The 142318-nt window shown below is 46.1% G+C and overlaps 5 protein-coding genes across 13 annotated transcripts; 1 reads left to right on the forward strand and 4 right to left on the reverse strand.

Annotated features, from left to right (window-relative positions):
* The first annotated feature begins 2057 nt into the window (after positions 1–2057).
* Positions 2058–13159, forward strand: CAMK1 (calcium/calmodulin dependent protein kinase I). Of its 4 annotated transcripts, none has more exons than XM_028518164.2 (12): positions 2064–2303; positions 4488–4602; positions 6498–6629; positions 7840–7914; positions 8027–8165; positions 8987–9113; positions 9205–9280; positions 9956–10068; positions 10638–10716; positions 10812–10899; positions 12666–12783; positions 12892–13159. In XM_028518164.2, exons 2-12 carry the CDS (start codon positions 4520–4522, stop codon positions 12972–12974), a joined length of 1113 nt encoding a protein of 370 aa, XP_028373965.1. In that variant the 5' UTR covers positions 2064–2303; positions 4488–4519; the 3' UTR covers positions 12975–13159. The 4 variants fall into 4 exon arrangements, with proteins under 4 accessions (XP_035886746.1, XP_028373965.1, XP_035886745.1 ...); XM_036030854.1 differs by lacking the exon at positions 2064–2303 and adding an exon at positions 2543–2597; XM_036030853.1 differs by having other exon boundaries at positions 2058–2303; positions 12666–13159.
* A 121-nt stretch (positions 13160–13280) lies between these two features.
* On the reverse strand, positions 13281–18675 carry OGG1 (8-oxoguanine DNA glycosylase). The gene is given in 9 exon segments (XM_028518165.2): positions 13281–13421; positions 13662–13711; positions 13892–13963; positions 13966–14041; positions 14905–15086; positions 17053–17142; positions 17145–17230; positions 17813–18064; positions 18443–18675. Coding segments are annotated over 9 exon segments (999 nt in total). The 5' UTR covers positions 18550–18675; the 3' UTR covers positions 13281–13337.
* Positions 18676–20530: 1855 nt separating this feature from the next.
* BRPF1 (bromodomain and PHD finger containing 1) lies at positions 20531–35401 on the reverse strand. The gene is given in 30 exon segments (XM_036030855.1): positions 20531–21374; positions 22000–22031; positions 22033–22155; positions 22476–22594; positions 22697–22833; positions 23426–23573; positions 24077–24361; positions 24688–24822; positions 24825–25010; positions 25313–25342; positions 25345–25447; positions 25449–25622; positions 26405–26472; positions 26475–26531; positions 26940–27069; positions 27455–27504; positions 27507–27562; positions 27564–27641; positions 28303–28414; positions 28417–28516; positions 28518–28557; positions 28590–28635; positions 28638–28755; positions 28757–28880; positions 28882–29286; positions 32580–32683; positions 32685–32798; positions 32800–33190; positions 33795–33900; positions 35012–35401. Coding segments are annotated over 29 exon segments (3744 nt in total). The 5' UTR covers positions 33890–33900; positions 35012–35401; the 3' UTR covers positions 20531–21190.
* Positions 35402–39160: 3759 nt separating this feature from the next.
* On the reverse strand, positions 39161–60783 carry CPNE9 (copine family member 9). The gene is given in 22 exon segments (XM_028518992.2): positions 39161–39636; positions 39639–39750; positions 43286–43359; positions 43738–43795; positions 44398–44500; positions 48871–48998; positions 49271–49452; positions 50301–50347; positions 51074–51135; positions 51539–51592; positions 51692–51767; positions 52087–52128; positions 53495–53599; positions 53838–53941; positions 54054–54117; positions 57593–57669; positions 57947–57949; positions 58164–58200; positions 58660–58763; positions 58870–58916; positions 59042–59082; positions 59577–60783. Coding segments are annotated over 22 exon segments (1719 nt in total). The 5' UTR covers positions 59645–60783; the 3' UTR covers positions 39161–39505.
* Positions 60784–60909: 126 nt separating this feature from the next.
* On the reverse strand, positions 60910–116287 carry MTMR14 (myotubularin related protein 14). 6 transcript variants are annotated; one of them, XM_028518079.2, is made up of 19 exons: positions 115962–116287; positions 114068–114216; positions 102702–102810; positions 95858–95933; positions 95522–95582; positions 93896–94018; positions 92765–92838; positions 87548–87618; positions 86861–86935; positions 82139–82205; positions 80856–80941; positions 80513–80589; positions 80307–80343; positions 77340–77410; positions 76496–76554; positions 76182–76320; positions 75270–75449; positions 64795–64950; positions 60910–61506 (listed from the first exon to the last, which is right to left on the reverse strand). In XM_028518079.2, the coding sequence occupies exons 1-19, from the start codon at positions 116115–116117 to the stop codon at positions 61323–61325; spliced, it is 1950 nt and encodes a 649-aa protein (XP_028373880.1). In that variant the 5' UTR covers positions 116118–116287; the 3' UTR covers positions 60910–61322. The 6 variants fall into 6 exon arrangements, with proteins under 6 accessions (XP_028373880.1, XP_035886741.1, XP_035886742.1 ...); XM_036030848.1 differs by having other exon boundaries at positions 93896–94015; positions 115962–116268; XM_036030851.1 differs by having other exon boundaries at positions 61366–61506; positions 64795–64909; positions 115962–116268.
* Between the last annotated feature and the right edge of the window lie 26031 nt (positions 116288–142318).

Consider the following 142318-nt stretch of genomic DNA (forward strand, 5'->3'; position numbering starts at 1 on the left):
ACTCTGGTGTGGCTGCCCATGACAGTACATTTGCCCAGTATAGTCCCTCATTACCCTGGCAAGTCTTGGGGGTCAAAGTGTAGGCATCCCTCAGAGCCCAGCAGAGTCCTCCCCTGAGCGTACAGCTCTCCTTCTGCTGGGCTCTGTTGGAAAACTGAGGCTGCCTCACACCCTGTTTCCTGCCAGGCAGAGATCACTCTGCAGAAGGAAGGAAGCCAGTGTGCAGAGACATCAAGACAAGGAGAGATGAGAGAAAGCAAATCCTGTGAGTACTGGTGCCTCCACTCCCAGTCTCCAAGATCTTGCAAGATCTTGATCCTGCTGTTTTTCTTCCAATCTTGTGCCAGCTATTGTGAGCCATAGGTTCCTCTGGCTTTGGCTGGGTTTCTGTTCCTTGGCAAATGAAGGAATCTGGTCAGCTGCAAGAATGGTTTTGTGTGTGTTTTTAGTAGTTTATGTAATTTTCTTGCAATGACCATGTATTACTTGTTTAGTAGAAATACTTTTTAAAAGAAAAAAAGAATGAGTTTGCTAGAAAAAAGAAAGCATAAGTACCCCAAGACTTGCTTAAAAGTAGGCAAAGTGTAAATAAAAACAGAGCATAAAAATTATACAAGTCCTCAGAAGGACAGAGGCCATGTTTCACCTTGAGAATGTTAATGAGATAAACAGGAATTTGGGTGAGGCGACCTTAGCTCAGTGGGTGTGTTGGGTGGGTGTAGGGAGCAGAGATTAGGGGCTCAGCCTGGGCACAAAGTATGTTTTTTCATGGACTAGACAGCCTGAGATACTGAGATTTGGGAGAGGGAAATTGCCCCTTAGCCCCATCCCTGGACAAATCACGTCCCTTCTCTGAGCTACACTAAGTCTAGCTCTGATACTTGGAATCCCTAGAGGCACTTCACATCCATTATCTCAGAATTCTCAGGAGAATTGAGTCAGTTATCAATATTCCCATATTCCAGATGAAGAAACTGAGGCTCAGAGAGGTAAAGAGTGACCTAGGTAAGTCAATCTCTAAAGCCTTTTTAGGAACCTCAGCCACGTTCCTCTGTCATCTGTACACTGGACATAATAAATGGACTGTCCTCTGACACAATCCAGAGAATTAAGAGGAAAAGCCCAGATGAAGCTGAGTTGCAGTAAGCATTGTCTTCTTCCCATCTCCAGCTGGACCATGTGGGGTTCAGGAAGCGGGAGAGGGCACTGGGAGGTGATTGAGGTGGAGTGGGGTTGGGGTCTGAGGCAATGTGCCCCCCTGGCTGGTCACAGTCCAGCCCTACCCCCACTTCCTGCGAGCTGCTCCTCCTTCTTTCACTCCACACCAAATTTCTTCCCAAGGAAGGCCTTGCGCAAGAGGACTCGGTCAGGTCCCTTGGCCGCCCGCCTGCCCGCCTGCCGCCCCGGCGTGGTGGGGGCCCCCTCCCCTCCAGCCATCAGCCCCTGGCGCCTGCCCAGTCACGTGGCACTTCGTCCTCTCTTCAGCTTCCTCCAGGATCCTGATTTAACTCACCCAACTCCCCCTTTCCTCCCTAGCGCCAGTCCTTTCTGGCACCACCCCGAGGGGTAGGGAATTGGGGCATCAGCTCTGCCTTGCTGAGGGACCTCGGGCCTTATTTTTTCCACTTGTCAAGTGGGATCGCCACCCGTTAGGACTGCCTCGATTCTCGTCATTGCCTATTCTTTCCCTATTGCCCGATCGCCCTGCCCTCAACAGTCTCCTGAGCCCCTTGTGAGAGACCTAGCTTCCTTCTGGGCACTGGGGTGGGGTGGTAGAGAGGGAGGGGAGGCGGAGCCGCAGGGCCCCAAGGGAGCTGCCAGACGGCTCTGAGAGAAACTGCGAGGCGACGGAGTGAAACTGGCCAGCCGCCGGCACCACACAGACCTGGGTTCGGATTCGGCTTTGCCTCTGACCAACTGCTGATTTTGAACCCTTCATCTCTTTGGGCCTCAGGTTGCCTCCTCTGCGAAATGGGGGCCCTACGGGAGACAAAAAGCGGGAGGATCCAGCAGGGGACCTGACCTGTACTCGGGGTACCCCCCGCCCCCGCGCTCCTCTTCCCCAGCCGGGGAGCTGAGTTTCACCTCCCCGTCCCCGTCCCCCGTCCCTCCGCCTCAGGCTCCTCCTCTCCTGACATCAGAGCCGCGGGCGGGCGGAGGGAGCCAGCTGAGCCCGAGCCGAGCCCCAGCGAGAGAGCAGTCGGGCGGGCCAGGCGCTCAGCGGCGGGCGGCGGACCGTGGCGGGATCTCAGTGTCAGCCACCTCCGGCCTCCCAACCGGCCCCCGCGGCGGGGCAGCCGCAGGTACAGCCGCGGGACCGTCCCGCCTTCGCCCTTGGACGTCTGGGAGGGCGGCCGGACCCCGCAGCCGCTGGATGCCCTCCCCCAAGGATGAGAGGGAGTGCTAGGGCGGGCTGGACTCTGGATGGGCAGGGCTGGGTGGGCCTTTTCCCCTGGCCTCTGCCCCAGACTCAGCAGGTGCCAGGAGGGCTGGTGGGGAAGTGACTGGATGAATAGAGGAAGGTGGGGAGGGCTGTGTGTGTGTGCGTGCCCGTGCAAGCAGCTGGGCCCGAATGTGGAAGGACTGGGCATCTGAAGGTAGAGATGTGTCGTGACCGGGTTGGGGTGTGCTAATGTTAGCACAGGCGTGCGGATCATATGCAGAGTTCTGGTGTGCTGGTGTGTAAGTGTATCCTTATGGGTGGGGATGTCTGGGAATCAGTGTTTTTGTTGCAGATATGTGTCCAGGTGCTGTGCATGCTGGTATCTGGCTCAAAAGGTAGTACAGGGGGTGGTATATGATTGTGTACTGAGGATGTTTGAAGTAAGGTGTGTAATTTGTTGGGGTTTCGTTTGGACTGTAGGAGCTTCTAGGGTGTATAGGAACTGGAGGGTGAAGAGTATGAGTGAATCCGGGATGTCTGGTATACAGGTGAGGGGTATGTGTGTGTTTCTGGGTGTCATCTGGTCTAGGTATATACACAGATGTGTGCTTCAGGGTGTAAGAGGGATCTGTGGGAGGGATATTTAGTTGTGAGGCTGTCTGGGGAATCATGTGTTTGGACATATGTGCTGATGTCTGGGTGTACCTATATTATCGAATGTCAAGGGTTCTGGGTATGGAGGGTGCTGGATCTGGGGGCAAGTGTTGGCGCTCAGAGGTGTGGGTGGGGCTTGAGGTGGTGTGTCTGGGTGGTATGGAACTATGAAGGTTGTATACGCCAGGCCTCTGGCATAACATTTGAAAATTCTGCCTCTAGAGTTTACCATCAAGTCTAATTTCCTGAAGAGGTGGCTGGTGCTGAGGTCCCACCATGGCCTGCCACTGCTGCAAACCTGGCCAGGCCCCGATGGAAAGGAGGTCCCATCAGAGGAGAGGGATCTCACATCAGGAACTCTAGTCAGGGCACCTTCCCCACATTCTCCTGCAAGGGAAAGACAGAAGGAAAGTGCCTTCCCTCAAGTCACACAGCATGCTGGGCTCTGTTTTAACCTCATCCTTTGTGGGCCTGGGATGGGGTTGTGAGGCTGTGTTCTCTGAATGGGCCCCACTAGGGCTGCACATTAGGACCAGCGGAGGGCAGTCTTTCCAATACAGGAAGTAGCCCTCTAAGGCTTTTGCTCTTAGCAAACTTTGTTGGGGCCCCAGCGAGGGGTCATTCGGGAAACTCTAGACACAGCTCCTGCTCATCGCCAGCCTCTGTCTCCCCATTCACCCACCATCTGATAAATGGAGAAAGCACTCCCACCCTCTCCTACAGAGGTCTCAGCAGAGTAAGGTGAACTCTGACTCTGATCAAGAGGGGATGGGCTAGGTGGGACCAGTTCTCAGACTGCTGAGACCCAGATAGGGAGACAGGTGGGAGGGGGGAAATAGGAATCCTGGTGAGCTCCAGCTGCGGCTGCTGTTGCCGTGGCAACGGTGCAGAACAAGCTATTTAAAAACGTGGCTGAGATATTGCTGGAAGCCCAGGCTGTCGGAAGCCTGATTTTCCAGAGGCTGGGCGGTGCGAAGAAGGAGGAGGGAGAGGAGACACCCCTGCAATTCCCAGGGGCGGGGCTGGAACACTGCTGGTTCTGGAGACGGGGGAGGCCGGGGGGGGGGGGGGGGGGGGGGGGGGGGGGGGGGGATCCTCCTGGGCTTTGTGCTTCTACAAGCTGCTCTGGGGTCTTTTCTGTTGTTCTTTGGGAGGCCAGAGTCTCCTGGGGTATTTGGATTTGGGAGGTAAGCTGAATAAAATGAATGAATGAGTGAATGACTTTGTTGAAGAATTTTGCTGCCACCATGAAGGATTTTCCTCTAGGCATAAGAATTTGCTAAATGAATAAATGACTGGTGAATGAATGAATGTTTGTTGAATGATTTGGTCATGTAAATGAATCAAAGAATGAAAAAATGCAGGCTGAATGACTGAATAGGGCTACCAGTAAGTTCCCACATAGAAGTCTTAGCCCTACTGAGTTTTTTCCCTCCATTTCCCTTTCCAGGAGCCCTGGCTACGGCCAGGGGGCAGTGGGCCATGCCTGGGGCAGTGGAAGGCCCCAGCTGGAAGCAGGCAGAGGACATTAGGGACATTTACGACTTCCGTGATGTTCTGGGAACGTGAGTCTCAGGGCAGGAGAGAATGGGGCTGTTCCTGAGCTGAGGGGTGAGGTTGGGAAGGTCCTTACTCTTGGGCTTGGCTAGCTGGGGAGGCTGAGTCCAGGGTGGTGCTTCCTCTGGCCAGTTAATCACTGCTTCCTATTTCCTATAGCCCAGGCCCTTTGGCAGCCTTGCCATGGCCAATACTGGCTTTTCATTTCTGGTGCTAGTGGATGGAACTGGGGCTGCTCTTGCCACAGCTTTGGGTTCCTATGAAAAGAAGGAAGTAGGGAAGAGTGAAGGAGCCAGTTTATTCAACTTGTTGCCAAGAGCTGGGAGTTCTGGCCTACCTCTAGGGACGGGCTGGCCAAGGCTCTGTTCTTAGTTCTGGGAGTCCAGAAAAAACTGAAACCTAGTCTTTGCCTTCATGTTGATCCCAGACATGTGAGGAAGACAGACACACAGAAAATGACAGCAGGGTACATGCTGAACTCCAATTAAAGAAGGGAATGAGGATTCTGTAGAGCCCAGAGAAGGCAGTGGCTTCTGCCTGGGGGAACACTTTCTGGAGAAGGAGGCATTAGAGCTGGGTATTGAAAGATGTGTAGGAGTGCACTTGTCAGAGAAAGAGGAGGACATTCCAGGCAGAAAAGTAGCATAAGTAAAAGCTTAGAGGTGTAATTTGTGTGGAAAGGGGTAGAGTCAGGTGGAGCTTATAGTCAGAAGCTGGGGAAGAAAGGGGAACAGGTCATGCAAGGCCTTGAAAGCCAAGCCGTGGAAGCTGGACTTTATCCCAAGGCCATAGAAATATGTTGAAGACTTTTTCACAAGCTTGCAATTCAAGACAGTCTGGCCATGGCATGGAAGGTAAACTGAAGAGGGACAGGACCAGAAACCAGCAATGAGGCTATACAGTCACTAGCTATCCTGATGATTGAGATTTCACCATGGAAGATGCTTTTGACTTATGACCTCTTATCCAAAAAGTAACAGAAAGAATACTCTAGCCCTGGCTGGTGTGGCTTAATGGATTGAGCACCGGCTTGCAAACCAAAAGGTCGCCAGTTTGATTCTCAGTCAGGGCACATGCCTGAGTTGTGGGCCAGGTCCCTAGTTGGGGGCATGCAAGAGGCAACCGATGACTCTTATGCACTCTCTTTAAAAGTAAATAAATTAAAAAAAAATAAAAGAATACTGTAGTAAACCCTCCTTAATCAGTGAATTTCAGTGCAACTGAGTTTAATTTGCTCCTTTCTAAGAGCCTGTTATAAAGCACTGCTTCTCAAACCTCACTGAGCATACAAATCATTCAAGGACTTTGGTAAAATGCAGATTTTGGTTTAGTAGTTCTGGGGTGGGGCCTGAGATTCTGCATTTCTAAACAGTTTCCAGTGATACTGATGGTATTTAAAGGTTCTAAAGTGTGTTAAATTAGCCATGAATCAAATTGGCTTTAGCAGAAAAAGAAATAAATCAAGCACGTAATTAAAAAAAAAACAAACCCAGGGGGTAAACTTCAGGCATGGCTGGATCCAGGGGCTCACATGATGTTATCAGGAAATTGTCTTGGACCATTTCTCTGATTTCCTGTATGCTGGCCTCATTCTCAAGCAGGCTCTCCCCGAGTGGTGGCAAAGATGATTACCATTAGCCCCAGGTATACATTCTACCAGCTTAGCAGAAAAGAGCACCTCCTTTTCAAAGTGCAAATAAGCTGGCTTGCATCACATGACCCTATTATTGTGGCCAGGGCACAGACTATTCCAACTGGCACTAGAGGATGAATAAGTAATGGAGGGAGGCTCATCCCACATCTTTGGTCCTGAGGTGGTCACATAACCCACGGGGAAAAGAGGAAAGGCTGGAGGGAAGTTGGGGTCCCAGTTCGCTGCCTCATGAATCCCCTCTCCCTGCAGGGGGGCCTTCTCAGAGGTAATCCTAGCAGAGGATAAAAGGACTCAGAAGTTGGTGGCCATCAAGTGCATCGCCAAGAAGGCTCTGGAGGGCAAGGAGGGCAGCATGGAAAATGAGATTGCTGTGCTGCACAAGTGCGTGAGCCATAGCCTGTGCTTGCCCAGGTTGACCCTGCCCTGACCCTTCCCATCCTCATCCAACCCCTGCTTTGGGCGAATTATCTAACCTCTCTGAGCTTCAAATTACTCATTTATAAAATGGGGTAATAATCTCCACTTGTCACGGTTGTGGCGAGCACTAGCAACACTTTATTTTAAGTGCCTGGCACAATAGCTAACATGACAGATGCCATTGATATGTTATTGCTTATTTACAGAGGTTTAATCTGTTCAATCAGGTCTAAAGGTCAATCCTTGGAACAGGGCTTGAAACCATCCATCTCAACTGGTGTTATTGCTAGACATGCCTTGTTCCCCCACGTAATAAACCACACAGCAAATTCGAAAATGCCTATGTGCTGACCCACTAAGTCAACACCACCTGGTCTATGAATTGTTCATGCCGATATGAACAAAAAACTTGCTGCCTCACTAGATTCTCACTAGAGAATCTTCACTTTCAGTCTCTTTCCTGAGCTTTCCAACCATCCTGCAGGGACAAAATGATCCTTTCCACTATTGGTGGTAGGGGTGGGGGAACTGAGGCTCAGAGAAGGCAAAGGACTTGTCCAGGGTCACATGGCAAGTCTATGGCAGAGCCATCTTCCATGAAAGGCAGTCACTGTCATGGTTTATTTAATATTTATGGTATGCCAGGCACTATATAAAGCATCTTACTTACTTACCTGTTTATTATGTCATGTGATCCTCACCCCAACTCTTCAAGGAAATACTATCATTGGCTTCATATTATAGATGAAGAAACAGGCTCAGAGAGGTCACACTCAGTTCAATGATTCGTGACCACCTACTCTGCCCCAAGTGCTGGAGTAACAGTGGTGAGCAGGATAAAGCGCCTGGTCTTGTGCAGGCTGACAGATTTATCAACACAGAAGAAAATTTAAATCATATACTGATCAGCACTGTGAGGTGAAACACTTGCTCCCAAATAGCATGTAGCAGAGGCAGGTTTGGACCCAAGTCTAGTGATTTAGAGTCTAGTGTTTACCTCTGTGCTCTCCACCTTCGAACACATTGTAATCAATTGTGGTAAATCAGCTTTTGCCTTTGGGATCCAGATCCTTGGTGTGTCCTACCCAGGTTCTCAGATGGTGGTCCTTCAAGGTGAGGGTGGCAAGGGAGCTGAACTGTTCTCAGCTCTGAGCCACCTCCTTTCTCTATTCAGGATCAAGCACCCCAACATTGTTGCCCTGGACGACATCTATGAGAGTGGGGGCCACCTCTACCTCATCATGCAGCTGTGAGCAGCCTGCCTGCCTCTGACCCTTCCTCACGCCTCTCCCTGTCGCCCCCTCCCTAGCTTCCCTGCTTCTCTTGCTCATTTGGCTAGACTGCTCTGTCCCTTGCTGCAGGGTGTCAGGAGGGGAGCTGTTTGACCGCATCGTGGAAAAAGGCTTCTACACGGAGCGGGATGCCAGCCGCCTTATATTCCAGGTGCTGGATGCTGTCAAGTATCTGCACGACCTGGGCATCGTACACCGGGACCTCAAGGTGGGGTGTGAGGGTATGGTGAGCTGGGGCACCCAGGGATGGGGGCGCTGCACATTCCTCACTGTGTGGCCTTGGGTAACTCTCACCCCCTCTCTGAACCTTGACTTCTCATCTGGAAAGTGGACCTTGTAAGCCTTAAATTGCCTCCTCCCACTCCAGTTCGGGCACACAAATGGAAACAAAGGTGAACTCTACTGTCATGTCATCCAAGTAATGTCTTGTGTCTTTTTCTGATAATAAAAGTCCCATTTGCACTTTGTAGAAAACTTGGATGGAAGAGCAAAACATAATGAAGTCAGAAACCCCTGAAATCCTACTTCTCAGATTATGATGGGGTTCACATGTTGTAGTACATCTCATTCCAGTCTAGGAGAAGACCAGATCTGGGGTGAGACAGAACTGAGTTTGAATCCTGACCCTGTTACTCCCTAAGTGGAGGTTTTCAGGCAAATCACTATATATAGACTTTCCTCTCAAGACATCCGTTTCCTCATCTTAAGGTAGGGATGTGGTAAGGCTGAAATGAAATCAAGCGCTAGTCAAGTTGTGGCACACAGTAGGTGTTCCAAAATTATTTCTTTAGGGTTTCACAATAAACACCTGAGGTTTACAGAAAATTCCCTCCCACATCTTCACAGCCCTGTCCTTTCTGGAACTTTTAACCTCCTTGAGAACGTCCTTCAGTTTCTTGTGCTTCCAACTGAGATAGCATCTGTGAAGCCACAGTGGCTTTTGGGGTCCCATTGTTTCCCAGGGTTGCTTGGGGAAACAAGGTTTGGCCAGCCTCTGACTGCGCCTTCCCCTCCCTCCTGCCCTTTAAGCCAGAGAATCTGCTGTACTACAGCCTGGACGAAGACTCCAAGATCATGATCTCCGACTTTGGCCTCTCTAAAATGGAGGACCCTGGCAGTGTACTCTCCACGGCCTGTGGGACCCCGGGATACGTGGGTGCGGAAGGACCTGGGCTTAGGCCATGGGAGGGGGAGGAACCAGGAGCTGCAGGGCAGATTTGTCACCACCATGTCCTCTTCCTCCACAGCCCCTGAGGTGCTGGCACAGAAGCCCTACAGCAAGGCAGTGGACTGCTGGTCCATCGGAGTCATTGCCTACATCCTGTGAGTGGGGGCCTGGCCGCTGGGGTGTACAGTTCCAGACTTCTCCTCTCCCCTACTTTGTGTTCTCTTCCTCCCCTCTGCTATTTCTTCCTTCTTGCCATCCACATTTTTATCTACCAATTAATGACTAATATTACTTCATCCAATAGATACTATGTTTCAGGCACTGTACCAAGCACTGAACCAAGCACTGAGGATTTAGCAGAGAACAAAATAAAGTTTCTGCCCTCAGGAGGCAGACACTCAAGTAGGTGACAGAGAAAAGTAAATAAATGAGTAAATAAATCCATAAAATATTGTCAAGTGGCTAAAAAGTACTGTAAAAAAATGAAGTACGGTAGAGAGAGGGGAATGGATGCCATTTTAGATGAAAAGGTTAGGGAAGTCCTCTCTGAGGAGGTGACATTTGACTGGCATCCTGAATGAAGTGAGGGAGTCAGACCTAAACAGCAAGGGCAAGGCCCCGAGGAAGACAAGATGACATGTTAAGGAACAGAAAGTGGAGCTGGACAGGAGTGAATCAGGCAGAGAGGGGTAGATTTCCCCAGCCCCCTTTGTAAAAGGGGAAACTCTTTCCTGTGGGTCTTGCCTGACCCCTGGGACTGCCCCAAAGCTCCATCCGGAGCCAGTGTGTACACTGAAAATGGAAATGAGGATGAGTTTCTCCCTGCCCAGGCTCTGCGGTTACCCCCCCTTCTATGACGAGAATGATGCCAAACTCTTTGAACAGATTTTGAAGGCCGAGTACGAGTTTGACTCTCCTTACTGGGACGACATCTCTGACTCTGGTATTTGGGGCTTTGTGGTCTTCCCCTGGGCCCTGCCTCTAGTGCTTTCCTCATGCTTTGGGGGCCTCCTCACTGCCTTCCTTCAATCAGTTCCCCAGCCCCAGACTAAGCTGTCTGAGACACCCACACCAGGTTCTTCCCTCTGCCTGGCCCTGATCTCAGAAACCTGTAGGCATTCATTCATTCTGCCTTCAAACATAGTATTTTTGAAAATACTTCCCCCATTGACTTTTCTAATGCCTAAAACACCACATAAAAGTTTTCATCTGTCCTTTTGTGCCTCCTAGTAGGAGGCAAACCTATGAAACCATTATTAATCACTTACACATCAGTGTGAATACACTGAGTAGAACCTTTTCTAAGAACAAGTTTTTCTTAAGGGAAAAAGGAGACAGCTGGAAGGCTGGGGTGGATGGGGGGCTTAGAGAAGAGAAAAGGTGGGGTGGGGCGGTGCATGGACAGATCTGGCCTCGTCTTGCTTGGATACCAGGCCAGGCCTGAGGAGGGTAGGTTCTGTTTTGGGGGTGTCCACAGGCATTTCTGTCTTTGCTTTTGTCTTGGGGGCTCAGCCAAAGACTTCATCCGGCACTTGATGGAGAAGGATCCAGAAAAGAGGTTCACCTGTGAGCAGGCCTTGCAGCACCCATGGTGAGAACTCCAATGACCTGCAAACTGGGGTGGGGCCCAAGGCCCCCAAGCCTGCTCTGCCTTCACAGATAACCTTCCACACACCCCTACCCTAGGATTGCAGGAGATACGGCTCTGGATAAGAATATTCACCAGTCAGTGAGTGAGCAGATCAAGAAGAACTTTGCCAAGAGCAAGTGGAAGGTGAGCCCATGTCCTTAGTCCTGGGTCCCAGCCTACCCAGAACTCCTCCCCACTCCCAACCAGGCCTTAGTTTGCACAACACCTAGCACCAAGTTGGGCACACAGTAACCAGTCAAGAATGCTTACTAAAGAAACTTTTTCTTTTTAAACATTTTATTTATTTTTAGAGAGAAGGGAAGGGAGAGAGAAAGAGAGAGAAAAACATTGATTAATTGCCTCTTGCATGCCCCCAACTGGGTAGCTGGCCTCCAACCCAGGCATGTGCCTTGACTGGGAATCGAACCAGCAATCTTTCACTTTGCTGGACAATGCCCATCAAGCAACTCAGGCCAGGGCCGAAGAACCTCTTTCATTCATTTGTTCAATGCTCCCTGTCACCTACTCTATTCCAGTGAGAGTCCCTGACCTCGAAATCTAGAGGGAAGTGTGTAATTCTTGAGACATCAAATCCAACCCACAGGGTCCTGCAAGGGGCCTAAAGACCTGGCAGCTGGGTAGGAATTAGCCAGGCACAGAATAATATCTAAGGTAGAGGGGACCAATGTACAAAGGGCCAAAGGCAAGAGAGTATAGCCATCCAAGGATGTGCTAGTGCTAAGCCTGGCTGGACTGAAAGGGCTTTGGGGGCAATAGGGACTGAGTGGCTGAGGCAGGAGCCCAGGCTGGATATGCAAATAGGGGCCAGGCTGCTCAGGGTCTCAACTGCCGCATTGGGGCCCTGACTTATGATTGAGCCCCAGGATTTTCAGCAGGAACTTGCCCTTTAGAAAGGGCTCTCAACAAAAGAGGCACAGAGAGAAGGCTGAGTCCCCTTAGGAGGCTGTGGCAGAGGTACAGGCACTGTCTCCTGACAGTGAAGGCTGGATCAGAGCTGGGGCAACAGGAACAGAGAACAGTGACTGGTCTAGGAGTCGATTAGGAGGTAGAATTGACAAGAAGTGATGATAGGATGGATGTTGGGCTAAGGATATCAAGGGCTGGCCCAGAATTTTTGTTGGGGATAGGGAGGACAGTGGTACCATCACTGAGATGGAGATCCCAGGAGCAGAAACTTATCTTTGGGGGATGACTTTGGTTTTGGATATGGTGAACGTGAGGAGTGGATAGGGACATGTACTTGGGTATGTTGAATAATATACAAACCTGAGCAAGTTACTTAACCTCTCTGTGCCTGTTTCCTCCTTTGACAGTGGTGATACTAATAGGACTCACCTCAAAGACTTCTGTGAAAATTAAATGAATTAGTATGTAAAGTGTTTAGAATGATGCCTGACACAATGCTATATTAAGTGTTTGCTATAATGTGAATATGGACTAATTATATATAAAATGCTACATAGCCCTGGCTGGTGTGGCCCAGTGGATTGAGTGCTGGCCTGTGAACTGAAGGGCTGCCAATTCAATTCCCAGTCAGGGCACACACCTGGGTTGTGGGCCAGGTGCCTGGCTGGAGGTGTGCAAGAGGCAACCAATCTATGTTTCTCTGCAACATTGATGTTTCTCTCCCTTTCCTGCTCTAAAAAATAAACTTTTTAAATTGAAAAAAGTTATATATCTGTTAATATATACTCTTTATATATGTGCATATATATGCAAATACATAATATGGCTGCATTTAATAAAGCCTTGTAGATATTTCAGGTGGTTTTAGGGGATTAATCATTAATACCTAAAAAAGAAGGAACCACTGCAAGAATCCCCCTGCCAGACGCTGCCCCACGGTCTCCCACTCTTTCAAAAGTCCCTTCTTCCCCCTCTCCCCACAGCAAGCCTTCAATGCCACAGCTGTGGTGAGGCACATGAGGAAGCTACATCTGGGCACCAGCCAGGAGGGCCAGGGACAGACTTCGAGCCATGGGGAGTTGCTGACACCAGCAGTTGGGGGTGAGGACCAGGGCTCTGTGGAAGGGCATGGGTGGTCCACAAAGAGGCGACCAGGTTGGAATGGAGGGTCTGCTTTCACAGCTAAGTTTGTTTTCTCTTCTCATGTAGGGTCAGCAGCTGGCTGCTGCTGTCGAGACTGCTGTGTGGAGCCAGGCCCAGAAATGTCCCCCAGACTACCCCCTCACCTCTAGGACTCTGGATCCAGGGTCAGAATCCCCTGTGTGGGAGAGATGGGGGCAGCCTACTCCCCTTCCCTCTTGAACTGGGGTTACCCTTCCCGCCCCACCCGTTCCCTACCACACCTCCACTGCATTTTCCATACAAATGTTTCTATTTATTGTTCCTTCTTGTAATAAGGGAAGAGGATTAAACCATAGGTAGCTTGTCTGCCCAGACAACCCCCACTCCACACTATTGTACAAACTGCTCAATTTGAGGGTGCCTGCCCCCTGAGGTAGTTGCATGGAGCCCTCTTCCAATACGAGGCTGGATGGAGAATAATGGGGAATGGAGGGAAAGGTATTGGGAGAATCCCTTTGTCCTGTGCCTCCCACCTAGTCTTCAGGCCCTGTGGATCTCTTTCTGCGCTTTGCTGGTGGCTCTTGGTAGAGCCGGCGCAGGTCAGCACTGAAGAGCACCTGGGGACAGGGGGAAGTCTGTGTCAGGAGAAGGTACACTGGGGTTAGGGAGAGTTGGGCTGGTGGTAGTGTGAGGGGACACAGAGTTCCTAGGGAGCAGACCCAGGACAATGCAAGTCCACTAGAGTCAGGGCTGGGAACAAAGGGCAGAAAATCCTTTAGGGTCATCTGGGTCAGGGCTGGCGGAGAGAGTTCTATGGGGTCTGGACTGAGGAAGAGAGAAAGCATAGGTATACTCACTGCTTGGGCCCAGCCAGCATAAGGGCCCCACAGGCTCCGGAAAAAGTTTCCTAAATCAGGAGTAATGAGGCAAAATAAGTAATGAGTAATTACTCATTACTCAGTAATAAGTAATGAGGCAAAATAAGTTGGCCCCTCCCACTGCCATCCACAGGGGTGGGGTTTTAGGAAGAGGTGTGAGAAATTTCCATTGCCTCAGTCTTTGTTAGCCCTGGCATCTCCCCACTTACCCAGTTCCTTGTTGGCCTGGGGGCTTGGACCTTTGGCCTGGGTTGTGGTAGGATGCCAGCTGTAGTCACGTGGGCAATCTGCCACATGTGGACATCCACGGGCACGGCCTGGGGCTTGTTTAGGGACATCAAGCAGATGCAGTCGGCCACCTTGGATGGACACAGAGGGAGCCACAGAGAAGGAATGGCAGGATCCAGGCAGCATCCTGCTTCTAGTCCCAAAGCCAGCTACTTCCTCCTCCACTTTGAGGTTACTATTATTCTATATTCTCAATATATGCCATCTATTAATAATTTTAAAAATAGCTGTCATGAGATTGCTACTACATGAACATCTATGTAGGCCAGGTTCTCATCATAACCTGGCAAGAAGCTGGTACTGCATTTCATTTTGCAGACAAGAAAACTGAGGTTCTGAACGGTACAGTAACTTGGTCCAAGTTACATGGCTAGGAACAGGCAGAACAAAGATTTAATGTTAGGGTGAAGTTCAGAGCCCATTAAAAAGGTTCCTTAAGTAAAAATTCATTTTTTAAACTACAGAGAAGTAGACAGAAGAAAACAATAAATGTCAGATTCCCAATCATTTTGATGCTAGCTAACCCTGTTGAGATTGAACAAAAAGTTTTATAAGTACATGTGATTTCAAGAAAAAAATAAAATGAAAACTAGAAATATCTTCCTATTTGTCTTCCCAAAGGTAACCACTACTAAGTTTCCTGTGGTTCCTTCTAGAAATTTCTGCATACATATAGTAGTGTATAGATGTACCTGACCTTTCTACAAATGCATTCAAAGGGCAATGTCCTATACACCCATTTTGCATTGTCTCTAATAAAATATCTGCTTGTATACTTTCTCCTTCTTACCCCACCTCCAGAAGCCAAGCCTGCATCTAGCTCTTGGGTCTGCCTTGTTACCCTCTACATGGATGGTAGCCTGTACCCAGCTCTCAGGCCTACTGTTACTCTACATGGGTGGTAAGGATAGCTCCTACCCGACTGGGGCCTCACCTTGGTGCCCACCCCAGGCAGGGTGCAGAGGGCCCTGTGGGCCTCTTCGTAGGGGGCCCTGCGCAGCTGCTGAAGCCAGGGAAGCCCACCGTATTCTTCAAGGATGGCTCGGGCACTGGCACTCACGAAACGGGCACGGTACCCAAGGCCCAGCTTCCTGAGCTGAGCCTCCACCTCTGGCCCTGCGGGGGAGTGGGGATAGGGAAGGAAGCAAGCATCAGGCATCTTCAAATCCTTTATGTCCTTAGGCTAGTGTGAGCCTTCCATGCCAAATGAATGCTTTCCCTTAGCACCCTTCTCCCACCTCACAACTTTTTGAAGACCTCAGACACTTGCATGTGCAAAGGACAGGGCTAAGGCCTAGGTTCCACTCTTTACAAATGTTTTCTGAGCACCTGCTATGTGTTGGGCACTGGAACAGGGACTCAGAAGGATTGCTGCTCTGAAGAAACTCCCCAATTGAGTTTCTTAACCTTTCCAAGGGCTATTTACACTCATGATCTAAAATAATAGTCATAATAATAGCAATAGCTTCTATGATCAAATGCTAGGGAGCAAACACAAGCAAAGTGCTTTAGGTACATTATCACACTTTTCTCAAGGACCCTGAAGAAAGTACTGCTGTTTTTCCCATTGCACAGATGGAGAAAATGAGGGCTTAGAAGAGGTTAAGTAACTTGGCCACAAAAGGACACAGTGATGGGATCTGCACCCAGGTCTGGGACACCAATGCCTGTGCTCTAAACCTGCTTCACGATAGCTTTATTCACCCCTCAAACACTTCCAGATAAGAACCCTTATTCCCATCCTACAAATGAGTTAAGAGAAGCCTGGAGAGGAAATGAATTTCTAAGCTGCAAGCTGAGGCCTGAGATGGGGTTTCTAAGCACCAAAAACTCTCTTTTCTCCAGGCAGGCTGTCTCCTTGCTATGCAGCCCCCAAGCACTTCCCCTTGCTTAGGCCTTACATCTGCCAAGTGAGATACTTGTCTCTGTAAAAACTTGCCTCACCTTGGCTAGGGAGCTCAGTTGGTTAAAGCATTGTCCCTAGACACCAAGGTTATAGGTTTGATCTGGGTCAGGGAACATACAAGATACAACCAATAAATGCATAAGTAAGAGGAACAAAAATCAATGTCTCCCTCTCTCTTAAAAAGCAAAACAAAACAAAACAAACTTGCTTCACAGGGTTGCTGTGAAGAATGTATGTTCTTGGACACAACTGTTGGGTTCACTATGGAGACAGCAATTTGAATTTTCTGCATATTTCCCATATGCCGAGCACTGTGCGAGGTGAAGTATGGGCATTCCTTTACCTAACCCTGTGGCAACTTTGATAGGTTATTCTCCCATCAACAGATGGAGAAACAGAGGCACAGAGAAAATAATTAAGTACCAGAGCTTGGATTCAGACTCAGGCAGTCTGTTTCTAGAACAAGTGTGCAGCGGCTCTCTCTATGGAGCATGCCTGCACTTTTCCCTCCCACCTGCCCCCAAGGCACGTTTTCCTTGCCTCTCTCTTTCTCCTAAGCTCCAAGCACCTTTATTTTGCCTCTGTAACTTGTTCCCTGAGCCCATTTCTTCTATAGCTCACTTGTTCTACCCCTGTGACTTTTTCTTTTAAAGATTTTATTTATTTTTAGAGAGAGGGGAAGGGAAGGAGGAAGAGTGGGAGAGAAACATCAATGTGTGGTTGCCTCTCTTGCACCCCCTGCTGGGGACCTGGCCTGCAACCCAGGCATGTGCCCTGACTGGAAATCGAACGGGCAGCCCTTTGGTTCACAGGCCTGCACTCAATACACTGAGCAACACTAGCAGGTACCTCTGTGACTTTCTAAATAATTTCTCTTAAAAAATCCCACACAAACAAACCATGTGCATTTAACCCCAAAGTACTGTACATTGAATATGGATGTTTTTCTGAAGTGGCATTAAACCCATGGGCAAAAAGCAGAGTAGTGAGGACATTTCAGGGACAATAGGGAGGGTGAGGTATGACTGGGACTGATCAGACTAAGCAGGGTGATTCTGGATGAGGGCAGGCTTTGGGAAGGCAGGAAACTTTGAGATGAAAGATGGGGACCACAGGAGAACTGAATAGACCTTGAAAACTGTTAGTGGGCCTTGGGGCAGAGACCCATTTACTTACCAGCCAGGGCCTGCAGGCTGGGGAAGCCATGGTAGGTGACATTATCTAGCTGGACAAGTCGAGGTCCGAAGGCCTGGCAGAGCCGCTCCACATGCCAGTGATGCGGGCAATGTTGTTGTTGGAGGAACAGATGAAGGAGAAAAGGCACTCGATGGGGTCCTGTTGTAGGAGTCGACACCTGGAGGTAGGAAAGGAAGGAGTAGAAGAAAGACCTGCAGTCAATAGTGAACCTCCTCTCACCCTCAGATCTTAGGCACCAGAGGGAATCCCCTGATTTTGAAAGCTGAATCAGAATCACCCAGGGGAATGAGAGACAGCACTGTTAGAGAAAACAACACTGGAACTCTCATTCCTCACAGCATGTTGAGAGGTCTAGGTCATCATCCAGTTCCACAGATAAAGCCACAGTGTAAGCACTATAAAAGTGGGGATTTGTGTCCATTTTGTTCACTGCTGTATTTCCAGTCCCATAGCAAATGCTCTGTAATATTTACATAATGAATGTCACTTGTCCTCAATCACACAGACAGGATTTGGCTTAATATCCTCATCACTCCACGAAGGTGATCAGCAGGACAATAAAATAATGGTAAAAATAACTACTATGTATCAGGCACTATTCTAAACACTGTACATGTATTAGCTCCTTTAATCCTCCATAAAAATCCTATGAGGTAGGTAAAACCCCCATTTTACAGATGGTGGAACTGAATAACCTACCAAACTATAAGAACCCCAACTCTTGCCCCAGGTTCTGTACTCACCTTGGAATTTCTGAGCCACCTCTTGGAAGTGGGAATCCACAGAACTCCAATGACTATACAATTGAGCCAGGCTGACATCCAGCTGGAGGTATTGGTGTAGGGCCTTCAGCTCTTCTCCTGTGGGCTTCCCAGTATGGCCTTTTTCCCCTCGGTACACAGTGCAGTAGAGCTTCTCCTCAGTCTGGGTCAGTGTCCATACCTGGTCAGCCAGCACACCACTCCAGTGCGCAGGGTTTTGCTCCCTCCACCTGAGACCCCAGGTACAGGGCAGCTATAATACCCAGTTTCCCTTCCTGCACCCTTTGGGGCCCTCCCATCTTACCTCTCCTCATACAAAACTGATTAATGAACTGTAAAGTAAAAGTGCTTTCTTGTACATCAATTACATCATTTATCCTCACAATAATACTGCACAGGCTTACTACGTCTAAAGAGGTAACAGGTGACAACCATCTTTCCATCCCTCCAACAATTACTGGGCTATTAAAAATAAAAAAGGAGCTAACAGGCTCTACACCCGTGCCTCCGTTTCCTCTTTTGTACCCTAAGGTTTCTTCTATCATACCCAACATTCCCTTGCACCCCACACCTGCAGTGCTGAGGAGTCAGGAGCCACAGTCACTCACCGGAAGGATTGTCCTGAAGCCAGAACCAAGTCCAGGCGTAGCTCAGAGAGTGGACAGGGGATGGAGGCCCATAGGGACGGGACAGAGTATAGTGTACGATGTCTCATGCTACCGAGCAAAACTGAGTAGGCTAATATTTCCTTATCATTCTCCACCCCATAATGGCCACACCCACTCAGAACCCCGCTCAACAAGCCGCCAGCAGACCAGGTCCGAGATCTCGAACCGTCAGGCTTCACCCAAATTCTTAATCTGTTTGAAATCTGCCCAATTTCATTTAATTCCTCCACTTCTCACAGGCCCCGCCCCTCACTCGTCACTCAAGTCGAGTTCCTTCCACTCTGTCCCACCTCCTGCTCTAAACCTTCCTTCCTCCAGCAACCCCAGGGTGCTCGCCACTGTACCACGAACTTGTCCTGTGAAGCACACCGCAAACACACTCTTCCGGGTTCTCCAGAGCCCGACCTCACTCTTAAAGGAAGCAGGCTCAAGCCCGGTTTATTGGATCCAGAGGTAGCCAATCCGCGTGGAAATTAGAGGCGCCAATGAAAAACCCGGGCGCAGCAGCAGCGGGCGGGTCTTCGCTAGGCGCCTCAGCGGTTAGCGCGCGCTGGCTCGCTGCGTGCTCGCTCTGGGCCTTTCCTTTGCGCTAGGTAGGCCAGCTAGTCCCCACAGACCCGCTCAGAGTGCGCCTTCGGGCCCCTGTCATCACTGCCTGATGCCCTCTGAGCCATGGATTTCTCAGGCTTGCCTACCTCCCAACCAAATCCAATCCCTTGCCATTTTCAGGGAGCCCTTCTCCCCACCGGGCCTCCCCAGTCTGCTATTCGTTCACCTCAGTCCTCCTCCCATAAACCCCAGTTCAGAGAGAATCCATTGGGCCCCCGAGCACAGCTCCGGCCCACCAAGCTCCTGCGAGGACTCTCCACAGCGGTCTGCCGCCTGAGGATTCGATCTTCGCGCTCGCCTTCGTGGGCCTCCTCAGACTTCACTCTTGAGGCGTGACTTAGATCGTCCAGTCTCGCCTGTCGCCTGCACCTGTGTTCTGGTCTCAGCTTTCCTCCAGTACAACGCCATCTAACACTGACAAGCTGAATACGGCCTGTAGAGGGGCTTTCTCTGGGAGCGGGAAAGGCAATTCAGAATGCTAGGGAAGTGTGTGGCCCTGAGCCTGTCTGCTTAGCCCCGTTGCCTGGGCTGGCTGCTGGGCTCTGGAGAAACTCACAAAAAGCTAGGGGACCTGCACTTTTATCTGGGTGATTTTTTAAACTTTCTACCATAGTGATTTTTGGTTGCCAAATTAGATTGCAAATAACTTAAGGGCAAGATTTGCAGCTGATTTATATTTGTGACGCCCACACACTACCTAGTGGGGAGTACCAGAAATTGGGTATCATCAATCAAATGCTGTGGTTATGTTATCCCCCCCCTCAGTAGCTCTGAGACCCTTGATAACTGCTTCCTGTGACTGTCTCATCCACCGGCATGTCAGCCCACAAGTACCTAGCACTTGGAAGGCTTTCCTTCAATGAATGTTTGAATTGGAAAAGAAGGTGCCAGGATTGGGAATGAATGAAGAGAAATCCTCTACATCCCTGCTTAGTCCCCAGTTAAGAAGGGGAAGGTCATTCACAACTATAGTGACTCTGAAGCACTTTGACCATCATCTTACTGGCAAAGGACTGGAAGTATCTGAAGTTCATGAAAGAATCAACAGTAGACTCTTCCTCCAGCAGTTCAGCATACTTACTGCAGCTCTGCAGACAGACAGACCTCAGTTAAAATCCTAGCTCTGCAACTTCCTAATTGTGAGAACTTAAGCAAGTTAATTTTTCAAACCTGTGTCTGTGCAGATAACCTTATTATTAACTTCCCCTATAGTTAATGCAAAGAATACATGAAACTATATCTAAAAGTGCTCAGCACAGGTACAAACACTCAGTAAGTGCATGGGAAATGGGAGCTGTCCTATTATCTTTGCTGTTGTCTTACAAATGCAGTATGATCAGAGCCTGCAACCACTTGGGCCCAATTATGTGCCATCCCTGGGGGCAAAACCTCCCTTTGCCCTGGAAGAAGGCAAGAACCAAGAATTCCAAACAATTTATTTTGTAAGAATCAATATATTTTCTTCTTTTGAAATAAATACAAACCAGTTTGAAAGGTGGGGGAATCAATGGGAAGAGGGGACAGGCCCCAGTCTTTTTAGTACCAAATGACTCTGGCGCGACCCGGAAACGCAGTTACAAATGAGAATAATTTAAATTCTCCGTTAATTACAGTATTTACAACAGCAGGGGAGGGGGGTCACCTAGTGCCCCTCTTCTGGGCTGGACAGACATCAATCCCACTGTTAGGCTGGGCAATGCCTGTTCACCTCACCACCTGCATGGCCTCAGGCCACTAGGCAGTTATATTCTCCTGGTATGAGCAGACATAGGTGGTGGGATGGCCTGTTTTATGCAGTGTCCTAACCTTGGCCCACCACCCTGCACTACAATGCTGAGGTCTCTGGAGCTTTCTGGCCTGTGGGACCTCCTCTTTCCTGCACAAAGCCACATGGGCCCTTGGAGTGTTCTGTACAGTCCAGCTGCACTCAGGGCAGGAGGGACCTCCCCCACCCAACTTCCCCTGAGACTGGCCCCAAGACCAGGAATGAGTCAGTGCAGAGGCCGGCGCCACTCCAGGACAGTGAGCAAAAAGGAGAGAGGTGGCAGGGCACTGTAGGTTGGGCTGTGCTAGGCAGTATCAGTCACTATCACTGGTCTCGCTGCTCTGCTCGCCCTGGACCTTGCTGCGGTGCTGCAGAGCTCTATGGTAAGCGATCTGCACTGACTTGCGGATGTTAGACTTGCGGCCTTCCAGCATCTTCTCCTTGTCGAGGTCCTGGTTCACACCCAGAGGAACCAGCTTAGTTCTAGGCAGCCACTGCCTATAAGATGAGGTGAGGAACAAGTCAGTCATTTCTGGGAGAGCTACAAGCACCAGCCTTCCTCACTCCATTCATTCAAAAATACCTCTTGAAAGTCAGGCTGTGGTGGGTACTGGGGGTTACAGAGACCAAGAGACACAGTCCCTGCCCTCAAAGAACTGCTCATAGGAGGAGCCCTGACCTAACCTGAAAAAGGTACCCTGTCCCACAGGCTCCAGGAAGTCTATACTGATATTAAATATCCTCTGCAGACAAACAAAAAGATTATGTATGTAAATGAGATCACAGGGATTCAGAATCTGAATGTTTATGCCTGCTTTATCCCCATCCTGTCACTATGGAGGCAGAAGTGGGAAAACTCAGAGTCTGGGTGGAGAACCACTTCCATATTTGTCAGTCACTGACGGTCCTTTGTTTTCCAGCTATGGTTGTTTGTGAGCTGCTGCCTACTCAGTCACTCAGACTCACAGCCAACACAACTCTTTTGCTCAAAGATCTAAGTCCCTCCTCCACTGATTTGTGATAGCTTCGTCTGACTGTTGCTAGAATTTCCTGGCAGCCTATCCCCATACCCAGGGTTGCATTTGTGGCTGTAAGTCACCAAATGCCCCCTTTCCTCCCTTACCAGGTTCTCTTGTTGTCAAAGAAGAGGACGAGGGTAGAGATGCTCTCGGGCTTCCTGGGTCATCTGCTCCCCAAGTTTCAGCACCTCCAGTGGGGGCACAGGAATGGGAACCCCATGGTGGAACATACCTTCCCGGGGCATCTTTGGATCAATGATCTGAAGGAGTAATAAGACCATAGTTTTGTTCAGTCCCTTTCTTCCCCAAGAACTTGGAGACTCCTTTGCAGTGGAGACATAAAAAAGGTTATTATGCCTCCAGGGCTGCAATGTTGACCTTCTTCCTATGCTGAACTATTTCAGAGCCCAAGGGGCAAAGAAAAGGAAAAGGGAGAGATGAATAAACTAATCGGGGACCTCTGTCTACCTGCCAAAGACCCTTATACTCTGCAGCTCAGCAGAACAGAAATCTAGTAATTGTGAGTCTGCATTCTGGGGTTGACAGGCAAGGGATATGACAAGAAAAAGCAGAAGCCTACCAGAGCTGGGTATGATGGATACCCTCGGCATTTGGCCCACACCAGGTCCAGAGCATCCAGAGGGGAGTCCTCATCCTCTGACAGCCAGCCAGGTCCCCGACCCAGACTCTTCCTTACCACTTCATAGGAATGGGAGAGAGGGGGCAGATCAGCAGACAGGGGGCTGGCAAGGCCCGGATACTGGGCCCCCAGCATCCCTGGCCTTGGGCAACAGTACTTACTGCTGTGGCCCACACTGCGGCCAGTGCCCACGGAGTAGGCCTCATTCTCAGTGCCTGAGGTATCTTCACTGCTATCCTCTGGGAATGTGCCCCGAGAGAAGGAGGGCTTGCCCCTGCCTTGTTTTGAGGGTGTTGTGCTGTAGACAAGACAAGGGGAGCTTAGCTCAAAGGAGAAGAGTGGAGAATGGTGTGGTGGGTGTCCTTTCTTTTTTAAACCCCTAGCACCTAAATTTTTGGAAAGCAAAAGTTACTTAAAGAATTTCAAATACAAATGCCCTCTTTTGGACTAGGCAATGATTTGACTAATGTGGGTTCGATTTAGCAGTGGTGGTGCTGAATGCATGCCCTGTCTAAAAGCAGTACTGGCCAGATTTGCCAGATCTAATTTTTAAAATATCGAGAGTTTTATGTGGTACTTCTGGATTCCTTAAAAACAAACAAACAACAAACAAACAAACAAACCCCACCATACTTGGCCAAACAAAATACGTCTGCAGGCCAAATCCAGGCCACAGAAGGCATCAGTTATGCCCTCTGCTCTAAAACATCAGGTCAACCCAGTACGGTCCCTCCATTCCATTATGGAGAAATTCACATCTATTCCATTATTTTGCAGAGAACCTTGGGTTTGAGCCATCTTAATCTAGGCTGAGATGGCTGCCACCTCACTTCCCATAGGGAAACCCAGAAGAGCAACCAGAGGCAGGCTTTGATCTGGAGGGCTGGTACCTGGTTCGGTCTGAAGCAGCACTGCTGCTGCTACTGCTGCTGGACTCAGAGTCTGAGCTGCTCCGGGGAAGGCTGCAGTCATTACGATATACCAAGAAGCTCTTCTTCACTGGCTGGTTTCCACTGCTGAAGCCATTGGCTGGTAAGTCTTGGATGGGGGGGAGGGGGAGGGGGAGGAGGGAAGGAATCAGTCAGGAAGATGTAGATCAGAGATGGCATGGGGGTCAGAGGTACTTAGAGCCTTGCTTCTCCTGTGCTGGAAAATTCCTCCAACCTTGGCCAGCAGAGCTAGCTCTGGGCAGTGTTCACCACAGTTGGCCCCAGCTCTGCCCCACCCCTTACACTTCCCTTGGCAGTTATAGACCTTAGGACACACAAGGCTTAAAGGGCAGGAGATCCCCAAAGGGGGGGTGAGAAGAGAAGAAGTGAAGTGATACAATGGAGGGGGCCCTGGATGGGAATCTAGCTGGATCAGTGTCTTTGGGTTTCAGTTTCCCAGTCTGTAAAATGAGGGGATTGAATTGAAGGATTCTTAAGGGCCCTTCTAGCTTTGACATATTATGGGCAAATGAAGGGATAGGTGGAAGTTATGTTGGGAAGGATGGCAGCTTTGCTCACTCTCTTGGGGGACTGGGTGATGGTGAGGCTCACCCATTGGGGGATCTTCTGTGGATTTATCACTGTCGCTGTCTGAGCTTGAACTGGGCCGGGGGCTCCTACCCCGCTTGCGCTGACGGAGGGAGCCCATGATGGGGAGCTGGGGGGGCCCCACAGGACTGCCTCCGTGGCTGGGGGTCATCTGGCTCTCCCGGTTTTTGGGGGGCCGGCCCGGCCTCTTGGGCGGTCCAGCTGTCTTCGGGTTCTTTTTGGAGAACAGAACTGAGGTTCTCCTGCCCACCTCATGTGCGGGGGTTGAGGACATGTTGGGACCCAGGCCTGGAGCAGAGAAAGAGAGAAGGAGAGTTGGTGAGGGGCCCTGATGTGGGAAGGGTAAATGTCCAGGATATGTCCTGGGTGTATAAGACCATTATTCCAGCTACTGTTGGGGAGATGAGTTGGGGATCATGGAACTGGGAACAGTGTTTCTTACACAAATGTCCACAGAGGCAGCTAAGAGGCCCCTGACTGGGGAATGAGGGAGAAAGTACAGCTAGCTATGTAGGAAAGACCTCCACCTAGGGGATGGCAGGGGCTAAGTAAGTGTAGGCTTCAGAATCAAGGTCTGATTTGCTTTGGGGTCCACCTTGCTATGGGGTTCAGACCTTTGCTTGTCTCCTGGCTGCTGCTCTCCTCAGCGGCACTGTCTGTCTGCCCATCTTTGTCACAGGCTGCCGGGTGGGGTGTCAGACTGCCCCGGATAGAGGGGCCATGACGGTCAGGCCCATCCCTTCCAGTTCCCGCTGATGGGCAAGCTTCCGCCGCAGTGCTGTCATCTCTTTCTTGATCATCTTTGCACGCCGTGAGCGGCCCACACTCTGCTTACTGGCATTCACTTCATCTAGCCGCTCCAGCAACAACTTCAGCTGCTCTTCCACTGGCAGGTGCTTCTGGTTCTCCAGCAGGACCAGCCGTTCTTCCTCTGCTGCTAGGGGTGGGGATGAGGGGAAAAGATCAGACTCAGGGCAGTTCTCTGGGCCCCTTAAATCTTGAACAGGCAGCAAGAACCCACTTCTCCCTCAGTTTCCCACCAGAAACAGCCATAATATAGCAGCACCAAGAGTGGACTGGCAGACATTGCTATCCGTTCACCAAATCTGGCTTCCTGGGGAAAGCTTGCCACTGTTCAGCTAACTGCTTCCTGCCTATACTGCCTGCTCCCAGGATGGGACTTTAGGAAAGCTGTTCATCCTTAGCATTGGCCTCTATATATCTGTGACTCATCACCACCATCTTCAGTGTGGTGTGGGGCCTCGTCTCAGTCAGGTTGTGGGGGATATGCATGCCCGTCTCAAAGTCGATGCCCATTTTTTCTGCCTGGCGACTAGCCTGGCGGAGCACAGCACCACCCTGCTCACGGAGCCGCCACTGCTGCCCGGTAGAAGATGGTGTCCTTGGCGTTATACTTGAGGCAGTTGCTGACGATGAGGTTGAAGTCCTCCTCAAAATCATCAAAGTTCAGGTAGCGGTAAGCCTCCAAGTTCTGCTTCATGGTGAAAAAGTCCATGGGCTTTTTGATGTGGTCTAGATAGTCAGGTACCTAGGAGGCAGGGTAGGTGTGGCTAAGTGGAGATATGCTTCTCATTCCCCTGAACCTCTGCTCCTAACGCCACCCCTTGAAAAGCATCCAGTAACCTCCTCCCACCATAGAGGTAGGCATATAGCACAGAGGAAAGGAGGGGTGGATTCAGTCTTGACTTTACCAGTCACAAGCTGTGTGACCTTAGCAAGTCTCTTAACTCTCTGGGCCTCTTTTCCTGGCCTGGAAAAAGTGATAAAATACTGCTAAATCCTCCTCCTAGAGCCATATGAGGCTTCAGTAAGAAAACAGCTAAGGGTGTCCTCCAGAAATAACACCACCTTGCATTCCTATAGCTCATTTCTGCTTCTGGTTAAGACTTATAAGGAGGCTGCATCAGGCCTCTCGTTTTATACCTTTTAGAGAGAAGAGTCTGCCAGTCAGGACCTAGGGCTTCAGAGCTCGTTCTTTAGGTGCTGAGCCTTCTAAAGTCTCCGTTCTAGGGTTCAGCACCCCGAAGTGTCTTCCTGCCTTGGGATTATTCATTTGGCAGACTCAGTCCCTGCCTCTGGGAGGGAATGGAGACTGCCTCCCATTCTGGGCCTTGGGGTATGACAGGGACAAGACACAGTCCAGGTGATACATGTAACTCCAGTCATCCTGGAGCTCCAGGGCCACCAGCCCCTCTTTTCAAGGTTCCCTCCTAGTCCCTGGCCCAGACCTGCAGCAGGGGTCCAATGGGAGAAGAACAGAAAGAAGGTGGAGTGAGGGGAAGGGATTCTTACTTCGTCCAATTCGGTTACCTCAGACAGAGGGACCGGCTCGCTGAAGATGTTGCCTGTGTCCTTCTCTTGGAGCTGCTCCAAGGTTTGCGAAGGAGGATGAGGAAAGGGGTTAGCTGCATCTCCATGGCAATCTGCTGGACTTGATCTGACACAGAGAAAGGCCCAATCAGCCAGGCCCAGGCCAGTCCCTTGGCAGGGAGGTCTGAGGAGATGGTCACAGCTGGTATGGGCATTTTCCTTCTTTCCCACTCCCAATAGCTGGGTGTACTAACTCAGGTCTACCTTCTACAAGGCCCCACCCAGTGAAACAACTACTACTCTGGCCTTTCACTTCTTGACTGAGCTTACAGCACTAGTTACCTATAAAATAATTCAGAATTCCATTCATACTCTCTTGTGACAGTCTGCTTCTGGTGGGCCCGAGAACACACTGCACATCAGAAGACCTGACTCCAACATCAGTCTTGTTGCTTCCTGGCTAGGTGACACATGCTTTTCCTTCTCCCAGATATGTCTTTCCTCTTTAAAATACAGCTGGCCCAGGAGTACTCACTGTCCCTTTTGAGTTTCTCTCGCTTGCGGATCAGCTCCACCAGCAGCCGAGCTCGCTCTAGGTCATGCCGGAGCCGCTGCCAGGACTTGAGTTGTTCTTTGAGGGCCCAGTTCTTATCCTCAGAATCTCTCTGTAGAAGCAAAAAAGGGGTCAGGAGATGATAAGAGAGCCAAAGGAAGGTCAGAGGGGAGCACAGACCAGGAAGCTTGAGTTCAGGTAAAGCCAAAGGAGGGCACACATGAATTTACTGGCAGGTTTGCCAGCTCCAGTGGGAGCCCCTCAACCTAAGTGTCCCTGTGCCATGCTTGGTATACACTTGTGGAATGAATGGATGAATACATAGGAACAGTACCCTTCTACAAGGATAATCTGTAAAGATTTCTTCCTGGGTCTGGTTAGAGGTCTAGCTTAATAAAGGAAAAAGCTTATGCCCTCAGACATTGAATGCTATAGCCATAAATCTTTAATTCTTATCCCCTGGCCCTAGTTCCCAGAGCCCACAGAGAACATGACACAGTCCCCGACTTGGTCACAGTCCTCTGAGACTGCAAGTGTGTCTGCAGAGACGTAACAGTGGGACCCCATTCCGTGACTGCCGCTTCAGTGTCCAGTAGCTATGCGCCTCTGCATGAACTGCTCTTCCTTTGAATGGTTAGGCGGGTGGTGATTTTACTGAGGCCTGGGAAGCAGAAGAAAAATTTTCTTAAGTAAAACAAGGGCCTCTGGCTAGTTGAGAGTGTCTGAATGGGGCTGAATAGGGAACAAGTCTACTGTCAATGGCACTTCGGCAGACTGGAAGCCAAACTCCCAGCACTAATCAAGATCCCTAAACCTTTCACCAGGGGATTAGGGAGTTCAGCTCCTAAGACAGCTCTTGTCACTACAGCCTAGAGTACCATTTTACCCTGGGACACCCAGCTCAGACAAGTCTTATCAGGTTTTAAGATAAAGTATAGCAGTAAACTATAGGAAATCAACTAGGGACATAAGAGAGTTGCAGTAACTACTTTGTGACTTCTTAAGCATTTCTTCCCCCTTTCATTCCATTTCTCCCTTAAAAGTCAGACTATTTCTTCTATGTAGCTGGTAGCTATTACATCCTTTCTCCATTACTTGAACCACATCATCAAATGAAGGTCAGTTTAAAATATGTTAGGTCTTCTAGATAAAATCAAAGTTTCTGGCTCCTAATGTAAGGTCACGTGACCTGTTAGAGCTAATCTCTTTTGGATATTTTAAAATTTCTATATAGCTCCTGCTAGGAAGAAGATAACCTAACTCTGTCACTCCACTCAGGGTTTTGTCAATCTTTAGGAGGGCTCGTTCTTCCCTTACCAACCTGTCCACCTTGCTCCCCACATACCTGTGTGGTGGGATGCAGGGCACGGACACCACAGGTGCAGCTGCCCTCTTCTCTGCCAGGATCTTCCTCGCCTTCTTCATCTTGATCCGGGATTTGGCCTTGGCCTTCTTGACTTCTCTGAACTCCAACTTTTACCCTCATCCTCCTCCTCCTCCCTCCTCCTCCTAACCCTCACTGTGGACATGGCAGGCAAGCGGCGTGCTGAACCAGGCGGGTGTGTGGATAACATAGGCTGTCTTGCGGACGATGAAGGACTTCATACTCCTGAAACCAGCCGCACGATCGAGGTACCATTGGCACCTGTCTCCAGCACAGGCTCCATCTTCATGTAAGGCCAGCCTGCTGGGCGCACGTCACATGGAAGGCTGTATAGCAGTTAGCCTTGTGGCACTGGATGCAGGCCCCTGAACCCCGCTGTTTGCAGATGTAGCATGTCAGCTTCCAGCGAGTGGGATGGGATGTGCTCAATGCTGTCAATTGGCTCCAGGAAGACTGTGTTGGCGAAGCAGACCTCAGGAATCCACAGGGCACACACCACATGGGCCCAGCGCCCGTCATCTGTCTGCTTAAGGCCACACCTTGTTGGGGCACAGGGCACAGTCCACAGCGGAGGGTGATTGTAGGCAACGGCGGCACAGCCACTGGCCCTCAGGGATATAGGGGACACCATAGCACTCCTGGTGTACAGCCAGGTTGCACATGTCACAGAAGAGGATGACATTGCTGTTCTGGCATTCGCCATCATTGCAGATACAGCACACAGCATCCTCGTCCACTAGTGCATTGGGGTCGCCTTTATTGTGGCTCTCAAAGTAGGACTCCTTCTCCAGCCGGTCCATTAAGTACTCAAAGATCTCCTGTGGGATGGGACTCACACCCTCTGTCTTCCGTCGCTCATTCATAATATCCAACCAGATATAGTCCTCTTCATCCATGTCATACTCTACCTCCTCGTCCAGCTCCTCTGCTGACTTCTCGATGTACCTGCAGTGCACACAGGCAGCCCAGCATCATATGGTTGAGATTTCCCTCCCTTAAAGACAATGGGTTACATTTGCCAAGCACTTACTCTAAGCCCTCTGTACATATGTTGTCTCATTCCACCCTTACTTATAGGTCTTATAATCACTCCTGTTTGTAGAAAAGGAAACATAGGTTTGGACAGGTTACTTCACCTGCCCCAGCTCCCTTGTGAGAAGGTGGTAGAGCTGGGATGTGAAATTAGGCCTGCTAACTCCATACCTCATATCCTAGATGCTACACCCCTCCCTTGGGGTGCAGCAGCTCCTAAAGTGAGAAGGATGGGGCAGCTAGGACCCACTGGGATGGTCTAGATGATGGTGCAAAGAGTCAGGGGAAGGAATGTTCTCAGAAGTCACCTGAAAATTATTTCCAAGTTATTTTAGCACCAGCTAGCAGTGTCCTGAATGGAGCTGCTGTGGGTCTTGTCAGCTGTACCAACACAAGCTCAGGGCTCCCTCAAACTATAGGTACTGTGTGGTTGACTGGTTAGCCTTGGGAGAGAACAGTCAGAACTAAGATTTACTGAGCATTTACTGTGAGCCAGGCACTGTGCTAAGTTATCACATTTACTGTCAATATAGCCATAGGGTCAATGTTTTTATTGCCCTCATTTTGCAAACGAGGAAATGCAAGCTTTGAGAAGTTAATTGCCCAATACAGAAAGGTCACAACACCGGGAAGTGGCAGAGCCAGGATTCACACTCTACAGCACTCACTGGACCAGCAGGTTCCTGGGAGTCAGAGCAGGCTCCCATGCCCTACCATGCTCTAGGTCACCTGGACTCTAGTACTGTAAAGCTACAGAGAGCTGCAATGGAAAGAATGGGGCTTTGGCTTCTAACAAACCTGAATTTAAATCCTGGCTCTCCAACTTTGTGACCTTCAGAACATCACTGCTCATTTCTGAACCCGGTTTTATTGACGATAGAATTAAGATAATACTACTTATTCCCAAAGATGCTGTCAGGATTAAGTGGAATTACAAAATGAATGGACCAAATCAAATGGCCCATAGCTGGCTGCCCATCCTCTCTCCACAAGGGAAATGGGGTCCTGGTGCTAGACCAGGCCAGGCAAACATAGGCTCTGGAATCATGCTTTGTATGATAGTAGGCAAGTGAGCTACCTCCCTGAGCCTAGGTTTCCTCATCTTAAAGTGATGATGCTAACATGAACCTATTTCATATAGCTATTGTGAGCATTAAATGAGTTAATACAGGTAAAGTACTCAGGAACAGTACCTGCCATGCAGCAAGTATTCAATAAATGTTAGCTTTATTATTAGCTTTTGCATAGCCCTGACCCACCACCTTGCTTTGTATTATAGCTGTTTATGTGTTGAGCTCCTCCACTATAGGATAGAGACAAGAACCACACAGAAATAGGTTCTCAGTGTTGTTCATTTGAAAGGTATTTTGAGGGTGGAAGAGAAGAAAAGACACTAAAATGCTATGTCCATCTGAAGCAGCTTATTCCCTAGCACTTCACCTCTTCCCCAAGGTGGCTGCAATGTCCTCATCCTTGAAAAGCATGTGGCTCAGGGCTAGTGTGAACCATAAGGCCCCTTCCAGACATTGGCAACAGCTCTAAAACTTTTCTTTGCCATGACACACATAACACACTTCCACAGTGCACCCAGATTACAGGTTCACTACAGCACAGATAAGGTAGGCTACATGTCATACACAATTCCTGGCACACCACCCTCCCTATCCTCCTCAGGGGTATCAGATGCAAACAAGAGAAAGTGGTGTTATTAGAGAGGTGACCTCAACTCTTCTTTCCAAAACTTGGGCAGTTTTGCTAACAGTAGTAATAAATTGCACCCAATACAACTCCAAACTGATGGCAGTGTGCCAAGCTGAGAACTGCTGCCCTGGAGAAATAGCCTGGCTCCCAAGGAGGAAAGAATGAATCTGAGTGGAGGGAGGGAGAAAGGGAACAGAATGAGTTGGGCTGAGCTGCCCATCAAAGCAAAGAGTGCCTTTAGGAGGGAGCAGTTAGGAGAGTGCACAGGCTCTGAGAGGGGTCTGTGTTGGGGGTGGAAATGACAGTCAGTGCCACCAGATGGAAAGCCAGAGGAGGTGGAGCTGGGCTAGTCAGATGAAAAGAATGAAGAGAGGAAGGAGACTAGCTAACGTGTGAACCAGGGGAGAGAGAGAAAAGTGACATACTAAGCCAAATTACTTGGGTTCCCACAGATTTGCTTTTATGAGATTTAGTTATACATCATATGCATTACACTTTTTGTAAAAACCTTTATAAGTCTTTCTCAGAGATGAGACCTTCTGATAAGCTGGCACCAAAGACTGCACCTTAACTAACTCATCAGAATGCTCCTTTTTGCCTTGGATGCCAAGATTTTCAGAGGTAAGTTGTATACTTGGTTTTTGTCCATCCTTTGGCTAAACTTTCGGTATGCAATTTACCACCACTCTGCCCCCAATCCTTCATTTTTTTTTAACCTCATGTTAAAGAAATTAGCCTATGCCTGTGACTTTATTAGGAGCCACTGTGACTAATTTTTGGGAGGAAGTGGGTTATCAAGAAACATTAAATGAAATTTTAAAAAGGGCCATTGGAGGAGTACACAAATATAGTTGACGGACATAATGATTAGGCATGCTAAAGGCTGGGTGACCAGAAAGGAATGAACGATGGGAAAATTACCTCTGCGATTTACAGGCTGCTTTTAGGACCTTATAAATCAGTGTTCCTTGTCCTCTACCTTTAGGCAGGCAGAGGAATATTAACCTACTCTACAGATGGGGTCACTAGAACACGAGAAGCCAGATGCCTTTCCCAAGGTCACACAGTGATGGAGTGGAGAGGGTCAGGAACCAGAGAAGGAGTCCTTTGATAGAGTGGAAACAGTATAGCTCTGGAGTCAGAGGAACCTAGGTTTGGATACTGGTTCAGCTACCTACTGGCATGTGACTTTTGGCATGTCTGGCCCCTTTCTGAACTGTGGTTTCCTCATCGTTGAATGAGAACAATATCTACCTGAGTGAGTTGTGAGAATAATATGTGGGGAAAAAAGAAAATTAAAAAGAGGAATAACATGAAAGAGTAGGTTATAGTAAGTGCCACCACCATTAGCTGGAGTACTGTTCCTCTCACTGCCCTGATAGGACTAGTGTGTTCCTGTTATCCTTTATCCCTGCCACTCTCCTATCTGCTGCCTGTCTCCTCTCTCTGGCTCCTGAGCCCTGTTTGACCAGTGTTCCAGAGTTGGGAGACAGAGGCGCCCTTACCGATAATAGGAAGTTGGCCGGGGAGGGGCATCAGGGGTATCCTGCTCCAACTCCCGGTATACAACCTCTGGCAACTTGGGAGTGGTGCTGGCAGAAGCATTATGGGTGGTGGTGATGGTTGGAATCCTTGCGCTTCTCCTTGTTCTTATGATCTGCCTGACTTTGGAGTGCAGTTGGTGTCTCTGTGTTCTCTTTGTTGCTGCCATTTTCGGGGGCCTCCCTCGGGGGCCTCCTCATCCTCTGACACCACATCCAGGTTGTCAAAGATGCTGATGCGATGGACGCGGCCGTGCAGGTCCACCTCCACCATGCGCTGGGCCTGTGCGTAGCTCATCACCTCACGGCCCGGTGACTGTGATACCTCTGAGGGGGTGGGGGACTGCTTGTTGGCTGGGCGTGACTGGCGCCCCTTCTTCTTGTGCTTGCGGAGTGGAGTCTGCTGAGGGGGCGGTGGGTTGTCGTGGTCATAATGGTACAGGTGGTACTCAATACAACTGTAACTCTTGTAGACCTTGCGGCAAGTCTCCACAGGGCACTCATATGGTGGCTTAGTCGCCCGCAAATTGTGGCAGAAAGTCTTCACGTCAAAGTCCACCCCCATGCTGTCACATCTAGAATGTACAGATGAGTTTAACAGAGGCCTAGGAAGAGCTCCTGGCTACCCACTCCACCCCCTCCAACCCTTTCTCTTTTCAAGGATCCTGGCCAGCCCACCTCTACAGCATCTCTAAGTGTCATCTCCCCCACACCATGGTCACTGTGTGGGCCTCCTCACCTCTTGCCTGGTCACTCTACCCTCTGCCTCAACCTTCTAGCCTAATCTTGTATAATGTGGCCAGAGTGATCTTGTTACCAAGTAGCAACAGTCATTTCAATCTTGGATTAAAATCTTTCTGAGGTTCCCTACTTCAGTATAATATCCAAATTCCCTATGTTGACATTCAGGGGCTCCTTTCACTGTCTGGTCCTAGTCCTCCTTTTCAGACTCTTCTTTTCACCAGTTACAGCTGTGCTTCTGTCTATCCAGGGCAGCTTGCCATTTCCTGAAAGTTATAACCTCTCATTCTTGCAAGATGATCTCTATTTGGAATGCCTTCCATCCTCTCTTATTGGTGAGCTCCTACTCATTCTTCAAACCCAGATCAAGTGTCACTTCTTTTGGTATGACTTGTCTCTCCTATGGGGAGCTGTGTTTTCACAGCATTCCATTCTCACCTTTGTCTCCTCCCCACCAGACTGGAAGCTGTGCAGTGCAGACACCCAGAGCCCACCTCTATATCCCCAGTACCAGAATAGTTGAATGAGATCATCAGATCTGGAGCTGAGAGAGATGGATGAAGACTAGTGTTAGCCCATGTAGAAGCCTGAATGGGTAGCCAATGATGTAGTCCTGGACTCCAGCAGAAATCATTATATTACAGAAAGAATTAGTTCACTTCTGAGGTCTTTAGGGCGAGTCTATCCCCCTGGCCCTGGCAGTGGTACCAAGCCCTAAGGGTACAGACAGGAACGAGGCAATCCAGGCATACTCAATTCCATGCTGGTCTTCAGGGCCCTCCCTTTCTCCTCTCCAGTGTTCCTGGGTGAATGAAGACAGCAGATGGCACCAGCCCCCAGGAAGCCCAGCTTAGTCAGAGACTGCCCCAGTTTCTCCAGACTTAGTTGAGTTTAACAATTCAGCTAGGGGCTTGGCATCATTCCAGACAGTGCCACCCTGACCTCCATGACAAACAGTGACCCCTCTAGGCCTCTATCTTCCTGCAACCTAACCAAGCAAGTGGGCTGCTTCAGTGTCTCTGTTAAAGCACCTGACTTTCACATCAGTAAAGCTACTACTTCAATTCCAGCTCCCTTTCTACCTCCTACCTGCTTCTGTGCCTTTAAAAACAGACCAATCGTAAGCATAAATAAGCTCTTCTCTTTTCAATGGTGGGTCCCTGGTGAATGCTGCAGCTCTGCTGCCCTGGCTCCTAAGTAGCACAGAGCCCTGGGCAGATGTCCCGCTGGGAGTCAGCGGCCGAGGCACAGGGGAGGGAGCCGAGAACCCAGATCTGAAAGCCCGTGGGTAGGGCTCAGGGCCCAAAAGTAAGGCGGCAGAACTCAGGGGGCTGGAGGAGGAAGTAGGGGGCGGGAGCCGGAGGGATCAGGCCAGGCCCAGGCAGTACCCGCAGCCCTCTCCCGGATGCGGCGACGTTTCCCTTTTGTCGAAGTGTAACAAGTTAAACAAGACTCTCCTCCCGCAGTTGACTTCGGTAGCCCTGAAGGAAACATTGTTGCCCTGGGATGCCTGCTGGAAGCGAAGTCACTGTCAGTTCTCCCGGGTGCAAGGGCCTGAGGGGCACCAGGGCAGGGCAGCTCAACACGCTCCCCACAAAAGTAGTCAAACCCTTCCCCGTTAGCCACTCCCGCCCTGGTCCCTGGCCCGCACTCACCGGCCACCTCGAGTCCGGGCTCATCGCCGGGCCGCCCACCGGGCTCCGACTTCCACTTGGGAAGGCCGGCAGGGAAAGATGAGCCGGGGAGGGGGAGCCCCAACTCGGAGACCTCAGACCTCGTCACCCGGCCCCCTGCAGCCTCACGCTCTGGTCCGGCTCCCCGGGATTCCCGCGCTGACCCCCTCCGCTCCCGGTCCTGCCGGCGCCCCGGTGTCGTCTCAACTCTTTCAGCTGCCTCCCGTTTTGAGAGCCCCTAAGTTGCTCGGCGTCCAGATCCGGCACTGCCGGAACAATGGAGACTCCCGGAGGCAGCGCGGGGACGGCAGCGTTGGAGACAGTGGCGGCAAAGGAAGAAACAGCAGCAGCAAGCAGCAGCAGCAGCGGCGGCAGCGACGGCGTCTGCGCAGGGTAAACGTGCTGCCGGAGCGCTGCCAACCTGCACTTTCGACACAGATCTCCGCCCGCCAGCTGAGGCTGGGGAGACCATTCTCTGGCATTCGTAAGAGCCCCTGAACACCCCACAGGGCTTCTCTAGCACCTCTACCTTAGAGGAGAGTTTATGGAGACTGAAGTCGCAGTACCTGAGATGCGGAATTGTCCGGCCAACTGTGTCGAATCTGTGGTTGCAAACATGAAGCGAGGGGCTGGGGATGAGGAGCCCGCCCTTCTCCCTTCCCCCTCTGTCTCCTCCCTCCCTTCTCCCTCCCCCCACTTCTGGCGCCTCTGCTGCGGTAAAGACCTGGCCTTGGTCTCCGAGGAAGGCAGCGAGGAGGAGGAGCCAGAGCCACAAGGCGGGGCTGGAGGCAGGACCGAGAGCAAGAGGGACGTGGGTTTGAGCCAAAGGAAGCTCAGTATTTATGGGTAGAGGCGGGGCGGGGCTGGAAGAGAATTAACTAGTCTATGGGGCGGGATTTTGGAAGAGGGCGGGGTTCAGTGGAGGGGGCGGGGCCATCTGTAAAGCAGGTCCTACCAAGAAGAATGGAGACTACCCCGGCAAAGAGTGGGGCTAAACTGAAGACTAGGCCTCAAGAAATAAAGGGCGGGGTTTTGGGTTGGCCTGGGAGGTGGAGTTGCTGTGGGCTAGTGAGAAAGGACAGACCTGAGAAAAGCAATCTAGGCTTCAAGGGAAGGGGCGGAGCTTTGGAAAGGTGAAGGGGCGGGACCTGGACAGAAAGGAAAGGTGTGGATCTGACACAAGGGGCCGGATTTGGGGAGGTGCAGAAGCTTGTCGGGGTGTGAAAGGGCGTATCTAGTGTAAAACAGGATTCAGATGCATGATATCCTGTAGTTTGGCAGGGAAATGTGTCATTGCTACGGTTTGCCATTTGGAAGATGGTCTCAAAATAGCTCGTTTTAATGTGGCTAGACCACTTCATAGCTATGTGAACTGGGGCAAGTTGTTAAATTCTTCCTACCTCAAACTCCCTATTTGTAAACAGAGCTCGAAAGCTTTTATGGTGAATTCTTGGGGACTTTGGAGAACCTGGGTACCAGGGAGAGTTCACTTGTTAACATGCTTGTAGCTGAGCTTCTCCAAGTTTGCCATCAAAGGGAAGTGCGAAAGGGTCTTTCAAGGTTCTGCAGCTAAGCCCAAAGGACCTTGAAGCTTCCATTTTATTTTAATGTGACCCTCACAGTCGGCCACTATAATGTATGTTTTTGTATAGTGTCTTAAAAAAAACCCAAACAACCCCCCCCCACCATCTTTATGTTAATAAAATCGACAACTCCCACCATGGCTGGTGTGGCTCAGTGGATTGAGTGCCAGCCTGGAGAACAAAGGGTTGTGGTTCTATTCCCAGTTAGGACACATGCCTGGATTGTGGGCCAGACCCCCAGCAGGGGGCGCACAAGAGGCAACCACACATTGATGTTCTCACCCTCTTTCTCCCTCTCTTCCCCTGTCTAAAAATAATAAATAAAACCTTAAAAAATAATTGACACGCTCCCAGGAAGAAGTTTTCTGGCTAAGATCTTGGAATCTGGAGTCAAACTGATGAGTTCTCTTCAATAAGTGACTTACCTCTTCTGAGCTTCAGTTTCCTCTTTTGTAAAATGGAGATAAAATACAGTGCCTAACTTACAGGATTCCTGTGAGAATTAAATAGATGATACTTATACATCGTCTACCATAGTGTGTGATATGTAGTGAATACAAAAAGAAAATACTAGTTGTTTTTATTATTCTCATTCAGACAAATAATTTTTTTCTTTTTTAATATATTTATTGATTATGCTATTACAGTTGTCCCATTCCCCCTTCTCTCCCCTCCACCCTGTACCCCCCTCCCACCCATGTTCCCCCCCTTTTAGTTCATGTCCATGTGTCATACTTATGAGTTCTTTAGCTTCTACATTCCTGTACTATTCTTGCCCTCCCCCTATCTATTTTCAACCTACATTCGATGCTACTTATTCTCTATACCTTTTCCCCCTCTCTCCTCCTTCCCGCCTCCCTGCTGCTAACCCTCCATGCATCTCCATTTCTGTGGTTCTGTTCCTGTTCTAATTGTTTACTTAGTTTCTTTGTTTTTGTTTTAGGTGTGGTTGTTAATAATTGTGAGTTTGCTGTCCTTTTACTATACATGTCTTTTCTTTATCTTCTTTTCTTAGATAAGTCCCTTTAGCATTTCATAAAATAAGGGCTTGGTGATGATGAACTCCTTTAACTTGACCTTATCTGAAAAGCACTTTATCTTCCCTTCCATTCTAAATGAAAGCTTTGCTGGATAGAGCAATCTGGGATGTATGTCCTGTCTTTCATGACTTGGAATATTTCTTTCCAGCCCCTTCTTGCCTGTAAGGTCTCTTTGGAGAAATCAGCTGACAGTCTGATGGGAACTCCTTTGTAGGTGACTGTCCCCTTATCTCTTGCTGCTTCTAGGATTCTCTCCTTTGTTTTACCTTGGCCTAATGTAATTATGATGTGCCTTGGTGTGTTTTCTTCTTGGGTCCAACTTCTTTGGGGCTCTCTGAGCTTCTTGGAAGCTGGATTTCTTGGAAGACTGTTCCCCTTTGCCAGATTGGGGAAGTTCTCCTTTATTATTTGTCAAATACGTGCTCAATCTGTTGCTTTTCCCCTTCCCATTCTGCTATACCTATAATTCGGATGTTGGAACGTTAAGGGTGTCCTGGAAGCTCTTAAGCTTTTCCTCATTTTTTTTTTTAATTCTTATTTCATCATGCTTTTCTACTTGGTTGATTCTATCTTCCTTCTGGTCCACTGTATTGTTTTGAGACTCAGATTCCTTCCTTTCACTATTGGCTCTCCTCCGTATATCTTCCTGCATCTCTTTTATGGTAACCTGCATCCTTTCATCTAATTTGCGCCAAAATCAACCAATTCTGTGAGCTTTCTGATCACCAGTGTTTTGAACTGTGCATTTGAGATTGGCTATTTCTTGGTTGCTCAAAAGGATGAGTCCTGGGGGACTGACCTGTTCTGTTGGAAACAGGTCTTTTCCCATCTCTCCTTTTTTTTTTTCCCCGGTCTGGTCGCTCTTGTTTACAGTGGGGAACGGAACCTTAGGTGTTCACCGGGGCTGGGCACCCCAGTCGCTAGATTGTGACGTTAATGTGGGGGCGGGGTGGGAGCGGGGGATGGGATGGGAACAATGGCGGTAGTTCCGTTCTCCTGGGCTCAGACCCTTCTCTGGGATCCTGGGCTGCGAGTGCTGCCCTGGTCCACAATCGCTGCCTCACTGGGTCCCCCCAGCCGCAGCTTGCATACTCAGCGATCACCGCTGCGTTCTTGCGCCCCGGGATGGCTATCGCGCGATTTTGCGCCAAATTTTCCCCGACCTCTGTGCGCCTCCGACCTGCACCAGCCCCGCGCCCACTCGGCTCGTCTTCCTCTACCAGTCTGGATGTACGATCTCTTCAAATTCTTGGCTGTCCGACTTCCATTCAGATAAATCCTCTGTCAGTTCTGGGTGTTATTCTGGCTGTAAATTATTATTGTTCTAATCTTGGTTGTGCGAGGAGGTACGGTGCGTCCACCTATTCCTCCATCTTGCCGGAAGTCCTCCAGACAAATCAATTTTAATGAGTGAGAGCAGAGTAATACAATCATCCTAAAGCCAGCCTCTTTTCAGGTCAGGAGCCCTATTAAGAGTCAGATAAAAGCTATGTATGGCCTCTCTCTTCTCTCAGAAAAACACAAGCACAATTTTACTTGGCACTCTGAAGTGTTTAAAGAATGTCTGAAAAAAATGATTGGATGAATGTTTAATAGGATGGGATAAATCCTACCTGAAGCTATCCTCCCTCCTCTTAGTATTCCAAGCCCTGGGTCCCCTAGTCTCCTTCCCCAAGACCAAGAGACAGAAGTGGAGTAATTATTATTTTTCAGCTTTATTATTGGCATAAAGGCAGGGAGGTGTTGATAGTGCCAGGCCATCTGTGGGTGAGAGAGTGGAAGACTTGACACCCAGCACTGATCCTCCAAGCTGGCCTCCCAGTGAGTCACAGGGCTTTAGCTGCCTCTGGCTTTCAGCAGAAGCAGTAGATGGGTGGGTGGGCAGATTGCAGGCATTGGATAAGTAGGTTCCTTAGGGCTGCTTTTTGAGCTGGGGTCGGGCTGGGGTTGGCAGGTGGTGGAGGACGAGGCTGGATGTCCTGGTGCGCATATAGGACAGCAGCTGCTCTGGGATCTCTGCGAGCACATCCTTGGCTAGTCGGGCCATGCTCAACACTTGGTTCCCTGATCGGTCGACATAGTCTCGGAATGGGACAAACTAGAACAGAAACAGATAATCAGGTGTGAGTGGTGGCTAGCAGAGAGGGGAGTGGGGAAGAGGGGCAGTAGGGAGGCTTCCTCTTTGACCCCTAACATCCCTTTCTAAATATCCTCCTATCCTAGACAGCTTTCTGATTTTTCTTTCTCTCTACCCATTTTTTTTCCACCTTCTATTTACCCTCAGTCTACTCCAGTTTGGCTTCACGCAGTCTACCGAAACTACTCGTGGTACTGTTGTCAGTAGCCCCATGTTCCCAAATCAGTCCAGTGGGTAGGACTTGTCTGTCCTCATCTTGTTTCTCTTTCCATTACATTTGACCATATTCTTTCTGGATGCATCCTACTCTTGATGCACCACTCTGCTGGAGTTTCACCTCCATTTCTGGACGAGCTTCCCCACCAGGCATTCCTCTGGGGTCTATCTGATCACTAAACCTGGTCCTTTCTCTCAATTCTCTTCCAGGATGATTTTATACATGTCTACAGTTGCCTGTATCACATCTTCATTCAGTTGTTTTAGATACCTCAAATCCAGTGTGTTCACAACTGAATTCTAACCCTTTCTGCCAAATCTGCCCCTCCTTCAATAAATGGAACTATCACTCATCCAATTGCTTAAGTTAGAAAACTGAGAATCGACTTCCGGCCAAGATGGAGGTGTAGGTAGACACCACTGTGCCTCTTAGCACAACCAAAATAAGGACAACAAGTTAGAAACAAAAAACAACCAGTACCGACAGAAAATTGAACTGTATGGAAGTCCAACAACCAAGGAGTTAAAGAAGAAACATTCATCCAGACCAGTAGGAGGGGCGGAGTTGGGAAGCCAGGCAGAAAGGGGTCGCGGCAAAGTGGTGGCTGGCGGGCCCGGGCGCACAGGGCAGCAGCTGGTGGACCCAGTGAGGCGGCGGATTATGGAGCGCAGAGCAGCGCACAAGGTGCTTGGCAGACCAGGCAGTCCCACATTCACACACAGATAAACCAGGCAAAATTGGGGAGCAAGATAGACCATGCAACCCAGGGTCCCAGCACAGGGAAATAAAGCCTTAAAACACCAATTGAAAACACCTGTGGGGGTTGAGGTGCTGAGAGAAACTCCCAGCCTTGCAGGAGAGTTCAATGGAGAGACCCACAGGGTCCCAGGACATACACAAACACACCCATGTGGGAATCAGCACCAGAAGGGCCCAATTTCCTTGTGGGAAGCGGTGGAAGTGACCAAAATCTGTCAGAGAGCAGAGAAAGCACCATTGTTCCCTCTTGGACCCCTCCCCTACATACAGCATCACAACCCAGTGACTGGGTTGACCTACCCTGGTGAACACTTAAGGCTCCACCCCTTACTACATAACAGGTGCGCTGAGAAAAAAAAAAAAAAGAAAGAAAATGGCCCAAACGAAAGAACAGATCAAAGCACCAGAACAAATACAACTAAGCAACGAAGAGATAGCCAACCTATCAGATGCACAGTTCAAAACACTGGTAATCAGGATGCTCACAGAATTGGTTGAATTTGGTCCCAAGTTGGATGAAAAAATGAAGGCTATGCTAACTGAAATAAAGGAAAATTTATTTGCTCTATTTCAGTACAGGAAACTAATAGTGATGGGAAGGAAACTGGGACTCAAATCAATGGAGTGGACCAGAAGGAAGAAACAGCAAATCAGAAAAGAATGAAGAAACAAGAATTCAAAAAACAAGGAGACGCTTAGGATCCTCCAGGACATCTTTAAACATTCCAACATCTGAATTATAGGGGTACCAGAAGGAGAAGAGGAAGAACAACAAGTGAAAAAGTTATTTGACAAATAATAAAGGAGAACTTCCCCAATCTGGTGAAAGAAATAGACTTCCAGGAAGTCCAGGAAGTAGAGAGAGTCCCAAAGAAGTTGGACCCAAGGAGGAACACACCAAGGCACATCATAATTACATTACCCAAGATGAAAGATAAGGAAAGAATCTTAAAAGCAGCAAGAGAAAAGGAGACAGTTACCTACAAAGGAGTCCCCATAAGACTGTCAGCTGATTTGTCAAAAGAGATCTTACAGGCAAGAAGGGGCTGGAAAGAAGTATTCCAAGTCATGAAAGGCAAGGGCCTGCATCCCAGATTACTCTATCCAGCAAAGCTTTCATTTAGAATGGAAGGGCAGATAAAGTGCCTCCCAGATAAGGTCAAGTTAAAGGAGTTCATCATCACCAAGCCCTTATTATATGAAATATAATAGGGACTTGTCTAAGATAAAGAAGATAGAAAACATGTACAGTAAAATGACAGCAAACTCACAATTATTAACAACCACACCTAAAACAAAAACAAAACAAACTAAGCAAACAACTAGAACAGGAACAGAAACACAGAAATGGAGATTGCATGGAGGGTTAGCAACAGGGGAGTGGGAGGAGGAGAGAGGGGGGAAAAGCACAGAGAATAAGTAGCATAGATGGTAGGTAGAAAATAGGCAGGGGTAGGGTAATAATAGTATGGGAAATGTAGATGCTGAAGAATTTATAAGTGTGACACATGGACATGAACTATGGGGGGGGATGTGGGTGGGAGGGGATATGCAGGGTGGAGGGGAGTGAAGGGAGGAAAATGGGACAACTGTAATAACACAGTCAAGAAAATATATTTAAAAATAAATAAAAGAAAAGAAAATTGAGAATCATCCTTGAAGCCCCCCTCACACTCCATCATCATTTATCAAATAGTTAGCTGTTGTAAAAATTTTCTTAAGTAATATTTTGAACCTACTTCTTCCCTCTATCCTCACTGCTTCTATTTCCATCTAGATCCCTGTCATCTTACTTCTACTACTTAAAGGCTTCTTTCACTAATAGGTCTACCTCCCTTCTCTCTTGCCCTGCTACAGTCTGCTCTCCATGAAGCAGAGATCCTCTTAAAATGAAAGTCTGACCATCTCACTTCCCTATGTAAAGTCATTTAAGAGCTTCCAATTTTTAAAGAACAAACCCCTAAATCTTCACCATGATCAGCAAAGCCTTGGCTTCCTCTTTCTCTCAGTCATTGTGATCCTGCCACCCTGGCCTCTTGCCTTTTCCATGATTGGACCAATTCTTCTGAGCCTCAGGGCCATCTCACATGCTGCGCCTCTGCCTGTAATGCTTATACCTTGCTTTAGGTTTCAGCTCAAATATCATTTCTTCATGGAAGCCTTTCCTAACTACCCTCCCTAAGACAGGTCCCTGTTACAGGCTCTCAGTGGCATGTGCACCTCTGGAGCACTTAGCACAATCTAATGAGATATTTAGCTGTGTGATTATTATTGGTTGTCTCCACTAGAGGGCAGGAGCCTTGGGGATCTCCTACACTATGGATCCACAACGGCTACCGCAACCTGTCTGTTTCTCACACAGATTTTATTCAATGAAAGCAGGAAGGCTGAAAGAGTGGGGGGGGGGGGGGGGGAAAGTTGGGTGATTATGAAGGCAGAAGGTAAAGTGGCTGCCACCTTAGCCTCTCCTTCCCACCACGTTTTTCAGTTCCACGACTCTATCTCCCAGGTCAGGTCTACCTGAACGATGTCCCGCTCAGCGTAGCGTCCCCTGGAGGACACGCGCACGTCATCACCATCCAACTCTTCCATTGCTGCAGAAAAGACACCTTCAACTGATTGGCCTCTGCCACACCAACCCAAGCTGCCCCCCTCCCTCTTAGCTCCCCTTTAGAGTCATCCTGGGAATACATAATGATTGTATCAGAATCCTACAAATATTAGACATCGTTATGGCATTATTATTATGCCTTCCCACATATTCCATCCTCCCAGGAATCCTAAGAGGGAAGTATTCAGATCAACAGCCTCAGTTATGATGAGGAACCAGGTTCATAAAAGATCTGTGATGTGGCCAAAGTCCAACCCAGGCATCCATCCTATCTTTTTTGGGAGGCAGCCTGGGTGCTCAGACTCTCCCCTATTTTCCTCAGTTCTTGGTCCCACTCATGGACAACACCCATCCTACTTACCTTCAAACATGGCTGGTCCCACACCAACAATAATAATAGACATGGGCAGTGAGGAGGCCTGTGAGGAAAAGAGAGTGAATGGCTGGGGTGAGTAGCCATAATAAAAGAGGTTACTGTTGGGAGCAATTCTCTGTATATGTTACATTTCTGTACATCTTGCAAGCAGAGGCACTGATTTCCTTTGTTCCAGACTATTTTTACAAGGACATCTACATAACAAATAGCCTTGAAAGATATAGTGTCTTTCTTTAGACCAAAGGGCAGGTTTATTTAATGTCCAATATAATAAAATGTCTCACACTGGAACAAAGGGCAGGCATCCTTACTGCCCATTATAAAAGGTGTGGGTTCCCTAAACTCAGGGTTTCTGTCCCATAATGCAGCACACTGTGGGTGCAGGTGTCATGTGGCCCTCTTCACATCATCTTGTGGGAATTGGAACTTAGAGAATAAGAGAAAATGCCAATGCTCGAGCTACTGCTATTGCTGGGGGTAACAAAGTCCTTTGTCTCTGATCCATGAGTTTTATGTCTTCTGCCAGCATCCATGAAACTGGTAGGCTAAGGAGTTAGCTTTCATCCCCTTCACAGTTATTATTTAATTAAATTAATTTTAAATTCTCTACACCCCTCCCTGCCAAGCCCTCCTCCTCGGACTCACACTGACAATGGCCTCCTTGGTCTGTGTCATGTCAGAGATGACCCCGTCCGTGATGATGAGCAGAACATAGTACTGGGAACCATCAGAGATCTTGGCTGCAGCCCTGGGTGAGAGGCCAAGAAAACAATCTAGCTGAAAGCCCAGAGAGGCCAAGGGAAACACCATACTCCTAAAGCTTCCACAGCCAGCATGTATGTAGCAGGCAAGGATTGGGGCTTCTGAAGCTCATGCTCCTTCCCCAGACTGGCTACCTCCCCCTGCCTGCCATCCTTCCAGTAATATTTGTGAGACACTTACTATGGTAGATTTTGTGTTAGGCACTGAAGGTACACCATGGCAAAAAACAAATCTACCCCAGCCCACTCAATAGGAGGCAGACATTGATCCAAGAATCACTGACATATGTATAAAATTACATTTGTGACTAGTGCTGTGATAGAAAGGGACACTGTTGTGATAGCGTATGGGAGGGGATCCTGACATAGTCCAGGTCAGTGAAGGCTTATATAAGGAAACAATGTTTGAGGATGAAGGAGAAGCTAAGTGAAGGGGGGATCATTCCAGGCAAAAGGAACAGCATGGACAAAGGCCCTGTGATGGGACCGAAGGAAGCCCATCCTATCTGGAGCCCAGAAAGAGAAAAGCAGAGTGGGCCATGTGGCAGAGGTAAGGCAGGAGCCAGACCACACAGGGCTTTGTAGTTCCTGAAAATATTTTGGTATTTATACAAGAGCATGACCAAAGGCTGAAGGCCTCCTTTCTTCCCTCTTCTCACCTATTTTGTCTCTCTCCCTCCTCCCCTCTGCTGACTGTATCCCATTTCCTGGGCAGGTGGGTTCTCAGCCAGTCTGACTGCTGCTCCCAGCACTCCTTTTCCTTCTCTTACGATCAATCTTCGTGTCTAACACTGTTCCATCTCAAAAGGACTTCAGAAGTAACTGAGTCCAGTCCCCTTATTTTATGTATCAGAAACACAAGGCCTTGAGACAACACAAAGGCCATGACAGACCCAGGTCTCTTGATAGCTGTGTGAGGGTTGGAAAGGTAAAATTATATCATCCAATAAAGTAGTTCCTAGCTACATGTGGCTATTGAAATTTAAATGAATTAAGTTAAATAGAATTAAACATTTAGTTCCTTGTTCACCCTAGCTACAGCTCAAGGGTTCAAGTGCCCAATGTCCACAGGTAGCTTGGTGGCTACTATATTGGACATCACAGATATAGAACATTTCCATCATTGCAGGAGGTTCTATTGGACTGTGCTGATATTTAAGCCTGATATCTAAAAAATAAAAAATCAGAGAAAAGCATGGTGAAGTATTCAAATAGCTGTGACTCAGTTTGCCCAGTGCCTAGGGTGGGATTGGGTTATAATCTTCCTTATCAGCCTCTGTTCTTTTTCTGAATTCTGGCCACAGCCACCCAAAGGCCTGGACTAGTACTGTTTCCTGTTGCTCATTCATTTTACAAGTATCACTGCACATCTGCTACGTGTCAGGCACCAAGCTCGGTGCTGAGCATGCAGCAGAGAATAGGATATTGTCCTGGTGGAGATGGATGCTTACACTATTAAGATTCATTGAGGTTAGGGCTTTGAGGACATGTCATTGAATGTAAGACCTGAAAATGAAGATGGCATACAAATTAGCCAGGTGAAGGTACTATTGTTGGGGTGGGGGACAGAGAGGAAACTAAAGGGAAGGTGTTCCAGATAGAGGATTTGCATGTGCAAACCAAGATTCCAGGTGGCACATGTAGGACTGCAGAAGAGAGATGAGTCTGGCACAGTGGGTGAGGGCTAGAAGGGTTTGGGGACGTGGGAGGTACATCTTTGGCTTCCTATAGATACTTGGCATTATCAAAGCCATTTAGACCCTTGAGATGGGTGACTTGTAAGGGGAGACCAGTCTGTGCCCCACTTGGCTATTGGGTGGGAAAAAAAAAAAACAGTCATTTGTGGTCATCAGAATCACAGCTGCACACCTGACATACATGATCTAATTTAATCCTTATCACCACTCTAAGGAGGGACATTTTTATTCCTACTTTTAAAATGAGAAAACTGAAGTTCAGAGATGTTAAGCCATGGTCCAAGCCCATGCTTCACCAGCTGAGCCTAAAGCCTGAGCTCTTGGTGCCTTTTCTTCATCCCTAGCCTGCTCTTTGAATACTCCATTCTGTATATTCCAGCACATTCCAATCCTAGTATACTGTTCACTCTTTCCTGAGCTTGCCCCTTCATGCCTCTGTGCTTTTCACATGCGGTTCCTTCTGCCAGGCCTACTCTACTCCCTTCTCTAGACCCAGCATGGCAGTCTCCTCCATGAGTAAGCTGCCTTGGCTTTCTCAGACTTGTTACACCCTCCTCTGCTCTTCCTTTGCCTTCTAGGATACTGCCCACTGAGATAGGCTGTCTGTCCTTCCAAATGGGTTCTCACACCCCTGAAGGTACTACCTTGTGTGTCTATGGGGACCCAAGGCAACAGAATACTTTGAGCATCCACTCTACTCTATGATCTTGTGGATAAAGCTAGAATGACTCTACGTATACTTAAAACACTTTATTTTCTAAATTAAAGCAAACATGGACACTGTGAAAACAATGTAAAATTTGCGTGCACTTTTAAGAAAAAATTGGGGACTTCAAAGACATTTTCAGTCTGACTGCTTTCAGCTGGGCTCCCAGGGTCCCCTGGGGGAAGCAGTCACTTGCCTTTGCTGACAGGCGGACTTGCTGGAAAAGTCTGGGAAGCTCTGGACTACAGAAGATAATGATTTATTTATATTTCTGTCTCTTGCACCAAGGCGGGAGCTCCCAAGGGCAGAGACTAGATCTGATTCATCTGTGAGTCTCCAGTGCCCCAGCAGAGAACTGAGCACCCAGCAGATGGCCTTTGAATAGTAATGACTATAATAATAGTAACAGTAATAGCTAACAATCTGATGATGTGGTTATTATTGTTAGCATTTTACAACTGAGGAAGCAGGCACAAGGAGGTTAAGAGTTTTACCCAAAGTCTCACAGCTAGTGAGTGGCAGAGCAGGTGTATTAGCCAGTCGGATTCCACATCCCACATTCATGTTACATCACCCCTCTTCTTAATGTTTATTAGATCAATGAATGAATGAATCAGTGAACTTGTCCAAGATAATATTTGAGAAGTCTGTTTAATAACAACTAAAGAATAGGTTCAGGCTCCACTATTTAGTGAAAAAAAGTCAGCAGTGAAATATCACATGTAATTTGACTGCAATTATGTATGCATAAGGAGAAGATGGTTAAGAACTACATACATATATCCACATTCCCCTTGGCAGTACTTCTTATTTCATTTCTCCATTCTTGAAATTTTCTATAACAATGTAATGTATGATGTTACTTTTATAATTAAAAAACGATTATCCTTATTGTGAATTAGAAAATAAATCTTTATTAGGGAAAAAGAAAGTCTATGGATGTATAATCTCCCTGAAATCCTTCTACTTTTATTCTTTTTTGTTTGTTTGTTTCATATTTTTACTTTTAAGCTTTCTGAGGTACTTTGTTTTAGTTAGGATTCTTCTATTCAGCAGTTAGTTCAATTTATTTATTTTTAAAATTCAACCAGAGACTCTTTTTCTTTTAGTAGGTGAGCTTACCCAATTTATGTTTATTGACACATTTGGTTTTAGTTCTGTCATTTTATGTTACTTGCATTTAAAAAATAATTTGATATGTGATCTGGGATTTCTTTACTTTGTATACTTTTATTCTGAAAATTTGGAGTTACATATATATATTTCAAGTTATAAGAGAAGTTTATTTAGAAAGTTAGAGAGGTAGTAGAAGTGAGCCAGCTGGGCTGTGTGGACTCAGGAAACAAGTTACAGAGGCAAAAGAAGGGCCTTTGGAGCTTAGAAGAGAGAAAGGCAAAGGTAATGTTCCTGGGGCAGGGGAAGGGGGAGGGAACAGCACAGGCATGCTCCAGAGAGGGAGCGATGCTTATATTTTTCAATCTACCATTTTTGAGCACTTACGGTGCTAATAATCTTTACATTGTTATTAAATTTTAACCTTCCAATAACCCTATAAAGAAGGAGCTATTGTTTTCCATCATTACATCCACTGATGGATGAAATGGAAGCTCAGAGAGGCTAAATTGCATAAGATCACGTGGTTAGTGAATGATGAGACCAGGATCACTCCCACATCTAATGTCAAATTTGTGACTTAACTGTAGGCATTTGTCTTTTCCCCGACACATGAGGCTTGAATTGTTGTTCCCAGGGAGTGGAGGTAGGGTAGTTTGTTGATACCCTCTCTGCCCAAGAATAAGGCATTTTATAACCCTTTTATACCAAAGCCTGGCTAACACAAACTTTTACCCTCTCCCCAAAGCACAAGTTCTCTAGGAGTGATCCTAACTATCCTTGGGAGGTCATTCCCATCTCTGGGTCCTCATTCTTTTCAAACCCCATCCGGTTCCCTTACCTGGCCACCTGGTTGATGACAGGAGCGAAATAGGTGGGCCCATAGAGCTGCACTGTGCGCAGGCTCTGGAAGTAGCTCTCCAACACGCCCTCAATGCCCGCACAGTTGGGGTCCTCATCATTGTTGTTCTGTCAGGGAAGATGTCCTGCTGGGCTGAGCCCATGCAGGGTATGCCCAGTAGTGCTCTGATCCCAGCTCACTCCTTCCTTTTTCCATCACTCTCTTTCATGCTCCCCTCCAAACTCTAGCCCTGCTACCCTCCCAGCTCTTCTACCCTATTGTAGCTTTCTGCTCCTCTGCAGATCCATGACCCTTAGAAGAAATGTAAGTAGAAGATATTTGTCAACTTGGGTGGGCCAGATGCCAGGGCATGGAGTGTAGGCTCTGGCCCATACCATACCAGGGGGAACTGGTGGGAGATCCGTCCCTCTGGGGGCAGCTTGGCCCCAAAGCCGTAGGCTGGGAAGAGCTTGTCACTGTCATAGTCCTGGATGATTTCTCCCACTGCCTTGAGGGCCATGGCATAGGCGCTGAGCTGGTAGGGACTCATGTAGTGCAGGGAGGTGGGCTGCAGGGGATTCCCTGTAGGGACACAGGAGCCCCAGCCTCATGGCCACCGTGCACATCCACCTATTCATCTGCCTGTCCTTGTATGCATCCATCCATGCATTCATTCACTCTTTACCCATGTACCCCCTCATTATTTTACCCAGTCATCCATATGTTCATTTACCCATCTGTCTACCCACCAATCCTTAATTGATCCATTGATTTATCCACCTATCTACACATTCACCCATCTGCTGGCATAAATCCCTCTATCAGTCTACCTATCCACCTCTATCCATCTGCCTTTCTGTTCTCTTATCCATCCATCCCTCCATCCATCCATATAGCCAAATTCTTCTGTCTACCCACCCATTCACCCCTACGCATTCCACTTATTCACTTGCCTGTCTATCCTAATGTGGATCCATCCACCTGTCCACTCATTCATTCCTCATCTGCTTACCCTTTGTTGCCCCCAGTTTAAGCATCTGGCCACTTATCCACCCATATACTCATCCATGCATCCTATTGTCCTCAGTCTCCAACATCTACCAGCTCTGTTCATTTATCTACCTACCCAATCATCACTCACCACCCACTAATCTATCCATCTCTCCTTAAACCCCTATTCTCTCCCATTCATCTGCTTCTTGAGCTATGCACCCATTAAACTTTCTTGATCCATTTACCCACCTATTTTTCTGTGCCCTTTGCCCACCCTTACACCCAATAATCTCCCCCCAATACTCCTGCCCCAGTATCAGCTGGCTGAGCTTTGCTTCAAGCCTGGGCTTCCTGGTAGGTGAACTCTTATCCCTAGCTTGGAATCCAGGCCAGTGATAAGGACTTCCTCCACATCCCATTCCCCAAACATGCCTCACCATTAGAAGCTGTGAAGTCAATGGCTACTGTGAAGTTCAGCTGGGTCCTGTCAGGAAAGTAGATGGATTGAGAAGTAAGGGACTAATACTCATGATACCAGTATTTCTCAAACACTAGTGTGCATATGAATCACCTGGGGATCATGTTAAATTGTAGATTCTGATCTAGATTGTCTGGGTGGAACCCGAGTTTCTACGTTTCTAACAAACTCCCAAGTGATGCAGATGCTGATGGTCCATGGAGCACACTTTGGGTAGCAGAAATAAATGCCTACTCTGTGACAAGTACATTACATGTACTTTAACATAACCCTCACTATATTCCTAAAGTGGTAATTAATATCTCCATGTTACATAGGAGAAAAGTGAGGTTGAGAGAAGCAAAGTACCTTTCCCAGGACTGCCTGCCTCCACTGAACCAAGCAGAATGAGGCTATAGTCTGTCCCTCTTGCCTGGGAATAACTTTCATATGGGTCTCAGTCAGATTACTGGCTCCACCTTGGAAGACCACTAAGCCATAATCTTAGAACTGGCTCCAATCAGCAGCCGCTGCTGCTCACCTATTTTAGGGGGCTAGAAGCTGTGGATGAAGCCTCAGAATGAGAACTAAAATTGGCAACATATGCATTTTACAGAGCACTTTGTGTTTTTCCAGTGTTTTCAAGTTTATCTTCATGATCTCATTGGACCCTGAACTTCATAAATAAGAAAACTAAGGCTCAGATCTGGGAGGAACTCGTTGTTTTAACCCAGAGCTTGGCCTGTGACTCACCCTCCTTTGATATAATCGACGAAAGTGAATTCCGAGTCCACAGAGAAGGAAAGCAGTGTCACCTGTGGGACAAAAGAGGCAACCCTGCTACTTTGGAAGGGGCAGTAGGGTGGCAGCAGGGACAGAGACCCATGATGCCACCCCTGCTCCACCCTGTCCCACCTTGTCCAGTTTTGGAAAGGGCAAAAGAGGGAAGCTGTTAGGAACATATTTGGATTTCCAAAAGTATATTAAATTGGGAAATACACCTTAGGTTTTAAAAAAGAATTCCACAAAAGAGTGAAGATCAAAAAATTTCCACAGTTGAGAAAAAAGAAAAACGTAATGGTGCCACTTTGTGCCCAACATTATTAATCCAAGTGATCTGTGCCCACAGCCTTCCAGTACCCCAACTTTGTCATGCTGTGTCAATACAGAGAGAAACAGAAAGATCCAGGGAGGGTCAGAGCTCCAGGGAGCACTCACAGTTCCCGAGTTGACGTATTTCTTCTTCTTACATTTCTTACGAGGGTTAAGTACCTACGGTGATGGTGGGAAACAGAGGAAGAGAACTACAGACTAAGCACTCGGAGATGGAAGGAGGACCTGGGTGACAGGGGATGGGGCTGGAGCTCTCACCTCATACACTGTAAACTGGTTCTGGGCCTTGCTCAGCTCCCGATAGCTGGTGGTGAACTCACCAATGAAGTCATGGCTGCAATGAGGTCAGGGGTGGGTGAGCAGTAGCTGCTGCTGGCTTGGAGCCAGCCCTAAAACCATCCTTTTATTCTCACTGTCCCCTGCCTCTACTTGGACTGCAGGGCATTGGGGCTGGGGCCAGAAGAGTGGCCAAGCTAAGGGGGAGAGAAGGGAAGAGACAGTGTACCGAAGAGACAACTGAGGGGATCAGCTATACCCAAGGCCCTGGCATCTATCATTACCCTTCCTGGTTCCCAAAGACACTTGGGATTTCCTAGTGAATGCACTGCATCTTATAGGGAACTGTTTGGGTTAAGTACAGAAGGAAGTTCCACCTGCCATCCCGGTCCCAGTCATACACATCAATCTTCACTGTTCTGAAATGCAAAAGATAGAGATGGGCTGGGTGTGAGTGATAAATCTTAGAGACACCTTCACCCCTTAACCATACACAAGTTATCTTCCCATCCATCCATCAGACCTTCCCTCAACATTCCTCCCTTTGTCCATCCATCCATTCATCAGTCCATGCAATTCCTGACTATCTACTGCCACTACCACTACTATTACTACTACCACTGCCATTTGTACTACTGTTGCTATTCTTTCCCACTTACTGAGTCTTACTTTATTCCAAGTATTGTTCTCAGAACTCTTTCAGATTGTCTCATTTAATTTATCAACCACCTTATAAAGTAAGTACTACTATTTTACTTTTTGGATAATGAAACCAAGGTATAAAAATCAGTAATTTGACTAAGGATCATAAGTGAGCTGAGATTTAAACTCAGACATTCTGGTTCCAAAGACTTGTTCTTAACTACTATGCCTAAGTCATCCCCGTGTGTCCACCTATGTGTGTGGCAGTCCATTCAATCATCTCTCTATCCATCTAGCCACCCAATTACTTGTACATTTGCCAATCCAATAACATATTAATTCCTGTCTTTGTCCATCCATCTAACCATACATCTAGCCATTCACTGACTTACTGATGCATGCAGACATCCATCTGTCTGTCCATTCATCTGTCTAACAAAATACCCATTCATCTGATATCTGTCCATCTGATGTCCATTCATCTACATAACCGACCATTTATGTGGCCATCCATCCTTCCATTCACCCACTTATCTTCACACTGCACATTTACCAGTTCATATGGTCAGCCTATCCATCTACTTATCCATCCATTCATCTGTCCATCCATCAATCTACCTGTCACTTCACTTATTTATTCTCCTGTTTTTCCAATCATCCCTCTGCTTCTCTAGTCTCCACCAATCTCATATAGCTATCCAATGATTCACCCATTTACTCATTCATCCATTAATCCATCCATCATCTGTCTATCCACTAATCAAGCTATCAGTCCACTTACCCATTCATCTATCTCTCCTTCTACCTACTTATCAATCCTCTTATAATACCCACCCATATACCCATCCATCCAGTCACCAGTTTATCCATTCATCTGACAATCCATCCATGTATCTGCTCATTCATTTGTTCATTTGCCCATCCATCCATCCATCCATCCATCCATCCATCCATCCATCCATCCATCCATCCACTTATCCATCCATGTAGCTATCTATCTGTTTCTCTATCCAGTCATCTCCATATCCAAAACTATCTCACTGAGCAGGATGCTCAAACACTATTATGACCCTTCTGCCATGCTTCTGGGGCCCCACTCTCATGCCTTTGTCTTTGTACTTCCTAGTTTATATTGAAGCAGACCTGTCATAGTCTCCATTGCACAGTGCACGCACGGGGATGCTGAAGGGCTGCCACACGGGGTTCAGTGTGTTTTTGATAACTTCTGTCTTGTGGCAGATGGTGAACCTGGAGAGGAACAAGAGGATTATAACCTGCCTTTGGGTAGGACTGAGCCCAGAGAGAGCGCCTGATACTTTTAGAGATTCCTGGGATTCTCCCACTTGTTAAACACATATTGTGTGCTGCCTTAAGTGAATTCTGGACTCAAGTCCCAGTGGAGTCTAAGATGTCCAGCCTAAGAGCCTTAATGGGCCATGGTCACAGCAGGGGAGGTGGGGTGGCACTGGAGGGTGTAGTGACTCACGTGCCATCCTCATTGCTCCTGTAGAACACAAGGAAGGGGTCTGATTTCCCAAAGAAGTCCTTCTTGTCTAGCTTGTTTGCACACAGCTGCATGGTAGCAATGTCCTAGGGATGAAGTTGGACTATTAACCTCAAATTTCTGACAGCCTCAGACAACCCACTAAAGGAGTGCAGAGAGAAGCAAGCCTCCTCGGTCTAGCATGTGGCCCTTACTAACCCGACAATTGCTAAGCTCCTCTGCAGTCAGCAATATGGTCCCACACTTCTTGCCTGGTACACCCCTGGAAGTAGAAAAAGCCTCTTTGTGAGGGAGGAAGAGTAGGCAACAAAGATTGGGGTGGCCAATTTGGGATTGGGTGGGTGGGCCAAGAGATTCAATTTGCCATTTACTGGCAGTCCTCTGAGTATGTTGCCTTCTATCCTGCATGACTCCTAGTGAGGAAGGAATAAACTTTGACTGGGGAGGGGTCTATAGTCTGGAATGATAGTCTAGGCAAACATCTCAATAGTAGCATGGAAAAGACATAGGATTTAGAGTCTTGGACAAGTAATTTCCCCTTTCTTTGGGCCCTAGTTTTTTTTTCCCCCTATGGGATGGGAATCATGCCCCCGGTAGGGCTATGAAGAGATCTGAATGAGTGCATAGAAAGAAAAACATTATAGACATGAAGGTGGTTCTATTTCTCAAAGCAGACCCTGGTGTCTACTATATACCAGATACTGTGCTAGGTATGAATTGGTCAGCTGGCACTGTCCACCTCTGCTAGACTCTGGCCTCAGGCAGTTTCCAGGAGGAGATGGGATGTCAAAGCCAACAGCAAAGTAGAGGATAATGTAGCAGTTCTGAATAAGAGAGAGGGATTTCTATCCAGACCTAGGGCAAAGGGCTGGTTTGTTAGGTCAAAGATGCTGTGCTTTCAAGAGACTGTGAAGAGTGAAATAAAAAAAGACAGGGACAGCCTTAACCTCTCCTGACCCATGTGCATGAAGGACACCCATCCTCAACTTGCCTTGGGTCTCCAAGCAGTCAGGGACCTTGATATGGACCAGTGAACCCTGACCCTCGAAAGGATCCCAAGTATGGGAGAGAGAAAGCTAGGTCAGGAGTGTTCCAGGTTCAAGTTCTGGCTTCAACTTGCTATGTGATTTTCTCCTTCTTTAAAATGAAAATGCTAAACCATTTCTTTGGCTTCTTTGATCTCTGACCTTTTGTGCTTTAAAAAGATAAGTGTGATGAGTACAGGGATTCTTCACTTGCCCATCTAGGACAAAGTCATGGATCCTACTGCCTTCTCACTGTTTTTTGCCTCTTTGATGTTCTCCCACACCTCCTCACCCAGTGTAAATTCCAGTCAATGATTATAATAATCACCACCCTTTTCTCTTGCCCTTCTCTCACTTTGATATACTTATTTTGCAGAACAGCAGCCCTAGTTAAATCCAAATCTCTGCCAAATCTGTACTACACCTATGCAACTGAATACGGCCAGAGGGAAAAACACGATCATGCTAACTGGTTTCATTTTAAATGCATTGCCACAAACCTCAAGAGGGTTCTTAATCATACTATACATCCCAAGATCCCTTACTCTTCGGTTCTGATAGATGGCAGTTTTACTCCTCCACTCTCCTCAAACCTGAAAAGTCTCCTCCCCCATCCTCCCACTCAGCCAATGACTTCGTTTCCTACTTCACTGACAAAACTGAAGCAACCAGAAGAGAATGTCCACAGATCTACCAGCACACCTCCCTGGCTCCAGTATCTTCACCCACACCACTGTCTTCCTACAGTTGCTATAAATGACTATCCATGTGCCTAATTTATCCCTCCCCTGTGTGCCAAATTCCACATCCTCTTGCCTACACAAGGACACCACTCCAGCAATTCCCCCCTCATTTTGTTATGTCAATTTTTCAGTTAACATACAAGTGTGTATAATTTTTCTCATGGTAAAAAATTACAAAACTATTTTTGACCTCATTTTCCTTTCTATCTACCCCTCCTTTTCTCTTCTACTCTTTGCAGCAACCCCCCATTGAAAGATTCCTTGACTCCCATTCTTCTCTTCATTCTTTCGTAAATCTCTCCAACTGTCACCTCTACCTCTCCTTCAAAACTCTGCTTCTCAGAGTCACCACTGACCTCCATCTTGCTAAATCCAATGGCCAATTTTGAATTCTCACCTTACTTGACCTGCACAAGCATTCGACATTGTTAGTCACTTTCTCCTCCTTGATCCACGTCCTTCACTTTGCTTCCAGGACAACACCACCTTCTCTTGATTCTCCTCCTACTTCATTAACACCTTTTTTTAGTCTCCTTTTCTAGTTCCAACTCCTGAAGTCTCAGTCCTTGGTCTTCTTTCTCTCTCCTCACTCCCTTGGTGAGCTCATCTAGTCTCGTGGCCTTAAAGAGCAGCTAAGACTCATATATCTTATCGCCTGTTTGACATGTCCACCAGATATCTAATAAAAATTATGAAATTCAACAAGTCAGACTGAACTCCTGATTGAATCATCCATAAGCTTACTCCCCCTCCTTTTTTTTACCATCTCAGTTTATGGCAACTCCATTCTTCCTGTTGTTTAGACAAAAGGCCTTGGTGTCACCCTTGATTTCTCTTTTTCTCTTACATCCATATTCAGTCTGTCAGGAATCTGTTGGCTCCACCTTCAAGATATATCCAGAATCTGACAACTTCTTCCCTCCTTCACTACAACCACCTGGGATCATTGTAATAGCCTTGCAGTTGCCTCCCTGCTTCTACATTTGTCTTCCCAAGATTTATCCTAAATCTGGCAGCCAGCATCATCCTTTGAAAGCATTGTCAGATCGTGTCACTTCTCTGCTCAGAACCCTCCAGTGACTCCCAACTCAGAGTAGAAGCTAAAGTCTTGACTGTCTATAAGGCTTTCACTGTTAATTCTCCAACCTCACTTCCTCCTTTCTTCCCCCTTGCTCCCTTTGCCCTAGCCACACTGGCCTCTTGCTGCTCTTTGAGCATATCAGGTTTTAGCACTGGCAGTTTCCTCTGCCTTGAACATTCTCCCGCATGGCTTACTCCCTTACTTCCTCCAGGTCGTTGCTCCACAGTTACCTCACCAAGAGGCCTACTTAACCATTTTGTTAAATATTGCAACTCCCACCGACCCAGCATTTCCAATCTCCCTAATTCTGCTCTACTTAGCCTTTTCCCAATGGCACTTACTGTCTTCTAATATATTATGTAATTAACTCATTTACTATGACTATTTTGTAGGTCTTACCCCCCTTCTATGGTGTAAGCTCCTTGAGGGCAGGGACCTTTGTTTCATCCACCATTACAACCTAAGCTCTTTGAACAGTGGCTGATATAGAGCATATACCCATTACTATTTGTGGAACGGATAAATCTCTGGTGCCTAGCACAAGGTATGGCATGTAAAACATGCTAATAAATATTTAGTGAATAATGGAAATTTCAGAGGTCTTGACTTAGTGACTAGAGGCCTCCTGAAGGAGAAGGGCTTGGAAGTGGACTTTAAAGGTTGAAAGACTCAGAAAAAGAGTGAGGAGAGAGAAAAGACATGTCAAGCCTGAGACTGACTTTGGCCAAGTCCTTGAGATTGGAGTCTCCCCCGAGTGTGATGGGAACCACTGGAGGCTCCTTACCGGGGGGAATCACAGCTTCCGGTACTATTGGGTCAGCAGCATCTTTGGGACGAAAATTTGGGGGCACCCACCCTTCCCCTTTCACCCCTTCCGGTTCAGCTCACGTGAGGGGTCGCTCTACGCGGCTGCCCTGGCCTCCAATCACCTCTCCCAGGGCCAGAAACGCTTGTCCCAGGAAATCCTGCAGCGGGATACAGAGTCAGCAGGACCGGGAGGCAGAATCCCAGCCCCGCCCTGGCGATGAGCCCAGCCCAGCCCAGCTGCAACGACCACAGGAGGCGGGACCTCGCAAGAACCACCGCCCAACAAATACTTTAAAGGAGAGGGCGGGGACAGGGGAGGGGGTCCAAGGCAAGCTCCTCTTCTTGGTCCTGCCATTACTTAAAGCAGCTCTCCAGGTTGCCATCCCTCCTCTCACCTCCACCCTTCCTACCCCTCCCAACCAGGTTCAGCCTCACCTTCTGCAGGACCCAGCAGCGTCAGAGAAGGAAGAGGAGCAGTGAGTAAGAGGCACAGGTGGGAAACCAAGGCAGGAGCAGGAGAGGAGGGCCAGGAGGGTGGGTTCGGACTGAAGAAGGTGGAGTCAGGATTGAGGGGTAGGAGGGCTCCAAAGAGGGTCATTTAACACTCTGAGTGCTGCCTGTACGCCCAGCCCGCGAGGGGATGCTCGCTCACCGGCTTGGAAATGTTGGTTTTGGAGTCCACGTTGTACCTGGAAAGAGAGTGGAACCAGAGTGCGGTGGAGCTCGTGGGAGAGTCCTGGTTAAAATTGTAAGTGGAGGGAGAGGCTTGGACCCAAATTACACTTGGATACCCTTTTTGGGGCAGGAGTCAGAGTCAGAGTGTCAGGCCTGGGGCGAGGCAGGGTCGGGGCTGGCCAGGGGGCGGGGTCTTGTGGGGCGGGACCTAGATGGAGGTGGAGGTAAATTACGGAGCAGATTTATGGGCAGGATCAGGCCGGGGGTGTGAACTAGATTGGAGGTAACCTAAGGGCAGGGCCAAACTAGACTTGGGGGCGGAGCTATGACTGGAGCGGATCCCTTCTGAATGGGACCAAACCGGAGCCGGGGGAGAAACCAGCCCCAGAGGCCAGGCGGGGGCGTGGCCAGCCAGAATTTCAGGTGGATCCAGGTCGGGGGCGGTCCAAGCCAGAATACTGGGCGGGGCTCACACATCGAAGCGCAGATTTTGCTTTTCTTCAAAGAAATAATCAAGGACGAATTTGCGCACGAAGTCTGGGTTCAGTGTGTTGTCGATCACCTCCGTCCGTCCGAACTGGATCGAGGGGTGGGGTGGGTTCCGAGAGTCAGTGCCGGGCCTGCAAAGGGGGGAGGTGATTCCCGGGGGCAGCTCTGGGCTGGAAGAGGGCTCTCCGACTCACCTCCCTCCACTCCTGGCTGGCCCGGCTCTGCGTGTAAAGCACCACCACTGCAGGAGGGAGTGGGGGCGGGGAGGGAAGGACGTCAGGTCAGTCTGCACCCCCTCCCCGCTCCTCAGTCCTCAGTCACTGCCGCACACCAAGTTCCTCCCCGCCCCGCCCTGGTGCCGCCTACTGGGGTCGGACTTGGAGAAGGTGTCGAGGTCCAGCAGGTTCCTAGAGAAAGCGACAGACAGACGGACAAAGGATAGATCATTCTGAAGCCCACCGCCTCGGCTCTCCCCCGAGTTGGGCCCCCGGGGGAGGGATGGGGCTCAGATGGCGCCTTCCTTCCTCATTACTATATCCAGACGCGTTGTTAGCACCCTGGACAGCACCGGAAATCTCTGCCCAAGGACTGTACCCTCCGACTGGACGCGCCCGTGTCCACACTGTCTCCAGGGGCCCAGGAATGAGGGTTAGCCCCAGAACTTTGTCCTCCTGGGGCCCAGGTCCTACTGGAACCTTGCGACCTATCCCTTGAACCCGCAGGCGGAGTGAGCCCTCTTTTGCGGGTGGGGCTCAAGGAAACCCCCTCCCCAAACCCGGAGTCTGCATCCGCGATTTTCCATCCCCAGATGCTTCTTCCCCCTGGGTCTGGCCGCTGTCCGAGCCCCGAAGCCGGTTGGGTCTAGGGCAGTGCCCGAGCCCTCTCCAGTTGACCAGCTCACCGGCAGGACACGGTAATTTCAATCTTGGTGGCCGGGACGCTGCGCTCAGAGGTTCCGCTGAGAGACATGGCCGGTCCGGCAGCAGGAGCCCCGGAAGGCTAAGGGTAGCAGCGGTGGCGGGCCGGCCCAGGTGCCGCCGCCGCGGCGGCTGCACTCCCTCCAGCCCGGTGTTCTCTCCCGCCGCTCACGCCTCGACTGTGGCCGCCTGCGGCAGCGACTCCAGATGGCAACACAGCCCCGCCCAGCCCTGCGGGTGGCCCCCGCCCCATTAGAGCAGCATCGGGCCTAGGAACCTTACTCAGACCTCAACTCCAACACACACCTTGGGAGAATCCTTCCAGTGCTTTTCTCCGGGCCCAATCCCCAGCCCCCTGCAGAGCTGTCCGCGGTGCTGAAGGGTTGGGGGCGCCTGGCAAGCAATTGGGACCTTTCCTCTACCAGTGCACCCTGTCTACAATCTGCTCCTCTCCCTCACCACTCCTGCCCTTCCTAGGTCTCTGAATGGGAAGGGTTATACTTTTGCTCTCCTTAGCTGTGTGACCTTGGGCAAATTACTCAACATCTCTGTGGTTCCATCTCTTCACTGGTAGAAAGGCAATTATATAGCATCTACTTGGGGTGTTGTAAAATTTTGAAATAATTCACGCAAAGGACTTGGCACAGAGGATTGTACACAGTAAGTTCTCAAATATTTGCTGGCATTATTTACTTCCTCTGGGCATGCACACCAATGACCTCTTTCGTATTAAGAGTCAGAGTTCAGTAAATGGTGGCCATTATTAACAGTACTGTGCAAAGCCTTTGCCCAGGTCTTTGAATCCTACACTTTATGGTGTTAGGAATGCTGATACTACGTGAGGATGCAACCCAATCTAGGTTATGCTGTAGATGAGGTGGTGGTCACACAGATCCACCCTCCCCACACCAAGAGCCTCCAAAGCCCCAGAAGCCAGTCCTTCCACTATAAACAGTGTCTGCCAGTTGCCTGTACCAGAACTGAGCTGCCTCCAGAACTTGATAAAAACGAACACACACACCCCAGCCCATTCCCGGCTAAATGAAGATATAGCAACGTCAAGTCTAAATTTTAGGCAGCCCTAAGAACCTGCATGGATAAACATATTCCCTAGGTGACTAGGGCCTTCTCAGGCCTGAGGACAACTGTCTCACCCCTTAACAGCTTGACTACATGTCCTGACCTCACAGACTATCGTGACTCAGGAGTTGAGGTCCACCTCCTAAACCCCCTCTTCCAGCACAAGGAAGGACAATGAGAACCCTCCAAGTAACTTCACAAAGACAGCAATACAATGAGGATGCCAGACAGCTTCTGTTTAGAAAGACTCTGATTTTATTTTGTTATGTGTCAAACTGCCTATTCTCAGTGCAGGTGACCCCCTCCTCCCCAGGAAACAAGAATGGAAAAGGGGGTTCCTTTCCTGAAGTCTTGGCCTCCAGAAGGCCCCAGGGAAACCCCACAAAGTTATGAGTTGGCAGGAATCCTAGCAAAGGCTAGGGTGGGTGGGAGGCAGTGACAAGAGGCATGATGGTCATCAGTCAGGAAGTTGGGCGTTGGAGAACCCTGTCCTTGGCCCTGCTCAGCTGTGGGGCTGCCATGTACATGGTGGACATGGGGGAGAGAGGAGACTTCCCCTGATGTTGAATGACCCCTTGGCTGGGCATGGCTCTGATTCCACTCAGGGCTCAGGTGAGAGAGAGGCATAAAGCTGTTGTGGGCTGGCTGCTTCATAAGGCGCTGCTGCTGGTGCCCCGGAGCCCAACACCACGGACGAACTGCTCCAGCAGGCCCCCAATGGCACCAGAGGGACTGGGGGCTGCTGCCCGAAGCCCTACTGTGCTGCTGTATGCAGCCAAGAAGGCTGAGCGCACCTCCTGCAGCCGAGTCTCCCGTTCACTCAGGGCTGTGAGCCTGTGGAGAGGAAAGAACAACGAACACATTACCGTGGGGGCAGGATCCAACATCACCCTCATGCCGCAATGCTTATCCTTCTGCCTTCACAGTGCAAGGCCAACATCTGTCCTGTGGTCCCACTACCCTTATGGTTCAGGCCCCAAATATTTGACCCTGTTCCCCTCTTAAAACCATTCCTCTCAGTTCTCAGGTTACTGTTTCTACCGGAAGCAGCACCTTTTATGGGGCACTGGCCTAGCTTTCTATGGGAAATAACCATCTCTGGGTAATCTGAAAGGGCAGAGCCAAGCAGGAGGGAGTTTGCTCCAACAGCTGTTGGCTTCCATACCTTAGTAAGAACAAGCTGAGGTACAAGTCTTATGTCTAACTGTAGAGAGAGACCCTAACACCAGGCATCAGGCTTTCAACTTTGTTGAGGCCAAGACCTGGAGCATCCTGGGAGTAAGGTCTTGGCAGTACCCTAGAGAGGCCAGGGTCCTCACTGGAAATCCCCAAAGCTCTAGTTACACCTTCAGTCACTGTGGTTCCAGGTAAACAGCTAGTAAAGTGCCCACTTTTCCAGCAGTATTCTTTTGACGACATGTACCTTTCCTTCCCTGGCCACTGCAGACACTGATCACAGATAGAGGGCAGAAAGACCCTCTTCTCTCCCTGCCTGGAACTGTAAGTCAAGAAGGGGAATCCGTGCATGAAGACTCAGGCTTATCAACATGTGAATTCCATATAAGGCTGTTTTGACATCTTGAAGGGTTTTTTTTTTTTTTTAAGATTTTACTTATTTTTACAGAAGGGAAGGGTGGGAGAAAGAGAGGGAGAGAAACATCAATCAGTTGCCTTTTGAATGCCCCCAACCCAGGTACCTGACCAGAAATCAAACAGGCGACCTTTCAGCTTGTGGGACAACAACGCCCAACCCACTGACCCACACTAGTCAGGGCCTGAAGGGTTCTTTAATGGAAGGGGCCTGAGGTACCAGCCACATCCAGCTCCTGAACTAAAAGGTATGCAGTGTAGAGGTGGGAGGGACATGGGATCCAAGGAAAGGTCAGGACTCAGATGGAGGGAGAGAGGGGATACACCTACATTAAAATGAACCCTCATGTTCCCATCCACCTAAGCACAACAACTAGCCCTGACTTACTCCAGAATTTCCCGAGACCAATCCCTGGGTAATCTGTCCCCGGAATCTGTCAGAAACAGCAAAAATGCCCGCAATTCCCAAGCCCAAATGATGTGCACCCCAGGGCCTGGGGAACAGATGGAGGTATAAAAATAAATGACAGTCCTGGGTAGTTTGGGGAGAACAGATCTAGGGAAAGTAGACTGGTGGCAGTGAAGTGTGTGTGTGTGTGTGTATGTTTGAGTGTGAGAGAGAGAAGAGGAAAAGGAGGAGGAGGTTCTAGGCATAAAGAAAGTCAAACAGCTCTCGTAGCAGCAATAAGAAAATGGAGCTGATACTGGATTCCTGCAATAACACGAACAACTCCGAAGTAGCTCTTGGCATTTGGGGGAGATGCATGGTCCTAGATCTTCTTTACTTTCTTGGGTTTCACACAGGCTGGAATCCAAGTGTGCATCTTCAGCTTTTTCTCAGAGCATATAACCAGGAGATTAGTAGTTTGTATTTGGATGGAACACCCAAAGGTCTGTATGAGTGCATTTCTTGGAGGGAGAAAGGGAGAAATCACAACCTATTTAGAGACAAGAAAACTGGAGTCCAGAGAGGACGTGTGATCCACTTGTGGACACAGCAGGTAATGGGCAGACGGGGGCTGGAGCTACTATAGTGCTGTCAGCTTTTCTCAAGAGAGGAACTAATGGGCTCGGAGAAGTCAAGGCTGATACCCCAAGACACAGCTGGTGAGGAGAATAGCTAGGATTTGGACTAAAATATCTGATAACAAAGCCCAAGCACTGAAATCAGACACTGTGTTATCAACCCTGACCCCACCCCCTCCCTGCAGTCTTGGAGGCAGGGAGATCACATAGAGCCTGGGCCTCCTCTGGGAACCACCAGAACCAACCAGAATTCTAAGCTAGGAGCTCAGAGAGCTACCCAAGGTATAAACCACAGGATCTGGGACTGGAGTTGCCCATTTCAGTGGCTAATGCCAGGTAAGTGCAGGGTGCTGTTAGCAGGGGCAGAGATGTTTGTTCACTGTATAGATAACTTAGGCCAGTGTGGCTGAAGTAGAAAGTATCTACAGAATGGTGCAGATAACTATCTTTTTAATCCTTCAAAATCTAAGATAGGGATCTTGTTTCTGGCTGCAGTTCAAGCCCCTTAAGGACTTGGCTACAAAGGCTATGCCAGGCACTAGTGGCCTCTGAAGTCCCTGGGCTACTCCCCAGCTGCAGGACCAGGGCTGGTGAGTGCCATCCTGGAATCCCAAGGTCCAACTCCTGCCTGCCCTAAGCAGGGATCTTCTCAACTCCCCAGGACAACTTGATTCCAACCTGTCAGGACTGGCAGGTATGAGCTGGATTCTGGGGGTGGGGATGAATCCCCAGCTCCTTAAGTTCATTCATCCATCATGGTAGGGAGGTGAAGACCCTCAGGCAGCCAGAGATGAGGAGCGGGCCAGCAGAAGCTCCCCAGGAGCTCACCAGAGGCTCTCCCCGCACTGGCATCTAGAAGCAGCAAAGCAGGCCGGGGGTGGGGGACTGCCACAGAGGCAGCCACTCAAGTATATTACAAGAACTGAAAGCCCAGTATCGAGACTTGGATTTTATAGGCTTGGGATTTAGTATGACCATCTGATTCTTTTCTGACCACAGGCAAAAGCAGAAGACAAAAATGTGGAGGGGTTGGCAAGGAACCAATCCATGGTTCTAATGAGGAGGAGCACAGCCCTAGGGCTAACCCAGCAACATTCTGGCTCTGGTCTCCACCATACACCTACCTTCAATTCACTTCCCCACTGTGCTGCTTTCAAAGGATTCTCCTGTTAGGCAAAGCCTCAGACAGAAATAGAATGTTCTATAGTTACAGTCCAGCCAGCTTTTCCTCAGGGTATGCCTCGAGACACCCGTGTATGGGTTTTGGGCTGGGGAGAGTGAACATACATTCCAATGCACTTCCTAAGCGGCCCATATGGCCTCCTTTGTACCTCAGGGGTCCATGGGCAGTGAGGTATACTCAGCTAAGACACTGGGGTGGGGCAGGGATCCCAGGCCAGCTCCCTCGGGCTGGTTGCTGCCTCATTCCTAACCAGCACTCTTAATTGCTCACCAGCTTTTGATATGGGCAGGGGAGCATCCTGCCTTCTCAAGCAAGACACTTACAGACAACTGTTAGGGAGCTCCTCCGGGAAGCTGAAAGGGAGAGAGGAGTCTGTGTGCAGGACAGCCCGTTCCTGAATACTGCCACAGCCTGTTACCATCTGCCAGCTGCCAAAGTCTGTGGAGAGAGAGGATCCGGGCAGGGAATGGTCCACTGATCTGGGACAGAGAGGAGAGAGAGGGGAGATGATGCAGTCAGTCATATGCCTGACGGGAAGCAGTGGAGGGACGGGGGTTGGGAGGCCATGCTGGCCTGGGCCACGGCCACTGGGTTGTTGGTGGAGCATCTGTAAAGTCAACCACTTTCTCCAAAAGTGCAAAGACAGCTGGAGAGGCTGTGACCAAGAAAGAAGAGTACAGACCATAAGGCAGGATGAGCTGTGAGGACAATGCTTAGTGCAAAGACTTTCAGAAGCAAAAGATCAAGAGCAAAGCATGGTGACAAGAGGTGAGCCAGCAACCAAAGCCCGGGATCAGGGCTGACAGACTGAGTACAATCTCAACAGCATCAAAAGGAGGTGAGCAAGGCTGGATGTCCCAGGAACCAGGGAGGCAGGATCACCCCACACTTTCCAGCATGCAGCCTGTTGGAGAGGGCAACACAGACCCTAGGGATTGCTGAGGTCCTTTCACAGAGGTGGGAGAACAAGCCTCTGGGAACAGTGGAGGGTGGTGACCTAGATTAAGAGGTGCTGGGAGCCCTAGCCCTCTGCAGCACATTCTAGGAGCTCTAGTTTGCATTCATAAGCACACCCAGCAAACTCACTGGCTATGCCCAGAGGGTAGGGATGAATCAGGCAGGCAACTTGACAGCTTCATCAGGCCTTTTTCACATGGAAGTTTGTGGGGTGCAGGGAGAGGAAAGTTGCATTGGGAATCTACTGCTGCCACCTCCTTCCCACTCAGAGCCAACCCTGCTCTGCCATCTCGAGGCAGCAGCCCAGCCAGTATGGGTACAACAGGAAGGGAGGAGACAGGGAACCATCAAACAAAGGCCCTTCCATCAGCTACCCCATATCCCAGCCCCCAGAGATGCATCGTCTTTGATGCTTGACCCTTTATCCTTTATTTCAAGAACAGCAGAAGGTGCTCCTGCAGGGACCCAGAAACAGAGCAGAAGCATGAATAGTGGTATAGCAGGTGGGAGACAGAGAAAAACATTCACTGACCTCAACCCACCCCGCTGGCTGACGTGAAGGGCTCCCAGTCTGAGGCAACAGTCCCCCATACCAGTCACACTAAGCTGACCTTATCCTCAAGCAGCTGCCACCTGAGTGCAGCTCTAGCCAGGCACTGCATCTCTACTGACCCTTAACCACCCCCATTTTAGAGACAGGGAAATGGCAGCCCAGACAGGTGAAGATACTTGCCCAAGCCACCACAGCTAGTGAGTGTAAGAGATTTTTAAAGCCAAGTTTGATTACAGATTTGTCCTACAATGGAACCACCTTGAGACAAGGAAAAACAGATGGCTTTCTACGTTAAAGCCACCATGAATCAGAACCTCCCGTAACACAGAGACTTGCCACATTCATCACTCCTGCTAAACTCCGGAAGGTGTGTGACAGCAGCATTAGAGATGAGAACGGGACATGGTCTGCTACTTGGTGGAAGCCCCTAGTGCCCAAGAAAGCAGGGTGGCCCTGTTTCTAGATGGAGAAACTTGGTAGGGCTCATGCAGTCTGTAAATCAAAGAGACAGGAGAGGGCAGGCCATATGCCATAGTCTGGCGCCTGTCCAGTACTTCCTCCAGGTCATGCCGGGGCCTTCAGTAAGCACAACCCCGCTGAAGAGGTCAGCCTGGCTCCACAAACCTCATCTACTGTTCAAACTTTAGGGTAGTTTTTTTTTTCCCAGTTTTAGTGGCTTGTGGGAAAACAATTCTTAAACACCAGAGCCAATGCTGGGTAGAAGGGATGCTGAGTAGAAGAGGTGGGGTAGAGTGAGGCAGTCCTGGGGCAAGGACCAAGGGGGTTTCTTATGCCCCAATCTTATTCCCCCAGGGCTACAGAGACTCACACTGCCAATGGGAAAACAGTAGACAGATGGAATGTGGTTAAAGAGGTTCCCTGCAAGGATTCCTGGTTTCCTGGGCTAGTCACTTTCCTTTACTTCCCCAGTGTCCAGCAGGTAGCACCGCCAGGCAAGAACCACACCTGAAGCAGTCAGGGGACAGCTGTGGCATGGAGTAGGCAGCAGATAGCATCAGAGGACATGATCCCAGGGGACATGAAGCCATCTCAGCCAACAGCCATATTCTGCATCTTTTTCAAGAGTGAGCATACAGGCTTTAAATGAGTCTTCTTACTTGAGGCTTTTGTCAAAGAAAGGGTTGCAAGGCAACCATTCAGCTCCTGGGTTTGAGAGCAAGGGACTGTGCTAAGCAGAGAAGTGCTCCTAAGTGCCAGTCTGGATTAGCTGGCTATAGGGGATACCTGAAGATGAAAGGAAATAGTCACCAGAAGGGAGCACTTCTACCTGCCTAGTGAAAGGGAAACCTTTCGCTAAAGATAAAGAAAGGTAAAGAGGAAGGGAGGAAGAAAAAGAAAGACTCAATACACGTTAACTCAACCATCTTTAACAAGACCCCATACTCTTTGCCTCACACCCTTATTCAAGCACAAACAGAACAGCAAAAAGAGAGAGATGTCTGAGCTCCACCTCCTCTCATACCCAGGCTAGGGAACTAGAGGGAACCTGCGACTGAGCTACCTTCAAACTGTAGAACTGGAGCCAGTGTTGCTTCTAAGGGCATTTATTCACATCCCTATAGCTCAGAAGGCCCAGGAGGTTGGCTTCTTGGCAATATTTCACTCCTTAGATGGATACAGCTCAGGCCCTCTTCACAGTACCAAAAAAGCTGCAACTTCCACCTTCTCTCTACCTCCTGCAAGATACCCGCTGTGGGCCAATTCAGGCAGGTGTCTTTAGATAGTCCTTTTTGGAAGGAGGTAGAATACCCATCCAAGCAGAATTGGCCCAAACCACACAGGTTAAACAAAAGAAACAGATCTGGCCTGGTCTTTCACCTGCCCAGTGCCCTGATATGGCCCACTGCCCTCAGATATGTGACTGATAAGGACAGGTCCTCAACCACAGCTACAATTACTGAACATTTGTAGGAAAGGTGAGTATTTATTATGTTACCAGGTATTTCATTCTATTACCTCATTTAAAGCCAAACTGGTGGAGGCCAAGATCATTACTCCCACTTTAAAGATGGGATTCAAAAAACTGAGCTCACAACTACAACAGGAGGGTGCATGCAGCCCACACAAGAAGTGCACCTGGAGCACCCAGTTTGGGTGACTAGGGAGACGAAGCAGCTCTATCTAATACACAGAAACAATACGGGGAGGGAGGCAAAATGAGGAGACAAAGGAACATGCCCCAAATGAAAGAACAGAACAAAACTCCAGAAAAAGAACTAAATAAAATGGAGGCAAGCAGTCTACCACATGCACAGTTCAAAACTCTGCTTATAGAATGCTCAATGAATTTATTGGAAGAGTAGTGAGAACTTCACCGAAGAGATAGAACACAAGAATGGAGATAGAAAACATAAAAACCAGTCAGAAATGAAGAATACAGTAACTGAAATGAAGAATACATTTCAGGGAATCAACAATACAGCAATGAAGCAGAGGATTGAATCAGCAATTTGGAAGATAAGGGAGCAGAAAATATCCATTCAAAATAGCAGAAAGAAAAATGAATTAAAAAACATGAGGATAGTTTAAGGAGTCACTGGGACAACTTCAAGTATACAAACATTCACATCTTCGGGGTGCTGGAAGGAAAAAGCACAGGACACTGAGAACCTATTTGAAGAAATAATGACTGAGAACTTTCCTAACCTGGTAAAGGAAAAAGATACATAAGTCTAGGAAGCACAGACTCCCAAACAAGGTGATCCCAAAGAGGCCTACATGAAGATAAATAATTAGAAAGCCAGATTAAAGATAAAGAGAATCTTAAAAGGAGCAAGAGAAAAACAGTTAGTTACCTACAAGGGAGCTCCTAGAAGACTGTCAGATGACTTTTCAACAGAAATTTTGCAGGCCAGAAGGGACTGGAATGAAATATTCAAAGTGATGAAAAGCAAGGACCTACAATTAAAATTACTCTACCCAGCAAAACTATCATTTAGAATCAAAGGATATATAAAGAGCTCCCTTTCTTGTCCCAGACAAGAAAAAGCTGAAGGAATTCATCACCACAAAACCACTACTACAAGGAATGCTAAAGGGTCTTCTTTAAGAAAAAGAAAAGGTGCCCTGGCTGGCATAGCTCAGTGGATTGAGCGTGGGCTGCGAACCAAAGTATTGCAGGTTCGATTCCCAGTCAGGGCACATGCCTGGGTTGCAGGCCACAACCCCCAGCAACCACACATTGATGTTTCTGTTTCTGTTTCTCTCTCTCTCTCTCTCCCCCTCCCTCCCTCTCTTCCCTCTCTAAAAATAAAATAAAATCTTAAAAAAGAAGGAAATGAAAAGGTTAAAAAATATGAATAATAAAATGGCAATAAAAACATATCAACAATTATTTTAAATGAAAATAGACTAAATAATCCAATTGAAAGAAATACAGTGGCTGAATGGATAACAAAACGATTCCCTTATACATTCTGTCTATAACAGACTCACCTCAAATCAAAAGACACACACAGACTGAAAGTCAACGGATGGAAAATTTCATATTTTCATATTTCCATATTTCATGGAAATAGAAACAAAGAAAAAGCTGGGGAAGCAATACTTATACCAGACAAAAAAGACTTTTTAAAACTCTGAATCAACTGTTTTTTTTTCAAATTGTTTTTTTCAATCAAATTTTTTATTGGGTGACACTGGTCTGCAAAACTATACAGGTTTCAAGCATAGCTCAACAAAAACATCACCTACACACTGCACTGTGTGCGTACCACCCCAAGCAAAGTCTTTCCTTCCCCGTTTCCCCACCTCCACCTACCCTTTGGCTATCACCCCACTGTTCCGTGTGTGATATATATTTTATGTGTGTGTATGTACATATACATTTTGCTTAATCCCTTTCACCTTACCCCCCAACTCCCTTCCCCTCTGACGGCTGTCAGTCTGTTCCATGTATCCATGCTTCTATTTCTACAGACAAAATAAATTTTAAAATAAAGGCCATAACAAGACAAAGAAGAACCCAGAAACTCCATTTCTGGGTATTTACCCAAAGAAACTCAAAATACTACATTGAAAAGACATATGCATCCATATGTTCATTATAGCATTATTTATAATAGACAAGATATGGAAACAACTTATGTCCATCAACAGATGAACAGATAAAAAGTGGTACTTATATACAATGAAATATGACTCAGCTATAAATATAAAATGTAGCCATCAACAACGACATGGATAGATTTAGAGGGTATTGTGCTGAGTGAAGTAAGACAGAGAAAGACAAGTGCCGTAAGATTTCACTTGTATGTGGAATCTAAAAAGAAAAAAAAAAAAAAGAGCAAGCAGGCCAGAAAAAGACTCACAGATACAGGAAACATTTTGACAGTTGCCAGATGGGAGGGGAGCTGGGGGGGCGGGATTGGTGAAAAAGGTAAAGGAATTGAGAAGTACAAACTGGCAGTTACAGAATAGTCATGGGGATGTAAAGTACAGCATAGGGAATACAGTCAATAATACTGTAATAATTAAGTATGATGTTAGATGGATACTAGATTTAGCAGGGTGATCACATTGTAAGTTATATAAATGTATAATCAATCCCGGGTTATACACCTGAAACTAATATAATATTGTATGTTAACTGTGATTAAAAAATAGAAAATAATTAAAAATTAAAAAAAACAGCCCTGGCCTGATAGGTCAGTTGGTTAGAGCATCATCCCAATAAACCAAGGGTGTGAGTTTGATCCCTGGTCAGGGCACATACAAGAAACAATCAATGAATGCATAAATAAACAGAACAACAAATTGATGTTTAAACAAAAACAACAAAAAACAAAACAAAAAGAGATGGGATTGTAATGCATTTAGAATCCTGTCCATCAAAAACACATCAAAATAGGCCCTGACTGGTATGACTCAGTGGATTGAGTGCCAACCTGCAAACCAAGGGTTGCTGGTTCTATTCCCAGTAAGGACACATGCCTGGGTTGTGGGCCAGGTCCCCTGCAGGGGGTGTGTGAAAGGCAACCACACACTGATGTTTCTGTCCCTCTCTTTCTCCCTTTCTTTCCCTCTCTCTAAAAATAAATAAATAAAATCTAAAAAAAAATCATAATTACATTAGCCTAGATTAAAGATAAGGAAAGAATCTTAAAAGCAGCAAGAGAAAAGGAGACAGTTACCTACAAAGGAGTTCCCATAAGACTATCAGCTGATTTCTCAAAAGAAACCTTACAGGAAAGAAGGGGCTGGAAAGAAGTCTTCCAAGTCATGAAAGGCAAGGACCTACATCCAAGATTACTCTATCCAGAAAAGCTATCATTTAGAATAGAAGGGCAGATAAAGTGCTTCCCAGATAAGGTCAAGTTAAAGGAGTTCATCATCATCAAGCCCTTATTACATGAAATGTTAAAAGGACTTATCTAAGAAAAAGAAAAAGATCAAAACTATGAACTGTAAAATGACAAACTCATAACTATCAATAATAAAACCTAAAAAAACAAAACCAAAAATGAACTAAGCAAACAACTAGAACAGGAACAGAATCACAGAAATGGAGATCACATGGAGGGTTATCAGTGGGGATGGAGAGAGGGGAGAGTTGGGGAAACGGTACAGGGAATAAGTAGTATAACTGATAGGTAGAAAATAGACAGGGGGAGGTTAAGAATAGTATGGGAAATGGAGAAGCCAAAGAACTTATATGTATGACAAATGGACATGAACTAAAGTGGGGGAGTGTTGGTGGGAGGAGAGGTGCAAGGTGGAAAGGAATAAAGGGGGGAAAATATGGGACAACTGTAATGGCATAATCAAGAAAATACACAATAAATAAATAAAATGAAAAAAAAAAAACCCCACACATCAAAATAGGCTAAGGTTTAGCAATACGTCTGAATTTTCATTTATTTCTAAAATTCACTTAAGTAAAACTCCCCATCCCCCTCTGAAGCTGTATAAACTAGGCACATAAACTAAGACTTGGCAAATAAACAAACAAAAGAACCTGAGCACAGAAGAGATGTAATTTTTCCAAGTCAAAAAACTAGAAGTGCAAAACTGGGAGTGAAACCCAGGTCTGACCAAAAGCCATGCCAGCCCTGATCTTTCTTCCTGATAAGGGGTGGCAGCGGCCTTGGGTTGGTTCATTGATGGACACATACCTTCCAACTGCAATAAAGCACAGAGCTTCTGACCTATGGTTGGAAAAGGTTTGCATGTGATCCCTGGATGTGAGAAAAGAAGCAGAGTGTCCCAGGAGTGACCAGCCACCATTAGGGAAGGTGGACAGAAGAGAGATGGCATGTAGGAGGCAAGGGGAAAGAACCAAAGGCTGCCTTTTCCACCGGATCTCTCCATATGAACCAATATTTTCCTTTACTGTTTAAACTACCAAGTGCCAAGTCTGAGGTCACGCTGGGAATGAATATTTAAGCCAAGACACTAAATCCTAGACTTGAGGGGACTAGATGTGTCCTAATCTACACACCTGCCCCTCATCAACCTCCAAGCCCCCAGAAGATGACTCACAACCTCTACCCAAATGAGTACCTCCAGGAATGGGGCATTAAGGGAAGAATCCTTCAGTTCAACAAGGGCCTGAATTCACAGAGCAACTGACCTCAGAGATGGCTAGAATGGGCTTTCTTACACATTTAAAAAACAAACACCACTTTCTCCCAGTCCGGCTTTTAACCACAGGCACAAGTGTGCACGAATGCGTGTGACTCAACCAGGGGCCTCTGTGTTTCTCCCCCAAGTCCAAGGAGAGGTGTTTTGGGGCCTCCAAATTTTCCGCCCCAGTCTCAAGCTGGCAATGCCTTTAGGCACTGGTCCTCACTCTTCCCAGCCCCCCGCCCTGTAGCTGATGAGAGATTTAAGAATGGTCCAGAAATAAAGCTCATCCAGAATCTGCTGTAGTGGCAGTTGACAATGCAAAAAAGCCACCAGTCTTTCTGGTGAGGGGCATGAGTTAGGGCTGGGCAAGTGGCAGTACCCCCACAGACGTTTCTTCCCAACCCAATACCTACTTCTTCACTTTGAACAAAGCTTTACTGATTCCTTCTATAGGGAAGCCCTGCCTTAAAAGAGAATTCGGGAATTTGGAGCACATGAAACCCTGGGAATTCACATTGTGAGAGGAATTTTGGCTGTCACAGATAGCTTTACTAAAGGGTTTCCTTCCATAGAGTACCCCCTACTGCACTAAAAAGCTGATTGGCTACTGTTACCTAAGAGAGGCAGGGAAGCTAAAGACAGGATCCCTCAGGCACTTGAAGATAAGAGACTAAATTAATTTTAATGTTAATGGAAATACATAATTAGAATGCTTCAAACCTGAATAATCTAGTCTTTCAAAACCTCTGGCAAATAGACATCCAACCCAGAACCTTGCTGCCTGGCCAGCCCAGCCAGGCTCCAAGTGGGCATTCCCAGAATAGCCCAGCAGAGTCATCAAACACCTCACAGCAGCCCACCTCACGCCTTTCCCAGGCTTTGAGTCCTACTTTGGAACAGTTGGCCCAGCCCTGGACCAAAGGGCTGAGGAGTCAGAGGATACCCAACGCTGCTCGGCCTCTGAGGGAGGGGCCTTAGCTGCTATCCTGGACTGGCCATAGGAGTCTGAGCCCCACAGTCAAGTGGAGAACCACTGGTGAGGCTCAGGGAAACTAGCACAAGGCTGAAAGTATGCTCTTTTGGCGGGAAGATGGGAATAACAAATAGCTGGGGTGTGGGAAGAGATGATGGATTGCTGCCTCAGCAAGGGAACCCCCAGCAGCTGGATAGTTAACACCAGGGCAGGGCCACAGAAGCCAAGAGGAATCTTCTGGTTTCCTTCCCAGGTGTCCAGCAACGCTGCACAGGCAGAAAAGGAGACAGAGATGACGAGCAAGAGCTCCAGCCCAGAAAGGTGAGGGTTACGAAGTGCTGCAGCAGCCCTGGACCTGCCCCAGGAAAGCTGGGCACGCAAAGGTGACATGACAGTGGGCCCAGAGAGGAGGGGAATGAGTACAGGCATGTGGACTTGCTGCCTCGCACGATCTCTGCTCAGCCACTCCTGTCCCCCCAAACCTCCTGTGGGGTCAGAGGGGTTGTGGTCTCCATTGGATGAACTCACTACAGCACTGGCAGACACGTTAGCGCTCCAAGTTGAAGGGCTCACCTTCAGAAGTGAGTGTGTGGGACCCATCTGGCCAGTGCAGTCTGGAGCTCTACAACTGATCTGCTCTGTGTAGGTGGGGAGGAGGCTCTTCCCCATCTTCCTCCATTGCCTGGTTTTGCCCACAGAGAAAAATCAGAGGATGGCAATGAGGGGAAGAGTTCCAGAAGTTTCAAGTTTCTCCTTGTTTAATATGCTTGTGACTTTGGGGCTCCTTGTTTCCTCCTTGGTACAGACTCATTACAATTAAGGTCTGAAACTCTGGCAGAGCTGGGCTCAAATCCAGGGTGGACTTCAATGCTCATGCTTTTTCTGCTAAATGCCCATTTCTCCCTAGAATTTATTAAGTACTTTTTAAGTCCCACACTGCTTTGTTCTCTCCAGAAGGATCAGACATTCTCAAGGCTTTAGAAAACAAAGCAATTCACAGCATTCTTTCCCTGGGGGTATGACATGGAAAAAGTGGTATGGGTTCAGCTCAGAAATGCTTTCCCCAAGTGCCAGACCATCCCTCAAACCTAAGCCCCTGTGGTTGCTCAGCTTCAGCCTCATCTAGGAAACATCATTCCTGCAGCAACTCCAGCCACACCTGTCCGTCATGGCTGAGCTGTTCCAGTTCCCGGCATGTGAAGCCTCCTGAGGTTTGCCCCAGCCATGCACATCTAGCCTAGCTCCCTATTATCTGTTCTTCTCATTGCTCCACCAGCTGAGACACAGAATGTGAGTGCCAGAAAGGACTTGAAGGATCTAGAGTCATCTCCATAATGAGAATGTGAGGTCCACAGGGAAGGGGGTGGGGTGGTGGGCTGAGACTTGCCAAAGTCAACAGGTGAAGGCAGCCCCAATTCACATCACAACCACCAAGCCCTCTGAATTCCCCACCTGCCAGGGCTCCGGGAAGGAGTTGCAAATCACTCTGTGACCCACCTCTTGCTCTGGACCCAAACATTAACCCATCCTCCAAATAGTGCGTTGGCTTGCAAGCGTGTCAATTCCCTCTGGCCTCCTGGGTACACTGTGCACCAGGCCATACACCAGGAACCCTGTCCTAAGACAGCACCTGAGGCACCATCTCAAGTGCTGGAACCCCACTTTCTGCCTTATTAAGGGGGGGAAGGCGAGCTACCTCCAACATTAGAGGCTTTGGAGCTCCTCACCTGGCTTTGGGCACCTCCAGGGGACTGCTACCTATCCTGAAAAAGTTGTCAGAATGGTTCGAGGAGGAGGAGCTGGAAGACTTGGCTTCTACCAGCCCCTGATGGGAAGGCAGGCGGTCCTCTGAGGGCTGTGGCCGGTTCCAGAGCACACTCTGTGGAGAGGATGAGTGGCTTTTCCTCCTGCAGTGGAAAGAGGAGGACTGTTGGCTAAGGGGTTGCCCCAGGTGAGCCCTACTTTTACCAAATTTCAGGGTCCAGTCTTTACTTCCAGCGGGAAAATGCCATATGGAAGTGGGCATACATCAATACTCCCTTAGACTCGGCCATGGGCAGCAAGAGCTGGGTCTTCATGGAAGGGCTGTGGCATCCAAATAATACCTACTGGCCTCCGAGCACATGCTAGAAAACAGATCTTTAACTAACAGTTCAGTAACTGCCCCTCCCTCCAAATGTTATACAAAATCTTGAGCCATTCTCTAGGAAGAAGTCATCAGGTTCTCAGATTTCATCAGATTTTCAAAGGAGTTGACTCAACCAAGTCCCCAATTCCCAATCATCACTTTGTACTCACTACTTCTTGTTTTCTTCTTTCTAAACTGTCCCCCTACCTCCCAGTCAAATAATACAAGGGAGCTCCCCCAGGGAGTCCCTTTAACATTTAGCTTTCCCTCACCCAGCCCTGTCGCTTCTTCCGTGACTTCACAGGCAGCCCGAGCCCTTCATGCTCCTGGGCCACCACAGGCAGTGCCCCTCACCAACCAGATGGCTGGCCTCCAAGGCCCAGAAGAGACAGCAGGGCACAGAGCTGTGCTCTCAGCCTACTGTCGGAGGCCCCTTTGTTCCTGGGACTCCCTGGAGCTGGTGACCTGGGCCACAGCTGTGAGCAAGCTTAGTTCCAGCCTGGCCCCTCACCAAGCTGCTTGAGTCTGTGCTCCTGCAGTGACCAGCTCCACGGCCTCATAAGTAAAGCTCCCAGTGGCTCCTGGGGAGCTCTCCATGACCAGAGAGAAGTCGCTGCCAAGGCTGGTGGTGCTGCCACGGTCCTTTCGTCCTGAAAGAGGCCAAGGCCATCTGTTCAGCACATTATCTTCTCCCACTACTGGTCCCCCACCTCTTCCATACCATACAACGGGAGAAAGAAGCTTCTAGAAAAAAACAATTCCTGTGCGGTCCATAGTCAGAAAGAGGAACAGAGGAAGGGAAATCTGCTGGGGCCTGTGACTCACTCAACATGCAGATATCTTCCAGGGTGAAGCCTGCATCCCGGGCTGGCAAACTCTTCCTCCTGCAAACAGAACTCAGAATGGTGAACTCCAGACTGGGCTAGGGCCTTCTTTGACCCTGCACCCCCACACTGCTCACCTGGAAAGAAGCTTTAACTCACTGGCAACTCAGGGACATAAGGTCCTACCCTAGAGTGTTGCAAAATCCAAGACCCACTTCTGGGAGACCAGCAAAGCCTGCCTCTTTCCTGTCAGCTTGGCCCCTTAGAGGTCAAGTCTCGCCAAACACACTGGGAGCTTGAATTTGGAAGGCAAGGGAACTCAGAAAAGATACCAACTCTCACAGGAGTCCTAAGGCAACTGCCAAGCAAGACTCCTGCATTTCCCAGTCTGGGAGCAGACTCTGCTCCGCGGTGATGGGCTGCACAGTGGTGCAAACACAACTTACAGAAGCCTAGGGAGGGCAACTCTCCACCCAGGGAGGAGAATTGGCCGCTTTCGCTGGGCTGTGGGGAGCTATGAGTCCTCCTGTCCTTGGGCTGGCTTTCCTACAGCACAGCGCCCTGTTCTCCTGGTTATCAAAGACCACTCATCTGTCCCAAAACCTCTCTGACAGTACAGCTGCAGGAGGATCCCAGCCTGCCTCACGGGCAGAAGAGCCTCTTTACTCACTAGCCCTCACCAGGGACCCCTGCCCTGGCCTTAGAGGGAAGGCATGGAAGAAGGCCAGCATGCAAACACGCAGGGGAGCAGGGCAGGGATAAGATGGCAAAGAAAGCCCTGCCTGTGGTAGAGTGACCCTTCCAAGAGCACCTTGGCACTAGTGTGAGAGCAGGCCTCTCCTTACCTCTGTGTCTTCAGAGAAGAGAACTCCTCAGAGATGATATGCTTCAAAAAATTGAAGCAGAAGAAGAAAATCTGAAGAAACAAAAGAGCGGCACACATGAAAAGACAGTCTTCTCCAGAGAGAAGAATCTAGGCGGCAGAATGCCCAGGAGAGGGCAGGCAGCCACAAGGGTCAGCCCTCTGCAGGACAGCAGCCCTGTTCTGGGGACCCTGCTGGATAATCTGGTCTGTAAACGGTATGTGTGGTAGAGAGGGCTTAGCAGGCCAGGCAAGTGCACTTGGCTGGGGAAAGGACGGAAGGGATCATGTTTCTTTCCTGGGAATATAAGAAAGTAAGCCAGGGATTTTTCAAACTCTTCAAATATAACACGCATGACCTCAAGCAACTGAAAAGGATGAAGAGCACAGCATCTTTTCCCCTTAGCCTCTCATAAGAACCCCAGGGAGACAGATGAATGAAGGAGGACAGCTGGGGGAGATTATTTTGAGGCAGAGAGATTAAATGAACACAAATTAAGGAACACAATGGAAGGGAAAGGGGTAAGATTCTGTAGGGGGGAGATGCCCAGAAATAGTGGCTCAGAAGCAGGGGTGAGGGGCAGCCAGGGTCTGGCCCCCGCTCTGCTCGGGAGTTATGACAGGCAGGTCTAAGTCTGAGGTGGGCACAGGCAGGAGGAGGCTCCTGACCTCCAGCCACATCCCCACCACCCTTCTCCCTTCCAGGCATTGCCCTAATCAGATGGACCCCCTTTAAATGCACAAAAGGCAGTCTTTGCAGTTTTCAAGACTCCCCAGTGATTCTGAGAGGTATGGTACATGAACCCCTCATGGTATCCCAGAGCCCCGTGAGATTTTCTCAAACAAACAAAAAAACCAACAACGAACCACCAAAAGAAAGGAAGAATGAATGAATGATGGTCAGGTCAGTATGAAAATGTGTTACATAAAATCGAACAGGTGTTTTCACCAAAGGCTTTTTAGTTTTTAATATGCTAATGTGCTATGAACCTCAAAGACAAGGAAGGGAAATAGAGTACTATTTACTAGGCCTCCATTTTTTTTGTTTTCATTTTTTAAAACATCGATGGCTTTTTTTATGATAATGTCAAGTTTAATCTGCCAAATACACAAGTTGGACCTGTGGAGCATGTTTTGCCTGGGTGCCGCACAGCAAACAGGCTTCTTAAAATGACCATGAGTGAGGTTAAGAATGGGCTGGGCCAGAAGGGTGGGAATGGGTTGGGGAAGAGCAGAGGGGAGGTCTCAGTCAGAGGGGGCTGGCCAGGGTTGAGCCATGACCTTCAGGGACCCAGGTGCATGGGCTCACCTTTGAGTTAGCACCCAGCCAAAAGAGATGGGCTGGTTGTCACAAACACGCCAGCAGCTGCCCCAGCACAACTGCCCCCTACTGCACAATCTACTAGACAAATGGATGTTCTTCGTACTCCAACCTCCCAGGAACCCCCAGCAAGGGTTGTGAGTTATAAAAACAGCAAAACATTCGAATGGTTACATAGGAAATGCTGTCGTGCATCTTTTCGCAGCCGCCCCCTCCCCTCAGTCCCCTACCATGCCCACCTACCATCTCCCCTCATATCCCCCCACACCAGATGAAGAGGAGGCCCCAGGCCATGGGGGCTCCTCACCTGGTGGGCCTGCTGCAGCACAAAGCATCAGTCAGTGTGTCTGGAGTGTCCAGTGGAGGTAAGAGAAAAGCCCATACCCCGAAAACCAACCCTCTCAGCTGAGGAGAGCCTCTTGCATATGCCGAGAGATGGCCAGAGTTTAAATCCAGACCCCACTGGGCTCAGCCTCATCTTCTGCAGAGTCTCTGAAGGCAGAATCTGGCCTGCACTGGGGATGGAAGACTTGGTATGGAGGGCAGGATGTCCTGGAGAGCCAGTGAGTGTCAAAATGAGTGACTGCAAAGGGGCTTTATGTGCAGATTACAGTGCCAAAGTCAATGTTTCTAACAGAGTTCACGGAAGCCTCTGAGGAACTGGCTTATGAGCTCTGCAGCTCTGGCAGACGCAGTAAGTGCTTGGGAGATTTGGAAGGGGCAAGGAGAGCTATGAGGGAGGAACAAAAGGAGGCACAAGATAAGATGCCTGGAAAAGAAGGCAGCCTCAGAAGATTGAGAAAGATGTTTCAAGAAGATAAGGGGGAAGCAGGGGGGCAGGAGAAAAGAGCTAACACTGCATGGTGGCTCCCACGCTGGGCATGTGCACACATTCTCTTTGTGAGGCAGGAGGACCGACAGCAGGAGTCTCAAGGTTAATCACATCACACCGCAAGGTCACCCAGGTAGTAAGTGGGACAACTTGGATTTAAACTCAGGTCTGACTCTAGGTCTGTATTTAGGGAAAACAAGGATACTAAAGAGGCAAAGATGGAGAAAAACAGCAAAAAGGATGGATGTGGAGAGGTCAGAGTAGATAGGAAAAAGGGGTGAGCCCCAGATAGGAAAGGAGACCTTGGAGCCCAGCTGGCCCTGCCTGGTGGGGGGCTGGCTGGCAGTGAGGAGGAGGGCAGGACCTCGCTTGCATGGACAGCCCTGGGGCTTAAAAGTTGCTGAGTGGGTGTGTTGAGAGTAGAGAGGTCGGGGAAGAGCATCTGGGTTTTAGCCATAAGGATAAGGGGGATGGAGAGGACTTGTAAATTGATTCCAGAGGTGAGTGGAGAAAACAAGGCCAGCTCTAAGAAGGATGGCAGTGAAAGGGGGAAAGGAGTGGCACACGAAGGTCACAGGTAGCACGTGGGCAGTGTCATCCCCACAGGGCAGGAAAGGAGCCCAGGCTCAGAACGGGCTGTGGTGCTGGTGCTTTTCCTGCCACACGGCCTAACCCCAGCACACACCAAGGAGGGAACTGTGGATACCAAACTGACCATCATGAAGTCCCTCTTGTGGGTAAAAAACCCAAGCTCTGGGAGCCCTGGCATGTGCTTGCAGACTGTGAATGGTACCCACCTCCTCTCCTTTGCTGAGCCGATCTACCAACATGTGCCTGCAACGAAAAGGCAAGGAGGTCACAGAGAGCAGTGCTGAGACAGGGAGGCAAAAGGGGTCACAGGGACCTCAGACACTGTCACAGAAGCCACTACACACGTCCACACAGAAATGTAGTTCTCATGGCACTGCTCCCACCCAAAACCTGACATTCCCCAAAGGCTTACCCAAAGAGGAACCAATCATAGGCCACTGTTAGGTAGAGGATCTCAGCAGGCTTTAGGGACGTGTGGATCAGCCCATCCTGGGAGGGACAGGGAAGACGAGCCAAGATCAGGAAGATGCCTCCCCGAGACAAAGCCCCCTCCTCGTTCCAGGAGCTGAACCACAGCTACAAACCCAGTGGTGAGGCTGCCCAACAACCTTCAGAAACAGGGTTAAACACACCGCCTCACTCCAAATCCCTACTCCCCAGAGCTACCTATTTCCTCATGCTCCCAAAGGGTAGGTCTTGGTATGGGCTAAGTTCTGAATGCTCCCTGACCTCCCACCCAACCCGTCTGTACTCACAGCCCACAAGGAAAGGCGCAGAAGAGAGATGAAGAGGGGGGTCCGATCCCAGCCTGAGATACAGTGTACTAGCAGCCCGCTGTCGTCTACTCAGGAACCCGGAAGAGAAGCAAACATAGGCTGATGAGAAGGAAGCATGTCACCCACCCCCGGCCTGGTGTGAAAGCCAGACCACCCCTAGTCTCCCTCTTCCTGGTGGGCTTCCCCGAGTTCTTCTCCAATCTCATCCCAGAGAGGGGTGGGTGGTGGGCAGCTGTCTGTCTGCAGCACCTCTTTCTTCTGGCTACAGGGTACTTTTAGGGAAGCAGTGATGCTTAGACAGTCTGCTTTGCCCAAGTCATGTAGGTGGGCCTGACCTGCGTGTCACTGCCCAGCACTTCTCAGGGAGGGCACTACAGGTATTTCAGGGGAAACCAATTCACTGTACAGGGCTGTCTCGAGAACATTTAGAGTCCTTGGCTGACACCCACCAAATATAGGCAGGCTTTCCCTAGTTCGTACAACACCCGACTCTGCAGAAGCCCCCAGAGGAGCAGTGCTGCACCAGACAGAGAATCACCACCACCTAGCTCCAGGAACAGAAATGTGGCTCTTGCAAACCTGGCCAGTGACTGGTTCAGAGGTGGGCCTATGAGCATAAGCTCTGGGACAGAAACAGTCTGTTGCTTCTGGGAGAGTTTAGATGGCAGGAAACAAGTCTGGAATGGTTGCCGTCCATGAAGCTAATTAGACAGTGGGTATGAGAAATGAGAAGAGTCTTTGTGGTATTTGTTAGGTGCTCGGCTCTGTTCTTGGGCCTTGTTGGTTATATAAGCTAATGTATTTCCACTTCTTCAAGCAAGTGCAATCCCATGGAATTCCTGACTGACGTAAAAAAGTAAGAGTCAGCCTGCTCCAGAGACACTGTGTCCTATCCAATCAAAACGGCCAACTGAGGTGGGTGACTGGTCCTCTCTGGGCTTTTGCTGATACTCAATAAGAAGCCAAGACTGATTTTCACTCATCTTTCTGAATTAAAAGGCCATTTCGGCCCCCCACACAACACTGATGCTCAAAAGCCAGCTGACCCGGTGGGGTTCAGATAGTAATGAGTTCGTGATTTTGTTTCCTAGGGTTTTGAGGATGTGGAATAAAGCTGCCAATGGAGAAGAGAATCCCCAAATCATTCCATCACAGAGCAAAAGGGACTTGTGTGGTCCCCGCAAACACACATTCTCAGTGTCACAACCTGGGAACACCCAGGAGATCCAATGGCTTGGGGGCTCAGGCAGAGGCAGACTCACCATCGCTGTTAATTATGGAAAGCAGCAGTTTCAGGTAGTTTTGTGTTTGTTGCACCAGGTCCCAACTCTGTTAGGGAAGAAAAAATAATAGGGGTCTAGGAACAGATATTTAATTCAAACAGGGCATTGGAAGTACTTAAAAAAGAAAATACCCAGGGCTCTTGGTTCCAAATACCAGACAATCAGAGATTTCATTCAACATTTTGAGACCTCCTTTCCCCTTTCCCTACACCCTCATCCCATGGGTCTCCCGAGGCCTCTACTCAGTGAGCTCTATCCCAACATGACAGTGAGGAAGGGGACGCCATGCAGAAGCCTGGGCAACCCACCAGCAGCCTCCTCTGAGCCCTGGGCTCCCCACAGGGCCCTCCAGGGGGCCAATAGCAGCAAACAAAGAGCTGGTGGCTGTGGCTGCCAAACAGGAAGAGCCATTCCTTCATCTGCTATCACATCACGGAAACCAAGGAAAATACCAATCTTCTCATCTACTACACTTTTTTCACTTTTTACTGCTATTCACTGCATACTCTGTTTTTTGATGAATAGTAAATACAGTCTGTTGGCAGACAGAATCTTTTAAAACAGGAGGCCCATAAGGTGGAAAATGAAAAACAGGCAAAGGCTGTAAAGAGACTAGGACCTCTGTTCTAGATCAAGTAGGAGGCCTAGACCAGATGCTCTTAGAAATAGTCCACTTGTAATCGGGAATTCCATGGAGGAGCTTGACCTAGTTCTGCAGCCCCCTCCCCCGCAGTGGGGCAGCCTCTCCACACAGCTGCTTATCAGTGTTCTAGGGCTGTGCAGGGTGGGTGGAGGGCGCCTGTGAGAGAGCACTTCCCCTGGGGGAGGGTGAACACGGCACCTGTAATTGGCATGGTTTTCCCAGGAACTGAAAACAGGCTCATTTACCTGACCTTCCCACAGCCTCTGGAGAGTTCTGACCCACTTTCTGCAGCTCCAGAGACAGCGCTGCAATGCTGCACTAATGAAGTCATTACCTGTAGTAGCACAGGGGTCTCCACTCATCTGACTCAAATGTGCCACACACACCATTGCCAATAGATTCCCTCAAAGCTGTGGTTCTCACAGGGTGGGGAAAAGCAGGAGCAGGAGGCAAGAACTATGCAGCACAAAGCCCAGGGAAGTCAGATGGGCTGGGGAAGATGTATCAGTCAGGTGTGGCAGGACACGACCAAGGACTGAACTGCACAGTTTCAGTCATGGTGGTTATTCGAAGGGGACACTGACAATCAGAGAGAGGTAGCAAATTCACAATGAGCCTAGTCCTGGGTAGGAGCCACAGGCTGGGGTGCAATGGGATGGTACAGGTCCAAGGTCACAGAGCTAAACTGAGCTGGAGCATTAACCCAGTCCTGCCAGACTTCAAAGTTCAGGCTCTTATAGCATGCTACACTGCAGAGACCTTTCCTATAATACCAAAGTAAGAAACAGTGGTGTGTGGATTGCAGAAGGTGAGGAAGACGTGAGAAATACATTAAAACCTTATCTGACTCTTTTATCTGACATGCTCCATGAAAAAGTCTCTGGGTACAGAGTTGGGCACCTTGCCTCTGTTTATGTTTCTATGCCCAGAGTACTCATTCCCCCGGCTGGCACACTCCTCATGCAAAGGCCCAGCCCCATTATGTTCTCTACAGAGTCGCCTTCTGTGGCCGCTGGTCAATACCTCTACTATGCAGGTGATGGTTATGTCGTTGGCTCTTTTCCTAGATCGAGCCCAATGATGGCAGAAACCATTTTGGCATCTCTGCATCCCCACAGCTTAGTGCTTAGGTACTAGGACACACCTGTAGAATGTTCCTTTGCTGCCTATTCACTGTCAGGGGCTAGTTTGAGGAGAAGACGCTGGAAGGGGTCTTACGGCACAGAAAGAAAAAGAAGACCTCTATGGCATTTGGTCTGATCACAGGGAGGGCAGTAAGACCCACACGGGTATTGCCACAGTGCTCCCACTGTGAACGTCCCTGAGGGCCGGGGCCCTGGGACACAGTGGCGAATGGCAACTCAACCCTCATGGGGCTGCAGTCAAGGGAAGGCAAAGTGGACTGCCACAGGTGTGCAGGCTGAAAAGAGGCCTCTAGGATGCTGCAGGACTGTGTCATTGTGGCACTAGCCTGTTCCATGGGGACCAGTAGGGAAGTCTTCTTGGAGGTGGTGACATGCATATAAGAAGAGAGGAGGGAAAGCAGACAAGTGTTTCTGGCAGTGAGAATAGCATGTGCAAACCTGGAAAGCACTCTTCCCCAAGGGCTGAAAGGTGGCCAGTGGGGCTGGAGGAGAGGATGGCCAGTCTCAAGAACAAGGATAAGACGTGAGGAACTGGGTGGGCCACCTAAGGATCCTTGGACCCTACTCTGAGGAAAATGGTAAAAGTCAGTGGTAGGTTTTAGGGAAGGGGATAACAATGATTACTTTGTGCCATGATTTGTATACTGCAACCTGAGAGGCCCTATTCAAGTGCTTTACATTCACTGTTTCCAGGTGCTCCTCCGTGTGCCCCACATGCAGGCAGGAGGTTCACTCAGATGACCGTGGCCTGAACTAGGCTGAGAGATGGGAGGCAAGAAGGACTGGAATGTTTCATCAGGGACACAGATTTTGAGAACTGATGGGCCTGGCCATGGATGTGGGAGAAGAAAAGCACCCACGTTTCAAGTCTGAGCATCTAGGTAAATGGTGCCCTAGGGCATCTAGGCCCTCCCGGGAGTGCTGTAGGTTGTGGCCAATTCCATTTAAGACAGCTTGAGTCTGAGGTGGCTGCATGGAGGGACACTTGAGGAAGATGATGTAGATGCAGACTGCCAGGAGAGGCAGTGGGCTAATGCAGTGACTGATGAATGAGATCACCTGGGGAGATGAGGAGTGAGCGGAGCCCTGGACCCCATGCTGAAGGGACTGAAAGGCCAGAATCTACACCTGGCTGAGGAAGAGGATGGTAGGAGGCCCAGTAAGACCAACGAGCAACTGGAGAAGCAAGACTCTTGGGAGGAAGCCCTGCCCTTCTACTTTTGTGTCTTGAACGTTATTAGTGTTCACTCCCTTGAGTTAGCAAGCTAGTAGCCTAGTTCTTAATTATCGTCATTAAAATTGGCATTTCAGTGAAGAGGACACTTTCAAACAGTAATCATACTTGAACCTTGCCACGACACTGAAGTAGGTATTGTCAACTCCACTTTCAGAGACAAGTGAGGTCATTTGCTCAAGGCCATAGGGCCCTGCAAGAAAGGCTGAGCAAGCTGGGGCCTAGATCCAGGGCTTATATTAGACAGAACTCCTTTGTAGAGAGACAAATGTCCTTGGCAGTGTCAATACACTCAACCCCAACAGTTGCATCTTGTTTGGAAGTAGTTTATCAGATCCAGTTTGCATCTGCATAAGGAGAAAGAATATGCCACAAGGGAGAGTAAGTGTGACTCGACACCACTACATACAATAAAATCAGAAGGAAGCAGGGCCCCTGTACCTTCCCCAGGCTTCTGGGCCACAACAAACTGGCCTGCTCTCCTTCCTAAAACTCCCTCTCTTGTGTAAAAACACCTGTATAGAGAAGACCTGACACCACTCTTAACTCATTCACTGAAACAGTTATGAAGCTCCTGCTTTGTGACTAGGGGCTGACTATACAAGATAAAATGAGATAAGCACAGCCTCTTCCTTTACAGACCACTTGCTACCTTGAAAACAAAATCCAAGATCTTATGGGAGAACACAGCTGTTTAACAAGCAGGTGGGGCCTCTTTGAGACCTCGCAGCTGGATGGTAACTGTCCAGACCTGGAGGAGGAGGAAGAGGGAAACGGGATGTTTTCAAGGTAGTCACTGGCTCAGCCTTTCCAGCTCCAGGCTCTGTGCATTTCTGTGCTGCGGATGCACAGGCTGTGGTTCCCCATCCTCCAGGAGCTCAGTCTACTGGAGACGGGAGAAGCAGAGCTCTGAATCACTGACCAAGGCTCACTGGAAAATTCCATGATAGATATGCCCAGGGGGTCAATGGGAATGCAGATAAAGACATCTGACCCTGGAGATGGGGGATAAAAGATATCAGGGAAATCTTCCTGGAATGAACACCCAGGCCAAATCCTCAAGGCAGTTTCTCAGCCAGACAAGAGGAGGCTGGGAGGTGGCATCCAGACAGAAGCGACAGATGTGGGGAAGGTGGTGGGAGAACAAGGCTACTTGTCCTGGCTGAAGCAGGTGGCCAGGAGACGGCTGACAGCCTTTGGGTTTGTACGGAGGACTAAACACAGGAGGGAGATGGATCCATCCAGTGAGGCTGAGGCCTCCTCCACAGTAGATGGCGACAAAGAGGAGCACAATGGAAATAATTTTAACGTTTCTATAATCAAATGGGGTCAGGCAGCTCTGCACTTCCTCTGGCAGAACACACATTTAAAAGGAAAAATGAAAACTCACTAAAGCCCAGGGCTAGAAAGCAGCCACCATGAGGTTCTCTGAAAAAAGAACCCCTGGTGGATGCAAATCTTTGAGTGAGTCACGTTCAGAAAGCTTATATTTTCTGGGCCAAGAGCAAATCAGAAGAGAGAGTTAAATAAGACAAGCAGTTCCTTTTTTCCTAGGCTATGAAAGGTCAAAGGGCACCAGCCAGGCCTTCAGGTATCTGCATGACGGACTTGTGGGGCAGGTACCAATGGTCCTCTTGTCTCCTTCCCTTACTCTGCCCTGCTAGAGTCAGGCCCCTCACCTGATACTGGCTCCAGTCAATGTTTAGAGAGCAAGTCAGGAAGTCAGGGATGCTCAGTGGGGCATCGACGTAGTCCTGGGGACAGAAAAGACACCTGTGAGATGCAGGCTGGCCACAAGGAGAAGTCATGGTGACAGGGCAGGTTGTGGCCCTGAAGGTATGGCCACCATAAGCAGGCATGATGTCCCTCCACAGTGCTTGCCTTCTCCGGGCCCGATGCCTCTGCTACCCTGGGAGTGAGAGTTTAAAAATGAAAGGGACCAGACACTGCTGCCAAGCGGAGCTTTTCAGTTGGCCATTCGACCATTTACTGCTGAGACAGATGTGAGTGACCTGCATGCAGCCTCCAGCAGGCTCCTGTGGCCTGCTCCCCCTAGCTGGGGAAGGGACAGATTGCTGGTCCCCCTCTTGACACAGATGGTGGAACAAAGAGGACTTTTCCTACCTTGTCCCTGGAAACTCCTTTAAAGAAAGGGAGAAACTAAAGGGAGAAAGTAAAGTCTACATGATAAGAATGTAAACATTTACATACAAGGAGAGAGAGAAAAAATAATGAGACTCATTCAGGGAAGAGAAAAGAAAGAAAAAGGGTAGTTGTTTTCTCCAAAAAGATTACTAGCTGCTCTCAACAGTCTCCCTTTACAAAGAAACATTAAGACCCAAGTTGACGTATGTTATTGTTCATACCTGCTTCCAGTTAAAAATGAGCCCTTCAGCCATGTAATCCCGATCCTTATATTCCTTGAAAAATTCACAGCCTGGAAAAGAAGGGCAGAGTTATGACACCACTCTTTCCAGACCAGTCTCCTGAGATGCCAAGTGCTAGGGGCCCGAGGTGGCCACCAGCTCACGCACTCCTCCACACTGGCAGGCCCCAGATGAAGCCACAGCTACTGTGACCCATGTGTGCGGGGTGGGGGAGACAGAAAGGGAATAAAATGAGCAGGTGAGAGACAGGGAACAAGCCTCCTGAGCTCCTCTGGTTTCTAGTTACATGCCTTTCCGAGGACATATAACCTGCCTGTACACCTCTGTGTATCTCTCCCCGTCTGTGCTCGCTGGTTATTTGGTCACTTCTCCTTTGTTTCAGCTCCCTTTGTCCTACACGCCCCTGAAGTGCCAGCGGCCAGCAAACAGAAAGCATGGCTTACCACCTGAGCACCATCAACACCATCTCATCAATTTATGCAGTTACAGAAGATCACTCCCCTCCGCTCTGATACCAACACTGCAGGCTTTTGGTGAGCACTGTACACTGTGACATCCTGGAAAGGATGCCTGACAGTGCCTGAAATGGACAGGTGCTCAGAAGACACGCCCATCTCCAACAAACCTGGCCAAGAGGTACTTTGCTGGGAAAATTTTACAAAACTCCACTAGGGTAAACCCTCAGGAATATGGATAGTAACAACAGAGAGAAAAGGGCTTAGGCAACATTCCCAGCTTCAAATCTCAGCTTTTTGCTTAGCTCTGTGACTGCAAACACGTTGTTTCAATTCTCTAAGCCTTGATTTTCTCATTTGTAACATAGTTAAGGATAAAATGAAGTAACACACATAAAACACCTAGCAGAGCACTGGTACAAATGGCATTCAAATGGCAGCATACTACCATCACCACGCTGTGGCAACAAGAGCCCACAGTTGCCTGTGTAGTTCAGAAAGAGTGAGGCTTGCTCTCACAGCACGGCACAGTGAGCACCCGTGGGCTGCTGGGGCTTCAGGCCACAGGGATGGGAAAGAGGCACTTTGAAAGTAGCTTCTTGCAGTGATTCTCAGTTCCTCAGCCAGGGCCAACACAAACTGGAGGGCACGTGGCTTTGGCCATAGGTTCCACTTTGGTGAGATCCCAAAGGCAAAACAGTTGTCCAAATTCCCTGCAAGTGTCCACAAGCCAAAAAACTCAGATGGAATTCTCCAGCCACTACTATGGGGCAAAGTTCCTATCTGAGGCCCAAGGAAGAAGGAAAAGGCTCCTCTGGAGAAAAAGGTCTGGAGACACAGGCCGTGTGTTCTGCAGACTGGGCTCTCACCCCACACACACTTTTGCACTCAAATCCCCCAAACCTCACTTCTGCCTCAGAAGTCAGGGAACAATCCTCAGCTATAACACTTCAGACTATTCTTGGGTGCCTCCCTGGGAGAAAGAAGAAATACAAATATCAGATAAAGGTACTGAGCTGTGAGCCCAGGTTAAGAAGACATCAATTATCTCTCAGAGCTCCTGTGAAGTGCTGTTTTCCCAAACTTGAGCTGCTCAAATCAACACCGTAGACTCTAGGATACGCTTTGACCAGCCTATGATGCAGAAGCAATTTTTTTGTGAGAAACAAATAGAATTAAAATAGACTCAGTACCCAGGGCAATTTCCAACATTCATTACCCGAACAGATTTCTGTTCCTACGGAGAGGCCAAGAAATGGCACTGAGTGGAGGGAGAACAGCCACACTCGAGGAGGAGGCAAATCAGACTCCTGCTTGGAGTTTTTGGTCCATCTATTTTGGTGCCCTGTAGGAAGTGCTCCAAGAACACTTCTCACTTTCAAGGGCCCATCTAAGCCCAAGTTGGTTTGATAACTAGAACTGATACCATCATAGTTCCTGTCTGGGCCTCCAAGACATTAGAGGGCTTAAAACAATGAGGCCCTGAAACCTTCGCAAAGCCCATTTCAGTGACCTGGTTTGGGTAACGGTAAGTTTGTCATGCCCCTCCACCCCTGCCTTTTTAAAATCCTCTATCAAGGACATGCTTATTGATTTTGGATGGAGGGAAAGAAAGGGGGAGAGTGAGGGAGAAAAACATTGATGTGAGAAACATTGATCAATTGCCTTGCACACACCCCAACCAGGGACGGAACCTATAACCTAGCATGTGCTCTGACTGAGAATCGAACCCACAACCTTTCAGTTTACGGGACGATGCCCCAACCAGCTGAGCCACACTAGTCAGGGTTCTTTTCCTTTTTATGAAGTAATACAAGCATGTGAAGAGATTCAAGAACGTAAGTATATAAAGTAAAAAGTGCTTCTCCCTTCCCCTTACCTGCATGTGCAATGGCGACTCCCCTACCTCTGCCTTTGTTTTCATTGATCCCTCCCACCTTCCCCTCAATGTAGAACTATCAGATATATAGTAGTATATAGACATTTTGGGAAGAACAGGAAAAAATTCACAGAGCATATCACCTTACAATTTTAGCATATTTCCTTCTCAACCTTTTGTGTAAGTACTTTTTCCCTTATGTAGTTGAAATGGTAGCCTTGACTGTGGTGGCTCAGTGGATTAAGTGTCAGCCTACAAACTAAAAGGCTGCTGGTTCGATTCCCAGTCAGGGTACATGCCTGGGGTGTGGGCCAGGCCCCCAGTTGGGGGCATGCAAAAGGCAACCAGTAATTGTTTCTCTCCCTGTCTTCCTCCTTCCCTCCCCTCTCTCTAAAAATAAATAAATAAAATCTTTTTTTAAGAAAGACATTGTACCAGTCATCCTTTCTGATTCATGAGGGATACGTTCCAAGACCCCCAGTGGATGTCTGAAACCACACGCAGTACTGAACCCTTATGTACTGGTTTTCCCATACATACGTACACTTTACAGCTTCTCACTGGCATGTCTACATTAACAACGTCACTACTCCTATGCTTTGGGGCCATAATTAGGTATAAAATAAAGGGCTACTTGAACACAAGCACTGTGACACCATGACAGTCGATCTGAGAGCCAAGAGGGCTACCGAGTGGCTGATGGTCAGGTACAGCATAAACAGTGTGGAAAGGCTGCACAAAGAGATGATTCACATCCTGAGCAGAACAGAGAGTGACAGCGTGAGAGTTCATCATGCTACTCAGGATAGTACACAATTTAAAACTTGTGGAGTGTTTATTTCTGGAATCTTCCATAATCTTAATATATTCAGACCTTGGTTAACCATGGATAACCAAAACTGTGGAAAATGAAACTGCAAATAAAGGAGGACTACTTTATATAATGTATCCTGCTTAGCCTCTTAAGCACTGTTCCATGTCAAAAAATTAAAGTATTTTTCTGACTATGTAATATTTCATTATACTATCAATGGCTGTACCATCATTTAGGCAATCATTATTTCGATCAATGATGACATTTCCCACATTTTGCTAGTACAAACAGACATTGTCATGAACATCTTTACCCCCTAGTTAGCCGCATCATGGCCTAATGAATAACTGAGTCAAACACAAGGTGTTAATACTTCAGGAGTTGTAACAAGCTGCCAAACTATGGTAGAAAGGATATTGTGCTATTGTTCTGGAGCAGTGTTTTTCAAACTTCTAGCAGAACTATTTTTTTTGTAAGTAAATACTACTTAGAACCTAAATATAAACAAAGAAAGTGATGCTTGGTTCCTCAGGCGACACAGACCTTTCCTGTTCCACAGAGCACCTCCATCTGTGAAGTGTCCTCAAAGCATCTCCTGGGAGTTGAGAGCCTGATCTGAAAGCCGGATCTGCCCGGCAGTTCCAGTGTACGATGCCGTGGTTGGGACACTCTTGTCACGGTGCAGCTCTGATGCTGTCAAGCTCATGGCATCACCATTACATCTGCATCTGCCCAAAGTGGCTTTTACGGAAGAGGAGCCTCTCTAAGTTTTTTCTGCCATGTACCTGTCATGTGGCCTGGTGTTTACGAATACCTGTTAGGGACGGGTCTGGCACTTGACTCTAAAATACGCACCATTATCTTCAATTTATGGAGAATGAAACCGATGCTCAGAAGGCTTTTAACGGACTTGTTCAAGGATACACAGTGCTACGGCTGGGACTCAAGCCCAGCTCTGCAAGGCACCAAATGCTAAGCTGGCAGAGAAGAGTGAAGAGACTCTGGTGGAAGTCACTGTAGAGTACCAGGCTATCTGGGGTCACCAGCTTACAATGATGAGGATATATGCTGTCCCCACCAGGCACTAGATGAACTTGCCGTTCTAGTGAGAAGGCCTCCTGGGTATGCAGCAAACTGCTGTCACTGGCCTATCCTTGCTAATGACTATGTGGCTACAAGATGAGGAGACAAGGTCCAGCACAGGACTGAAGGCAGATGCTGTTGCTGAGAAGCAAGAGAGACGTTTCAAGGAGAAAGAGTACACTTCCTGCAGTTTGTTGACAAAGTCTTACACTGCTGTTAGGGCTCCTTGGCCTCCCTTGCTGAACAAGTAGGTGTCACCAGAAACTTACATGTTATCAACTGGGCCAACAAAGCTTTAGTATCCAGTGAAGAGAATATTGTCCTGGGTACAGGCTGCATACATGTCTATACACCAGAGACAAATGCAGCTAGCTCTGTGTACACCGACATGCTCTGCAACGTGGTGAGGCCATCACCAACTACGTGCAACTGGGGGCACAGCAGTTATATTCTTCTACCACCGGTACAGCCTCACCTGGGCCAACTTCAGACATGCAAAAGTTCAGAGCTGCTCGGGACAAACTACCATGATTAGTTGCTGACCCGAAGCACTAACAATGTCACTTTATACTTTGCCTGCACTGAGCACTTTGATAAATGTGATCTCATCCAATCTTGACAACAAAATGCTGAGCTAAGCCTTTCTCAGTTCCAAATGATACCTGAGAAAACTTTAGGCTGGGAGAGATGAAGTGATTCGCTCAAGGTTGTGGTCGTGAGTACCTGAGCCAGGACTCAACCCCGGGACCCCTCTGAGGTGAAAGCCCCTTTCAGGACAGTGCCCTGCCCTGAGTGTGAAAGCCTAGACTGGGAGCCCCAGTGTGCTCCGTGGACCGACACAAGATCCTCCCAGAAAGCTCTGGAACACTTACGCACCTAAGTACAAAAGGCCTGCTGATGGCCTCCGAGGGCCCCCAGCCCTTGGAAGCCTGTCACTTGACTAGACCCTGACAGGAGCTCCCTACCTGGATACGGGATGGAGAGGAGAGTGAAGTCGGCATAGCGCTGGGCTTTGTCCACCTTCTCAGAGGAGGTTACACTACAAGACAGGACACAATGTGTTATGGCACCACAACACCACACACACACCATTCCCCAATGAGCATCGTAACAAGTTCAATGAACCTCTTGCTACAGAAGCTACTCTTCAGAGTTACAAATGGTGCCCTTCAGCAGTGCTTACTTTGAACAATTAAGAAATGTTAACTGTCCCCTACCCTAACTTATTAAGCCAGAGAGGTTACTCTCCTTTTAACCCTGCAGCAGCCACAACCAGAACCTATGGTTGCAGAACCACCTTCCACCTAGGTCCCACAGATGAGGGCAGCACAGGCTGACCGGAGTGTGGAGTCAGATGAGAGCCAATCACTCTAGGGGGCTCTTGCCTCAGCACTCTCTGAGGATACTCCTAAACAGGGGGACAAACAGCATCCAGAAGGTGAAGACTTGGGATTGTTCTGACAGATGGAAGAAGGGATAAGGGACTAGCCAGATATCTGCAGAGAGCTAAACTGTAACTTAGCCTCAGTCTGCCATATTTTCTAGGAAAACCTCAGCATAATTAAAAGTCAATATTATAAAAAATTAATAAAATTTCAAAATAATTTCAAAACCCTCACCCAGGTTCCATTTTTTTTCTTTTGTCTTATCACATGAAGATTTGGTTCATATGTGGAAAAAAAAAAAACATTGGTATTTTTGTTCCATTTTGAAAGAGGCTCTAATAATCTACGAGAAATGGTGTCGAACTTGGAGCCAAAGGCAAATCTTCATGGGAGCCTAAGAGAAGGCGGCAGCACAGCACAGGTTAGAGACCCCTGGCTCCCTCAGTTTCTATCTGGATGACCTTAGGCAAGTTACTTAACCTCTCTGCGCTTTCATTTCTTGCCTGCAGGAGGGGTTGACACTAGAACCTGTATTATAGGGCTGTTTGAAGACACTATGAAAGGATGACAGAAAGCCCTCCACACAAAGCCTGGCACGTGGTGAGCCCTCGGTAACTGCTGCTGTGTACCATCACCAACCTGAACACAGGTGAACACAGGCCTGTAAACACACTGCCTGTGCCCATTTCACGGTGGGTGCCCTGTACTTACTTCATGCCAAACTTCACCTTCTTGTTCTCTACCATCAGGTCACAGATGTATTTGACCGACAGGTACCGAAGCAGCTTGATGTCATAGCCTCTGACCTTATCAAAAAGATGTGTGTCGGAACTTCTGAAACAAAGAGCCAGAGGGAGAAGTTGCACTGCACATTCATTCAGAAAAGTTTGAGGGGTGGGGAGCACATTCAAGGTAGCACAGACGTCACTGGCAAGAACTTGTCTCCCTTTTCCAGAAGATGGAGGAAGGGGGAGACAGGAAAACTGGTTCTAGAGAAGGTGCAGAGAAGGTGACTTTCTGAGCGATTGCCCCCAACTCTGGGATGCATTTCAAAGAAGCAATTTGCAGCCCTGAACCAGGAAAAGGCTTTCTGGCTCAGCTTGACAATAAACCAGAAGACTGAAGATAATCTCCGAGTTCTAAAAAGCAGCAAGCTGGTGGCTGATAGAGTCTTTGAGTTTCCATTAGAGTTTATACCCCTCCACCTTTTATGACCATTTTTAGCCACAGCTTGCTCAGAACGTAACAGATTGAAATTCTTGATGGGAGATGGACTTTTTAAAGCTACCTTATCAACAGATCATGAAATACTACCAAGTGAATTCCTTCTACTCAGCAGGCCTATGAAGTGAGGAGAAAGATTCAATTTTCCTAATCCCCAGACAGCCTTGTGATCAGTCACACAGATTAAGGCAAAAGTAGAATGAATAAACAGTCACCATTAATTTTTTTTTAAAATGCTCACTGCTTAGCTGTCCCTAGCAGTCTCCTCACCAAGAACAGTACATATTGTGGAAGACAGCCTGGCTGAGGCAGAGGTCGGCTGACCTTGGGGGAAGAGCCAAACATTCCTGAGCACAAGCCAGAGCTGCTGCTCTTGGAACTAACAGACAGAACCCTGGGCACAGCAAGATGCCTTTCAGGGACTGAGCCATGATTTCGGGCAGCTGATTTTACTAGGGTGCTCATGTGCATTCCAAAGACACTCGATACCAGTTAAAGACTTTCCATGTGGCACAGACCATGCAAAAGAGCTTTTCCAAAGTATCCTATCATGTTTTCTAAAAACATTTTGAAAGAAGGTTCGAAGAGTGTGAACTAGCCCATTAAAGGGGCCAAAAATCCGTGTTTGTATCAAGTACTCTCATGGCACCAATCACACAGCTGTGGAGCTTCTAGTTTCTGCATCTTTCACATGGGTACTGAGGCCCTTGCCCTGTGCCTCAGCACCAGGTGTGCTGTGTGATACCTGGCAGGCAGGCCAGCCAGTCGTCACCATCCAGCCATACCCCGGAAATTGCAGGGCTTAAAGACAGACACAAATGCCCGGGCCTTGTCTCTGACCATGGTACCAGGAACCCAGGGCTGCCACATTATCTCTGGGATCCTGATGTGCGCCTGAGTGAAGAAAGGCTGCTCAAGTGTTCAGTAATGCTAGCTTTGGTGTGAAGCTACGGGATGCACAACAACCCTATTTCATGGACTTGGCAGGGGGAGGAAGGGTGCGAATCCACTTACCTGGACCAGGGATGAATCAACACTGTCAATGTGAAAATGGCCACCACTGGTCAGACACCCCGACCCACAAGCCCAGACCCACAACAATCAGGCACTGACCGAAGAGCACAGTCCTCCTCTGTGACGTCCTCTGCATCTGCCCAGGCATCATCTGCACCCCCTGCCAGAGAAACCTGTCAGTAAGCATGGAGGCCGTGCCATGGGGCTCCACCCAGGGGCTTCCTGACCAGCCTCCTCCCCCACCAGCAGCTCCTGTGTCTTTTCACCACAGATGCCCCATGTGTTGGTGGTCTTCTATCCCAAATACCTCAAGTGATAAAATGTGGCCCCTAGTCTCTCCCCAGCTTGCTCGCACACTCCACTGTGGCTGGGGGTTGCTATTCTCTATGATTGGGCTCTTATTCTTAGTCACAGAGGACACAGCTGAACACTCACCTGAGAAAATGTAGTTGTAGCCAGTGCGTCCATATAGCTCCCCCCACCCAGCCAGTGTGGCGGATCTGCAAATATGCTGGGACAGAAACAGATTTTTCAGGGTCAGATGGTTTTCTAGGATTGTTTGTTTTTGTTTTCCTCCGCTTTATTGAGACATAACTGACACATGACATTGTGTAAGTTTAAGGTGGACAATATACTGATTTGATACACTTAATATTGCAAAATCATTACCACCATAGTGTTAGCTTAACACCTCCATCACCTCATATAATTAGCATTTCTTTTTTGTGGTAAAAACATTTAAGATCATTTCTCTGTGATTTTCAAGCATTATATCATTAACTATAATCGCTATGCTACACATTACATCCACACAGAACTTCTTTGTCTCATAACTGAAGTTACAACGGTGAGTTGGTTTTCTGAAGTATGCTAGGGAAGGCACACCTGTACCCTTCCAATTCCTCCAGGCCAGCAAAATGGGCCCAGGAGCATCACAGAAGGTGTGTTGGCATGAAGGCCACAGCAATAGATCTGAAGTAGGTCTAGAATTTAATCTACAGCTTCTGTCAAGGGGGTGCCTCCCCTCATGAGTGGCACCAGAGTGCTACCAACTGTAATGGACAGATTTGGTGGCTGTCACAGGTGTATATGCATACAATTTGATGGTTATCGCACGTGTTGTATGCTGGGCATGGTACAGAAACATTCATACCATCTTTTCACTGAATTTGCACAATGAGCCCAGGAGGCAGAGGCAGCAAGTGGCACACACTGTTGCTACCTCACAGATGGAGGCAGGAACAGGGGGCTGAAGTAACATGTAAGGTCATCTACAAGGAGGAGGTAGGCTGAGATTTGATCCAGACCCACCCACCTCCCAAGCCTGTGAGCTTATGGTTACTTGGAACTGTTCAGTGCTGGGTGAGCAACCTTTGAAGGAGGGTCAATTATAGGCAAAATGTTTGGCAATTATGGTATATCTTCTTTCTCCTCTGTATTGAGCAAATGTAGTAGCTGAAGATGTGCTTACATCTTTTTTTACTGTTTTCCTCATCACTGAAGAAGCATTTTGAGACCTAGAATTCTAGAAATGAGGCAAGTGGCAATATATCTAATTTTAAGGCTCCATCTTTAATTAAATTGTGTTTGATGAGATCCAGTAGGGTTGGGGAATGGGAAGCAGTATCTGGTGATGGGGAAGCAAACTAGCCCACACTTTAGCTAAAGGGCGGCAGCCAGGGTGCCTGGGAGATTATACTAGAGAGACGAGAAGCTACAAAGTGGCAGAGAGGGGGTGAAACCATTTTTGAATGGGTCACACAGCCTGGCAAAGTAAAGTGGGTCCCTGGAAAACCACAAAACACTGCCTTCTCCTTCTTCTCTCCCTGTAACATAATGGAAGGAAATAGTTTTGCTGCTATAGGAAAGGGTTGTGAGTGGGAACTTATAGCATTCTGAGATAGTGGCAGCCTCAGGGAGCAGGCAGGTAATAGAAAAGCCGCCTGGATATAACCAGGGCAGGGTGGGGTGCCTTTTCAATGCTGCAAGCAAGAACGGATTTGTGGGAAGGATGTCCTGAAAGCCTAAGGACTTGGGCTAGTATTCCTGCTGGCATAAGCAGGATGAACTCTGACACCAGCTGCTTAACTTTTTCTAAGTCCAAAAGCATTTTGAAAATCTGATAAAAATAAACTTCTTCTGGACAAAAATGTACACCACCCCAGGTTACCTACATTCCAGGGATTTCTGGACTCTCTCCCAAGTGCATCCATGGACTTATCTCCAGCCCTTGTTAAGGCCCCTGCACTTAGGTGACCAGCCAATAGTGAGGAGCAGCAAAGCAGAGAGCTGTAGCAGGGAAGTGTCAATCCCCAGGATGAGGATCCCCAAGACCCTGACAGTAAAGCAGGGATCCTGATTCCTGAAAGCAAGACAGTGGGGGGTATGTGGTTGTTTCAGTTCTACTGGCATGTGTTATCACACCCACGCTTCCCCATCACCTAAACTGCGGGCATGAAGTCTTGCTCTTCTTTGCCTTTTTTCTGGTAAATATTCTCAAAGCAGACAAACCCCTTTTTGGTGGTTGAGCACTGATCATTTCTCGATTTTTTGAAGGTTCGGATACCTTTTTCTGCTCCCAGTTCTCCTACATCCCTTTGAATTGTCCTTGTCTTTTAGTAACTGAGGGTAAGAGCAGGTGAGTTGGCCAAGTCCCCAAGTGGGGCACCAACCTCTGCAGGAAGGTCCTGGGCTGGTGCCTGCTCCCTGGCCTCATGGCTCCAATTCATAACCCATCATTTCTATACTTAAATTAATTGAAATAAAATTAATGAAAATGGAAACAAACAAAAGCTGGAGTAGCCATACTTGTGCCTGACAAAAACAGACTTTAAAACAAAGACTGTAACAAGAGACAAAGAAGGACTCAGCAATTCCACTTTTGGGTATTTATCTGAAAAAACCCAAAACAGTAAATTGAAAAGACATATGCACCCACATGTCCACTATGGTATTATTTACAATAGCCAAATATAGGAGCAACCTAAGTGTCTTTTAACAGATGAACTGATGAAGAAGTAGTGCATACAGCCCTGGCTGGTGTAGCTCAGTGGATTGAGTGCAGGCTGCAAACTAAAGGGCTGCCAATTCGATTCCCAGTCTAGAGCACATGCCTGAGTTGCGGCCAGGTCCCCAGTGGGGGCCATGTGAGAGGCAATGACATACTGATGTTTCTCTCCCTCTCTTTCTCCCTCCCTCCTTCTCTCTCTAAAAAAATAAATAAAATCTTAAAAAAATGACTTAAAAAAGAAGTGATGCATATATACAATTATGACTCAGCCATAAAAAATGAAACCGCGCCATCTCCAACAACATGGATGAACCCAGAGGGTATTGTGCTGGGTGAAATAAATCAGACAGAGGAAGACAGATGCCGTATGAATCACTTATATGTGGAATCTAAAAACAAAAGAAATGAACAAGCAGGCCAGAAACAGACTCATAGATACAGAGAACACTCTAATGGTTGGCAGATGGGAGAAGGGTTGAGGGGTTGGGTGAAAAAGGTAAAGGGATTGAGAAGTACAGACTGGCAGTTACAGAACAGTCATGGGGATGTAAAGTACAGCATAGAAAACATAGTCAATAGTATTATAATAATTATGTATGTATCAGATGGGTATTAGATTTATCAGAGTGTACACTCCGTAAGTTACATAAATGTCTAATCACTGGGTTGCACACCTAGAATAGAATATTATATGTCAATTATAGTTTGGAGAAAAAAAACCCCAAAAGGTTCTCTTTCTCTCTAAAAAACAAAAAACAAACAAACAAACAAACAACCCCCCGCCCTCAAACAACAACAACAAAAAACCCATATGCCCTGGCTGGTGTGGGTCAGTGGACTGAGTGCCAGTGTGCAAACTGAAAGGTCACTGGTTTAATTCCTCATCAGGGCACATGCCTGGGTTGAGGGCCAGGTTGCCAGCTGCAGGGTGTGTGAGAGGCAATCAGTCAATGCATCTCTCACAAATCGATGTTTTGCTCCCTCTTTTTCCCTCCCTTCCTCTTTAAAAATAAATAAATAAAATCTTTAAAATCACATGCATACACACAAAAGGCACGAGCTTCCAGTTATACAGTAAGTCACGGGATGTAATGTGCAGTATGATGACTGGAGTTAATAATGTTGTACTTGAAAGTGCTTAAGAGCCTAGATTTTAAAATTTTCATCACAAGAAAAAATTGTGACTATGTGATGAAGGATGGTAACTAGACTTATTGTGGTGATTACTTTTTCAATATACACAAATGTTGAGTCATTATGTTGAACATCTGAAACTAATGTAATGTTACGGTGTCAATTATACCTCAATTAAAAATAATAAAATAAAATAAGTAAAATCAGACATTTAGTTCCACAGTTGCACTAGCCACACTGAACCGAGCTTTGAAGCAGGAAGCAAGCAATTAACATGCCGCCTTCCACAGCACAACTGGGCAGAGGTAGGTGCCTCTGGAGTAATGTGGGTAGAAGCACTGCCATCACCGCACTAGTGACCAAGTGCCTGCTGAGTGCCACACATCTCTGAGGACAACATCCCTACTTCACAACAGAAGACATTCTTGTGCCTTTCCCAATCTCCCTCTCAATCACTTGTTCACTTGTTTGCCTTCCTCACTCACTGAGCTCCATGAGGATGAGGACTGTCTTCTTCATCTCTGTCCCCCTAGAAGCTAGCATGGGGCCACTACTGCCTTATCTAAGAGCAATACCTTCCTGTTAAGCTTGCACTTACAAGCTGGGCGAGCACTTTGCCAGGTGCTGGGAGGACAGCAGTAAGACAAGGCCTCTGCCCTCAAAGAGATTACAGAAGAGAGGAAATGATAGACGTTCAGACACACAATTAGACTAAAGCACATGTAAGTCAGTAGGTATTAAGTGAACACCAATTGAGTCAGGGGGAGCTAATGGGTATGAAATGGTATCACACTGCCTGAAAAAGAAGGTACAAAGGAAGAAAGCAGGATTAATAGGAAAGCCCTCATAAAGATTAAAGAATGCCAAGGCCGCCTCAGAATAATCCCTCCAACTCATCACCCTCCCTATGAAAACAGGTGGCTTCGGGCTCTTTGTTCACAGGACTGCTGAGTGTGTAAGTGCTAACAATCTGTCATTTAGCAACCCCATTAGACTAAGCTATTCAGTGTGGCATTTCCCAAATGCATTCAGGCAAGTTCCTTAGTCATGGCCTGCAGACAAGAGTAAGTAATGCCAGACCTAATGAAGGTACAGAACTCTTTGCTACAGGACTTCTCAGAGCCTTTACTGTGTCAATGTACATGTATAAATGTACATTATGTATCTGGAGCTAGGAGGTCAGGTGAAACCTAGTATGCAGTATTTCTCATTCTTGTTGAACAGGGAATGATTTTCACAGGTCTCTTAAACTAGTGTTTTATGAGAGTGGTTCCCAACCTTTTTGGCACCAAGGACCAGTTTCATGGAAGATAATTTTTTCACAGACAAGAATAGACCTGGGGGATGACTTTATAGCCTGTGACCAGATGCAGCTCAATTGTCACTTGCCACTCACTGATAAGGTTTTGATATGAGCCTGTAAGCAACTGATTTATTATAGTCTCTGGACAGTCAAACCTCTCCGCTAATGATGATCTCTATTTGCAGCTGCTCCCCAGCACTAGCATGACTGCCTCAGCTCCACCTCAGATTAACGGGCATTAGATTCTCGTAAGGAGCAGCATAATTTAGATCCTCGCATGCGCAGTCCACAGTAGGGTTCATGCTCCTATGAGAATCTAATGCCACTGCCGTGGCTATAAATATAGACGAAGTTTTGCTCCCCTGCCTGCCACTCACCTCCTTCTGCACAGCCTGGTTCCTAACAGGCCACGGACCCAGTACCCCTGCTCTATGGAACACACTGAGAAATACTGGTGTGAGTATTTCCTGTGTAATTTCTAGGGACAACCTCTATGCACCATAGAGTAGTGATCTTTAAACCAGAGTTCTGGTAACATCCAAAACATGAAAACATCCAAAACATGGAAGGGGAAAACAAATACGTTTAAGATAATCATTTTTGGGTATTTAATTTCCATACACACTTTCCCCTAAAATTAACTTGCCCAAGAAAGCCCTTGGCTAAATTTCCCTTCCTACCTCCCCTTTCACATGTGCTCTTTGTCCATTTTACAAAAGACAGACACAGTGGGACAGAAACAAGCCTCAGATCTCTCCTCCCACTGCCTTGCCCACCCCTGCCCTGGCTCTCAACCACTCACGCTGGGTACCTACAACTGGAATCTGTAAGCCACAGGTGTGTAAGCTACAGAGCATGCACTCAGACACCTGCTAAATGACTAAAGAGACTGCATCCTTGTTGCCCTCACTGCCTCTAGGCTCTCTACTTTCAGTCTACTCTTCTTGGACTAACTTCTTCAAAACGCTACTTACATCCTGTATTTGACTGCTCAAGAATCGCAGTGGCTCTCCTGGCAAATGCAAACATACCAATTAGCATTTACCCTCCTGCACACAATCCCTTCTATCCTCTGCTCTAACATGTACCTTCCAATCCAGTCAAGGAGGTCTCCTGGCCTCTCTTGTTCCTGCCTCCATACCTTTTCCCACACTGCACCACCTGCTTGGAATACCCTCTCACCTCTTCTTGCCAATTAGTATTCTGCTTATCTTTCAATGCTTTCAAGCTAAGTCTTGCTCACTTAATGAGGCCAACTGTCCACTAGTCCACATTGTTGTCCCTCTTTGGTGAGTTCCTCTTAAACCACATCATGTGACTCTGAATTACAGTGTGGCAGCCTGAAGAAATTCTGGGAATATCAGTTACACCAAAGAATTATAACAAGGTAGGTGAAATGAGACCATATGAGGAAACCAAATTAATAATAGTCACTAGAATATAAGCTCCACAAGGGTAAGAGTTTTTGTCTATTTTAAGATATTATTTATTTATTTTTAGAGAGGGGACGGGAGAGGGAAGAGGGAGAGAAACATCAGTGTGTGTTTGCCTCTTGTGTGCCCCATACTAGGGACCTGGCTCACAACCCAGGCTTGTGCCCTGATTGGGAATTGAACCAGGGACCCTTTGGTTCGCAGGCGGGCATTGTATCCACTGAGCCACACCAGCCAGTTCATCTACTTTATACATATATAAAATAATGTAACTTAAGGCTTGAAACAGTGCCTGGAACATAGTACACATTCAGTGAATACTTGATTCCCACACTTTGCATTAAGCCAGTTACCCCAGAAGAGGGTCTCAGGGAGTGTGAGGCTATGGCACGATCTTACCTTGCCTTTGAACAGGATCACTGGGCAGACAAACCGTCCTCTGCACCTGGCTGTCTTGCTGCGGTTAACGAGGTCTTGCAATTTGCTCACTTGCACAGTGCTCTGAAACCTGAGACACAGACAAGAGAGGCAGGTAAGGTAGGTTTCTAAGTGGGCATGTATATGTGTGTGTGTGTTTTTGCAAAGACTCCAGTGTATTAAAATTTAAGTCATCCTGATTTCAGAACCTTTAAGATAAAAAAAAAGTGAGCTACTCTAAAGACATAGTACATAAAATACACAAATACACACAGCAAACTGCGTGTTATTACCAGTCTTTTCCTCTCAGACTAAGATAACGAGTGCTCTGAGGACCCTCTGGAATTCATAGGGTCATTTTTGCTGGAACAAAGGAGGTGAAAGACAAGCTATTTTTGGCATTAAGAAGCATACTGGTTATTACACTGGTTTGGTAAGGGAGCTTTTAGAACATGAGTCAGGTTTAGAAATGAGCTTCAGCAAGTCACCCCCCATCAAATCACATCAAATCAGTAGACCTCTAAAATAAGGGTCTACTCTCATAGATTCACCTACTGATCCTTAGTAAAAGGCTCCAAATCAACCAGTCAGAGCTTCTGGTTGCAAAAGAAACCTGAAGTAGTAAAGTTAAAGAGCGGGAAGCTATCCCAGCTATGCAGAATAACCAAGTAGAAGGGAGGGAAGACTCTTATGTTCTCTACTTACAAGGGTAGATCTTCCAGGTCAAGTCCTAGAGGGTCTTTAACCCCATGCTGTATTACTTCTAGGGATCTGCATATTATTTCAAGGCACATATACACAAATAATTGCTTCAGAATGAGTAAGTTCAGTGACCCCTACATATCTGTGGTAGCTTTTTAAGTATGGGTATTGTTGGCATTAAGAAAAACACTAAGTCTTTTTTAAGACTAAAAGAATATATATATCTCCACCAAACTGGCATTGTAAGAGATGGTGAAGGAACTGCTTTAAGAAGACAAAGAAAAAGAAAGAGAGAGAGAGGGAAATACAGATACCAAGGAAAAAATGACAATGAATGAGTATCTATCAATAATAATCTTAAATGTAAATGGATTAAATGCTCCAATCAAAAGACATAGGGTAGCTGAATGGATAAGAAAAGAGGACCCGTATATATGCTGCCTATAAGACATCTACTTAGAACAAAAGATTTACTAAAAGTGAAGAGATGGGGAAAAATATTCCAAACAATGGACATGATAAAAGAATGCTGAGCCCTGGCTGGTATGGCTCAGTGGATTGAATGCCGGCCTGTGAATCAAAGGTCGCTGGTTCAATTCCCAGTCAGGGCACATGCCTGGGTTGAAGGCCAAGTCAGGTCCCCAGTAGAGGGCATGTGAGAGGCAACTACGCATTCATGTCTCTCTCCCTCTCCCTCTCTCCCTCCCTGCCTCCCTCTCTCTCTTCTAAAATAAATACGTGAAATCTTAGGGAGTTCCGGCCAAGATGAAGGCATAGGTAGAAACCCTTTTGCTTCCTTGTACAACCAAAAGGAGGATAATAACCAATCTAAACTCAATAAACAACCAGAAGTGCCAGAAAATCAAACTGCATGGAACTCTGACAACCAAGGATTAAAGGAAAAATCAACGAGAACAACCAGACTGGCAGCTCTGTGGTGCAGCAAAGAGGGTTGCCCTGCCTGGGGGAACACCTAAGGCCTCACTCCCTTACAACTTATCAGGTGTGCCAAGAAAAAGAAATAGGACCAAAATGAAAGAACAGAGCAAAACTTCAGAAAGAGAACTAAGCAATGAGGAGATAGCCTACCTATCTGATGGAGAATTTAAAGCCCTGGTAATCAAAATGCTCATACATCTAATTGAAATTGGTCGAAATATGAAAAAAACAAATGAAAGATACCTAATGTGAAATAAAGCAAAATATTCAGGGAAGCAACAGTGACAGGAAGGAAACCAGGTCTCAATCAAAGCAACGATTTGGAACAAAAGGAGAAATAAACATTCATCTGGAACAGATTGAAGAAACAAGAGCTTTAAAAAGTGAAGAGAGACTTACAAACCTCTGGGACAACCTGAAACGTTCCAACATCCAAATTATAGGGGTGCCAGAAGGAGAAGAACAGCAGCAAGAAATTGAAAACTTACTTGAACAAATAATGATGGAAAACTTTCCCAATCTGGCGAAGGAAATAGACTTCCAGGAAGTCGAGAGTCCCAAAGAAGTTGGACCCAAGGAAGCACACCAAGGCACATCATAATTACATTACTCAAGATTAAAGATAAGGAGAGAATCTTTTTTTTTTAATATTTTATTTTATTTTTTAGAGAGGGAAGGGAGGGAGGGAGGGAGAGGGGGAGAGAGAGAGACAGAAACATCAATGTGTGGTTGCTGGGGGTTATGGCCTGCAACCCAGGCTTGTACCCTGGCTGGGAATTGAACCTGGGAAACTTTGGTTCCCAGCCTGCGCTCAATCCACTGAGCCACGCCAGCCAGGGCCAGGAGAGAATCTTAAAAGCAGCAAGAGAAAAGGAGACAGTTACCTACAAAGGAGTTCCCATAAGGCTATCAGCTGATTTCTCAAAAGAAACCTTATAGGAAAGAAGGGGCTGGATACCTACATCCAAGATTACTCTATCTAGCAAAGCTATTATTTAGACTGGAAGGGCAGATAAAGTGCTTCCCAGCTAAGATCAAGTTAAAGGAGTTCATCATCACCAAGCCCTTATTATATGACACGTTAAAGGGACTTATCTAAGAAGATCAAAACTATGAACAATAAAATGACAACAAACTCACAACTATCAACAAATGAACGTAAAATAAGAGAAAAACACAAAAACAAAAACTAAGCAAACAATCAGAACAGGAACAGAATCAGAGAAATGGACATCACATGGAGGGCTTTCAGTGGGGAGGGGGAAGGGAGGAATTGGGGGGAAGGTGCAGGGAAGAAGAAGCATAATTAGTAGGCATAAAATAGATGGGGAGAGATAAAAAATGGCATAGGAAGCAGAGGACTCAAAGAACTTATGTGTACAACCCATGGACACGAACTAAGGGGAGGGAGAATGCTGGAGGGTTAGGGGGGCAGGATGGAGGGGGGATAAAGGGGGAAAAATTGGGAAAATTGTAATAGCATAATCTATACAAGTACTAAAAAAACCCTGATTCATTCTGAGGCACATTTGTCTCTGGCTATAAATAAATCTGTGAAACCAAAAAACAAACAAACAAATAAATAAATAAAATCTTAAAAAGAAAAGCTGGGGTAGCAATACTTATATCAGACAACATAGATTTCAAAACAAAGGCCATAAAAAGAGACAAAGGACACTTTATAATACTTACAGAATAATCCATCAAAAAGATATAACCCTTGTAAACATATATGCACCCAACATAGGAGCACCTAAGTATATAAGGAAAATCTTGGAGGACTTTAAGAAAGGTATCAACAGCAACACACTCATAGTAGGGAATTTTAACACCCTGTCAACAATGGATAGATCTTTCAAGCAAAGAAACAACAAGATTATTGTGGCAATGAATAATACTCAAGATTAAATGGACTTAATTGATACATACAGAACCTTTCACCCCAAAGAAACAAAATATACATTCTTTTCAAATGCACATGGAAAATTTTCAAAGAGAGACCACATGATAGGACACAAAACAAGCCTCAACAACTTCAAGAAAACTGAAATCTCAAGCATCTTCTTGGATCATAATGGCTTGAAACTAGTAAGGAACCTCATGAAAAAAACCCAAAAACATTCAAATTCATGGAGACTGAATAACATACTATTGAATAATGAATGGGTCAGCAATGGGATAGAAGAAGAAATCAAAAAGTTCCTGGAAACAAATTAAATGAACACACAACAGCCCAAAACCTAAGGAACACAGCAAAGGCAGTCCTGAGAGGGAAGTTTCATAGCAATACAGGCAAACCAAAAGAAGATAGAAAGACAAATCTCAAATAAACCTAACCCAACATCTACAAGAACTAGAGGAAAAACAACAAACAAAGCCCAGAGCGAGGAGAAGGAAGGAAATAATCAAAATCAGGGCAGAAATAAATGACATAGAGACTAAAGCACAATTCAAAGGATCAATAAATCCAGGAGCTGGTTCTTTGAAAAGATACACAAAATTGAGTCTTTAACCAGACTCATCAAGAAAAAAAAGAGGACCCAAAAATAAAATGAGAAACAAAAGAGGAGAAATTACAATCAAAAGCACAGAAATACAAAGGACTGTAAGAAATTACTACGAAGAACTGTATGTCAAGAAATTTGACAACCTGAGGGAAATGGACAAATTTCTAAAAATATATAACCGTCCAAAACTGAATCAAGAAGCAGAAAGCCTAGATAGATTGGCAACGACTAGTGAAATTGAAGCAATAATCATTTAGGGAAGAGCTAACTCCTATTTTTCCAAACTACTCCAAAAAATTCAAGAAGAGGGAAGACTCCCAAATTCATTTCACAAGGCCACTATTACTCTAATTCCAAAACCAGGTCAAGATACAACAAAGAACCTGGCTGGTGTAGCGCGCGCTCACGCACGCGCTCTCTCTCTCTCTCCCTCCGCCCCTCCCTTCCCTCTCTAAAAATAAATAAATAAAAATCCTTAAAAAAAAAAGAGTTTAAAATTATTTAAAAAAAAGATACAACAAAGAAAAAACTATAGGCTAATATCACTGATGAACAGATGCTAAAATTCTCAATAAAATAGTGGCAAACCAGATCCAGCAATACATTAAAGAGATCATACACCATGATCAAGTGGGATTCATCCCAAGTATGAAAGGATGGTACAATATTTGCAAATCAATAAATGTAATACATCACACAAAACAAAATGCAGGACAAAAATCACATGATCATATCAATAGATTCTGAAAAAGCATTTGATCAAGAACAGCACCCATTTATGATAAAAATCCCTTAGCAAAGTGAGAATAGAGGGAGCAAACTTTAACATAATAAAGGCCATGTAAGAGAAACCTACACATCCAACATAACCAATATCATACTCAACATAACCAATATCATACTCAATGGGCAAAAACCGAAAGCTTTCCCATGAAGATTAGGAACAAGACAAGGGTGTTCACTTTCATCACTTCCATTCAACATAATACTAGAGTTCCAGCCACAGCAATCAGACAAGAGAAAGAAATAAAAGGCATCCAAATTCGAAAGGGGGAAGCAAAACTGTCATTATTTGCAGATGACATGATAGTGTACATAGAAAACCCTACAGACTCCACCAAAAAACTATCTGACCTTACAGGTGAATCTGACAAAATAGCGGGATACAAAGTCAATATTCAGATATCAAAGTCATTTCTGTATATTGCCTACACCAACAATGAACCTATCAGAAAGAGAAACTAGGGAAAATTTCCATTTACTATCACAAGAAGAAAAATAAAGTACCTAGGAAAAAATTTAACCAAGGAGGTAAAAAACCTGTACTGGGAAAACTATAGAACACTAAAGAAAGAAATTAAGGAAGATATAAATGGAAGTATACACATTGTTCATAGATTGGAAGAATTAACATCATTAAAATGTCCATACTACCCAAAGCAATCTACAGACTTAATGCAATCCCTATTAAAATGCCAATGATATACTTCAGAGATTCAGAACAAATATTTCAAAAATTTATATGGAACCCAAAATGACCCCAAATAGCCTCAGCAATCTTGAGAAAGAAGAACAAAGTAGGAGAGATCACAATACCTGATACCAAAGTATATTATACGCTACTGTAATCAAAACAGTCTGGTACTAGCATAAGACCAGACACACAGATCAAAGGAACAATAGAAAACCCAGAAATAAACCCATGTCTCTATGGCTAGTTAACATTTGACAAAGGAGGCAGGAGCATAAAAAGGAGTAAAAACACCCTCTTCAACAAATGGTGTTGGGAAAACTGGAATGATACCTGCAAAAAAATGAAACTAGACCACCAACTTACACCATACACCACAAAAACCACAAAATGGATAAAAGATTAAACATAAGCCATGACACCATAGAAGTTCTAGAGGAAAACGCAGACAGTAAAATTTCAGATATCCTATGCAGCAATATTTTCACTGATATATCCTCTAGGGCAAGGGACATAAAGGAAAGAATAAACAAATGGGACTTCATCAAAATAAAAAGCTTCTGTATGGCTAAAGGAAACATCATCAAAATGAAAAGGGAACAAATGTATGGGAAAACATTATTTGCCAATGATACCTCAGACAAGGGTTTAATATCCAAAATATATAAAGAACTCATATGACTCAACACCAGAAAGACAAACAATCCAATTAAAAAATGGACAAAGGACCTAAACAGACACTTCTCCAAGGAGGACATACAGAGGGCCCAGAGACATATGAAGGAATGCTCAGCATCACTAGTCATCAGTGACATGCAAATTAAAACCACAATGAGATACCACTTCATACCAGTCAGAGTGGCCATCATTAACAAATCAACAAACAAATGCTGGTGAGGTTGTATAGAAAAAGTAACCCTAGTGCACTGTTGGTGGGCATGCAGACTGGTGCAGTCACTGTGAAAAACACATGGAATTTCCTCAAAAAACTAAAAATGGAACTTCCTCTTGATCCAGAGATTCCACTGCTGGGATTATACCCTAAGAATCCTGAAACACTGATTCAAAAGAACCTGTGCACCCCAGTGTTCATTGCAGCATTTTTTTACAACAGCCAAGTGCTGGAAATACCCTAAGTGCCCAACAGTAAATGAGTGGATCAAAAAACTGTGGTACATTTACAAAGTGGAATACTATGCAGCAGAAAGAAAGAAGGAATTCCTACTTTTCACAACAGCATGGATGAAGCTGGAGAGCATTATGCTGACTGAAATAAGCCAGGTGGTAAAATAAAAATACCATATATTCTCACCTATAAGAGGAACCTAATGAACAAAACAAACAAGTGAGCAGAACAGAACCAGAGACATGGAAACAAGGAACAGACTGACAGTGACCAGAGGGGTGGGGGAGAGGGACAAGAGGGGAAAGAAGGGGAAGGGTCTAACCAAGGAACAGGTATAAACGAGTCATGAACACGGATAACAATTTGGGGGTTGACAGCGGGAGCGGGCAGGGTAAGGAGAGAGCAATAGGGAAAATTGGGACAACTGCAACAGAACAGCAATAAAAAAAAAATAATAAAAACAGATAAATACTATGTGTTTTTAAAACATTGCTGATTTCTTAGTAGCCTTCATAGATATATTCTCAAGCCAGTTATTAAAAATATTACTATCAAGTAGGGATCTGAAATTAAAGTTAAAAGGGGTCTTCAAATAAAACCCTGGACTAATGGTTTGATCTTAGAAAGAGAACAAGGAGAATATGGTAAAGGAAGAGGATTTATAGTCTCCACAGTGTATTTTCCTGAAGGTCTGATTTAAGATGTCACTTTTGAAATCCTTTTTTTTCTTTTTTGAAGAATGGCAAACTTGAAGAAGGTGGGGTGCCTTTTCAAGAGGCCTGTAGGGTGACACAGGCCAAGCAGCCAGGCTCTAGAAAACACTTGGTTCACTGAAAACCAAGTCTGTCACCTTCTCTCCACTGGGCTTCTCTATGACAGAAAAGGGCACCTCAATACAAAGGAACTGCCTAATTAAACTCAGAGTCCATTAGAACACAAAAAAGAGCACAGACAATCCTGTTCATAGCAGTCTTCTATCTTCTGGAGGCCCCAGGCCATTTTCATAGATCTCCTCAGAACTGTCAGGGGCAACTGACTCCCTTAGTCCACACCAGCAGTTAGCTCCCTCTGAGCTCTAAATGCCTTGAGGCTACATTTGATTCTCCCAGGTTGAGTCCTTCCATTGAGCAAAACCAAGCAAAACCTTCCACAAAACGAAGGTGGAGAACAAGTCACTATTTCCCTCAAAGGGGTTCTGTGCAGCCTTTTAATGTAGAAGCACGCACACTTACTCTTGTCAGGCTAGTTGATGGTTTATTTTCCTGGTTCCCCAACTCAAAGAACCAATTCAGTTTCTGTTCCCAGTTCCTGTTTTTATTTTTATTGTCTTGTGGCCTCAGGACCTTCTTGCAGTGCTACATACTGCACTGTGTCTGGCACTTGATGCTCATATTTGAATAAGTTTGTGTATTTGTTTGTCTTGAAGGACTTAGCCCTTAAGCTATGGAATCTGATGCTATCTCTCTAGGTAGACAATGTCAGAACTGAGTTAAACTGTAGGACACCCAACTGGTGTCTTGAGAATTGGAGGTGTGGAGAAGCCCCTGAGCTCCCCCATACACGAGGGAAATGGGTGCAGAATTTTAACCATTGCCTTCCAATGCCTCATCTGTACTTCCCTAATTCTGGTTCTTGTTACACTGTCATTGCTTACTTACTGGTCCGTGCTACCCACTAGACCTAAGGATAGGGACTTTATCTAGCTGGTAAGGCTTCCTATTGGATCTCTAGGGTCTGCCACATGGCAGGATCTCAACAAAAACTTGCTGGTAAACATGTGCTTTGGCCAGCCCTGGCCAAACTGATAACTCAGTTGATTAGTTACCATCCCAATATGACAAGGTTGTGGGTTCTAGCCCTGGTCAGGGTACATAAGAGGATCAACCAATGAAGACATAAATAAGTGGAACAACAAACCAATGTTTCTCTCTCTCTCTCCCCCACCCCTTCACCTGTCTCTTAAAGTTAATAAATAAAAATTTAAGTAAACATCTGTCTTGGCTGTTCAGGCATCCTTATCTAGGTTTCTATTCCCAGGTGATGGGCTAAAACTAGGGAGGTGGGTTAAGCAGACCTAACCACTTCCTGAATCCAGTTCTACCCTATGTAACACCATCTAATTAGTGTCATATTAACAGCAAAGCCAGATATGCAAAGAAGCAAAAATTTCTACTTCTTCCCACCTAAATGTGCATATACTCCCTTCTCTTCAATGAACAGGCTTAACTCACTCGGTATCACTTCAAGGCCCTGAAGGCAATAAAAAATAAAAACAAACTCCAATAAAAATTCCAGGTCTAGGGATATACCACAGTAGCCCTGGCCTAGAAGGTAAGACCCTGCTAGACAAGGTGGGAAAGCCATAGTGATGACAGAAAAAAAGGCAGAGAGGTAGACAGAGCAAGGTGAGGAAGATCTAGTTGTGAACCCCACTCTGCTATCTATGTTAGTGGGTATCAACTTCTTCTGTACAATGGAAGTGATCGTCTTCTTCACTCAGTGGTTGCAGGCCTTGAGTGAGTTAATGTGTGAAACTCCAACACATGCCAAAGTGTAGGCACTTGACAAATGTTAGTTTCCTTCTCCTTAAGCACTGGATTTAATCAGAACTAAAGTTATTTTCTTCCCAGAAAAGCTTCTGCAAGGCAACCAAGACTGAATTCCTTACAGTACTGCAGCTACAGGGTGGTTTGACATTACCTGGAAGCTTGTTAGAAAACACAGATGTTCAGGCTCCACGCTAGGCCCACTGAATCTGATTCTGTCTTACAACTAGAGCTCCAGGCGATTCACTCACAAAATAAATTAGAAAAGTACCACTTTGACTATAGCTGAGCTTAGCTTAGTGTCATGACGCCACCGTGAGGTTTTACAATGCAGTCAGCACTGAAGAAGGTTGGAGGGAGAGCAATGGCAAGGAGAAAGCGCTCCTGTCCAGAAACTTTAGCTTCAGGGCTTATAGAAGGTGAGTTGACCTAACTCTGGAAGTTAAGAAGACAGAGGAACTATACATAATAGGACCATAGGGAAGCCCAATTCTTTAGGCTTGGAGTTCCCTGAAGTTCTTAGGTTATACAACTCAGGATATGATACGATTTGTATGATCTACATACAACTTGTTTTTCTAATATTTTGACTTTTCTCAGTGAACCCCACCACAAGCTCAAGAGATGGCACACTTACGTACACCCCATTTTTAAATGAGAAAACTAAGGCTTAGTAGTCCTTGAACTCCTCCAAACTGGTTGTTCTGCTTGAAAGCCTTCTTTGGCTTCTGGTGGCCCACGGCAGGGGTTCTCAGACTACGGCACATGTAAAACTGATGTAGGGAGCTCTCTGAGACTGTAGATTCTGCAAGTTCTGATTCGGGGGCCTTGGAATCTGTGATTTTAATGAGTGTTCAGGGTATACTGGGAAATAAACCTACTAACACTCACAGGTCCACACTTTTTGGCCTGATTATCAAGACCCTATACCAACTGGTCCTAAAGGATATTCCAGGGACACTCCTACTCATCCTTCTAATTCCAGCAAAAAAGGATCTCTACTACGGGGTCTTCCCAAACACACACACACGCACACACCAGACTGCTGGTATGCCTACAGCACTTCTCAAACCTTAACGTGCACACAAACCACTGGGGAATCTTGCTGTGATTTTGATAGATTCAGTGGCTATGGAGCTCGAGATTCAGAGTCTCTAGCCAGTTCCTGGGTGCACTAATGGGCATGCCATGGGTATGGATGGCCTGCTACACTTTGCAGCATAACTCCTATAGCGCTCATCCTAACATTGCATTCACGAGGCCAGACTTTCACAGATGTTGTTGAAAATAGCTCCTAGAATTCCCTTAAGATCAGCAGCAAGCAGGGTGACTGGGAAAACAAACTTTGAGATCAACATAAAGCATTTCCAAGAGCCCCAGTGCTGTTATTATTTTTTGGTGTCTGCTACCATTTTACTGCTACCATTTACTGACCACCTATAGGCTGCGGACTGTGCCAGGTGCTTTGTGTCTGCTAGGCCCTAAATAAATGGTAGCTCTTATTTCTAATTTTTACAACAAACATACCAGACTTCTAATAGCCACGATCATATCAGGGACTGCACTAGCCACTTTTCTAAAGAGGTATGCTTACCAATGAGAAAAGTAACAAAGAAGTTAAATAATTTGCCCAAGTTATTCACTCAACCAGCAAGTAAGGTGGCCAGCATGTAAACTCAAGGAGCCAGACTCCAGACCACAATCAGGCTCTTAGGCATGTGGACACAGAACACCTTTCACCCACTTATTCTCTTTTTTACCACCCATATTTTCTTTAAAAAAAGGACACTGAGGTTCAGAGGGGTAAGGTGTGAATTGCTACAGGGTGGGAGTGAAGCAGAAGTCCAGGGCTGTGCCTCCCAACTTCCATTCTACATCAAGCTGCCTTGCCAGTCTTACATATCAAACCCTGAAGTGAATAAAGATGCAGATGAGGCTTAACACCCAGGGAAAGTGAGTCAGCCCAGCCCAGCACCCAGCCCAGCTGCAGACTTCCTGACTCTGAGGAGCTGTCAAGGCCTCCCCAGACAGGCACACTCTGGTCACGTAATGCTCACGTGTCTTTCTCCTTCTCAGAACTTTCATACTCCAGGAACACGATGTGCTGGGGGTAGTGGCCGCAGATGTCCCCATTCACATTTTGGATCACGCTGTAACAGTAGTCTCGGCCAAACAGCTCCAGACATCTCTTCTCGATGCGCTCAACCTGCATAGAGGATGAGACCTGGGCATAAAGAAGGTTCTGGGGCTCTGAGTGTGAGAATTAGGGAGTTCATGACCTGGAGAGGTCACTGGAAATGACATGTGCCACTCTGATTACTATTCAATGCCAGGAAAAGACCTATTGCTGGGTCACAGGTCCTAAGTGTGTAGTTCATGAACCAATATGTGGTATGCTTTGGGAGGGTCTTGAACCCCTTAATATTGCAGTGAAACTGTCTTAATAAACATTTGAAAGAGAGGATTACAATTTTCATTAGATTGTCAAAGGAGTCCACAATCCATAAAATATTAAGAACTCTTGCTCTAGTTTACTTTAACTGGACTAATCCCTTATCTTCCCTTGGCTCCAGATTCTTCCCCATTCTCCAGTCATAGACCAGTGCTTAGAAGCTCTAGTGAAGGAACATTTCCCCTTAAAATTGCTCATTTTATTCACTGTTCCAGGAGAGGTCCACTAAAACAGGCCTAGGACCTGTAACATCACGAGAAGTCTGCAAGAATTCAGAGAGGCTCTAAGGCTGGTGCAGTGAAAAAGTCAGGGACAACTTCTGGCAACCATAATCTTCAAGGGTGTGTAAGATGAAAAAAGGGCCCAGTAAAACCACTAACCCTCTTCAGCCTGTGAAAAGAGGAATAGGGAGGAAAAAAATTCACAGAGCAGCTGAAACTTGGAATCCCCCCACTTTAAGGAACATGAGTTTCATCAGGAAGCCTGTTTAAAAACTGTAAACTCCAGATTCTTACCCTCAGAAATTATGACTTAGCAGGATTGGGCGGGACCAGCAAGTCTTAATTTTTACAAAGCACCTCAGACAATGTGGAAATAGGTGGTCTTCAGACTAAGGTCTAAAAATACTTGGTGGTTTGGAGAGTGTAAAAGTGCCATCATGACCAAAGGCTTTCCTGGGTTACTCCACAGACTAGCACATGCCAACTGAGGTATGTCACAGCACTGGCAACTTCTGGGACCCAACCAGAGTTTCGTGGCCCAGGATGGAACAGAATCCCACTAGAAAACCTGATGCTCAACTTGCTAAAATCATGCGGGGAATGAGAGATGGGTCACTGCATGGTTAACAAGACTGCCATCAGACTGCCAGGCAGTGCCTAGGATGGCAATGGCTTAACCAGACTGGAAGCCTTTCAGGTCTAGAAATAAGGAGGTTAAAGGGAATCCCAAGCATAGAAAAAAGGAACCGAGACCTGCCTTTGATAAAGGAACAGAAGGAGTGCGGGCAGTCTTCCCGCTCTACAGGGGAAGGAAAGGGCTGGGCCTAAGATTACTGTCTTGCCTGATAGGAGTATAAGGAGGCAACGGTTCATCTCTTGGTTCCATTCTGTCCCACTACTCCAGCCCCTTCATTCCGACCTATGTATTAAATGGAGCAATACTCTAGACTTTTTTTTTTTTATTCCAAGCGTTTATCTCCCTCTTTCCTCTCCCCCATGCAGGGGAGTAACTCTCCTCAGCCCCTCCTCTCTAATCTCTGAACAGGGCCCCTCACTGATCCTTGACCTCCAAACCCCTTGTATAAAACCAAAAGGACGTCCTTCCTCGCCTCAGTCCGACCTCGGTTCCTCCTTTTTCGGTTTTAAACCCAACCCTTACTCTCCGGATCCAGTTCCTAGGAACTCCCCTCTCTCCTTCCTCTGATCCCTAACTTCAGCCTTTCCGCTGTAACTTTCCAAGCCAGGACTGTCTCCTGTTCATCAGGCCTCCGAGCACACCTTAGAGCCGCCAGTACCGCTGCAGTCCTTGGCTCGGTACTGAGTCCGGGAGAATTCCTCCAGCAGCTCCCCGAGCCCCGGCTCCTGCGGCGGCGGGTGGCCCGAAGAAGTCGAGGACCCCACCGAGGCGGCAGCGGCGGCCCGAGCGCCAGCCATGGCCCAGCCCCCGAGTCCCTTAGGCGTCCCGTGTCCCCTTCAGCGCGACTCAACTCGGCCCATGGCACCTGGGGGTACAGACTCCAAGCCCGGAACCTCAAGCACCGCTTTAGCCTCCGCCTTCCGCTTCCACTTCCGGCCCCGCCCCACCATTCCGGATGTTTACCTCGGCACTGGCCAATCGGAGCCCGGGACTCGCGCCTAGCCCCCCGATTACCGGCCCACCGTCCTACGCGGAACGATCCAAATGGTCTCCGGGGCGGGGTTCGAACTACTCGCAGAAACCTTGTGCTCCGCCCCACGGGGTTTCCCTTGGGGAAGCCGGGCTAAACCATTGGGGCTGGGGGTGGGGCAGTGAGAGAAGTAGAAGGAAGGAACCATGGGAAAGAAGCCGAGTAAGAGTGAAATAAACCATTGCAGGGAGAGGAGGAGACTATAGGAGGCAACTGGTGTTGGCAGCCATAGTAATAATAGTAAGACTAAAACAGTGTTTCATGGGGCACTCTGCTTTCACTGCTCCTTACGATGTCCCGGTGATTTTGTAGTGCTGCTGTCATCTGCTTGTTTTATTGAAGAAGAAACCCACATGCATAACTGGCTTGAAATTCTGAAAAGAATATGGGGCTGAAAAGCCCCATATTCTTTTTCTTTTTTCCTAATGGTCTTGATAAGAAAGCCCAAACGTGTAAAAAAAAAAAAAAATATATATATATATATATATATGCAAGAGTTTATATGACCCAAACTGGAAACAATTGCCGGGAAGCAAGATCTCAAATGTCCAGAGAATTGACAGTTTTGCAGTTTCTTCTATGCATTTGAAATTATGGAATGAATTTAAGGAAGACTATCTGAAAGTGGAAGAAAGCAGGGCAGGGATTAGATTACAGGATAGTTGATAAGATTATGTGCTCGGTTGAGGGTGAATACATTTATTTTAAAGCTGTGTTAACTCGGATACACAATAACAATGGACAGGGCTTGCTCAAGGCAAAAGATAAATCTTTGACTAAAAAGTCATATGCCCGCCATGAACTGCACACTTATGATCAGGTCACCCTGTGAGGTTCTTTCTGTATAATCCCTTTTTTCATGCTTACTGGAATATTGCAAACATTCACAAAACTGGAAAAATAGTATAATGAACCCTCATGTATCCATTAGCCAGTTTCAACAATAATCAACATGTGCCATATATCTTTTTAATCAATCCCCATCCAGTAGAATTATTTTAAAGCAAATCTCATTATTTCATCTGCAAATACTTCAATATTTATCTTTGATGGATTAAGTAAAAATGTTTTAAAAAGACAATTTAAGACTTTTTAAATTTTATTTTTAGAGAGGGGACAGGAGGGAGAAAGAGAGGGAGAGAAACATCAGTGCACAAGAGATACATCAGTTGGTTGCCTCTTGCATGCCCAGGCATGTGCCCTGCCTGGGAATTAAACCAGCAACCTTTTGGTTTGCAGGCTCGTGCTCAGTCCACTGAGCCAGACCAGCCAGGGCCTAAGGAAGGCAATGTAGGTAATACAAACAAACCATCGATATAAACAAACTTTATGAATTTATGTGATACAGACAAACTTAGTGAAGTGGGTAGTCTTTGTCCCCAAGGGTCCAGAAAACTGTAAAATGGGATGCAAGGCAGAAAGCTTTTATTTGATAAGGAATAGGAACAAGGCAAATAAAAACAGAAAATGAATTGTTACTGGACAGAGGACCTGGCCCTGAGCAGGTCTCCCAAAGGCCAGTTGGTAGTATGTGGGTTCTTGACTTCGTGTAGGAAAGATTTTGTTACTGAACAGCAAGTGGGGTCCTGCTGTCCACTGCCACCCTCTAGGCAAAACTCTGAGGGCAGAGGTTTGGTGAAAAAGGAAAGGAGTCTTCATCAAAAGCTACACAATTTGTGAATTACAGCTTTCCACACGTGTTAGTCACTTAAGCCTATCAGCTAAGGCTGAAATCTTTTCAATTGTTGAGTTCCAACTTTAATCACTTAAGTCTATCAGTTCAGGCTAAAATCTTTAATTCCTGTGTTCCCTTATCATACCCCCTGTTTTTTTAAAATTTCATTTCTACTTTACTTTTGAGATATGCATACCAGTAAAACAATTAAAATCCACATATAAGTCTGAAAAGTTGTTTCAAAGAATATAAAACAAAATTCTAAGTAACTAGGAGTAATCATGTGTTCAAAAAGCAAAGATTTTACATCCTTAGCGTGAAACATTTAAACCTGTAGAGAATTTTTGTTGTGTTTATTTGAGCCAAACTGCCAGCAAGCAGTTACCTCAAGGAATTGAGAAATGCTGCCCCCATTAGTTTTTAATTGCTTTATGTTTATAAGATTAATTTACAAACTAAAACAATATAAGATGCAAAAGCTACACAATTTTGAAAGAATGGCAGGCTTCTGCTTCAGAGCCTGTCCACTCTAGAACACCTAAAGAAAGATAACCCTGCCACTCTTACCAGGCCAGACCAATCCTAGGCTGTGCCCAGAGTTCCTTCTCCCATTTAAAATACTGTCTTTTGGGAAATGCAGGCAGCTATAGCATGATCATCCACACATCCTCAAGGAAGAGCAAGAGAGCCAGTTTCTGCCTTCCTTCTATTTAAATCTTCTGGTGGGTAATTCCGTGTGCACTGGAGGTTTCTCAGCCAATCTTCTCCTAGACTGTTTACCATTACCTAGGCAACCTCCTCCTATGACCCCCTACTCTTTCCCAGTAATCTGATCAAATCTCTCTGTATCAGTTTCACAACATGAATCCAGGTGACTATGAAGATATGTTTATTAAAGCTGGGGATAGTGAAACAAGGAAAGGCTCATGAAAGGGCAAAGCCAGCGTCATTTACTATTGTGGTGCCATTTGCTGAGCAGGCCTATGACATTTTAAACATGCATTCCATTTTTCTCTTCTGAGCTTATATTTCCAGGACTGGAAAATTACTGGAAAAGCAAGAACGGAATATGATTAACCCAGTCCCCACAGCTGCAGGGAAAAGATAACATTGGAGTAAACTGCAGCTTACACAAAACCAACTAAAACCTCCTGTGGTGCAATGCCCCTAACAGCCCAGCAGCCACACAACAGCACTCCCACGCCCTTTATAACTCAATAAAATCTCAAATCCCAACCCCTCAGGGCCAGCGTAATTCTCCACACCTGGCTTCTTTCCTCTCTTGGAAAGTGAATATAACTTTGCAGTCTGCATTTTCCCCTTTCTGTGAATTCTTTCACAGCCTCTAACAACAGCCAACCTAACAGCTCAGAATAGAAGAAGTAACAGGAGAGCCTGGGCTAGGCTGCCTTAGCTCACTGGGAAGTCAGAGAAAAGGGGGCTTAGGGACAGGCTCAGGGGGTTAGCCTGGGAAGAAGATTTGTCCACTGTTGCCTGGTTGCAAGTCTAGTGGGGACCCCTAAAGTTTGGGAGACTCATCCTTGTGGGAGAAGACATGAGGGAAGAAGAGGGGGAAGAAAATGTCATGAGCTGCTCCCTAGAGGGAAACTGTGCACATGCACTGGGTCCTTTGTCTTAAGGCTTTTCTCTCTCTCTCAGGTGGGAATTTTAGGGGAGGGTTCCGCAGAATATGCTTCAGTTTTCCAGGTGTGCTCTTTCAGGGTCATGATCTTACTGATTGTTCAATGCCAGTGCAGGGAGTCGTTCATTGCAGCTGGTCCTGGTGAAGCTCATCTGGTTTTCCTGCTTCTCTGGACCTGGACCATACAATGGATGCCTAAATGTTATCTCTAGGGAAGTAAGCTTTTGCATCTGGCTATAAATTACTTGGCCAGTTTATTCAGCTGTCTGTCTCAGTTTCCCTGTTTTACTTGCCAAGGAATTTTTGTAGCTTCTTACTGTCTTGTCTCAGAATAAAGAACAAGGCAGTAAGTAGATTTATGTGTGACATAATGTTTCAGTCAATGATGAAACTAATGTATGACAGTGGTACTGTTACAGAACACACAACAAGGGGGGCCTGGGATGATATACTATTATTGAAAGAAGGCCCTGGGTCCATTATGTCCGCCGCCAGAGGAAAGACGTCTCTCAATGCCAGAGATTTGTGAAAAGGAAAGGAAATGTTTATTTAATGCTATATACAAACTTAAAGTAGTGACCTAATGTCTTCACCAAAATCTCTGAGTCCCTTAAAACACCCACAAACACACAGTCCTTCCTTCCTTCCCCCTTTGCCCAGTCCAGAGTACCGTATCTCAGGGAAGGAAATAGAAGTCCATGGCTTAGGTAGTCCTCTGGTTCTTCTCAGTTAGTACTCCCTCTCGACTGGGAGACCTCCCTGGGTTCCCGGCACCCTTGGCTGAGTCACCGGGATCTCTGCTAAAACCAGGTGGTGGTTCCCCCTTCTAAAGCTGTGGGGGCCCCACTCTGCCAGGCCTCGTGGGTCTCTCCTCAGGGCTGCCGCGTGGTTCTCTTCTCAGGGCTGCAGGAGTCTATACTCCGTCAAGTCCGCGTGCTTCTCCTTCTCCTCTCAGGGCCAAGGGAGTCTTCACTCTGCCAATGCTGTGGGGTTCTCTCTCGCAGGGCTGCGCATAGCTCTCCCCCCTCCAATGGCTGCTGCGTCTCGGTTTAAATCCCGGCACCAATCTTCCTCTGAAGCCCCATTTCCGGCTCCTCTCACAATTGGCTACAGCTGCCAGATTCTGGGCAGGTGTGGCCCTGTGGTGTGGAGCCAATTATCTCCAGGCTCTTCTGGATCTTATTACAGATCCCTATTTGAGGCTCCCCTCTTGGCTGCACCCTGTTATACTCTCACAATTGGCTACAGCTGCCAGATTCGGGGCAGGTGTGGCCCTGTGGTGTGGAGCCAATTATCTCCAGGCTCTTCTGGATCTTATTACAGATCCCTATTTGAGGCTGCCCTCTTGGCTGCACCCTGTTACAGTACCATTGATTGAAATGGAACTGAAAAATTTCTCTCTCTCAGTGGAATAGCCTTTGTAGCTCTTGTACTATAGTGCACTGGATTACACAAATACCACTGTGTTACAAATCCCTGCAGTATTCTGTACAGTAACATGCCATACAGGTTTGTAGCTTAGGAGCTGTAGGGGAACAAAACCTGTCACTCTAAAATATGTCTACTAGGCATAAGGATTAATTTAGGCTGTTAATTTTAAGGATCAGTAGATAGGGGAGAAGCTCTGAAAACCAAGTATAAATTATCCTTTGTAAGACATTTACATTTGTAAGGGAAATCTCCATTTGCTTTACCAGGGGGAGAAATGGATGACCTTATCTCTAGAAACTCATTGATGTATTGTAGAAGACAGTGACTTAAACTGCATGATAAAAACCATCAACAAAAGGAAAACCAACTGTTCAAATGTTCACAAATGATACATCAGATAAAGGGTTAATATTTAAAATATGTAAGGACCTCATACAACTTAACACCAAAAAAAAAAAAACCACACAAAAAAAAACCACACACAAAAAAAACACATGTGAAAAATGGGCAGAGGATTTGAATAGACATTTTATGAAAAAGGACATACAGGTGGCCAACAGACACATGAAAAGATGTTCAGGATCACTAATCATCAGGGAAATGCAAGTCAAAACCACAACAAGGAAAGTGAATCATATACTACTGGTGGGATTGTAAATTAGTGCAGCCACTATGGAAAACAGTATGGAGGTTCTTCAAAAAAATTAAGAATAGAGCTGCCATATGATCCTGTAATTCCACCTCTGGGCATTTATCTGAAGAAAATAAAAACAGTAATTCAAAAAGATATATGCCTCCCTATGTATGTTCATTGCAACATTACTAGCAATGGCCAAGATATGAAAGCAACCTAGATGTTCATCAGTAGATGAATGGATAAAGAGGTGGTATACATACACTATGGAATATGTCTGAACAATAAAAAAGAATGAAATCTTGCCATTTATGACAACATGGATAGGCCTAGAGGGTATTATGCTAAGTGAAATAAGTCACACAAAGAAAGAAAAATAGCATATAATTTCACTTATACAAAATCTAAAAACCAAAAAAAATCAAATGAATTAACAAAACAAAACAGAAACAGACCCACAGATCTAGACAACAAGTTGATGGTCGTCAAAAGGGAAGAGAGGTGGGGACGTGGGAACCTCCCATAACTGACTCTCCCCTACCCTCAAGATCACCTTCTGTCTTTAGATGAAGATTGTATTTAGGTGGTGGCTTTAGCCATTGTGGCAAGTTTGCCAGTTTTCTTGGGTCTTTTCCATGTATACAGGAGGTTTGCATGTTATTAAGCTTTGTTTTCCTATTAATTATTATAGGGATGTCTAAGCTAAGACCTCAGAAGAGTAGAGGGAAAAAATTTCCCTTCAGTGTAACTTTGACCATACAAGAAGTCTGATAAAAAAATATATCGGTATTAGTCCTGACCAGTGTGGTTCAGTAGGTTGGGCATCATCTTGCAAAGTGAAAGGTTGACAGTTTGATTCCCTGTGAGGGCACATAGGAGAGGCAACTCGATCGATGTTTCTCTCCCTCTCTTTCTCCCTCCCTTTCCTTCCCTTACCCTCTCTCTGAAAATAATTAACTAAAATCTTAAAAAATATATCGGTGTTAGTGTGACTCTCAGTTATTGTTGCCTCTTCAGGTCTCAGTATAGTATTCACAAGAAATAATGTTAGGCTTGTATTCTTGGAGCTGGTTACATTTTTCTGTTCTCTTTTGTCATTCCAGTCAGAGTGAATACAGCTTATTAGGGAGACAATAATAACTGTTAGTAACAAAACGGTGTCTATGGTTTGAAGAGTGCTCGTGAGCCAGGGTCCCCATTATGCAATCCAGCCAGAATACCAGGGATACTTCTTTAAGCCAGATGGCTTGTTTATGTATTTAATGTATTTCTTATAACTATGTCTCCACTTCTCCAGAGGTGTTTATCCAGTGAACTAGCTCCAGAGAAACTAAGGCATTGGAAATCAGGAAAAACTTTGCTAAGGGCAGAAAGAACTACAGGATCACCAGTACCACAGCAAATGCAACAGCTGATTTACCCTCCTTTATAATGGCCCGAGATGTGTGAATAATGGCATTATCTTTCTAAGCCAGGGCAAACCAGAAGGTAGAGAAAAAGAATCATAAAGACTTCCTAGCCCTGGCTGGCATAGCTCAGTGGATTGAGCGCGGGCTGTGAACCAAAGTGTTGCAGGTTCAATTCCCAGTCAGGGTACATGCCTGGGTTGCAGGCCATGACCCCCAGCAACCGCACATTGATGTTTCTCTCTTTCTCTCTTTCTCCCTCCCTTCCCTCTCTAAAAATAAATAAATGAAATCTTTAAAAAAAAAAGACTTGCAGAATGTAAGAATTAGGAAAAAGAGGGTCAGAGACAGAGGTGGAATAAAAAGAAACACTCTTCATCTGACTTCTTGGGAGGAAGCTTTCTACTTTGAAGTTAGCTACTTTTCTTCCTAATCAATTTGGTCTTGAGGTCTCCCACGTTTGGACTGGACCAGATGTCAAGTGGAGCCTTCATCAGTTGTAAAATATACACCAAGATTCGACACTGTAATTTGGCAGTGGGGTCAGTGGTCAAAAGTACTTGTTAGGGCCCTTTCCATGAATCTGCATTCCAAAGCTTCAAAGTAAAAAAATAACTATCTATAGGTGACAAAAGACTTAAAAATGTCCATGGTTGAAGATCTGATGAGAATTTATTGTAATGAAATTGATAAGGAAATTTGGTTATTTCTCTGACATACAACATTTTAAGATTATAACTGGAGTTATGACTGGTAACCTTATACCAAGATATAACAGATTTTTAGAAATTGTATGCAATTTCTGGAATGCTTTTGTTATCATTAAGGTTTTTTTTTTCTATTGTTGTTCAAGTACAGTTGTCTCCATTTTCCCCCCACCATTCCCCACACCCCTGCCATCCCCACCTGCCTCCCCTGATCCCACCCTCACTTTGTTTTGTCCATGTGTCCTTTATAGATGTGGAATGCTTATTTTAATAATATACTTACACAAATATAAACTAAGAGAGTTAAACATCACATTTTATTTAAAAATGCTTCCTATGTAAATTAGCATCTCAAATAAACCTAATTAGTTTAAATTTATTTTTTTATAGAGACAGAGAACAAATCTGAGATGTTCCAGGGACTCTCTGTAAAATCCCAAAGTTAGTTAGAAGTTAAAAAAAAAACAACCAAAAAACCTTCACTTAGATTTTGATTTTGGGGAAATTTGTCAAAAATATCCATTTACCTGAAGTGACAATTAGAGGGAGGTAGAAGAGGTAAAGAGGGTCAACTATACAGCGATGGAGAAAGACCTGTTGGTGAGCACTCAGTGCAATATACAAATGACGGTTTATAGAACTGTACACTTGAAACCTATATAATTTTATTAACAAATGTCACATCAATAAATTTAATAAAAATTTTTTAAGTGGCAATTAAAGACTTGAAAGGCAAATACAGAAAGTTACACAGTCATTAAAAATAAACCCTTAGCTCTTTTAATATTGAGAAGACTGGGTTTTCTTAAGAAATTAAGGACCTGATAAAGACAATGTGAAGCATGGTGTATTATTGTGGTAAGGCACAAATCTGCTTTCCAGGCAGATTACTTGAAAGGTAAAGAAAAGCCTTTGTTTACAAATTCTTTTAAAAAAATTGTATTTATTTTTAAACAGAGGGGAAGAGGGGGAGAAAGAGGGAGAGAAACATCAATGTGTGGTTGCACTCGTGTGCCCCCTATTGGGAATCGGGCCTGCAACCCAAGGATGTGCCCTGATTGGGAATTGAACCCACAACCCTTTGGTTCGCAGCCTGTGCTCAATCTGTTGAGCTATGCCAGTCAGGGATGGAAAGGATTTAGATATGCAATGAATAGCCATCATTTAACATATCAGTTTAACTTTGAGGTTCAAGTTACTAAAAAGGTCTTGGAAACTACAATCTTTTTTTTTTTAGATTTTATTTGTTTATTTTTAGGGGGGAAGGGAAGGAGATAGACAGACAGAGAGAGAAACATCAATGTGCGGTTGCTGGGGGTTATGGCCTGCAACCCAGGCATGTACCCTGGCTGGGAATTGAACCTGGGACACTGGAAACTACAATCTTTTTAAAAAATATTTTTAAATTTTATTTTAGAGAGGGGAAGGGAGGGAGAAAGAGAGGAAGAGACACATCAATGTGCGGCCACCTCTCACTCACCCCCAACTGGGGACCTAGCCTGCAACACAAGCATGTGCCCTGATCGGGAATCAAACTGGTGACCTTTCAGTTTTCAGGCCAGCACTGAATCCACTGATCCAGGGTGGAAACTACAATATTTTTAAGTAGATATACCATAAAGCATAATTATTATTAAAAAGTTCATTTGTAAACTTTTGAAACCAGAAAAGCTGGCGTTTGGGCTGCCTGTCACTACCAGAACCAGTAAGCAGAGACAGGGATTGTATCTTTATGGCGGGTTATGTACCCTAAGAGACCATCTAACATTTCCTCTCAAGCCAGCCTTTCTTATAAGGAGAAAAAAATGTAGGTAAGAGGTTTGGAATTCAAAGGAAAAAAAGTGTAGGTAAGGAATTTGGACCCCAGGAAAGAAGTTATCAGATAAAAGCTGCAGTCCGGCAATTTCTCTAACACCCTTTCACCCACTGACCAGTGACTGCATCCTGTGTCCTGTGTCCTAAGTGATTTTCTTTATCTGTGTCCTGCACAGCAGGATGTCTCTCCCAGGGACACAATGGCTCAGATACTACCTTGATTGCTTATGGTCTTTTCTGGGCCCAAAGGTCAAATTGCTGTGGCCTCCTGGAATCAGAGTGGGCCGTACCTTCAGTTCCAGAAATAACAGCTTTTCAAATGCAGTAACTACTAAGCTTATTAACTGTCACCTAAAACTAAAATTGTCCAACTCTTGAGTACCCCATCACTTTTACATACATCTTTTTAATTTACTTGTTCATAATAATTATGTTTAGATTACTCATGAAAATTTTGCTACACATTAAACAGCTAATCATCATCTTAAGTCATCCCTCTGACAAATTCTATAATAGAGAAAACATGGGCTTATTTAACTTTCAGTAAATCTAAGTAGAATAAAAGCTGTATGGTGGTTTGGGGGAAAAAAGCTGTATGTCTGCACAATATTTAGTTCTGATAACTCTAAATATATGCCTGTTTTTGTTAAACCAACAAATTTAAACTTGATTTTTTCCTCAAAGTTTATCCTAACTCACATGAACTTGGAAAACATTTGGGATAGTTTTCTATATTTCTGAGAGTATACCTGATTTACTTAAATGTGATTTTCTTTAAGCCAACTAAATAGAACTTTTTACAAATTAATTTTGGCAATACCACCTACAGGTAGAAAAAAACTATAGACCTACAACATACATACATAGACATTCATAAACATGCAGATGCAAACAGAGATCTTATAGCTTTTGTCTTAACATTTTTAGTCATGAGATGGGTATATAATGCAAGACTCACTAGCTTATAAAGAGAACAGTAGCATCCAAACTGTGTTTCTGACAAATGGTATACGTTAAGTTTCCCTGTTCAGATGGGTTAAACTTTTTGGTAATATTCATGAAGAAGGCTTTTAAGACTTTTCATTCACCTAGTCTCCAAATAGCCTGTCCCCCTTGGTCCCCCTTCTGATAGTAATCGCCTCCCTGAAGTTGGTTTTACAAAGAGATACCTGCATCAGTTCCTAGAGAAACCAAGTTAGAGCATTTCCAACTCAGAGGCACAGAGAAATAATGCATGTTCCTCCAGAAAGAATTTTGTTTCCTAAATCCAGAATTTATAACACCTACAAATTTTTTACTGAATTGTTAAAAAATATAGTAAGCCTTTTTTTGTTCTTGTAAAAACTCAAGTTGGTTTTTAATTTCTCAGAGAATTGGGCTGCAACCTGAAGACTGATCCACCCATCCAATGACATTATTTTTTTAAAGATTTTATTTATTTATTTTTAGAGATAGGGGAAGGGAGGGAGACAGAGAAGGGGAAGGGTGAGAAACATCAGTGTGGGGTTGCTTCTCGCATGCCCCCAACTGGGTACCTGGCCCGCAACCCAGGCACGTGCCCCAACTGGGAATCAAACCCACAACCCTTTGACTCACAGGCCAGTACATAATCCACTGAGCTACACCAGCTGGGTCAAACTACATTATTTTTATTTGCTTCTTTATATCAGGGAGATTATTTTTTATTATTTTGTATGTATGTATGTATGTATTTATATTGTTCAAGTACAGTTGGCGCCATTCTCCTGCCACAATTTTCCCCTGCCCCACCCACCCCACCTCCCACTCTCAATTCTTCCCCCCTTTGGCTTTGTCCATGGGTCCTTTATACATGTTCCTTGATGACCATTCCCCTTTTATCCCTCTCACCCCTCCCCTCTCGTTACTGTCAGTTTGTTCTTTATTTCAATGTCTCTGGTTATATTGTGCTTGCTTGTTTGGTTTGTTGATTAGGTTCCACTTATAGGTGAGATCATGTGGCATTTGTCTTTCACCACCTGGCTTGCTTCACGTAGCATAATGCTTTCCAGCTCCATACATGCCATCATGAAGAGTAGGAGCTCCTTCTTTCTTTCTGCTACGTAGCATTCCATTGTGTAAATGTACCACAGTTTTCTGATCCACTCATTTACTGATGGACACCTAGCTTGCTTCCAGCACTTGGCTATTGTAAATTGTGTTGTTATGAACATTAGGGCACGTAGGTTCTTTTGAATTGGTGCTTCAGCATTCCTAGGGAATAATCCCAGCAGTGGAATCGCTGGGTCAAAAGGCAATTCCATTTTTAGTTTTTTGAGGAAATTCCATATTGTTTTCACAGTGGCTGCACCAGTCTGCATTCCCACCAACAATGTACTAAGGTTAACTCTTCTCCACAACCTCACCAGCACTTATTGTTTGTTGATTTGTTTATGATAGTCATTCTGACCAATGTGAGATGGTATCGCATTTTGGTTTTAATTTGCATCTCTCTGATGGCTAGTGATGCTGAGCACCCTTTCATATGTCTTTGGGCCCTCTGTATGTCCTCCTTGGAGAAGTGTCTGCTCAGATCCTTTGTCCATTTTTTAATTGGATTGTTTGACCATAGAGACTTGGGTTTATTTCTGGTCTCTCTATTCTGTTCCATTGATCTATGTGCCTTGCCTTCCACTTCCTTGGAGTGGAGTTGTGTGAGTTCTTTATATATTTTGGAGATTGAACCTTTGTCTGAGATATCATTGGCAAATATATTTTCCTATATAGTTGGTTCCCTTTTCATTGTGATGTTTTCTTTAGCCATGCAGAAGCTTTTTATTTTGATGAAGTCCCATTTGTTTATTCTTTCTTTTATGTCCCTTGCTCTAGAGGACATATCAGTGAAAATACTGCTGTGTGGAATATCTGAGATTTTCTTGCCTATGTTCTCCTGTAGGACTTTCATGGTATCATGACTTATATTTAGGTCTGTTATCCATTTTGAGTTTATTTTTGTATATGGTATAAGTTGCTGGTTGAGTTTTGTTTTTTTGCATGTAGCTGTCCGGATCTCTCAACACCATTTGTTGAAGAGGCTATTTTTACTCCACTTTATGCTTCTGCCCGCTTTGTCGAATATTAATTGACCATAGAGACTTGGGTTTATTTCTGGTCTCTCTATTCTGTTCCATTGATCTATGTGCCTGTTTTTTTTTGCCAGTACCAGACTGTTTTGATTACTGTGGCTTGTAATATAGTTTGATATCAGGTATTTTCATCCCTCCTACTTTGTTCTTCTTTCTCAAGATTGCTGCAGCTATTCGAGGTCATTGTTGTTGTTGTTGTTTTAAAGGAAGGAGATCTTAACTTTTTTTAAGATTTTATTTATTTTATTTTTAGAGAGGGAAGGGAGGGAGGAAGAGAGAGATAGAGAAACATCAATGTGCGGTTGCTGGGGGCCGTGGCCTGCAACCCAGGCATGTACCCTGACTGGGAATTGAACCTGCGACACTTTGGTTGGCAGCCTGTGCTCAATCCACTGAGCTATGCCAGCCACCGCTCATTTTTGGTTTTGTATAAATTTTTGAAATGTTTGTTCTATATCTGTGAAATATGTCATTGGTATTTTAATAGAGATTACATTAAATCTATAAATTTCTTGTGATGATGTTAATCCTTCCAATCTATGAACACAGTATATGCTTCCATTTGTTTTTGTCTTCCTTAATTTCTTTCTTTAGTGTTGTGTAGTTCTCTGAGAGAAGATCTTTAAGATAAGTATCAAAGGATCCCTATGTTGTAGACTTAGAGTTGTTTTTTTTGGAATTTTTTTCTTCCTGGGTACATATTTTCATTTTAGCTTAAAGGGAAAGGCCTTAAAAAAGGTTTCTATCAGGCTCTGAACAACAGCTTCCAATTTGGCCTACTTCAACTATAGAGTTACTTTTTTAAAATCTTTCCAAATAGCTTGCCAAATTTCACCCAGGACAAAATAAATATTCTGTTCCATATTGAACCACCTCATGGACACAAGAAATATCCCTAAAGAGGGTGCATAAGATACTATCATCTCAAGATCTAGAGCCACTCCCAAAGACAGCCCAAAGAAAGAAAGACTTAATGGACAAGAGTAATGGGACAGACCATGGAAGTGGGGGGTGGGCTGGGTTGAATGGGGGAGGAGAGGGAAAAGTGGGAGAACTATAATAGCATAAAAAATAAAATATTAAAAAATAAATAAATGATTTAAAAATAGAAGGAAAGACTTAGGACTTCCAGTCAAGATAAAGATATAGGTAAACACAGATCACCTCCTTGCACAATCACAGCAAAAATACAACTAGACTACAAAACAAATACTACCTAGAATCGACAGAAAATCCAGCACTATGGAAGCCTGACAACCAAGGGATTAAAGAAGTCACATTCATCCAGACAAGTAGGAGGGGTGGAGGTGTGGAGACACAGAATGGGGCAGTCCCACACTCATGTGTGGCAGATAAAAATTGGAAGGGATACCTCAGGAGTGAGGGATCCCAGCCCCGCACCAGACCATCCCGCCCAGGGCTCTAGTGCCAAGAAGATAAGTCCTCATAACTTCTGGCTGTAAAAACTAGTAGGGGTTGGGGAGGTGGAGAGAACTGTGGGATTCTCAGGAGTCTCCTCTTAAAGGGACTGCAACAGGCTTCTCTAGGCTTCAGCACCAGGGCAGCAGCTGGAGAGGGAACCCATGGCATATGGGAAGAAACTGAAGTGTTTGGCATCAGGGAGAGTTTCAGGGGACAGCTTCCTTCTGGACAGAACTTCAGAGACCAGGCAGCAGCATTGTCCCCTCTACAACCACCCCACCCCCGCCTGCCCACACAGCCACAGAGTGGCAACACCATGTCAGAGACTCCATCAACCTGGTTCACATGGGTTGCCCTGCCTTAGCAATTACCCAAGGTTCTGCCCCACCCAACTTACTGGTACGCTTTTCTACAATAGGCCACACTACTAAGACAGGGAGTCAAAGCAGTTCTACCTAATGCATAGAAACAAACACAGGGAGACTGCCAAAATGAGGAAGCAAAGAAACATGGCCCAAATGAAAGAACAGAACAAAATTCCAGAAAAAGAACTAAACAAAATGGAGATAAGCAATCTATCAGATGCAGAGTTCAAAACACTGGTTATTAGGATACTCAAGGAACTCACTGGGTACTTCAACACCATAAAAAAGACCTAGGCAGAAATGAAGGTTGCACTAAGTGAAATAAAGAAAAATTTACAGGGACTGAACAGTGAAGTGGATGAAGCCAAGAATCAAATGAATGATTTGGAACATAAGGAAGAAAAAATATTCAATCAGAACATTAAGAAGAAAAAAGAACTTAAAAAAACAAGGATAGGCTAAGGAGCCTCTGGGACAACTTCAAACATACTAACATTTGAATCATAGGGGTGCTGGAAGAAGAAGAGAAAGAGCAAGAAATTAAAAACTTATTTTAAAGAATTATGAAAGAAAACTTCTCTAATTTGGTGAAGGAAATAAACATACAAGTTCAGGAAGCACAGAGAGTCCCAAGCAAGATGGATGCCAAGAGGCCCACTCTAAGACACGTCATAAATAAAATGCCAAAGGTTAAAGTTAAAGAGAGAATCTTAAAAGCAGCAAGAGAAAAGCTGATAGTTACCTACAAAGGAGTTCCCATAAGACTGTCAGTTGATTTCTCAAAAGAAACTTCACAGGCTAAAAGGGACTGGCAAGAAGTATTCAAAGTAATGAAAAGCAAGGACCTACAACTTAGATTACTCCATTCAGAAAAGCTATCACTTAGAATGGAAGGGCAGATAAAGTGCTTCCCAGACAAGGTAAAGCTAAAGGAGTTCATCATCACCAAACCATTATTATATGAAATGTTAAAGAAACTTATTTAAGAAAAATAAGAAGATCAAAACTATGAACATTAAACTGGCAATAAATTCACAATAATTCAACAATTGAATCTAAAAAACAAACTAAGCAAACAAGCAGAACAGAAACAGAATCCTGGACATGGAGATCATTTGGAGGGTTATCAGTTGGGAGGGGGAAGGAGAAGAATGGGGGAAAAGGTGCAGGGATTAAGATATACAATTGGTAGGTACAAAATAGACAGGGGTATGTTAAGAACAGTTAGAAAATGGAGTATTCATGACCCATGGGTGTGAACTAAGGCAGGGATTGCCAGAGGGAATGGTGGGTACTGAGTAGAGGGAGGTAAAGGAGGGGGGATTGGGAGAACTGTAATAACATAATCAACAAATTACATTAAACATTTTTTTATTCATTTATTTTTTAGAGAGGGGAAGGGAAGGAGAAAGAGGGAGAGGAACATCAATGTGTGCTTGCATACCCCATACTGGGGACCTAGTCAGCAACCCAGGCATGCGCCCTGACTGGGAATCAAACCCACAACCTTTTGATTCATAGGCCATCACTCAACCACCGAGCCACAGCAGCCAGGGCAATAAAAATACATTTTTTAAAAAGAAAAAGACTTAGACAATTCCCCTGACTGCTGGCAATAGTTGGTAGGATCCTAGCCGGAACCCCAATTTCTGGTCAAGCCATATTTTTGGTCCCCCAACCAGATAGTTGAGCTGCCTTCATAAACAAGAAGTGACAACCTGCATGCCCCAGGCAGGCAAAAAGCCCAGCCGAGTTCTCAGGACACAAAATGATGCAAAAGAGAAGGCATTAGCTGTCTCAGAAAAGAAAGGATCAATAACAAATGGGTACCTAAAAACAAAACTTAAAAAGTCTGGATGAAAGAATAGGACAATGAAATTTTACCTTCCTTTCTCAACCAGGCACTGCAGAGAACCAGGAAAGCAGACACTGGTAAGAATTCTCAGCCTCTCAGGCTTCTGCCCCTTTTCCCAGGATCCTGAACAAGGGAGGTTTAAAATACAGAGTAGCCTAAGTACCAGAATTTGGCAAGGTTTTTCATTAATTTTAATGGCTGTTTAAGTGAATAGCTGACAGCAATTTACCAGAGAATCCCTCAGAGTTCTACCAACTCCGAGAGGGACCCACATAGGGGTACTCCTTGGAGGGTAGATTCGAGGCATTTGAATTGGTGTGGAAGGAATAGACAAAACCCTTTTTTCCCACTGTTTCAGTTGATTGCAAATAAGACATTGAATTCTGGTCAATAGGGCAGGCCCAGGTGTTTTAAGTTTCTGGCTTTGGAACTGTTGTAGCTCTAAGGCACAGGTGGCAAACACAAGGCCTGAGGGCCGCATCCAGCCCAGCACCTTGTTTCTACCCGGAGGCAGCACAGAGCTCCTTGCCCCTAGTTAAGGAGTAGTTACATTTATACAGTCCTAAAATTACATTCGGCCTTTTAAAGGCAACCGCCAGGCCCCTGGTGAAAATGAGTTTGACACCCCTATGAGTCTAAGGCCACTAACTAGTCACTTTCACTTCAGAGTGGAAAGGCAATTCAGAGGATTAGTAGACTGCAACTGTAACCACAGAACCAGCTTAAAATGGTTCTATCCTGTTTGTTTTTTAGAGACAACAGACCAAAATGACAAATCATGCGGCCAAAACATACACAGAGGAGAGAACTTTGGCTTCCAGCTGAACCTCAAAACCGAATTCTCTTTCCCCTACCCACTTCACAGAATCAGAGGACCAAGACATAACTGGAACTTGAACACCAGAACCCTTTCAAAAGCCAATGGTTCCTTGTCTGGGAAAACTCAGTGCTGATGCTCCTTTACCATAATTGACCAAGTTCCAAGGTCCTCCAGCTAAAACTTGCCCCCCCCAGCACTTCTGCATATCTCTCCCTCCAGCCCCTAAAACACCCTTGACCTGTGCCAGCGGGCAAGATGGATTTGAGGCACTACTATGTCTCCCATCTTCTCAGTTGGTGCCTTCTTGATCAATAACCCTTTCCTTACTCCAAACCCTGACGTTTTGAGTTTTGGCCTTTTGAAGGGTTGGGCACAGGGACCTTGGTTCAATAACACGAGTACTCAGGTAAAGGAGGATAGAAAGGGGAGAAGTAGGAGTCATGTCAGTTTTATAGTTTTTTGTTTTAGGTACCTCTTGTGCTTTAATTTTCCAGTAGCCTTTTGCAATGAATCTTTCAATGAAGCTCTTTTGAAGTCTCAAAGCCCTTTGGAGGCTTATGCATACCACTTAAATGCTATTCTGGTTGTGATTTGAGAACACTTACTTCCAAGTGCACATCTGAAATAAACAATTTGGTCTAATTGGAAAGTGCCCACATAATGGCCATTGTGATTCTCAGCTGTGTGAGTAACATTTTGCCATTGTTGCAGAGATCTATTGCTCCAGAACCACAATTCTAAGACATAAAATAAGCAGTTGTGCTGGAAGGTGGTGAATCAATTCTTTGAAACTTGAGTGTCCCATTTCCTTATCTAAGCCTTGGGTCTATCGGAGCCAAATTAATGGCACTGGCTTTACTGTAAAAACTGTACATTAAATTTTTTTTTTATTGTATAGTGTACCCTTGTCACACAAAAATTTTCTTGAGGGTAGCAGGTCATTTTGCATTGATCTAACCCATTTTGTGACCAAATTATTCTAGCACAGAAATTTTGGATTTAGGTGCCAAGTATTCTAATAGCTTTTAATTGCTCCCCCTTTTGTGGGTTTGGTTTCTGACATTCCCATTAACACCAAATTTATTATTCCTTTACCTCATATGTACATTAGCATAAATCAACTGTAACTTTGGAGACCAGCAGTAACCAAAGAGATGGTACTATGAACTGATCAAAAGAAGGCCTTAGGTATGCACCCACACAACCAGCAGTTCCCAAAGTGGAATTCTGAACTGAAGTAGCAGAACCCAACATAGTGGGTCTGTGGCCTAACCAAGGGCTAGGGACTCAGTTCTGGGTGGAACTATCTTTTAGCTCAAGGTGACCTGGTAAGCCCTGGACTGGGACTGCAGACTAACCAAGGGTTAAGGCTCTGTTAGAGCCTTCCATCAGTGTTGACTGACTTGTTAACTCTGGACTGAAAAACCAGTTAGATGGGGAGCTCATACAAAGAGAGGGGAGCTGGAACCCAGAGGATATGTACCACAAACCTCAGAAAGAGTAACAAAGACAGAGAATGCAAAGGGTTCAGTGAGCATTAACACCAGCATTTCTTGTCCTGGAAGCCATCAGAAGCCTCTTTCAGATCCCATCATTGCCACCAAAAGTATTTTTTAAAAATTCAACTTAGTATATTTTAAAGATCTTGGCTTTATTCAGTGATTCATGAATCAGGCAGCATCCAATCTAACAGATGGAAGGGGGCTCTGAGGAAATGGGAGACTTCTATAGGCACAAGAGAGACAAAGATGAGAACAAGGAAGCTATAATAGGCAAAAAAATGGATTGGTTGTAGCAAGGTCAGTTTCCCTTAGGGCATTGTTGGGGGCCTATCAGGCAGATTACTTAACTAGTGCCAATCAGAGGACTCTTTGTACACTGGTTTAAGATTTCATTTCTGGGAGAGCTGAAACTTTAATTAAGTCTTGGTTTGGTGACATGGTGTTTAGCATAAGTGACTCCATTTGGGGCTTGTTATTTATGACAGTTCTAAAACAAGAATACCAAGATTATTACTATAATTATTATTATTATTATTATTCAGTAATAATATAATTACTGAAGTCAGCTTTTATTTGCTCTGTAGTTTTTTTTTTTTAAAGATATATCCCACTAAGGATTACCCCTTAAGTGTCTGTTTTAAAGTCATTTAAAATAATTCTTTACTATTCAGTTGATGACTCCAACTTAATCTACAGTTAAATTTATTCGATTAATTTTATTTTCTGTGTATTGAGACTGAAAAGCCTGGTGGGCCTCCCAAATGTTGGAAACTGCTGATGATTTTAGTTGTCCCACAGAACAGGGGTTCTCAGCATGGACTTCGTCTCAGAGCTCAGTCAGACACCTTCAGGGCTTATTAGAATAAATGACACTGGGCTACACCCTCACAGTTTTTGGCTTTGTTAGCCTGGGCTGGTGCCCAAATATTTGTATTTCTGTTTCCAGTGATCCTGGGACCCCACTTTGAAAGCTGCTGCTATAGCACATAGCCCATAAGGCAGATACCTATCTCCATCAATCTCTGACCACAGGCAAATGATTTCCCCTGTATGTTTCTTCACTGGTAAATAGGTACAAATCTCTGCCCCAAAGGAGTTGTAGAATGAGACGTGATAATGTATGTGAAGAATTTAGTGGGGTGCCTGAAACATAATAGGTGTCCAATATATGGTGGCTGCTGAAGCTACCACCAAAGAACTCCTAAAGCTAACTGCTTTCGCTTGTATCTAGAAGGTACATGTCAGGCACTATTTGTCATGTTTTCATGTGGTAACTAATTTACTCCTCAGTTTAACAGACTCCATTTTGCATTTGAGGAAACCAAGGCACAGAGAGTGTGAAGTAAGGGCCCCATGGCTAAGGTGGTAGAACTCAGCATCAGGCAGGCTGGGCCTGAGCCCATACTCTTTCCCTCTGCACTATGCTGCCTTGGTGCCCGCTCTGGGGTGTTAGGGCTAACTGAGCAGGGACCTTAGCTCATCTCCTCACGATACATTCTTTTAGTTTATGGTGACCTGGAGTTGGAATTTCTGTAAACATTTATGTACAGGTTTTTGTGTAATCATAAGGTTTCATTTTTCTAGGGCAAATATTTTGGAGTGGGATTATTGGGTTATATGGTAAATGTGTTTAATTTCATAAGAAACCATCAAACTGTTTCTCCAGAGTGTACCATTTGGTACTTCCACCAGCAAGGCATGAGAATTCTAGTTTCTCTGCATCATTGCCAATAGTTAATATTGTCAACAATCTTTATTTTAGCCATGCCATTAGATGTACAATTGTCTCTTTTCATGGTTTTAATTTGTATTTTCCAAATAACTAAGAGGTCAAATATCTGTTTATGTACTTACTTGCTATCTCCATATCCTCTTTGGCGAGGTGACTATTCAAGTCTTTTGTGCAGGTTTAAATCAGATACAAGACTAAGATCTTGCAAATTATTTGCAAATATTTTCTTTCTGTCTGTGGCATATATTTTTACTTTCTTTTTTAAAAAGATTTTATTTATTTATTTTAGAGAGAGGTGAAAGGAAGGAGAAAGAGAGGGAGAGAAATAGATCAGTTGCTTTTCACAAGCTCCCTACTGGGGCCTGGTCCACAACCCAGGCATGTACGCTGGCTAGGATTCGAACTGGTGATCTTTCAGTCCACAGGGTGTCACTCAACCCACTGAGCCACACCAGCCAGGGCTATTTTTACTTTCTTAACAGTGTCTTTTGCAGAGCGAAGTTTTAAATTTTGATAAAGTCCAACTTACCATTTTTTCCTTTCATGGATAGTGCTTTTGTTGTCATGTCACTGAACATTTTCCTTACCACATTTCACAAAGATTTTATTTATAGCTTTACATTTACATTTAGAGCTATGACCATTTGAAATAGACTATTTTTAGGGCAGTTTTAGGGGCACAGCAAAATTGAGCAGAAGTTACAGATTTCCCACAAGCCTCTGGCCTCCACACAAGCTCAGCCTCCCCCATCATCAACATCCCCCACCAGAGTGGTGCATTGGCTACAGTGAATGAACCTACAGTGGCACATATTAGTACTCAAGTTGACTAAATGTTTTTGCATGAGCTGTGGGGTTTAGGTCAAGGTTTGTTTTTTGTTATTTACACATGGATGACCTATTGCTCCAACACTACTTTATGAAAAATTGTTCCAACGCCACTGAATTGCCTTTGCACCTTTGCCAAAAATTAATTGGTTATTTTTGTGTGGGTTTATTTCTGAACTCTTCATTGTATTCTATTGGTCTATATGTCTGTCCCTTTGCCAATATCACACTGTCTCAATTACTGTAAAATTGGGTAGCATGACTCTACCAAGTTACCTTTTCTTTACAATACTGTTTTGCCATTTTAGTTCTTTTGTCTTGCCATATTGTTTTAGGATCAATGGACTGACCATGGGGGTGGATATGTTAACTTAAAAATTACAAGGCCTTTAAAATTAAAAGGTGGACAAGTGTTTATTTTAGATCAATAAAGAATAGCTATTCAAGAATCCTTCATTCAGGCAGAAGCCCAAATACTATTTTGATTTGGAGACCAAAGCAATGGACATATATGAGAAAGGGAAGGGGAACAATTACGTCATCACCAAGAGGGATGGCAATGTTGGTGGAAATAGCATAGCACAGTGATGTGCATTCTAAATGTTTTCAATCCAGTAATCATCTTGTCATCTTTGGAAACAGTTCTTGGGAAACAAGCTTGTTTAGGCTATTTTGCCCTGTTTTAACATTCCAAAGATCTGAGACATATGACGCACAAGACAGTGCCTCTGGCCTGGCAGCTCTGCTTCCATTTTAAAGTAACTATGTTTATATCATTGTTTACACATATCTTTTCCAGCGAGTGTTTTTGTTTTCCTCAGAAAAATACCCAGAAGGGGGATTGTTGGATAGTATGATAATTCTATTTTTAGTTTTTTAAGGAACCTCCACACTGTTTCCCACAGTGGCTGCACCAATTTACATTTCCACCAACAGTGCACAAGGGTTTCCTTTCTCCACATTCTTGCCAACATTTGTTATTTCTTGTCTTTTTTATAATAGCTAATCTAACAGGTGTGAAGTGAAGTCTTGTGGTTTTGGTTTGCATATCCCTGATTGTTAGTGATGTTGAGCACCTTTCATGTATCTGTTGGCCCTCATAGGTCTCCTCTGGAAAAAAGTTTATTCAGAACCTCTGCCCATTTTTAAATTAGATTGTGTATTTTTGTTGTTGAGTTGTATGAGTTCTAATATTTTGGATATTAACCCCTTATCAGATATATGATTTGCAAATATTATATCCCATTGGGTAGGTTGCCTTTTCATTTTGTTGTTGATTTCCTTTGCTGAGTGGAAGCTTTTTAGTTTGGCGTAGTCCCACATTATTTTTGCTTTTGTTGCATTTTGTTGTGGTGTCAATACCAAAATCATTGCCCAGACCTATGTCAAGAAGCTTACCACCTTTTTTTTTCTGAGAGTTTTACGGTTATAGTTACCTCATCATTTTAACCTAATTATTTCTGTAAAGATCCTATTTCCAAATCAGGTTGTATTCTGAGGTACTGGGGTAATGTTACGTTAGGAACTCAACATATCTTTTTTTGAGGGGTGACACAATTCAACTTGTAACAGGAGGTATAGACAGAAAGATGTTCCTCACTATGCTGTGTGAACTGTACCAGCTCCCTGTTTCTCTCCTTTGAAGTGGCTACTTCCTTTTACATCACAAGATGAGTGACATGGATAAAATTCACTTAGCACTTTCGTTTCTCCTTCGGGGCATTCAGGGGGAAGTTTCCTCTATTCTCTAATAGGAATATTATGAAGAAACAAACAAGGAAATATTTTACTAACAGAGAAAAGGGTAAACACTGAAGGCTATTTCATGTTTTTGTTCCTGCCCCTTGCAACTTACAGGAACGACCCTGTGGAATGGCATAACACAAGCCAGCCTTGCTCCTCTGGTGGCAGCTCACTCTGTCTGCTACATGATGAAGGAAGCCTGTGGCTAAGAGGTCCCCTTGCCTGCTCTCCATGTTGCCCAGAGACCTCTGACACCATAGTCCCTTGTCACCTTTATCAGTCAGAATGCTAGCAGGAAGTACGTATATGACACCTCAAATTTGGATAAATGGAGGAAGGCCTAATAAACAGACTGGTTACAAAAGTGTGGCCCTGGTGAGAGGAAAACATGAGGGATAATGTAGTGCCTGATGCTAGTGACAGGAAGGTGTGATCATCCCCTAGCTGGGGGGATGTGCAGAAAGAGAGGGTTGTGTATAATTGCCTTGATAGGATCTCTGTCTTCCAACCTTAATACTATACAATGTCTAAACTGAAAAATGTGGAAAGGCAAGCTTATATATCACTAAAAGTAACACAATATTAAAGATGAATGAATTTATGGACATGGACAACAGGGTGGAGATTGTTTGTGGGAGTTGGGGATGGGCTGGGGAAAATATTTGGGACAACTGTAATAGAACAATAGAATATTTATTAAAAAATAAATTATAATATCAGAATTAAAAAAGATGACTGAATTGAATTAATTATGAATTGTATGAATGTTTTGTTCATAGACTTATGATGTTTTGAAGAATAAAAACATGGTACATAATCTAGAAATAGTTATTAATTTATGTAGTAAATACACATATTTTTCTTGCTGTCCTTTCAGAACTATCACTAATTATTTTGTTAAAGTCAAGTGTTTCACAGATTCTGTATCCTATTGACAGTAATGATTGCAGGGATAGAAATTATTTTCAAACTATGTGAAATTTGAATATATTTTCACCCAAAATGAAAATTTAACAAATTTAAAATATTAAAATTTAAAAATTGTTGTTCATGTACGTTTTCTCAAAATTATTTTTCTCCTGAAATATGAAAAATTGTTAAAATTAAAAGGCAAAATATAATTATACTAAGTGAATGATAATTTTTTTTATTGATTGATTTGAAAGAGAGAGAGACATCTATTTGTTGTTCCACTTATTGATGCAGTCGTTGGTTGCTTCTGATATGTGTCCTGGATGATTGAACTTGCAATCTTGGCGTATCAACATGATGCTCTAACTCAATGAGCTACTGAGCCAGGGCTGGATGTTAAAATTGAAAGTCAAAATTATTTAGGTAAATCTAAAACTTGTTTTTTAAATATATTTAATTCAATATTTTGATAAAAGTAAAACCATTTGCAAGCCCATTTGCAACACCAGTGTCCATCTCATTGCCAGTGTAAAGAATTGGCATCACACATCACTCACGTTACATCTAAGCCACTCTACAAGCCAAGTTAAGAGTAATAAAATTGCCCTGGCTGGCATAGCTCAGTGGATTGAGCGCAGGCTGCAAACCAAAGTGTCGCAGGTTCCATTCCCAGTCAGGGTACATACCTGGGTTGCAGGCCATGACCCCCAGCAACCGCACATTGATGTTTCTCTCCCTCTCTCTCTCTCTCTCTCTCTCTCTCTCTCTTTCTCCCTCCCTTCCCTCTCTCTCTCTAAAAAAAGTAATAAAACTGTCAACATTGCAACATGTTCCTCAGTTATCTTGTGCAATTCTTGTGAGTATAGAAGTAACTTGTGAGCACTTCCCCAACCATGGATTGGAACTTGGAAAGCAGCCAGTGTACACTTGGCACTATGGGGAAACAATGCTTTGTTGTGCAAAAATCTATGGCAGTCATACTATCTGAGAGGGAAGGAAGTGTTTGATAAATTTATTGATCTGTCTTTTCTCTTATCCAAGTGGTTCTACCCCTCAAATATTCACCACCTCACACACAACATGAAACAGTGCCTGTCTTGAATATTAACAGTGACACAGCCCATTGAAAACCATTTAGATTTGGTTGTGTTTTCTTCAGAGGTGTGGACAGCATGGCTCTGATTTGTGAGGGTGGACATTTAGGGTTATGGGTTGAACAGTGCCAGGACTGAGCACCAGATACCAAAGGAAAGAGTGCCTATATGTTTCTACCAAAATTTTGTAAGTGTGTGTTTGTGATATATGGAATCCTCTCAAGCATGGACCAAGAGCTAAGGTTCTTCTTTCTTGGAGGCACTACCATCTAGGAGATTTTTGTGGTTACCCAGGTGAGGCATGAAAAAAAGAAAGGCTGAAGTCTGGAAGAAGGGAACAGTTACTTGGCTACAACCTCAAACTGGGGCACCGGAAAGACACAGGAGTGGTTTTCCAGTGATTTCCTCTGGAAAATTCTCAAAGATCAGGAGGTGCCAGTGAGGCAGTTTCTCTTGCTGGTTCTAATCTCACCATTGGGAGTTTTGCAAACCCTGGCATACACAGTTTAACTTAATTTTTGAGCAACTAATTTTCAATGATTTATTAATCAATCAACTAATAAAACAGGCTTGTATGGAGTGCTACTATGTGCCAGGCACTGTGTAGGGCCTGGAAGCCAGTGGCGAGCAAGGTCAGAGGATCCTTGAGTTTTCTGTTCATAGTCTTACAAGGAAGGTAGAGGCCAGACAAGAAATCAAGTGGGACTTCCAACCAAGAAGGAGGCATAGGTAGACACACTGTGCCTCCTTGCACAACCAAAAGTAGGACAACAACAAATTTAAAAACAAAAACAATCAGAACAGACAGAAAATAGAACTGTATGGAAATCAGACAACCAAGAAATTAAAGAGGAAACATTCATCCAGACCTATAGGAGGGGTGGAGACAGGCAGCTGGGTGGAGAGGACTCTTGGCAACGTGGTGCCTGGAGGGTCTGGGTGGGCAAGGCTGTGGCTGGCAGGCAAGGCAGCAGGTTACAGACTAGGTGGTCCCACATTCGCGTGCAGATAAACTAGGAGTTTAACAGGGTGCAGCCAGGGGGGACTACCAAATGGGGATTTGTAATGGGGTCCAGAACTCAGGATGTTCAGGAAATATTAGAAAAAAATATACATAGGATGTCCTCATCCCCACAAGTCTGAGTTGGAGGATGGGATGCATGGGGAAGGACCATTGAGAGTTGTTTTGAATAGCAACAGTTTTGCAGATAATCTCTAGAATGGTCATTTAACATATCTATAAACTTTAACTGGTTTCATAGATATGTTGAATAGCTGTGG

The sequence above is a fragment of the Phyllostomus discolor genome, chromosome 7, assembly GCF_004126475.2.
Source record: "Phyllostomus discolor isolate MPI-MPIP mPhyDis1 chromosome 7, mPhyDis1.pri.v3, whole genome shotgun sequence".
NCBI classification, from domain to species: domain Eukaryota; kingdom Metazoa; phylum Chordata; class Mammalia; order Chiroptera; family Phyllostomidae; genus Phyllostomus; species Phyllostomus discolor.

What these genes read in the sequence shown, in the direction of transcription:
- CAMK1 (XM_036030852.1), top strand. Translation starts at nt 2,573, where the DNA reads ATGTGGAAGGACTGGGCATCTGAAG. An exon ending in GAAGGACTGGGCATCTGAAG is followed by an intron (nt 2,598 to 4,487) that starts GTAGAGATGTGT and finishes TTCCCTTTCCAG; the next exon opens with GAGCCCTGGCTACGGCCAGG. An exon ending in TTCCGTGATGTTCTGGGAAC is followed by an intron (nt 4,603 to 6,497) that starts GTGAGTCTCAGG and finishes CTCTCCCTGCAG; the next exon opens with GGGGGCCTTCTCAGAGGTAA.
- MTMR14 (XM_028518079.2), bottom strand. Translation starts at nt 116,117, where the DNA reads ATGGCTGGCGCTCGGGCCGCCGCTGCCGCCTCGGTGGGGTCCTCGACT. An exon ending in CTACAACTACATTTTCTCAG is followed by an intron (nt 95,583 to 95,857) that starts GTGAGTGTTCAG and finishes TTTCTCTGGCAG; the next exon opens with GGGGTGCAGATGATGCCTGG. An exon ending in GCACAGACTCAAGCAGCTTG is followed by an intron (nt 75,450 to 76,181) that starts GTGAGGGGCCAG and finishes TTTCCACTGCAG; the next exon opens with GAGGAAAAGCCACTCATCCT.